Source organism: Myotis yumanensis, unplaced genomic scaffold (assembly GCF_028538775.1).
Source record: "Myotis yumanensis isolate MYYU_CA2020_CCGP unplaced genomic scaffold, mMyoYum1.0.hap1 SCAF_11, whole genome shotgun sequence".
Classification (NCBI taxonomy): Eukaryota; Metazoa; Chordata; class Mammalia; order Chiroptera; family Vespertilionidae; genus Myotis; species Myotis yumanensis.
The window spans coordinates 5,030,636-5,174,814 of NW_027223762.1; the positions used below are offsets into that span (position 1 = coordinate 5,030,636).

At 46.4% G+C, this 144,179-nt stretch overlaps 1 protein-coding gene across 2 annotated transcripts; it reads right to left on the reverse strand.

Moving 5' to 3' along the window:
* Nucleotides 1–25,221: 25,221 nt before the first annotated feature.
* On the reverse strand, nt 25,222–111,207 carry CYRIA (CYFIP related Rac1 interactor A). 2 transcript variants are annotated; one of them, XM_070428705.1, is made up of 12 exons: nt 111,119–111,207; nt 69,891–70,042; nt 52,543–52,622; nt 41,196–41,317; nt 39,833–39,938; nt 37,664–37,800; nt 37,133–37,210; nt 36,839–36,955; nt 36,669–36,748; nt 34,891–35,017; nt 31,756–31,826; nt 25,222–30,168 (listed from the first exon to the last, which is right to left on the reverse strand). In XM_070428705.1, the coding sequence occupies exons 3-12, from the start codon at nt 52,610–52,612 to the stop codon at nt 30,105–30,107; spliced, it is 972 nt and encodes a 323-aa protein (XP_070284806.1). In that variant the 5' UTR covers nt 52,613–52,622; nt 69,891–70,042; nt 111,119–111,207; the 3' UTR covers nt 25,222–30,104. The 2 variants fall into 2 exon arrangements, with proteins under 2 accessions (XP_070284806.1, XP_070284807.1); XM_070428706.1 differs by having other exon boundaries at nt 69,891–70,039; nt 111,119–111,200.
* Between the last annotated feature and the right edge of the window lie 32,972 nt (nt 111,208–144,179).

Consider the following 144,179-nt stretch of genomic DNA (forward strand, 5'->3'; position numbering starts at 1 on the left):
CTATGTACCTCCCAGTGTGTTCACCAGCTGTGCTCTCTGCAACGGATAGCACAAATCGGAGCAAGCGTCATATGGAAGAGGAGTTTGATATTTCGTACGTTTAACAAGACAGGTAAGAAAGAGATCTATTTAATGTCAGAGGCAGTTGTCACTTCCCTGTCTAAAGATGCTGGCATTCCTCAAGCGGCCTTTACAAAGAGCAAGCCTGTTAAGCAAAAGCTTTAAAAATAATTCCATTACCCACTTTACAAAGACAGAGTGACAGCCGATCATTAGAAGAAGAAAGTCTTCACGGATGATGCACAACTTGCAAAGACTGTGATTTCACCCATTATCAAAGGAAATAGACAATCACTTCCCACCAGGATTAGCGGCCTTTGCTGGTGGCTCATATCATTCCTATGGCTTCGGTGTAGAAATGAGATTCATTGCACGTCTCCCCCACACTGTTAAAGAAAGTCTATGAACACAGAGAATTTGGTTGTCGGCAAATACCTGAAACTTCCACCACCTCGGATTGTCTGTAAAGAGAGGAATAGAAGGTGCAGGAGCATGGGTAGCCCACACTGTGGGTTCTGAAACAAATGTGCCTGGAAAGCGGTGGGTCTGAATGCTTCCCTCCCCAGGGGTTCACCTGAAATGCCTAAGCAAGGTCCACAGACCACAGAGCTGGGAGGTCCTTAGTCATCACCTCCAATCCCCTCATCAAATAGATAGGAAGACAGCTGGGAGGGGAGGGGGGAGAAGGGGAGTGAGAAGTCAGTAGCAGAGAAAATACTGGAATCTGAGACTGTTTTCCTGGTCGAGAATTTTTTTCTCTATCCTTTACTCTTCTGTTATCGCCTGTGGCTCTTTGTGACCTGGCCCCAGCCCCCATCTGAGCCCCTCTTCTGGAGCTGTCCCCCTTGTTCCTCCTGCTCCGGCCACATGGCATCTTGCTATTCTTCAAACACTCGGAGCAGACTCCCTTCTTGGGGTCTTGGCACTTTCTATCAGTCCACCAGGCATAGTCTTTCCCCTCATAGCTGCATGGACCTCTTCCTTCATTTAGGTCTCTGTCCCTATGTCACCTCCTCAGGGAGGCCTTCCCTGATCATTGTGTCTAAAATAGGATTCCCTGTCACTCTCGGGTTCCTTCTGATTTATTTTTCTTCACAGCATTTACCGGTATCCTGACATATTTAATATCAAGATATTGCTAGGTATCAATAGGTTTGGTAGGTAGGTAGATATATCTTTTTCCAATAAATGTAAGTTCTAAGAGGATGGGGATTTTGTGTTTATACACTACTATGTCCCCAGCATCTAGTGGGTACAAGTTAATATTTCTGAAGACCTCGTTAAATAACCCCTTTGGAAGTGTTCGATGCTATTTACAAGGTGAATCAATTGATAGTTCAGGTGGCACAAGACACCCCTCCAACTACTGAGAGCTTAATTCAGAATCTCATCCTACCAAAGGCAATATGAGACTGTTTTCAATTCCTAGTTCAACTCAAATATTCATGGAGTCCAATACACTCAACAAATGTTTATTAACTTAACTAGCAGATACAGTAACTTATTTTAAAGGCACACTTTTGTAGTAGAAGAAGCACAGATGTCTGGATGATGGGAGACCCAGAAAGCAAATCCCCGCTCTACCATCAGCTGGATCAGTGTAGGCAAGTCTCCTACACCATCTCTATCTTCAATTAATCACCAAGTAATCAATGATGAAGGGAAAACAGATCAGTTCTAAGAGAGCTTCCAACTCTGACATCCTAGAATGTCATAAAATATTCTCTTAAGTTACTTTCTTCTTGTAACTGGTTAGTATTAATTGATTTTAGAAGTACCACTGCACTTGCAGGCCTTTAGAAAATTTGTCCTTTACCACAGCAATGGCTAAGGGCTTTTCAAGCAGCCAACACGCCAAGCCACAATTAGACTCCATTTATCCGCAGGTCTATTTCCCAGCAATCTGACTCACTCAGGACCTTTTGATCCTGAACTCATCAAAAGAGTCCCCCGGGTCCCCACAAGAGCTGCCAGAGAGCCCCAGCATGAGAGGCTACATGCATTGCTTCTTATACCCTCTTTCCAAGCCTTGTAGAGTGGAGATTCTTGTTCTCCATCCATTACTCAAATGTGCTGTTTCCTCTACTGGAAATCGTCTTTCCTGCCTATTCTTGCTTGTAAACCCTCTATATTTTTCAAACTCATCTCAAATGTTCACTACCCTGAGCAGCTATTTCAGACTCCAACTGCCCGATGAGTTTGTTGTCCCATCTTCTATGCTGTCACCCTAAGTCGCACATGCCTTCATGACAGCCTTTGCCATTCTGCACCATGGCTATGCTTGTGGAGGGTTTAAGCTTGTCAAGATCAGTGCCGTGCTTTATTTACCCTATTCCTAGGATGGAGCCTGGCATCGAGTCGGTATGCAGGAAGTGTTTTCTGGAGACCTCTAACAATCTGGCTTCCTGAACCTCAGCAAAAGAAACATGGTACTCTGAAAGGGAATGGTTGGAGAAGGCATTCAGGAGATGCAGATGCCAGGCCCCTAAGCAAAATCACAGGTGACAGTGCATGACCCTGAGGGAGGAGTCAGAAAGACCTAAAACCACATACAGAGCTGTGATACTGCTCAGGATGCTAATGGGTCTTCGGAGTGACATCTCTGAGTGATTGTGAAACGACACAGTTCTGTATGGCAGATGGGAATTCAGAATTTCTGGAAATGTCAAATACATTTCAGAAAGATGTCTATTAAAAAGAGCTTACTATTCCTGTTTGGTGCTTGACAGTCGCAACTTCAGTTATCTGGAAAAGGCCAAGATGCAGAGGAATGAGACATTTTCTCAAATCGTACTCTGATAAGATTGATTAAATGTCATCATGTGCCCAGTACGGTACATTTGGACAATGAAGAACCAAAGAATGGACTCATGGAAACAAAGAGACAAAACTGTCACAGCTACAATGGTCCACATGCAAGTTAGCACCCAACTGGCCCACATCGTGAGGGTTATAGGCCCTTATGGAGGGAGGAGAGGTCAGGAGTCAGGCCAGGCTGCTAGAGATGGAGAAGGGAGGCTTCCTACAGGAGATGGGACTTGGACCAACCCTTATAGATTGGGGAGGATTGAGATTAGTAATGAGGAAGAGAAAGTTCTCCAGCTGGGTTGGAATGAGCAAGAGAAAGTAAGACCAGTAGAGTTTGTTAGTGTATACTTGTAATACAAAAGATGGTGTGTATATAACTAGTAGTAGAAAAAACTTGGACAGATAGGAGAAAAAGTAGAGAAGGAAAACATTTACAATATATAAGTATATTGCTTATTTCATCTACAAAGCTATATGCACTTTGCATGTTTGATCTGGTATTTATTGAAGACATTTGGAAGTCACATAGATGCTGTGTAAGACCCAGACCTGACCTTGAGCTCTGCTTTAGGAAGACTAATTCTGATGTGTGTATAAGATAGAACAGGAATAGCCTTAAAAGGCAGTGGCAGTGGCTGTAGTAATCCAGGTGAGAAATTGTATGGGACTATAAAAACAGATTGTTGCATTAGGGATGGTGAAGAAGCAAAAATCACAAGGGATGTTTGGGAAGAAAATATAATAGGGGTTTGGTGACAAGTTTTTGTTATTTAGTCACTTCATTCACTCAGTTCCTGTTACATAACTCTTTCAGCCAGACTCTGTAGCATCCATAAAAGGATGTAAGCATTGTGATACATTGCATTTGTTTTGTCCTCCCAGGAGACAGACATAGTAAGAAGTCTGTATACGTCGTGGCATTTAATGTTCAGAAGGTCCCCATAAATAGGTATGGTCATTCCCACCCTACAGTTACAGAACTTGGAGCTCCAAGACAGGATAAACAACTTGCTCAAGTCACACAGCTAGGCTGAGCTGGGGTGAAGGTGTGTGGATTCTAAGTCTGACTCTTTCTGCTGGAGCAGAGATGACAAGGTTGTGGCTTATGTGGGGGACAGATATGATGGGAAGTTGTAACAGAGGCACACCCAGAGCCTCTGAAAATGAAAGAAAAAGTCAAAGGAGAAAGAAAATCCCAAGGAGTTTAAGCTGTTGACTCTGAAGACGTTTGTTTGCCACCAACTCCGCCAGATGAAGAGGTCATTTGGCAAGTGCTCTGGGCTGGACCTCCAAATGTTGGGAGGGGCAAATCCTGTTTCACCATGACCTTGGGCAATTGACTTCCCCTCAGTGGGTCTGAATTTTCTCATCTATCAGGAGTATTTGACTAAATGTTTCCCAAAGTCCATTCCTTCTCTATGCTGGTGGAAGCACAAGGGGAAACTGACTTTGAGAACAATGATAAGTGAATAGGGTTGGCCTTTTTTTATCTTCTTTCCCCCTCCCCATGAGATGTTTCTTTCAAGTCTCCCATTTCATCCCTAAAATGTGAGCCACTGACTCAAAAGATTGGGGTCTCAGAAGGATGACTATGAGGAATCTGGTTGGGAACCTAGACTGGTCCTTTATCTCTGTGGCACATGACATCTCTCACATTTCCCTGGAGTTTGGGGTATCGGACACCCACTCACTTTATCTGACTAGAGAGAGGCACAGCTGTAGATGACAGGATGCCCATGGATAAAGAACACAGCCTGAACTCTGCTCTCAGCACCGAGAATGGGGGATGGGTGAGTCAGGAGGTGAGGATGGGGTAGAAATGGATGAGGAAAGAGCACACACTTCTCCCAGCTGACACACTGCGCCTTTCAGCCAGGACTCCATGTGGGTGAACAAGAAAGCTGAATACCCAGCCATCGCCAGGGGCTGAGCTATTATACACGTCTAGGCAAAAGCAAAATTGGGGCAGAGAACGGACTTCTGTTCAGGCAGGACTTTCAAAGGGTTTGGTGCCCACACTGATAGTTTCTGTTGGCACAAACGAAGCCTGTTCAGTTGAAACTGAACCTGTTCATAAACTCTGCTTCCTCCTACCCACTTTCTCCATCTCTTTCCTTATACTTTGCTGAACAATACCAAAAAATAGTATACTTTTTGCTCAAATTCCGGTGAAAATTCATTAGACCTTGACAGTGTGTACTTAAACCAGATTATAAGCTGATTGTTAAATTTTTAGAAATGTTTGAGCTGGTTGTTAAACCCAGCCATTATAAAAAATTAATTTATATATCTTAATTAAATGAATTACAGTAAACAATAGTAATATTCAAAATCATTACTTCCTAATTATTCTACTACATTTTATTATTGTCTATGCTCTTGAGGTTTCTTACATTGATCATATCTGTGTAGTGAAAATACTATATAATGCTGTGCACATAATTTTTTCAATGCCATGTTCAGTGACATTTTCTTGATAGCTCTAAATTGGTCATGATTGGAAATATGTACACCATAGAAATCTGCAAACATCCCAAATCAAGGCTTGATTTATTGATTTGTTGATCATCTAGACATAAGAGAGTGATGAATAAAATGTTAATAATGTAAATTGAACTTAAAAGTGTGCCACAGCTATAGCCATTATGTTGTGAATAGCACAAAAATAGGAATATATTATTTTAGTATTCAAAAATAATCATCTGAGTCAGCAAAATGTTGCTCGTGTCATTGACAAACAAGTGAAATTCCAACACATGCTTTCATTATTTCACATTCATCTTACTCATCAACTAAAATGAAAATATCAACTAACATTCATGCCTAAACCACAGGCATTATTCATCAATAGCTATCCTAGGTTGGCAACAGATGTAAGAGTCTTTAAAAAAAATCAATGAAAGCATTCTGTGAAAATCAGTTGGCTATGTGGAATTTGCAATAAAGAATATTTTATTTATTATCATTTGTAAATTGTGTATGATGATTTTATATTAGTAAATTTTATAATCAACTTATGTATAGATGTATATGTATACATATTTATATATTATTATTATTATTATTATTATTTTCTCCCTGGATTGCTGGTTGGTAAATATTTACCTGCCTGCCACTAGCTCTTGAGGTCATCATTTGACTGCTAGGAAAATGGACTCCATATTTATACACCATGCCACCATTTTTTACTTTGAACCCAAACAGCAGTCAGCCCAGAGTAAAAACACTAGTTAAGCGACTTGGAGCCTATATCAAGATTCTATAATGTTATTAGATTATATTAAAGTACTCTATCATGTTTCTCTCCAGTGCTTCTATTAACTGCCTAAGACAGTCATTCACTCCTTATTTCCAAATAAAAATTTCGACCACAATCTTTGACACTGAGGACGCCTAGCAGGGTAGAAACAAGGCACGCAGTAGGAGCTAGAGGCTGGCGCTCAGGGAGGAGGGAATGAGCTGGGAGCTTTCTCCTCTGAAAGGTTGGGGTGTCCTGGGAGTGAATTCCATGCCAGAACAAGCGGTGGACATTTCTAAAGGCTAGACTCCTGGCAGCCCACTTGTACCAACCTCTCTGGGCATGCACTGAGCACTCTATAAATGCAGAGTCCACAGGAGTCAGTACAAGCCTGATCAGACAACAGCAGCTACTGTGTATGAAGAACATGCTCTGTGTCTTACTCAGTGCTTCATATCCATTGACTTTCACCTTTAAATGGACTGTAGGGATGGGGTGGAGGGGTAACGGGCCACCAGGTGGTCTCGTGGCCCTTCTATAGCGCTTGTGTGGATGGGAAAATTGAATTGTTAGAAGAGGCTTCCTCCAGATCCCTCGACAATATTCAGATCCACATTTGCTGATTCCCAAGCTCTCTGCCTCATGTCGCCTGGAGAGTAAACGTGGTAGGAAGTGTGTGTTACTGCAAAGCTGCTCCAGCAACACAGGCTCTTCCAACCTCCACCTCTACAAATGGGAGGCTGGAGTCTTGGGGAGGAGAATTAACCAGTTAGAAAGTGGGCTGGGGGTGGGGTGCAAATCCAGTCTGACTCCAGGCTGTTCTTTCCTCCCAGCACCCCATACTGCTTTACCTGGGGTAAGTGCTGTGAAGAGCTGAGAATAGCGACCCCAGAAAGTCAATGTAAAATAAGGGAATCATGAGAGGGGCTTTGACACCAAGTTCACTGGCCCTCAGTGAGCAGTAACAATGCTCTGAGCTGCCATGGGGACTCAGGCATGTCTCGGAGCTAGGTCCTCCCTGGAGTGCCTCCTGTCACCATCCTGTCCCTGTCTAGCCCACCATGGGCTCCTCCTGCAGGACCCTGTCTCATTCATCTCGGGGTCCTCAGCCCAGCACTGCCTGGGCGTGTGTAGGAGGCAGGGAAGGTTGGCTGAGTGTGGAAGGAACCAGGCAAGCAGGTGCGCGCCCCCATCTTACAGGTGGGGAGAGCGAAGCTCACAGCCAGGGCCTCTTTCCCGGAGTCCCAGGTCATGTCCCTCCCAGCCCAGAATCTGGGGGTGAATCATCAATGAAGGAGTGACAAGCTGGGCTGGCGAATGGCATGAAGGGGCTTTCCAAAACGCCACCTCCACAGAGGTTTGCCTGAAAGAGGGGCTCAGGCCCAGCTCCTCAGAGAAGCCCTGGCGAGCCAGCCCACCTGTTTCCCTGGAGGGGCCGGTGGAGGGGTGATGGGGTGGGGTGGGCAGGCATGGACCCGACCCCCAGGCCCCGGGCGCGCCCACAGGCAGCCGCTGGGCTCTCTCTTCTCAGCAGCCGCAGCTCTGCATTGCAGGGTCCCCGCCAGCCGCCCGCCGGTCCTGCCTTTGTCCGGCCCACCTTCTGCAGAGCCACCTCGCAGGGCTGCAGGCAGGCGCTGCACTGCCCGGTGCACCAGCACCATCTAGGGGCGGCCCGGGAGCCGGGGTGGCATGGGAAACCGGAGAGCCTGGCACAGACACCCGTGGGTCACAGCGGGTCCCTGTGCAGGTCGATGCCCCAGCTCTGGCCTGGGCTTTCCTGACAGGGGAGGACATTTACTCCCCCATCATGCTTGGTCATCCCCGTAGCCACTGGCAGGCCAGGAGGGAAACTGAGGCTCCCAGAGGTTAACTTGTCCAACGTAGACAGCATCTGGGCGGAGCAGAGGATCCAAGGCAGGCGCCTCTGAGGCAGATCTGCCCACTGAGCTCCAGGCTGCACTGCGGGGAGGGCAGGTCCCGGACATGCAGGGCTGTGGGGAGGCTTATATTGCTGGTTCCTTGTCTCCTGCCAGCTACTCTGTGTGATTTTGGCTCAGCCATGGTCCCTCTCTGAGACTCTCTTGAGCAACCTTAGGGAACATCCCAGGTCCTTCCTTTGTCCCTACTCACAGGATGTGCCTGTCAATCCTGGGAAAGGTTCTCAAAAGTCACCCTGAGCAGTAAGTCAGAGCCTGTTAGTCACAGTGACGACCAAGAAGAAAGGAAGGACAGCTGAAAACAGCCAGCTCCATAAACATGCCAAATTACCATTCCTCAGACACACAGCTGCAGGGCCTCTGGCCAGAGGCAACCTCCTTCAGACCACAGCTTTGAGGCCTGCCGCCGTGTGATTATGTCCATTTTACAGCTGAGAAAACCAAGTCAGGAGGAGCCACAGACGTGTTCTCGGAGTTGCAGTCCCTGGTGAACCAAGGCTGAGGTCACTGTCTGCTGCTCAGGGCCCCCTCCCCAGCAGGCAGCACCCCGCAAGCACTCTGGGGGGGCCTAGAAGCACAAGGCCCCCTCAGTCCCCACCGGGAGTGGTGCCCTGAGGACACTGAATCCGGAGGAAGGACGGCAGTGGGAGGGTTTGGTCTGGAAAAGAGACGATCCAGAGAAACACGAAGACTCTCTAAATAGCAGACGAGCTGACATGGATGTGTAGGCGGAGGCATGAGACAGAGAAGAGAGTGAGGAGGAGGGCGAGGGCGGACTGATGGGCTTTCAGATACAGACCTGAGCCGGCCGAAGCCCACTGCCCAGAGGCATGGGCCACAGTTTCTCCCTGAGCTGCCCCGGGTCCGCCCAGCTCCCCGAGGCTGCAGCCCTGCTGCTCCGGCTCCTCTGGCACCTGTTACCTTATTCTCAAAGGTGTCCTGGCAATAGACCCCTGGCTTCCAACAGTGGGCACCACTTGGGAAACCATCTTTGCCCCCAACCCCTGTGAAGGCAGGTGTGTTTTTAAATAAATATATATATTTATTGATTTCAGAGAGGAAGGGAGAGGGAGAGAGAGAAACATCAATGATGAGAGAGAATCATTGATCGGCTGCCTCCTGAATGCCCCCCTTCACTGAGGATCGAGCCTGAAACCCAGGCATATGCCCTGACTGGGAATCAAACCATGACCTCCTGGTTCATAGGTTGATGCTCAACCACGGAGCCACGCAGGTGTGTTTTGATGTGCGGTAGAGCTTAGACCCCCCGCCTGGGAACCGCTGGCCTTCCTAACTATTCCCCATCACTTCAGGGAACCAGTCCATCTATTTCTTTCCAAGAGCTTCGCGGATGCAGCCCTCAGTCATTTGTCCTTTCTTAGAACCATGGCTCGGGGGAGAGTCTTGTTCCCCATGCACTGGGACCGCTGAGACCCTGGACTGTCTTTTTCCTTCTCTGCCCTGCATAGCCCACTCCTACCCCAGCACGATGCTGACAACAAGAGAGAGTTTTCTAGAAACACGATTGAAGTGCTAGTATTATCCTTATCGGCTCCAACCCCTTCCTGCCATCTGCTGTCACTCTGGGGGGTTTCTGCCCCAGACAGTGGCTGAGGGTCTGTGCCATGCCAGACCCAGGTGGCACCCTGGCAGCTTCCCCCCACACACCAGATTGCGTTAGCCCCGCTGCACATGTACCTGGTAGGGACCATGTCACCAGCTTGCAAATGGATACAGTCAAATATTTGTAATTTTCCCAGTTCATCTTCCAAACCCCATTCACTCAGCTTCCCAGGAAATTCTTCCTCTCCCTCCCAAGGCCAGCCCCTCCCCCTCCTCCAGCGTCCACTGGCACGTCAAGGACCCGGAGGTCTTGAGCTGTCCCTTGATCAGGCCCAAGGAACCTGTCCTGCTTTCAATCCCAGAGGAAGAGGGAGGTGGAGTCTGGGCAGCAGCACAGGGGACCTCAGTGGGAACCTGGCCTTGGACAGACTGATGGAGCCCCTTCCACTGTTCCTACAGTGCCCTTACTTGACCTGCGTCCTGCCCAGCCTCTTGCTCCCGGTCACAGCTTCTGCGGTTTTTAGTCACACCCTCAGCCATCCTCTGTGCCACCAAAGCTGGGTCTGCAGGGGCTCCCGTCATCCATTCCCAGCCACGTGGGTGCAACACCCCACCTTTCCCTCGCAATGCCCCTGGCGCTGAGCCCGACCCACCCACACCCCTCTGCCCTCCTGATAGGGGGCTGCATTCTTCCAGCGATGGCCCAGCTACAGAGGCTCTCAAAGAAGGAGCTAAGATCTCAGCTTCTTTCTTTTCAGAAGCCCCTGTGCAAACCTGCCCACTGCTTTCCCACTAATCAGCTCCCTAACCAAGGGCATCAGAAGGCGCTGGCTGTTCAACAAGGCCGAAAAAGCCCATAATGCCCTTCTCCTCCCAGAGCCCTGGCCTGCTTACCTGAATTTTACCTAACGTAAGGCAGTTACTTGGCTGACTGGGCAGAGATTTGCTGAAGCATCTAAATAGAGACGACCTGACTTTCCTCTCACCAACATAAACCAACAAACAAGGGGCCCTGTTCCCATGGACAGCCCGTCACCGCAGACACCCTGTCACCGCAGACACCTGTCACCACAGACAGGGACGCTGCCAGGCAGCCCCGCTGAGCGTTCTGTGCACAGGCACACAGCTAAAGCGTGGGAGAGCTGACATTCCAATCCAGGTCTGCCTATGCCCCAAACCTGGGCTTTTTCCATTATTCTTTCCAGTGGGAATATTTAGCTGTCTCAAGCACCTGCAACCTATTGGTTATCTGGTATTTTGACTGTCAAATACTATTTAAAAGGCAGCTTCCTGTCCCTCTCCGTCCCTCCCAACCTCTGGTTAAAGTACCTTGGAGTCAATGGATCTGTTTTTGCTCTCTGATCCCCAAGCGAAGTGTGTGGTGTCTGGTGGGCATCACATCACACTGGCTGATCAGGTGGGCAAAACGATGCCCTCGGTCAGACCCGCGCCAGCACGCCAGGCTATGCCAGTGAGCCTGCTGTGACCTGGGCCTTCCTTCTCTGTGTACTGACGGGTCCAATGGGGAAACGTGTCCAATCTCTGCTTTGCAGTGTCCACATCTCTGTGGGGTGAATGGGCAAAACATGCCAGGTCTTGCCAAGAAACAAAAACCTGGGCAGAGACTAAAGGTCATATGCAATTAGAGCTTAAGGGGTTCCAAGAAGGCACGTGGCTCAGCCCTTCCACTATGCAGGTGACAAGCCTGGTGCTTGGGGAGGAGATGACTTCCCATGGCCATACAGACCTGAAGGAGCGAGGATTAGAACAAAGAGATGATCTGTGTCCGAAAGCTTCGTCCAGCAAGCATTGCTTTCAGATCCTGTCTTTTCAGTGCATTGTCACTGAAACATCTGTAGGGTACAAACTGCTATCCCTAACTTGTAAATGTGATCCTGGGCCCCCGGTCGGTGAAATGCCTTGCTCGGGGTCCCTCAGTTGCAGTGGAGGCAGAATGATGACCCAGATCTCGTAACAAGGAGGTGTTTATTCCTGCTGCTTCTCCAGGCCAGGAGGAAGGTGCTAAGCAGGTTGTCAACCTTGCAGGTGAGCTGCTTTCTGACTCTTTCTTTCTGGGCAAAGAGAGGGACATTTGGGTACTACTCCACAGGTGCTGAGCCTCGGGCGCGGAGGCTGCCCGGTGCTGGGGTGGAGGATTCAGAGAAGACGAATTTGAGCAGTCACGTATTGAGCCTTCCTTCGTGTTCCTTTGGGGAAGGGTCATCCTTGCTTGGTTGACGTAGAACAGATGATGTCCTGATCTCAGGTGGCAGTCCCAGAGAGTCATGGCCGAGCCTGGTGTCTCTTGAGCAAGGCAGGATGTGTGAACTTCAGACATACGTGTGCCCTGTCATCTTAGTCCCTCTATTGACTGCCCAGAAGTGAGTCTAATGAAGACAGAATGTCTGCTGTAAACAAATCATTATCTGTGATCAAGGCAGTGTAAACAGGGCCCTGCCTGGGAGCAGGCTCTGTCTCTCTCTACCACAGACACGGAACACGCTGGCTCTGGGGACCTGCCGCAGTCTGGAGTCAATAACGAAACTTCCTGGATCTTGGGGGGAAGACCCCAAACCAGACACGCCAAGGGCTCTGAGAGTGTCTTCCGCGTCGGATCTTATTGCAAAGGTTGGAAAGATGGAATCCAAGTGGGAATAGGTGAGCTTTGTTAAAAAATAATTTCAACGGTCTTAAGTGCTTAAAATGCTGATCTATAAAGGGTTGAAAATATATCGCAGAAGCATTTGCTACAAGAATACTTTTGAATGATAGGACCTGCGTGGGATTCAATTTACTTAATCTTACTTAGATCAACATTTTTCTTTCTCTATGCCTTTAGACAAGTAATTAGAACCTCTTGATTCTTCATTTATAATGCATACTCTACTTTGTATTTATAATACATACTGTATAAATTTTATTTGGTTTGTAGGGGTTACATTTATATGTCTAGCATATCAGTCCTTAACAGATAGTAGCTCTTATAATAATTATTATAATTATCACTATTTCTATCATTCTCACCATTTAATTACCACTGTGTAAACTGAAGGGCAAGTGTATGTTCTAATTAATAAGGGAACAGTGGATATCTCTTATTGATTATAAACTAAGAGCCAGTTCTTATACTTGGTGCTAAGGTCTGTCAATTGAACCTGGGCGGGCTTTACTGCGATGGCCCCGAATCCTCTCTACCTGAGAGCCCAGGGCCTGCCCATTTCCTCCTAATGGACCACATTCCTGCCTCCTCCTGTGGTGTCTGTGCCCATCGGCCGCATCCCACCACGCCCACCTGTGCCCAAGCGACCACCCCTCTTCTCTGGATGACTGTGGTAGTGTCTTAACTTCTTTCTTCCCTTCCCTTTCCTTCTTTTCTCTTGCCCACAGGCTAGTCTCACTGAAGAAGTCAGAGTGTTCTTTTAAAAACGCCATGTATAGCCCTAACCAGTTTGGCTCAGTGGATAGAGCATCGGCCTACGGACTGAAGGGTCCCGGGTTCAATTCCAGTCAGGGGCATGTACATTGGTTTCGGGCACATCCCCAGTAGGAGGTGTGCAGGAGGCAGCTGATTGATGTTTCTCTCTCATCGATGTTTCTAGCTCTCTATCCCTCTCCCTTCCTCTCTGTAGAAAATCAATAAAATATATTTTAAAACAAACAAACAAACAAAACCGCCATGTATAATATGTCATTCCTGTGCTGGAAACTCTACGGTGACCCACCATGCCACTCAGGGTGGAAGCCCAAATCCTCATCATGTCCAATAAGGCCACTGGATCGTCCCCTGCTCAGGATCTGGTGCTCAGCTCTTTGATCACCTGTCCTCATGCTCACCTTCTAACACCCCTGCGGGTCAGGGGTGGGGGCCGTGAGCTGCCTCTGCCCCTCCCTGTCACTCATTTCTTGTAACTCCATCCAGGGCGCTTCAATTTAACAACATTGAATTCCCTGCCGCCTCCCACAGGAGACAGTGGGGCGGGCTGGAGGCTGGGCATGTTAAGAAACACTAGTCTGTTCATTAAGGATTTCCTAGTCTGCTTCTACCTGAAGCCAAACATCTGGATGGAATATGCAAAAGCCAGACCACATATTTGGGTGTTCTTCACATGTGAGTTTTTGCCAGCAGAATGCAGACCATCTGGTGGCTGTTGCTGCTTCACTTTTTATCCTTGCGTTAAGGTTCAGTTACTTTCAATCCAACAAACATTTGTTTACACCAACTTTTTGCTAGACCCCCCTGGTGGCATGGGATATAGAGATGAATGAACCCCCCTGGAGGAACTGCCAGGCTAAAGGGATGGGTGACAAGGTCACAATTAATTCGACCTAAGACAAAAGAGTCACATGAAGGTTCCAGATCCGGATCCACGGGCCACTTCACGATGGGGTTCCTGACAGCAAATCACAGGCAAGCATTGAACTTGACTTTGGAAGTCTTAATCTGACAAGGCCAATGAGATTCATCTTAGTTTGTTCTCCCCTACAACCTACCCCAAACCCCTAAACCCACATGGCGGCCAATCACCAAGTACTCTAGATTATTCTTCTGCTACCCCTTTCCCATCCCCGGAGCTCTGCCCCCACCAGCCTGATCTCCTTCCCTGAGTTTCCCATGTCACCCCTTCTCAGCTGACAACTCATGATGTCAACTTGACAAATGACTATCTCTTCCCAGGTCAAGCCTGCCCGGTCATCTGAAAATCAGGTGCTGTCCATGACACAGGCTCATGAAACACTTCCCATCTCATTTGCCCCTCTTCTCTTTTGGGAGTCAAGCCAGATTCTTTACTCCTTCCAGGGTCCAGTCCACATCGTCCTGATGCCTCCCCTTCCTTCCTGACTTTTGCTCTGTATGGAAGGTATCTCCATTTGTGCACATGTTACCTGTCCTTCATACTTAGCTCAAGTGCCATCTCCTATGGGAAGCCTTCCCTGATTCTTCCAGGATAAAGATACCTTTCTTTTCTCTAAATCCCCTGAAGACTTCTGTTTGTGGAAGCATTGTGGCAAGAGTGGAAGCTTGAGCTAAAACAGGCGTGGGCTTGAAATTTGATGAAGCCACTGAACAGCCAGGGTGCTCTTAGGGAGTGGACCTCTGGAAGCCTCAGTTTTCATATCCATGAAATGGGAAATAATCACACCTCCTATATTCGCTGTGAGGATGCGAGAGAATATATGCAAAGCCCTTAGCACATGGCCCATAGTAGGTGATTGACAAAGGGTAGTTTTCGTTATCAATGATGGCCATTGTTATGCACTGTCTGTAAGTTATGCGGGTATTATCCAAAGCTCCTGCCTGAGAGACCCCCAGTCCATCTCACAGGGGGGCTACCTCAGGGCCTGGCCCTGGTGGGGGATGGACAATGACCACACTTAATCTAGGGAGAGGGGGTGCATTGGGGCAGCTGGGGGCACAGCACGGTCACAGGGAGCAGCAGGCCCAGGGCCCACACTATCAAAGGGCTGAGGTCCCACGAGGACCAACTTGTTTCATGAAAACAAAGGCCAGGGTTCCCTTGAAAATCCCACTTTTCCCCAGATTTCCCTCTCGGCTGCTTCTGTGGCCACACATGTTTCCGATGAACCCGCATTCAAATGAATTTCGGCCGACAAATAACTCAATGCAGCTCTTTGGTGGGAGAGAATTCCTTCGGGATGAGGTCATGGTTTGGCTACAGTAAAATTAAAAATAACCCAGAACCCCCGGCCGCCCAGCCTGGCATCCACCCAGGACAGTGCATTTGGGAACCATTAGCGGGTTTATCGGGGGAACGTATCGCAGAAAACCTGCTTCTGTTTATAGACCATTTTATTATTCTGTTTTGACATTTCCCTTTTTTCTTCAACCTTTTTCCCCCCCTTAAGCAAATATCTATTAGACTGAGTTGAAATGTGATCCAACCAAATACACTCTTTCTTAACTCCAGGCTAAAGCAGGTCTGACTAGAAGCAGAAAAGCTTAAGTGAGAAGTTATGATTTACTTTCTTTCTAAAGGGAAACAGTGTCAGAGGAGAGTTTTATGTGACAAGGGCACTTTTGGAGCACAGAGCAGGGGCTGGCAGCTGGCACAGACCTCGCCTGGGAAAGCGCTGGTATTTAGAAGGCTGGGCACAACCTTGGTCGGCATCACCCCCTGCCCCCAGGCCCCCAGGCCAACCCTGAATCACGTGCAGAACCAGAGCCGGTCCCAAGAAGGTCAAATCCCCAGATTGGATTGTAAGTTTATGGATGGTCAGATCAGGCGAGGAACTTAGAGCTCATACACTCCCTTCCACGCCCATTATCTTACTGTCAGGTAAACTGAGGCCCCTAAGGATGCAGTGACTTGCCCACAGTAACTACACTGGAACATGGTGCTAGAGGGAGTGGGCCTTGGACTGGAGCTCAGAAGGCATGAGTTGGAGAACCAGTTCTGCCACATGATCCTAAGCAAGAGACTTGATTTTATTGAACCTTGAGTCCATCATCTGTAATATGGGATAACAATCTGTGTCTTGCCTATAGCACACAGTTATGAAAGGATCCAGTGAAGAGCAAATATTGACCAAGTCACTCTCTGTGCTATGCTCCCTGCTAAGCCTTCACACAACCATCAGCTACTCACAGCAACCCTGCCAATTAGATGCCCAAATGGTCCCATCCTGAAGATGGGGATGCTGAGTGAGGCGCAAAGAGGCTCAGCAACACGACCGAAGTTGCACAGATGGAGGATGGCAGAGGCTGGAACTGAACCTAGAGTGTCCGAGGCCAGAGTCTGTGCAGGTAACTCTGATAGGATTGGGTCTCTGTAACCAATTAAAGGAGAACCCAGATGCGAAGGTGAAAGGTGAGATCTGGGCTGAGCCAGAACAGAGACCTGGGTCTCCTGCCTTCTGCTCTGTGTCCTTTTCCAGGACCCTGGGCAGCCCCAACTTCTGGAGGGGGAAGGCGGCCAGGCTGCTTTCTTGCCCTTTTTGTCCAGCCTGGAGCAACAGATTAAACTATGAAATGGAAGGATGGTTTGAATTCTCTTTAAATGCATCAAAGTCCAGACCTGAAAGGAATGTGTGCTGGGAGGGTTCGGCTAGGAGAGGCGGGCCTTCCCTGAAGGTTGACACACATAACAGCATTTCACGGGCATGGCTGTGAGGCTGTGAGGTCCCCTCTGCCCTTGCATTTGCCCCCCTACTCTCCCCCTCCTTCCCTTCCACTGCTGATTGGTCTGAGGCAGGACTACCTCTGGCTGCCTCTTCACAAGCCCTGCCTGATCCAATGGCCTGCCCCAACTTCCTCTTTAATCTCCGTGTTTGCCTCCCATTGGTCTCCATGTTCCAGCTCTACTTGTGTGTGTGTGTGTGTGTGTGTGTGTGAATGTGTGTGAGTGTGTGTGTATCAGTGTGTGTGAGTGAATGTGTGTTTATGAGTGTGAGAGTGTGTGTATGAGTGTGTATGTATGAGTGTGTATGAATGTGTGTGAGTGAATGTGTTTGTGTGTATGGGTGAGTGAGTGTGTGTGTGAGTGTGTGTGAATGTGTGTGTGAATGTGTGTGTATCAGTGTGTGTGAGTGAATATGTGTATATGAGCGTGAGAGTGTGTGTATGAGTGTGTATGTATGAGTGTGTATGAATGTGTGAGTGAATGTGTTTGTGTGTATGGGTGAGTGTGTGTGTGTGTGTGTGTGTGTGTGGCCCCTGCCCAAAATGTTCTGTCTTCCACTCTTTGCCCATCTAACAGTTCACCCTTCAGGTCCTGGTCCAAGTGTCCTTCCTCAACACAACCTCCCTGACCCTCCAGCTTCATTCCTCTCCCCTGAGTCTCCCTACGTCTCCCAGGGAACCGCTGCTTTTTTTTTGTGTGCCCTGCTTACAATTCTGTGCTCACACATGTATTCATTTTTTAAATCTCTCTTTATCTAGACTGGAGCTCAACAAACTTCCTATTAATGTAATAAGCTGTTTATCACAACCCACATGGCCTATGAGTTTAAATGATTTTTACATTGTAAATGGCTATATGAGCACCTTCCTAACGTCCTTGGTTTTGCTACTTTGCCCCGCAACATCCAAAATATTATTTTTTATATTTACCTTTTAAGATAAAGTTTGCCAACCCCATTCTTGAGTGTAAGCTCCATGAGAGCCCAGAGCGTGTCCCTTTACCCGCTCTACATACCAGTGCCTCACTCAGGGCCTGACACAGAGGTGGGAGTTCAATAAATGTCAGTCTATGGAAATTGTCTCCCTTTCAGCCAGGCCCCCAGGGGAAGGCAGTAGCTCAGTAGGGAGAATTAATATTGCATCCAGAAATCTCATTTGAACTCCAACTCTCCTGTTTATTGGCTGTAATATTCTGGTAAGTTTATACCCATTCCAGAGCTTGGAATGTAATGGAAAGTAAATACAAGTTTGACTAAAGGAATGGAGAGTGGATCCAAAACATAGATCTGGAAGTAAATGAATGTTAAGGTAAAAAACAGGACATATTTTAGCCGACAATAATGAACATATTAAAAATCAATGTCCAAGAGTTAATTGACCAGTGTTTCTTTAAAGATCCAAGCTCCCGTGGCTGGAGTGTGCAGACATTGGCAATGACCCTCTCCTAGGAGTGTAATAGAAGGGCATTTCTGAATGGCACGGAACCCCGGGAACACATGCCATACTGTCACAATCTGGATTTATGCTGATTAAGCTGTGAGATTTATATGTGTGCTGGTCACCTGGGGTTGCCTTTCTCCACATATCACAGCAGGGAAAGGAGGACTTCCTTTGTTCATGGGTCTATGTGTGAATTTCATGGAAATTATAATGCTGATATATCAGCACTTCAAGCTTTTTTCTTAAGGGAAGCACAGACTTGTAAGAAGAAAGAAGAGAAGACACAGAAACCCGGGTGAATGCCACCAGGCTAAATTGAATTTGTCATGAATAATAAAATAAAGATAAAATATGCCTTATTATTTGCAAATTTTAACTAAATCTATTAGCAACATTTAATTATAGCTATAAAAGTTGTCATCAAAGTGGCCTGCTCTAATATGAACATCAAAAAAGTAGACAATGAAATCTTCATTAGTTAATTGAAATTTCTTCATTTAATGAAGTGTCATTCTGATAGATTATGTAAAATAAATGATATGCACTGTAGTTTACAAATGAAATGGTGACAGTAAAAATGGTTCAAAAGAATAACATTGTGCCTCTGCTTTGTTCATTCATTCATTCATTTATTCAATGCCCTCACTCTTGTATAACATAGCACACAACACACATGCTGGCCAATGTCAGCGATGGCAGTATCCAAGACAAGGGATGGAACTCAGTAGACATTTCTGTGTGCACAGACAACCAACTAGCCAGCTCTCAGCCATCACACACCCGGAGGAAGAAACACTCAGTGCCAAAAACACTTGCATTTTACTCAGGATAAAAGGTGTCATCTACAAGGTTATTGCTGTAATGGGACATTACAGACAGTATCTTACATCTGTGGGTGAATTGCTCAGGGGAGATGCCAATGACTGTGTTAGGTTGAGGCTAGGATGAAAGATTGAGGATGATTAGATGCCTGTCTCTCCCACTACTGCATGGCCCTCATCCATCCTTCATAGATTGCAAAGTGAGTTTAGAAACTTCATTAACTGATAGAAGTCCCAGGATAGCGCTTGCTGCAAGTGAATGCAGTAACACTGGCTGTTGGAGGAGAGTGGGCCAAGCCCAGGAAGCATTATTCTGACCTTGGGATGTAAGCTAGCAGGTCCAGATTCACCTGGTAGAAGGTTCCCTTTCCCCTCCCATGCACACCTGTGCTTTTGAGTGATAGTTGTACACACCAGCTGAGCTGATATCTATCCTGGATCCTGTCTCCCGATGATTAGAGATTGAGGTCACCATCTCCCAACCCTCTATTTGTACCTCCTCACAACTTCCTGAAGCCACCTCTTCCCTTGCTCTGTGTCCTATGAGTCTCTAGATTGTGGAGGCCCAAGTCCCCAAGATCCAGTTCTGGGTTTTCTTAGGGCCATCACAGCTGCCCCAAACTAGCATGTTGAGGAGAACCCCAGGAGGTGTGTGATGGGAACCATGCAGGCTTAGAAAGAAGCAATCCCTCACTTCCCATGAACACCAGGGTGATGGGGCACTAAGCCTGGTTTCCTAACAGACAGGCTCAGCTGCCTGGTTTAGAATCCCAGAACTGCCCCTCACAGCCCTAAGAACTGGGAGAATTTACTTAATATCTTTGTGCCTTGGTTTTCCCTTCTGCAAAAATGTGTTTGTTTGTTTGTTTTTAAAAAATAGTACGTATCACATAGAAAAGTTAATATGCATAATCACTTACTTGGTCTAGCTGCTGGCAAGTTCCGTATAAGCATGTATACTTATTTGTATCCTTACTAGCAATGGCTGGTTTCCTCTCTCCCGTCTATTTTTCCAGGTCATCCTCCCACCCAGCGGTCAGTTGAAGGTGTTTCCATGGCTTGCTACACCCCTAATATCTTTTCACCTTGTCCAACCTTTCCTCTCACTGTAATCCCATATGCTTTTCTCCCTCCTCCTCCCCCCAAAACCCATATGCTCCAGCCATGTAACTCCCCGGCGGTGTCATGCCGTCTTGCCTTTGCACATGCTGCTGCTTCTAACTGAAACAGTCACCCCTTTGACCTTGCTCCTCTGGATGTTCCGCTCCAGTCTTCAATGCTCCGTGGCCATCACCTGGACGACCTCCTTGTCATCTCTCAACACAACCAGGCTACGTTAGGTTTCTCACGCCCCTTATCAAATGACACTGTGCTGGTCTCCGTCACAATCCCTGTCAAATTAAATTATATTTTATGCCCCCTACTCTCTCATGTTTATAACCACATTCTTGATAATTAGCATATGGTCTTATTTATACTCAATATAAGTAACTCAGTAACTGGGAAATGAAAGGAACAGTGACTGAGTTTCAGAGAAGAAATGAAGGATGTTTCCATGGAGGACATCTTCCCTTTGTTCCCGAGTCAGTGATCTTCACTTATCACCACAGGGGCTCAGAGATGCTAATTTGACAACCCTTTGAAAAATCACGCAAGGGAAACTGTAATCCCACAGGTACAGTCTAGTTATCTTGAGGTGACAAAATGAGTTAATAACAGGTAGTTTAAGTCAACATGCCAAGCATTTCTGCTTCTCAAACAACCCAACTCCTGTCTGAGGCTAGAATGGGACATTTATTAAAAACACTAGCAAAGTCTGTCAAAGTGAGACCTTTCATACCCATAATTCCTACCATCTGTAACATCTTATGTTACATAAGATCCCCAATTACCAGTAGCAGTGTTAATCCATCATCTGTCCCAAATATTTTTAGATGTTCTTTATACACTCCACTTAGCTCCCCTTTTCTGTTTTTATAAATCTATGTTCTTTACTTGCCACAATTAATTTTGTGCTGACTTTATCATATCAGGGGACTATCCAAAATACTTTGGAAATTATTTTTCAGAAGTAGTATAAGGTATAATAACATGTTATATTGGAACCAAAGAAAACAATTACAAGTCTCTTAATTAAGGAGAGCCAATCAAGTTTTCATCTCCCATCATATAATATTACAAATAGACTTCTTACAGGATTATTCTTTCTACCTAGATAAGAAGTTACTCTGTAAATCTGTGGTATGATTTGTAATAATAGGATAGAAAGGGATATATTTTCAGAAATTCCTATGCTGATTATTTCATAATGTATCTATTCTATTAATTCTTAACCAGTACTAGAGTACTGATTTACTTAAAGAGTTATATACTCTTTAAGTTCTAGTTGGACATCCAGAAACTCCGAGTTAAATAAATATGAGCAATTATTTACCATTTGTTAAATAAGAAGGTATAGAACTGTACCTCTATTTCTTTTGAAAAAAAAAAAAAAAAAGGTAATACTAACATACATCCCTAAATAGAATTGTGTGTCTTGTAAGGTATTGAACTTCTCTGTGATACAAATTTAGAAGCAAAAATGAGATATCACATACCAAAGAGCCTTAAATAATAAAATCTGATTGTTGGCACACTTCATAAGTAGAGGCTATTTATGTGTAACATACATTGTGGGTCCCTACACCAGAGCCCCTAGGTCTACCTGGATGTCAGTGGTGGTTGTGATGGGCAGTTACCATGTGCAGTGTAAGCAGTCTACCCAGGGGCCAACTCTCTCCACTTTTCTGTTTCCTGGCATGCATGCTCGCTCACACACAAACAGGTAAATTGTGTATTTGTCTAATTGAGGTACAAAAAGGGAAAACATATATTAAAAAAAGAATTCCTGCCAAGGAAATGGAGCCAAGGAAATTGATATATCCACAGGTAAAGAGACAATATTGAGAATTTAAAGACAATAATTGGTAAAGTTATTGCTGATTATTTCTAAATGTAAATAAAATGTATTATTTTCTATGAAAACGCAAACAACTACTAAAATGCAAATATATAAAGTGCAGGAATAAGGCTCATAAATATGGAAGAAATTAAGTGTACTGACTGAGGATATCTCCCTAAAAATATGGGTTGAAATGGTTTCTTAAACAATTGTTTTGGATCTTCAAACAACATATAATTGTTTAGTTTTTTAGAAATTTAAACCCACTCTCACCACTTCTATTTACCATTGTAGTAGAGGTTTTAGTTAGTGTTAGAGGGCAAGAAAAAAGAAATAAAAGGGATTAGGGTTGATAAAGTAAAACTTTGGGTCCTTGTTCATAGATAGACTAACTAAATTAGAAGATTTACAATAATGAATGGTAAGACTCAATTGTTAATATGCTTATTCTCCCAAAGTTAATGTGTAGATTAAAAGAAATTCCAATAAAATCCCACCAAGAATTTTTTTGGGGTAGAAATCGACAAGCTGCTTCTAATATTCCCATGGAAATGGAAGGACTAGAATAGCAAAACTTATTTTAAGAAGAACAAAATTAATTTTTTAATGGAACAGCAATTAACATCTCTGAGAACATATTTCAGGAAACTGGCTAAGACAAATAGTGAGGCACAAACATTGTCAGATATATGTCACAGAAAGATGGGTGTTGACTGTGCAGAGAATGGATGAGAGGAAGAAAGTAAAGTCTGAGTGATCATAGGGACAGATAATGAAGCTTGGAGTAAATAAAGCGAATGAGCCAGGGAGAATTTGATAGTTTTTGAGAGCTCTTTAGAAATGATATTTGTTGGGTATCAATAATCAGTTGGAAGAAGAAAGAGTTATGCCTATGAGTTGGGCTTGAATCTAAAGACACTGTGAAAATGGAAACTCAAGACGAAACCTGGGCATTTCCAAATTACTTTCTGCTTATCTTCTGTGATATTCAGAAGCCCCAGGACAAAGAAAAATACGTCCACAGTACCTAGCAACTTTATTTTTAGAATGAACATATTGTCTTTGCTAACCAGAGTTCTAGAGACAAAGTTGAACCAACTAATAGTGCTTATAGATGCCAGGATAAATGACTGTGGAGTGTTAGGGCCACTCCTTGGTTGCTCTCCAAGGTGCTGAATAGATTTGTCTCGTTTTTGGAAATGCCTTCTGTTGCACTTCTTCCCTAACCTCTGATGGAGTAGCTGCCTAGTCCCAAACAGAGCAAGACTCCACATGAAGAGCACACCTGCCCTTGCTAGGACTAGCTGACTCGGACTTTTGATCAAGACATCAACCTGACTTCTCAGTTGGACTCCTAGCAGACCAGCGGCAAGCTGCAAGTTCTCTGTGTCCATGGAAGTTAAAAATATCCTCACAGATAGCTAAATATTTCCTCTAGGGATAAAACTGACCAACCAGGAGAGTAGAAAATTTGTTACTGTGGATGGTTGTGAGCTGTCTAAATTAATTCTCAGGGATTCATCTTAGCAAACTCAGGTTTCAGAACTCTGAAGTCTCCAGTTTGCAGGAAGCTTCTATTGGTCACTAGCATATGTTGAGCTTGGTCCTCTAAGGGACATTTTCCTGCCCTCAGGAACTTAAAATCTAGTTGAAAAGCAAACATATAATTTAAAGTACTATATGGTGACCCATATTTAGTATCAAATAAATTAAATGCACTAGGAACTAAGAAGAGAGAGGATTAGCATGTACTAGGGTAGATGGGGAAAGCTTCATGGAGGAGGTGAGTATGACCTGGGCCTTGATGTAGTGGTAGACTTCAGATAAACAATGAGGAAGAGGGTGTGCATTAATGGCAACATGAGGGAGTAGAAATTCCCATGGTACATTTTGGAGGTAAATACCTCCAGATTCAACCTATAGCTCCCTATCATTTCATCTTCCTCACACATAGAATACCACCACCTTTATACCCACCTCCACAGTGATTAGATCATTTTTCATACAAAAGAAAATTCTTTCAAATATATTCACATTGGGAAGGAAATAATTTAATAGCTGCCCCAAGTACTTTCAATATTTTTCTAGAAACATGTTTCTTTGAGGTATAAAGGGCCTTTTAAAACTACTGGTCCTCAAGTCACAACATGGAAGACTAGGGTGGCTTAGAAATGGTTAATGAAATAATAAATATAGCTCGTCAGGGTGCAAACAAAGACTATTAAAAATGACCAGACTACAGCGGGAAGGCCAGGGAGGTTTGGGGGGGGGGGGGGAGGGTAAGAGATCAACCAAAGGACTTGTATGCATGCATATAAGCATAACCAATGGACACAAGACACCGGGGGTGGGGGGGGAGGGGAGGCCGGGGGAAGGTCAAGGGGGAAAAAAGGAGACATATGTAATACTCTTTGTAATACTTTAAGCAATAAAACAAAATAAAAAAAAATGATCAGAATGCACAAAGAGGAGGGATCTGGAAATATGCTATTTGATGGGAAAAACTAAAAGATTTCAATGAGAAAAGACTTTCTTAAGTGAATTTACAAGAACTTTAAGCCTAAAAGTCTCTTTCTAAACTAAATTCTAGGACATCTAAAATCTTATCATAATTTCAAAGGGTATTTTGATGGAGGTATTTTGCAGAAGGTATTTTCATTATATCCAGAATACTTCCAGGATTTCTGCATTTTATGTAATAGAAAACAGACTGTCAAACTACAGCAGGAAGGCCAGGGAGGGTTGGGTGGTGGGGTAAGAGATCAACCGAAGAACTTGTATGGATGCATATAAGCATAACCAATGGACACAAGACACTGGGGGGTAGGGGAGGCCAGGGGAAGCTTAAGGGGGGGAAAAAAGGAGACATATGTAATACTCTTTGTAATACTTTAAGCAATAAAACAAAATTTAAGAAAAAGAAAACAGGCAAGAAAAGAGCTATAGAAGTAAAAAATACAGTCCCAGAAGCTTGATTTGACCATGGAAGAAAAGCTCCCTTCTTTGGAGTTTGAGTTTTGAGCTGGAGCAGACAGAATGGCCAAAACCTCTCATTATTTAGATACCATGTAGGTGTGATCAGGAGCATTTTCTACTAATAGAGATCAGGATTTTGACATTGGATAGATTAATGCACTTAATGAATATAGTTTACATAAATTAATCAATGTTATCATTAGTATTATTTAATCACTTAGTTTGTGATGAGTAAATAGAGTGCATAATTTTTTCTTTTTAAAAAATTTTTAAATATATTTTTATTTATTTCAGAGAGGATGGGAGAGGGAGAGATAGAAACATCATTGTTGAGAGAGAATCATTGACCGGCTGCCTCCTGCAAAACCCACACTGGGGATGGAGCCCAAATCCTGCAAAGTGGGCATGTGCCCTGACTGGGAATCGAACCATGACCTCCTGGTTCATAGGTCAATGCTCAACCACTGAGCCATGCTGGCTGGACAAGAGTGCATAATTTTCAAACAGCCAACACTTAGGAATTCTATCTTACTCATTGACAATCTAAAGCATAAAATCAGGTGTGAACACAAATTGCAAATATTCACCAGGTTTCATGAATTCAGTCAGCTGAATCCCTCATCCTATCCTTCCAAGAGAACCCTGGTTAACAATAAACTTTCTGGTTGGTATGAAGGGTGTTCAATTCCTCACTAGCTGTATTCCTCTTGACAATCACACATATGCTTTACTCAATTTTTCCTGTCACGGAACTCTCAACCCTCACTTAATTAGGATTTCTCCCTCTCCCTTTCCTCCCTCCCAGCTTTTGTCCACTTATAATTTGTCCATGTCAATTTATAGAAAATGTCCCATTTCTATTAATTTCTTTTTGTCTTTTGTATAAGACACCATAGAAGGGTTCTCTTGGGGATCCTGTTCCATTGAGAACACACATAATTAGGTCCCAGGTGATTCGCTTGCAGGCATTGAAAGTAATACTACAGAATAGTTTCAATGTTCCACAGTGAAGAGAATTGCCTTGGTGCTAAAGTTGCCTGAAAAACTGTATTTATAAGGAATAGATTATTTGCTGATTTTGCCAAATTCACAAAGTGCTACTGTCCTTAAAATAATGATTGAAAGAGCATTTGTTAGGGTTTCTTGGCCTCCTTAGACAAATATATCTCATGCATTTCTGTACTTATTTTATGCTTTTTTCCTAATGGAGAGTCTTTGCTGAATGAATAAGACATAGCTGATACCAAGAGCAGTACATTTTGGGGTATTTCATGTTGTACTTGAAGAAACTGAGGCATAGAGAAGTCAAAGGCAGATGATGTGATTTCCCGGTGCTCAGAACAGATCTTTGGCAAATATCTATGCATGTCACATATCTATGATCATGTGCTTATCACCCACTCCACTTTGAACATCATATATAAAATAGAGGTGTATTTTTAAATATATGTACCAAATTTTAATTTTCATTTCACACCCAAAACTTCTGTACAAAAAGAGGCAAAGCAGGCAAAAAATCACAATGATAGCAAAAAAGATATGAAAACTTTAAAACAGCTTTGTGTGTGCACCAGCTTTCATAGATGTAGTAGGGAAATTGAGCTTCAGAGGGTTTGTTTCTTTAAGATAAAATTTCAACATTTCTTATGAATATCTAGAAAGCTCACAGCTGTCTAGGATACACAATTGAATGAGAAGTCTCTGAATTCTACTGGACGCTTGGATTCCCAAATTGAGGTTTTATTTTTCTTTTGAGGAAGCATGAAATTATTTTTACTTCAATGTGATGATGTATCAAAAACTTCCATTTGCCATTAATATCTTGGTATAATGGTAATGACTAGGAGTGAACTTTGAGGAAGCATGATATTAACTGGTAGTTAAAAGATAGTATCCAAGACTTTCTTTCTGGTTGTTAATTAATATGCCAGTCTGAATGGGTCACCACAATTCAAACATTTATTGCCACTTGTTTTGCGTTTTAAAAACTACCAATTCCTTGTGGTCCATGAAAGGTTTCTGAGAACAAAGTTATAATGCCAAAATAGCAGTGGTTCTGAGAAATGTAATTTTCCTTTTGTTGCTTGCCCCCCAAATAAATATGGGAGTAACAGAAAACACTGTTTATTTGAAAACTATGAGACAACAGATATGAAATATAGTTAACATTGACATGAAGACTGTTGCTAGCACTTTCCCTAAACCCCCCATAGGTCTTGGACGCATGTGCATGCAGCATAGAAACCATGATTGTTCAAGGACTCCTGATGCCTGGAGGACAGACTGTTAAAAGAATTTGTCTCCCACAATAGCTCTGGAGTGGGCCTAAGGTCCACCACCTGCCCGTGATCACAGACATTCAGTTAACCTGCCCTCCTGACACTCGGAGGCAACCTATCAGACCCTGGGCTTTGGAGAACCCACATCCTGGTGAATGAATTTTGGCTTTGAGACAAGACCACCTGGCTAAACTGGGGCAGGCCAGCAGCCCCTCCCATGTATTTGGTCCCTTTTGATAGAAAGTCTAATTAAAAAATGATACCCGTGCTCAACTATTTGCTCTGCAAGTCCATTCCTCTTTCCAAGACTGAATCTCCTTTCCGGATAAAGGAGGAAAACAGACCCAGTGATGATGAACATTCAATGCCTCTATGTGTCCAGTCTTGACAGTTGTCGCCCAAGGATACCATGTGGCTGCCAAACAGAAGAACTTTTCTTAAGCTGAATATTGAATGAATGTGTTCACCCATCGTTACCCCATTTTCTGGCTTCCTCTGGAACATTAGAACCCCGAGGCTTGAAAAGTTCCTCAAGGCCAACTAGTGCGATTCTATTCTGGTGGGAGAAGAGCCACCCAGGCTGCTGTACTGGTTCAGCTTGAAAAACTTTAAGGAAAAGGGTCTTTCCTCTCTCTGTTGACTGACATTTAGATACAGACCACGGAACCTGTCCTGCCACGGCTGGATTTCTTTGATAAAAATAAAACAAAACACATGTATACCTCCCCTTTTCTTGGAGGACTCAAGGGAATGCCAGCTGGCCAAAAAATCTGGAAAGCAGTGGTGTGACAGCTCCTTTCTTGGGACATTGTGAATGGCGCCAAGCTCTAAGGTACCCAGACCCAACTTCTGGAATGATCATCCACTTGGTAACTTCCTGTCATCATCTAGGCCAGACTGAGGATTTATTTTAAAGTATCCAGTCTCATCCCATAGTAGTATATATAGGCCACATGGTGAAAAGGAAAGAGCATGGGGTCGGCAGTGAGGCATCCTAGGTTCTAGTCCTTCATTGGGGCAGTAGGGTCCTGACTGACTTCACCCTGTTCTTTTTTTCCAATCGAGATTAGATTTCCTGGATTTCGTTCCAAGCTATGATCTTCAGACAGAATGACTCTAGGCCAGTGGTTCCCAACGTGGGGCACATGTAATTTGATTTTTAAGGGGGCGGGGGGGCAATTCGAGAATGAGATATTAACAGTGAATTTTTTGCACTTCTTATGGTTCCAGGGGCCTCATATACAGTATATAAATATATATTGTGGCATAATTATGCATTTCAGTTCTCTATTATATGGTTTGAAACTTTATTTGCTTTTTTTTCATATCACTTCATATTTTTTAAACAATTTCTTAGTGATTTCTTCCTCAGTACTTCAACTGCCCTTTCATTCTTTTATTTTTCTCTTTCATGGATGCCATGTTCTTTGGAAGCTTGTTTAGACCAAGTTAGTGGCCTTTTAGGCAACCTCCCTGTGAAGAGGAGTTCACTTTTTGAATAAGAATTATATGTCACATAGGAGCATCAAGATTTTAGAGAAGCTTAGGTGGAGCATGGCCAAAACAAGGTTGGGAACCACTGCTCTAGGCCTTGTCATACCATCAATCATCAGGATAAGGTGGGGTGATGCTTAGTGGGCTCCACTTACTGAGGCAGAATGTGGGCGTCAGTCATTTTAATGAGGGGTAGCCTTGGACTCTAAGGTAGCCTTAGGCAGAGAGGGCTCCTGGAGATTGTCGGTTTTCAATGTCCATTTCAGAGGGAGAAGGGTGAGACGCAGCTGAAGTGAGTTTCCCAAGATCACACTGTGAATAAACAGGGCTAGAACAACTGCAGGAACTCTGACCAGGCTTTACTCAAGGCAACAAGCTGGCAATGGGGTCTGGGAGAAGCTGTGTTTTAAAGACAAGGTAACCAGAAAACATAGATTTTTCCCCTCCAAATGCCCCCAGTTTTCTGATAACGAATGAAGTACCCCAGAACTCTATTGTCACAGGAATGGTCCACAGAGAACAAGGCTCCTATGTGGAGGGGCTGAGCGCCCCGCACTATGCAAATAACTGCAATGTCAGCAAACTTACCCACAATTTCAAAGCCAGAGCTCCACGTCCTTGTCCCTGTGACAGCGGGTTGAAGATCTGCCCTTTTGTCTGGGTGTTCTTCCTCCTAACACGTCCCCAACTTCCAAGACAACCACTTTCGACAGCCCACCTACGACAGCACACCTATCTATTCTGGCTTCTCTCCCGCGAACTGATTCAAACACAGGTGATTTTCCTCTTGCAAACTGAAAGGGGACTTCAAAGGGGCATCCATCCAGCAGAAAGGGAAAATGCTGATGATAAAACACGTGCAAACAGAAAGGCTGCACGTGTGGTCTGCAGTCTCGGGAAAGAGAGGGGGCGTGCCGAATCCCAAACACCTGGGCTGGAACCTCCACATGCATTTTTCTTTTTTCTGGATTCCTCTTTCTCTCTCTCTGCCAGGATACCAGTCGTGTTTCTTGTAGCTGAGCCGATACAGGAAATCAAATACTTTGTGTTTCTATCACTATACTTCCCAGAGAGATTACACATCTAGAATTTAAACACTACCACAAACGATCAGCAATTTCTGATTGTTACAGGTGTAGTTAAAGGACTCCAGTGGCAAAGTTCAACATCTCCAACTTTTGCCTTTGGAGGAGGGGGTTTTGTTTTAGACACTAAAGGTAAGGCTCTCAAGTCAACTTATGCGCTGCTGGGTTGAGTCAGTCAGGATACAAATTAAGGTCCATATATTGCAGTGACAAGAAGGAAACGGTTATGTAAATACACAAGTATTAACATCAATCTGTATTAAATTATGTAAACATATACATCTTCTGAGGTCAGTACATAGATCCTCTTCTTGGAGCAGAGCTTTACTGAAGCATTGCTCGAATCTGTTTGGAAGTCGACTCATCGTTCAAGTGCTTTGTAGTGAACCTGGATGGAGAGAGAATGATGGCATTCACTGTGCAAATAGTGCTCTGTGAAAGCTCCAATAATGACTCACCAGCCCATCTTTGTCTTGGGAGACATAAATGATATTTATAAATCAAGCTTAGGCTTGGTTCTTTAGACAGAGAGCCACATTCCAATGCCCAGAGTATTCTCATATGGATTGAATATTTGATTCTTCCTTCCAGAGGAATTGTGTATTACGATTATTAAACGAATAGATCAAATACTCAAATAATTACGGAGGAGATATTAAGTAGTCTCATTTACGGGGAAGTAGACTTCTCATGAATGAGTTCAGAATCTCAGCCATCTAGGCCACCCCTGCTAAGTCACGAATTTGAAAATATGGATTTGCATAGCAACATAGCAGCTCTAAAACATTTCTAGTTTCCTACTTTCCAGGCAACACTTATCCTCACTGACACCACCAGGGGGCACAAATGGAAGTGAACAACAACAACAACAACAAAATGATGCCATCTGCATCCTCCCACTAACCTGGTGCAGAAATAGTTTATGAGAAGGAAAGGAAGGAGAAGTAACATGTAATAAAATCTTGACCATGTCCTAGGCTCTCCCTGTAAGTTCTCATTTCACTGACACTCTTTGCAAGAGAGTTTTTTACCTCCATTTTACAGAAGTCAAAACTGAGATGCAGAGAGGCTACATGACCCATTCCAGATCACAAAGATGACCGTGAAGGATTTGTGAACAATTTGGGTGCAGGTCTGGCTGCCTCAGAAGCCTGTGCTGTCTCACTTTACCACAGGGCCTAGGGGGCACGCACCTGCCAGCACTCACAGGAGACCCACAGCCTACCACAGTGCACTACTCTGGAAGTCTTGTCTTGCTTGATCCAAAAACTTCAGTAACTAAAGTCTCTTTGCTAAGATGAAACGCCAGCCTTCTGTGAAATGGGCACCACTGGAGAAAACCTTGGTTGACCCTCAGAATCCTGAAGGCTCTTACAGTAATTCTAAAACCGTTCTGAACAATGATGGAGGAGCTCCACAAGACAGGATCAATCTCAGTGTCTAGTCTATTCATTTCATAGGCATCTCCTTCCTTCATTGACTGAATGAAGATAATGGATGGGCCTTACTTCTCTGCATTGTGATGATGAAATGAGACAACGTGACTGGGAGCGGAGTACAAAACATTAAGTATTGTACGCAGGCAGAATATTACTGATCTACCCCTGAGGCCTGGGAGGCTGCTTCGTCTGATGAGCCCCTACTAACCACAACCATTAAGCAGTGTGGCTGGGAGTTAGGGCCACAACCTGCGGGGTCACCCAGACCTGGGCTGAGTTCCTAGCTTGGCCATCTGCTGTGCAACTTTTGGCAAGTTATTTGACTTCCCTAAATCTCAGCTTCTTCCATCTGTAAAAAGGAGATGATAAAAATGGCGCTGACCTTATTAACAGGTTGTTGGGGAGAGCAAATGTATAACAATATACAAAGGACTACGCCTGATGCCTTAGCCCTCAGTCCCTAACAGCATCTACATTTGCAAAGGATCTGAAGGGTTGGCCGCCCCTGGCAAAGCTACCCCGGGCCTGAGGCTCACCTGAGGGCATTCAGCAGCCCCTCCACACTGTCCGGGGCCTGTTCCTTCAAAACCTTTATGCAGCCTTTCATCTGGGAGGAGAAAACACAGCATTTGTTAATATCCTAGTAATTCTGTCCATAACTTCTGTCCATTATAGTATTTGTCCATAATAATATCACATTATTCCTGCTCACTGAAATGACCAACAGACCTTCTTCTTCCCCCGCCCCCAGGCCAGTGAGTTGCTCCTCTGGGCTTCCAGAAGGTTCCACATCAGGTTATACTGTCCTGCAGTTGAGCATTTTACATATCTGGCATGTGGGGACACAGACTTGAGCCTTTGATCTTCTTGTCTTTTACTCGAGAGCTAAGGGCAAGGCTTTTCCTCCAGGAGGTGCTCAGTGGAGGCTGAATGGATTATAAATTGGCCACTTTATCCCATCCCTCTGCCCTGAATGCTTTTCCTCCTTCAGCTGTTTGTTAAGACTCAACTGAAGATCACTAACACCAGGAAGCCTCTTCTGACTGCATTACCTTCACCAGGTAGAAGTCACCGCCACCTTCTTGCATTCACAATAGTGCACTGGCAGTTAGAGAACCTCAGAGATGTTGGTGCCCACAAGGACTGTCTCCCTCACTAGACAGGAGAGGATTGGGAAAGACCAGTGGTTGGGAATGTGAACCACATGGAGGCAGAATGACTGGCTTTCATCCACGCTTAACTTGTTTAATATCTTCATGAACCGAGGCAAGTTTCTTGGCTTTTGTGCCTTTGGAATATAATTTATTCAAAATTTGGGGGATCATGAAAATCAAATTTAGATCATAGTATATTTTGCATATCCTGGAAAATTTTTTTGACAAAGGAAGAATCTTGCTGCAAAGAATACGGTCACTCATTTTAAACTCAAATGTTCATGCACTATATCAGATTTGGGTACATTCAAGACCTCTTTTATAATGGTCACTTATCAACATTTTCTGGGGGTATACCTCTGGTATGCTGTAAGTTTTTCTTTTTTAAAAAAAATTTTGGATTTATTTTAGAGAGAGAGAGGAAGAAAGAGAGAGAGAAACATCGATTTGTTGTTCCACTTATTTGTGCACTCATTGATTGATTGTTTTTAAGGTGGCCCTACTGGGGATTGAACCTGCAACCTTGTTGTATTGAGACAATGCTCTGACTGAGCTACCCAGCCAGTGTGAACGTTTTTCTTAAAAGCCTGATAAACCCTGATAGTTGGATGGAGGTAGCCAAAGCACAGGGTTGAGAATCATTTGGGGGTCATGTATAGGCTTATTGAGAAAGAATGTCATGGTCAATCAGAGATGCCAATCATGGGTACAGGATGGGGCCAAACTGCACGATGTAGAGATTTGTTCCCTCTCCCAACGGAGCTCGTAGTCCAGTGGGAGGAGAGAGACAAATAGCTCATTATCCTATGTGTTCTTGTAAAAGATGCTAAAGGAGCAATGGGACCATAGATTAGAACAGGGTTGTAAGGGCAGTGGGTACCCTTTGGGAATGTCTAGTTCTATTTCAGGCTGATTAAAGTCATGGGTGTGAATAACAAGATGCAGTTAGGAATGTAGTCAGGATTAGATTCAATGTGGGGTTCATTATATGTTAGGAAGTTAGGGCATTTCACTGTAGAAAACACCCATGGTGAGTGTTAAATAATCTAGCAATGTGACTAATATGGAAATGGAGCAGAGGAAGCAAGACTGGAGATAGGAGGAGCACCTATCACTAAATATTTTCTTGGTAAACAAATAATTACAGAAAAATAAGTAAGACTCCCTGAAGAGTCATGTCTAGCTGTGCTAGGGAGCTGGAACCTCACAATGAGTAATCCAGGTTGCATTTTTCATTGATAGATTTTCTCACATTCTGCACACTCATGGCCCCTCTGGGCAGATAGACTTTCTGTATGTCCAGGACTAAAGCATCAAAGACACTGTTCTGTGCAGATGAAGGAGCCTAGAGGGTGCCAGACTGTTAGTACAAAGAGGTCCTATTCTGTACTTAAAAGGCTTTAAGTCAACAAATGGAATACACTACTGGGGGGTGCTTGAAGCAAGTGCTGGGCTGAGAGGACGCATGTTTTTATCCCACTATCAACAGAAAATCACCTGCACACCAACATCGACTGTTTTCCCCTTATATTCATTCATTCAGCAAAAGCTCTATGGAGCATCTATTGAGTCCCATGCTCCATGTGCCATGGACACTCCTAAGCAGTAAATCAGACATTAGGTGTATAGAGACTGGTTTCTGCTCTAGTCAAAGAACTGCGTCTGTGAGGGAGTCGGAAAACCCAAAATGGTAAATGCTCTCGGGGTTGGAAAAGAAGGAAGGCCCTGATCCACGCAGGGGCAGGATGAGGGATATTTGAGGAGGGTCTTAATGGAATCCACCCACAAGAGAAGAGGAAGGGTGCTCAGGGCAGGGAAAAAAGCTCAGGCACCTGCCAAAGACAAGAAAAGGCATGGGAATCTGGTGGAGGAACTGGAAAGTGGGGTGGAGAGGAAGTTGGAATGTTGTTTGTGATTTGAGGAGGATGTCTTGTGATTCACTATCTCCTAATGCTTTTCATATAATGTATTAAAAATATGTTTTGCCCTAGCTAGTTTGGCTCAGTAGGTAGAGTGTTGGCCTGCGTACTGGACTGAAGGATCCTGGGTTCGATTCCGGTCAAGGGCACATGCCCAGGTTGCAGGCTCGATCCCCAATAAGGGACATGCAGGAGGCAGCCAATCAATGATTTTCTCTCATCATTGATGTTTCTCTCTCTCCCTCTTCCTTCCTCTCAGAAATCAATAAAAATATATTTTAAAAAATAAAATAAAAATGTATTTGTATAACACTGATAAACTGAAGGGGCACTTGCAGCTAAGTGACTGTTCATCTGCTCGGCTCCTCTACTGGCTGAGCGGATCAGCTCCTCCACGTTCCCGTTACGCTTCTGAGGTTGGATGCTCTGTTGTAAGCACATAAAAAAGATTGGACTTCTTCCCATGAGGAGAGGGACCAGGACAGGGCTTGTGTCTTGGAGAGGTCATTCTTAGTGGAGGGTGGAGGAGGGAGAAGCAAGGTCTCCTTGGCAGCATTTATGTACTCTTATTGGAAAGCACATTTTATAATATTCTTACATCGATCTTGGACGTCTTGCAGAAAGCTCCCACGGGGTGGACGTGGTCATAGAGGATGATGACCCCCACCATCACCCTCATGCAGAACATCAGCGTTTCTTCGCTCGTAAACCTGCTCCTGTACTCCCTGGGAGAGAGGGGAAACGGCAGGGGGGTTACTTCCTGGCCCGAGCATGCTCATGTCTGGCTCCACACTGGCTGCCTGAGACTCCTCCAATCCTCTCCTGAGAACAATCCCAGACCTGCCCCAACCAGGTTAATATGCTCTTCTAGAAACCCATGATGATAATTCTCCTCGAATCTATCCCACCAGCAATTCAGTGCAAAAATAAGGTAAATTAGAGGGCAGTCAATTCTCTTCTCTTCTGCCCTTCAGTGAGCCAGCTCAGCGCGTACATCACTCCCCACCCATCAATCCTGAATATTTTATAGCAGTTCCCTCTGGCTGTCCAAGATTATAGAGAATGATGGCTTCATTATAGAGAAAAAGAATCAAGCTCATTTCCACAGAGCAGCTATCGTGTCTCCAGTCAGGGTAACTTCCTTTGTTAAGATACAGGCTGCAGATTGAATTAGATTGTGGAAGATACCTTGAAGAAACGATGTGCCAGTCATTGGGCTGTGAGTATTCGTGAAGTCTGAATTTTGTGCACTTGCCCTGATAGGGTCTCTGATGATTCAGATAATTCTGGCCAATACCAGAGGCTTTCTTACTATCTATTTCCTTATGAATTGGCCCTTCAATGAAGATGATTACTGTTTTTGTCTTGGAATAACTATTAACTTCGGCATAAGCAAAATATTTGAAATTAATACCATCTTCCACGTGAACAGAACATCAAATTTTATAAGGCATTTTTGATCCCTTTGGGCATCCCAAACACTCTGCAACTTAGATGGGGTTCTGAGAATGGTATCATATGAGGAAACCGGGGCCCCGGCAATTCAGACCACTTGTCTCTGGGCCCAGAGGGGGCTATAGATATAAGTGGAACCCTGACTTTTGAGTGTGGATTTCCTCATTCCCATGCTGCCTCATCCTCAACAAACTCAACCATTTTTTAAAAATCTAGCAACTAGCTTAAATACAAAGAGACTGCTGGGAGGGAGAGAGAGAGAGAGAGGAGAGAGAGCGAGCTTCATTATCACTCCTGTAACAGTCTTATCACTTCTCCTGGTTCTAAATCTTCTCTCAAATCTTTTCTCCAACATATTACTAATATCCAGTTATTTCACCCAAGTCTCCACTTGATTCTTACACAATTTCTACAGCATCTTTTTTTGTTTTGTTAATCCTCACCCGAGGATATTTTTCCATTGATCTTTTAGAGAGTGCAAGAGAGAGGGAAAGACAGAGAGAAACATCGATGTGAGAGAAACACATCGATTGGTTGCCTCCTGCATGTGCCCCAACCAGGGCCCGGGCTGGGAAGAAGCCTGCAACCAAGGTACGTGCCCTTGACAGGAATAGAGCATTGGTCTGCAGGCCAATGCTCTATCCACTGAGCAAACCAGCTAGGGCTCTACAGCATCTTTGACTCGAGTGTTGGCTCTGCCATCTAACAAGTTTTGCGATCCTTGGAGAGTCAGCGCATCTTCTCCAGCTCTGACGTGGGATAACGACACCTACCACCAAGAGGTCTTATGAGATTAATTCAGGTAACGGATGTGTAACTGCTAATGTGCTGACCCAGTGGTTAGGAGTCATCGTCATCATTACACCAACAGGCTCTGCCTGGTGAACTCTCGGCCACCAGTACAGCTCTGACGTCACTTACGGCGTTTCCAGCATGACTTTACAGACGCTCGTCATGGTGCTGAGGCAGTCTGTGGTGTTCTCTATCGGCAGGGTTTTGTTCTAAGTGGGAGACACAAATGGATGTTAGCTCTGCCAGCAGCCTTTACCCGCAATTAAGGAAAAAGCACCTCGTTGCTCAAGTCCACTTACTTCGGAGACAAAGTGCATGGTGGCATTGCTAAGGGTTTTCAGCATGGGCGTGGCTTCCGCATAGAAGAGGGACATTCGGTTGGCCATCTCGTTATTGACTTCATTCTCAATGTCTAGCTGATAAAAACAAGAAGAGAAGATGCGATTGATAAAGAGATGGTGAAATTCCCCAAACAATGTTCCCTGGAAATTGAAATGTAGACAAAACTGTCTTCTCCCTGAGACCTGCCTGATGCAGACACCGAAAGAGACGTAGAGTGTGGGTGTCTAGACCCAAGGGACCCAGGCACTCACGTGCATGTTGTTGATGCGGTTGCGGCTTATTGTCCTCCTGTAGTAACTGAAGTCGTTCTGAATAGCCGGGTTCCTCATCTGAAATTCAGAAGGGAGGGGAGAAGGGCATCTCTCAGCATCAGGTGGGGAATTCACATGGGGAGCCCAGCACTAGATCTGCAAACACACCAAGACTTCTCTTTGCTACACCAGTCCATGCAACTTCTGGTTAAAAACAAGCACTCGGAGCTTCATTATTTAAAAATATGCCCTGTTTTCACGGGGAAGTATATTTGTTCTCAATGAGGAGCAGACACTCGAAAATGTCTCTTATTGCATGAACAGAATTTGAATTTTCACATGAAAACCACCATCTTAAGTCACTTTACCACAATGAGTGCGAATTCTCGCCGCATTCTATGTCTCCCTAGGGAAGGAGCTATGGCATCTCACTCATGTCTCTCTACTCCCCAGCCCACACACTGCAGAGGATCTGCACACAGCAGGAACTCAGTACAAGCTTAGTAAATCATCAAGCATATGTGGCCTAACCTTCAGCTCATCGAATCGAAGGGTAAAATGCAGGATTTCCGCAAATTCCTTTGCCAGGGCCTGCTCTCGCTCCAGGTGCTGTGTTGGCGTGTAGGGTGGACAGGTCAGAGATTCTAATAAACTCTGAAGAGCTTTTTCTGAAAGTCAAAGGGATAAATACATATTTGAGATGGCCTACGGAGATCCTTCAAAGGCACCATCTGTAGCCCCCGCCCCCATTCCCAGAGATAACCTGCCGGGGTGGGTCTTTCTTCTCCCTGTGCTTCCATGTCACTGTGGTAATATGATGTGTGTGGACCAGGAAGAGAAGGAGCCTTCACACTGAGCAGGCTGCCTCCACTGCAGAAGTCCCCTCCCAATCCCACGCCATGGCCACACGGTTATGTAAATGTCTCTCCAAGCTCAGCTGCACCTTCCCCTGTTCAGTAGTGCCAACTGCCAACAGTGTTGGGAAACCATAAACACATGTTTTTGGATCATGTGCATGAGACAGCCATTCATGATCCAGGATGAGACGGGGTGGCCCAGAACACATGGGTCAGATAACCTGCTTTGCAGGGAGAGATCTCGGGTTCCATGCCCGCTCTTCTCTGCTTCTACAGTCTCACCTATTCCCAGCAATATTTCTTCTGCTAACCCATTGCTATATCTACCTCCATTATTGCCTGTCACATTACTCCCACTTGTCTGTTTTTAAACGTTCCCTCCAGTTTTCAAGTCAATGTATTTCTAATAGCACTGAGTCATTTAATCAACCTTTTATATTAGGGGTTGGGAAACTATGTCCCCAGGTCAAATCTGGCCCTTTTATTTAAAAGTCTTATAAAAAATTTAAATAAAGTTTTATTTAAAAACAGGCACACTCATTCCTCTCTATATTGGCTATGGGGAGTTTTATGTGACAATGGCAGAGTTGATTAGTTGCAAGACCGGATGGCCCACACGCCTAAAATACATATTATCTGGCTCTTTACAGAAATGTTGCCGGGACCTGCTCTATAGTCCTTTGATGTCCTTCAGCATCTTTATAAGGGTGTTTCCAGCCCTTTCCACCCCTGGGACTGCACTGTCTTCTGAGGCAGCTAGTTCTACCTTGACCTCCCCCCACAGGGGGATCTTTTTCCTTCTGTTGAACTGAAACGTGTTCCATAGGTTTCAGTTCATGGGTCAAGATATAGACTTTGAGGAAACAGAGAAACTGATCCTGCATCAACCTGAGAATCTTCAAAAGCTCTTTCTTCCTGAAAAACTGGTTCGGTTCATTCAACTACTCCTTCTGGGTCTTAGCTTCAAGTTCTCTCAACATCATCGCTATTATTCTCCTCAATTTCACTGTTTTCTTTTTAAAATGTAGCATTTATTTGTGGCAAAAATAGAGTAGAACATGGCTATGCCCCTTCTTCATTCTAGACCAGTGGTTCTCAACCTTCTGGTCCTTTAAATACAGTTCCTCATGTTGTGACCCAACCATAAAATTATTTTCGTTGCTACTTCATGTCATGTTGCTACTGTCATGAATCGTAATGTAAATATCTGATATGCAGGATGGTCTTAGGCGACCCCTGTGAAAGGGTCGTTTGACCACCAAAGGGGTCGCGACCCACAGGTCGAGAACCGCTGTAGACATATTGGCTAAGGAAACTTCAGCTTTCCTGTTGAGGGGAGTGGTGACATCAGATCGATGTTCACATTGAGCCTGTTGTCAAGCAGGCCTGTCTTTGCTCTTGCTCCTACAAAGCCATCTTATACCTGACAGGGTTCTATTTTAAATTTTCTATATTAAATTTTTCTGTGTTAAATTTATCACATGACTCCTGCCAACCAAGTCTTCTTGAGTTAGCAGGTAAAATGAATCTCCCAACTTCTCTGTCACCCAGAAATGTGATCAGACCACAGTGAAACTGTTTAGAGTCACACTTAGCTGAGAATAAGACCAGAGGGACCACCGATAGAGACACTCTAAACGTGCCAAGATATTCAGGAGAAGAAACATTGAGGTGAATTGAAAGAAATGAAAAGGACAGGTGGTGTTGTCCAAGAATGGCCTCTGAGAAGACACAGTGAGTGGATGTGGGCCATTTCCTCAGACACTGAGCTCTTCCTGTGACTTTCACCAACACCATAATACCACTTCACACGTGGGACGTGAAACTAGAAACACGAACTCACCTAGCCTTATGGAAAACTCATAAAATCTCTTTAGCCTCACGACCAGAGGACACACTGCATTCCACGCTTTTTCTTGAAGCTGGATGTCATTGGGATTTTGAATGGCCTATAAAAAAATCACACAATTGTTTAGAAATAAAATAAGCTCCACATCAAAATGACTTAAAATTCAGAGAGAATCTATATTTTCAAAAACCCAATTTCCGATGCACTTTACTAATGTGCACTTGTTAAATGGACGTCAGTTCATCAGACTGTCCTCCAGGATGCTCCGTTAGAATGGAGGTTTTAGCACTGATCATAGTGCAAATGACTCTGCAATTAGATCCTGGGTCAACGTACTAGTTTCTCTTATCTTACATGTAAAAAATGCACATCTAATAGGAAGCAATGCAACCCTCCTCCATCGCCATTTATTCTTCTAAGTAGAGCTGGTGCTCACTGTGAAATGAAAATTCTGTAGATCTTTTCCGTTCTCTGTAATACGTGTTGCATTCCTGCCAGTCTGTGATGTTACCTAAATTACCTACATTCGTGGTGACCTCCTAAGTAGAAAAACAACTTTTTAACAGGCTGTTACTTTCTTAGAAATCCTGTTTTGTCTGGGCTTCAGCAGCTGGAGGATTGTGACGTCAGTGGTATTTATTTTCCAGAAGGATTTTGGCAGCGGCAGTAGGGAAGTGTATGTCTGTGTGTACATGTGTGTGTGCACATGAATGTGTGTATATGGTGGTACTGCCACAAAACTAATTCTTTCAAATAAGAAGGGTGAGAAGTTCCTTGCCTTTTAGGCATTTGGAAGTCTCAAAAGCCACATTGACAACTTCCTTTTTTGCTTTGGTGGCTGTCTTGTTTTTCATGTATTTATTTATTTTTAAATCTCCTAAGTCAGTTCCAAATGACAGACTTGCAGGCTACGTGAAGTGAGATAGTTCATGACTGCTGTTTGTGGTGCTGGTGGAACCCGCCCAAATTATTATAAAATGTTGGAAAGTTCATAGAAACCCAGGTCTCATGACTCATATTTCAACTGCTGTTCACAGACTTTCTAGGTACATTGCCCTCAAATGAAGTAACAGGCTGACAAATCATTGTGTGCATGTGAGTCTTGCAATATCACATGTGTGTCTGGGAAGAGAATGGCTAATATTTGACATGGCCTACAGCAGTGTGTGCTCAGATTAATGTCCTACAATACAAGGGGTTATTCATACGCTTTTTTTGAAAGGACACATTACCGTCCTTGTTCTTCCTATTACACTAGGAAATACTAGGCCTATTACTTAATCCTGCTGTGTGTGTGTGTGTGTGTGTTTCCCTTCTCCCGCAGGGTGCTGTCAGATGGGTATTGTCATTGGCATACGTCTCGGATCTCTGGGCCCGCGCCCTTGTACGCCTGCAGGTCGGCAAGGATGCTCTCGGAATCCTGGAGGACGGCGCTGATCTGGTTCCATATCTCCCGCTCGCCTTCCGTGGGCTGGGCATCTGTGCAGAAGGGACACAAACAGACACGGAGCGCTTGCGTTTACAAACAACCGGGGAAGAGGTCAGGACGCAGTTTGACTTGTCAGACAATCTTATTTTATTCCTGCAGGTTTGGTATTTACTCTTTAGTATAATAAGCTACAGGGAAGGGACCGTTAACTCGTGGCCATTACTCGGTGCAAAATACTCATCCATCTTTCTGTACACAGGAGACCAAGTATGTGGGAATCATTATGGGTTCTCCTTTACTTGTGGAACACACTTTCTGCACACCTACTATGTGTCAATAGGTGCACCAGGTGCTGGAAGGTATAAACATTGTCTTTTTGAAACCACGTTTAATAGGAGAAGCTATTGATTATTTTCCATTATGATTAAAAATCGGTGAATCTGAGTATAGATTGGAAAAAAACATTCCCTTCATATTTCCACATAGAAATAAGCTTAAAAGATTAGATAATTTTCCTTCAGAGACAAGGGAGAAGTATCTTTCCAGAGCACACAAACAAGTGGCACATTCGACCTTACATGAGGGAAGAACATATTCCAACAGCCCCAGAAGCAACCCCTTCGCTCCTCAGTGAATGTTCACTTGATTGCATCCCTGCAGCCAATGTAGGCTCTTGTCCCAGGAGTAGTTATGCGGGCTGGTGGGTGAGTGCTGAGTGGGTAAAGGCTGGGCTCTACTCTCACAATACCTATGAAATGGAGGATTTGCCTGGGCTGGCAAGAACATTCATCGCCATCCAAAGCAAAGGCACTGCTAAGGAAGGAAAGAGATAGATGTCATTTCCCAAAGCTCTGCTTCCAAAAATCAAGTCCCAAGGCACTACATTCTTTCAGAAGACCCTGCCGATGAGTGGGTGGGACAGAGTTATGTCTGGTCTCACACTCCCCTGTGAACTGTAATAATTCACAGTGTTCCTCGGGGAATAAAACAGAAGCCACGAGACAGGTAACATCTAAGCGAGGCCCTCACCACGCTGACTGGGCCTTCGGAGAGGCTGAGTATGGGAGCAGGGGTTAGGCCAGATGTGCTGGACCCGCACTCACCCAAGGCGAGACCCTTGAGCAGTGATGCCCATGGGAATTTTTAGACCACTTTCTTACTAGGCCCTGCTCAGACCCAAGAAATTGGTAGCGTTACTTGGGAAATGAAGGGTGTGATTCTCTTTAGAAAAACAAAACCAAAGCCCTATAGATTTTCCAGAAACGTGGAAGCCTATACCTCTAGGAATGAGATGGATTTCAGCCAGGGAATGAGGAAGGACTCACGTGCATGCACAGGAGGGTTCAGAGAAGAGATAGTGTGGGTGAGGAGGAGTGAAACCCACCTCATGCAAAGGATGAGGCCAGGGCAGAAAAGGGAGGTGAGGGGGTGTACCCATGGGGAGCTTGGAACAGGCGGGCAGCTGGGGGAGGAAAGAGGCTGCTGGGCTGGAGTACAGGATCTGGGCTGGGAAACAGAAGGGGAAAGAAATGTGTTGCTCCGTTACCTTTTGCGACCTTTTCACTTTCCCACAAGTACTTGGTAAGTTTTCTCCGGTACCGTGTTATCCGCAATATTAACAAATTTATAGTTTGTCTTTTCCTGCTTTTCCAAACTTCTCTCAAAGCCACAGGGGTGTCTTAAAACAGAAACCTAAACACCCACAAGCTAGCAAGGCCCACAATGAAGAAAGCACATCAGTGGAACACAATTCCAGGGTAAGAAGTAAGTCAGAGAAGTGAACACAGAACAAAAATGCAAAGCAAAGACCCTAGAAAACAAATAAAAATCAAACACACCAACCCTTTCCCCTTCGGCTGAATGTATCAAAAAAAATCAAGCTAAACAAACACCATTTTCTCAAAGAGATGTATCTTTGAAGAGGAGGAAAAGGAAAATCAAGCCTGTGACCAGGACTCCGAGGGGTAAGTGTGTTTGCATGTAATTATAAAGTAGGTGCAGAGAAGGCACTTGGAAACCAGGAGTCGCAGCCTCCTAATCTTGGCTGTCACACGGCTCTGTCCCTGCAAGCCACCCCTGGAAAGCTCAGTGGGCTGGAAGAGGGGTGCTGGGCAAACAAAACCCCCAAACCCATCCTTTTGACGATGACTGAAACACAAAAGGAAAAAGATTTCAAAGTCAGTTTTTAAAAATAGAGTTCTTCCGTACTCCCAGAATAAGATGGTTTCTGATCGAGTGGCCTAAAGGAGTGACCCTTTCTGATACAAATCAACCCTGACAGTTATGTGACCACGCAGAGCGGGACAAGCAGCACAGGGTGGTCGCCTCTCTCCCAGCGGCGGAGCAGGGGAGGGGCTGTGTCGAGAGCCTTCCGCTACAAGGTCACTCACCCCTGGAAACTGGAGTGACCTGGGAAACGGGACCCCTGTCCCAGCCTCCGTCTCTGGGAGGATGTTTCTCTTGGCAGGTATCCTAGTGTCTTGTTTGAAATGTTTCATGTGGCCCCGGTTAGCAGGGGTGGGATGGGAGAAATCCAATCCGCCATTCCTTCTTTCATCCCCACTTAGTAATGAGTTGGCTCATTTTCTTCCATCATTGGTTGGTGTTATTATTGCATGCCCTAATTTTTCCTCCTTCCCCTGTGATGGAACTGAGTCACCTCTTCTTCCAGTTACTAATTAGGTCCTTGATGCCAGCAGCATGGTCCCTGTCCTCTGGGTGTATAAGAGTCTCAGGAGACCCAGATCCCAAGGGACGTTGGACTTCAAGGTGAAGACTGCTCACCAGGGAAAGCTCCAATCTGCCTGTCTGTTCCTCCTTCCAAATGGGAAAAGGACTGTGCAACCCTAAGTGACATTTGGCAGTGGCCCAAGTCCCTGTGGAGATCCATAACTCATCCTATCTTTATCATCCAGCTAAATGATCAGTCGGGACTCATTAACAAGAATCTGATCCATTAGACTGTAGGACTCTGGCCTTGTTTCATTTAATATCATACCTCCAGGGCCTGGCACATAGTAGATGCTGCAGAAAAATTTGCTGAACAGTTGACTGAATGATCCTATATAATAAAAGGGTAATATGCAAATTGACCAAACGGTGGAACAACCAGTCACTATGATGCACACTGACCACCAAGGGGCAGACGATCAATGCAGGAGCTGTCCCCTAGTGGTCAGTACACTCCCACAGGGGGAGCGCTGCTCAACCAGAAGCTGGGCTCATGACTGGCGAGTGCAGCGGCGGTGGCAGGAGTCTCTCCTGCCTTCATGGTAGCGCTAAGGATGTCCAACTGCTGGCTTAGGCCCACTCCCTGCTAAGCCAGCAGTCGGACATCCCCCGAGAGCTCCCAGACTGCGAGAGGGCGCAGGCTGGGCTGAGAGACCCCCGTGAGTGCACGAATTTTGTGCACCGGGCCTCTAGTTTAAATATATTTCTCACACTATGTTTCATGATGCTTTTCCTGCATGTCTTTGAATTCTGCAATCTTTGGAGATGAAGTTGGTTATTCTTGTCCTCAGTGCCCCCATATGCCCTACTGACTGGGGATTCTCAATAAACATGCCAAGAATCAATGAATAAATGAAGGAATTGACCAGGTGGCAGAGAATGTAAGTATTGGGAAGCAGTGAAAAAAAAAATCCTATTACTTCTAGATGGTCCCTTCTGTCTCTTCTCTTCAAATGGCTGTTATATCTCTCACTATTACCATTAAGATATATGTATTTTCTTACAATCAAATTAGCTATTCACACTTGCATTAAGATGTGTGTTTTTAAATAATCATCACTTATTTATGGCCTCAATGTCTCCTCAGTGTAGTTAACACACTAATTGGATATTTGTTGAGTGAAAAACTGCACTTATGTTTACTCTCCCAATCTTAAAAGACCTGTACCATTTTGCTTTCTGGAACATGCCCTGAGAGGCTTTGGGGTTGATACGTCTGGCATGCTCCACATTGGTAACCTTGTTTTTAAAAATATATGTGTCTGCAGATGTCAAGGAGAGAGACCTCTTGAAAAAGACCTTGACAAATTAGTGATGGAAAGGTTATTATATTTAACCTATCAGCCACCTCCCAAGGTGTGTGCTGAGTCAACACCAACTCTCAATTACAGGCTTTGTTTGTCTATTTTAACACAAAGATTGACCTTTAGTCAATGGTACACACACACACACACACACACACACACACACAATGCCCGCCAATTATATTACTGATGGAAATGGATCTTTTTTTTTTTTCCTGCTGCAGCCAGTGAATTCTTTCGTGACGTTTCTTCTAAGAATCACATTCTACACTTCTAATCATCACCAATGATTTCATCGAAATCGAAGAGAATGGCTCCATGAAGCTGGGCTGCTCCTGTCGACCAATGATGCTGTTACACATCGCTGTGATTTACACAGGCAATTTCAGAAACCAATACCTCGGGGCGCCCTGGAACCAGCCCTTCCAGGCCATTCCCCAGGCGATGATTTAAACCCCTGTCCTGTACTTGCCATTGTGGAAAGTGTGAAAATGTATCATGTGCTCTGTGACCTTGAATATAAACATTCATCGTCAAGAACTCACTGAATGCCGAGTGCCTTGCATCTTTAATGGGGAAAACTCCCTCATCAGTTAGAGAGGTAAACAGGCATTCATTTTGTTTGCAGGGGATCTATTTATCCTTCTTTGGCGCCATGTGCTAGTGGGGGTGGATGGTAACTGTCAGCATTGTGGTGTCACGGGGTCAGGCGGAGGACTAGGACATTTACTGAAAGCGGGATGCTTGGCATTCCTCTGTGGGGATGGAGAGGAAGGTGGCTGTGTGCTTTGTTTGTCAGGAATGAACATCTTAGGTGAACAAGCCCCAGGGAGGGATGGCAGGGCTCAACCCAGAGCAGGCTGTCACTTCAAAGGGTTCTTATCTTTGTAAATCAGCCAAGGATCCCTCTGCCTTCACAAGCATCAGGGGCACACACACATACCTTCTCCGAACAACCAATGTGGGACTGTATAGCAAAGCTGACAGACAATCAAACAAGTCAACCAAAGGTAACACGAGGGGAAGACACAAGTGACTTGGAGATGTCTTTGGCTTTAAAGGAATCCCTGGCATTTCATCAACAGGATCTATCACTATCTCTTCATGCCACCAGCTGTTTTAGAAACACCACGAAAGGTACAAAAAAAGGATTTGCCAAAACGGTAAATGAAATCTATAGCTTTTCTTCCCAACCCACATCCTCACTCCTCCACCCCTCTCCCTTTGGGGGTAAACTCAGAAACATAAATAACTACCTATTATTAACATTCAGGGATGTAAAATGGCAATGATTTATAGCACCATACTATAACTGCTTGCGGAAACAACATAAAATTGCACAGGTCCGCTGGAAAATATAAGTGTGACTAGGGTGACACGTTTATTCGTGTAGGAACATTAGTCATCCCACACCAGAGCCCAGAGCCCTTTCCTGTGGAACAACCAAGGAGGGATGGGGAAGAGCAGTGAGACTCGAGGTGCCTGAATACTTGTTTATTTCGCTCACATGCAATGGGATCCCCGTGATGTCATGGGGGAAACCGGAAACTCCAACAATGGAGTTTTTTGAGACCCAGGTCCTACTGCCAGATTTGCCACTCACTATTAGACCCAAGGACAAAATGATGAATTTCTCTAGGCCTCAGATTAATTCTTGGTAGAGAAAGAAGCAAGCAAGAGCCCCCTTAAAAGGGCCCCACCACCGTCTCCTACCTGTATGGTCCTGTAGGAGTCATAATGAAGATATGGATATAGATGAAAGGCACTTAAAAAGCGAAAGTACTAGAAATTTAAGGAATCACTGTGAATGAATCCCTCTGTTGGCATTCGTAATTCGCTTCCCAAGTCTGTTTTGTTTTATTGGGGTTTCATTGTCTGCCTGTTTTCTCATTTGCAAAGTGACCAAAATACATCTTATGTTCCTCCTTTCCCTCCAAGATTATCTGGTGTCCTCTGAACAACCTTAGCAGATGTGAGGGCACCAAAGAGGGACAGATAAAAGAAGAGATCAGTCGTGGCAAGAAGCGATCTGTGTCAACCAAAATATCCCAGATGGTCAGCTAATCTGACACCCTCTTTGCTTTAAAGAGTGAGAGACTGGAGTCCTATTAGGTCAAAATATTCAGTCTTCTTGGTAGTAAATGGTTTGGAGGCTTTAGATTTCCTTTCTTAACAACCTCACCCCCATGTTTGTGCTCAGCATTCCTATTATTCTCATCAGGTTTGGTTTTTCTTATAAGAAAATCATTTATCAGCCACTATCTTCAGCACAGCCTAGAACAGGGGTGGGCAAACTTTTTGACTCGAGGGCCACAATGGTTCTTTTTTTTTTTTTTTTTTATAAATTTTAACATTTTTTTTTTAAACATATTTTATTGATTTTTCACAGAGAGGAAGGGAGAGAGATAGAGAGAGTTAGAAACATCGATGAGAGAGAAACATCGATCAGCTGCCTCTTGCACATCCCCCACCGGGGATGTGCCCGCAACCCAGGTACATGCCCTTGACCGGAATCGAACCCGGGACCTCTCAGTCCGCAGGCCGACGCTCTATCCACTGAGCCAAACCGGTTTCGGCCACAATGGGTTCTTAAACTGGACCGGAGGGCCGGAACAAAAGCATGAATGGAGTGTTTGTGTGAACTAATATAAATTCAAAGTAAACATCATTACATAAAAGGGTACGGTCTTTTTTTTTTTTTTAGTTTTATTCATTTCAAACGGGCCGAATCCGGCCCGTGGGCCGTAGTTTGCCCACGGCTGGCCTAGAACCTTTATTTCTTCTGGCTCTCTGTTCTAGTACAGATTTCTCTATTACCTGTACTATTGTCTCTTCAATGCCCTTACATCTTATCTCCCCAATAAAATTATACATTCTTTGAAGAAGAGGTCATATTCTTTTAATGTCCCTATATTTATGTCTGCTATGTCACCCCTCTGTGCCTCCCTGACCAACTCCCATCCCTGTTATTCCCACTTGATGCTATAATGCTGGAGATGCTCGGAATATAGTGACTGAATTAGCATCAATAAGAAAATCTAAATTCCTAAGCCTAGGCTTCATGCCCAGCCCTGTGCTGGACACTAGATAAGACACATAATGATAGGAGCCTAAGATGCCATCCAAATCCTCTCCACAGGAAAGCTGTTTAGGCTGCAAGGAAATAATACCAAAGAGACCTAGTTATGTAAGAAGGAATGGAGAACACCAGAACAAGTAAACATAAAATACCTATTAAAACCACACACACACACACACACACACACACACACACTTAAAAGGTTACTGAGAGTTTAAAATTTTAAAATTGCAATGAGAAGTTTATATCATATGTAGAAGCAAAACATATCACACTCACAGAAAGGGGGGCAGGGCAGTGATTGGAAGTATACTGTGATAAGGTTCATAAATTCTTCATGAAGTAAAGAATATACTTTGAAGATAGATTTCCATAACTTAAAGATGTATATTATAATATCTAAAATAAGCACTAAGAGACATAAATAAAAAGTCGTCAGAAAAGACAGATGAGACTACCAAAAATTATTTCATGTAATCAAAAGGCAGATAAACATGAAGAGAGAAACAAAGAGCAAATGTAACAAATGGAAGGCAACACCAAGATAGATTCAAATAACAACATTAATTAAATGTACATATGATAATTAAATGCATATGGATTAAGTACTCCAATTACAAGGTAGATAGTATCAGCTTGGATGAAAAGCGAGGGTGGACTATATGTTGTTTGCAAGAATACAGCATATAGATTAATGCATAGATAGGATTAATGCATAGACATACCACGCAAACACAAAACATAAAAAAGCTGTTATGGTCAAATTAGAAACTGCTCCAGGGTATAGTCAACAAAAGGTATACAAGATCCCAAAAATTATAAATGAACTTATAAGAATATCTAAATAAATGGAAAGATAGACCATATTCATAAATAGGAAGAATCAATATTGTTTAGATGCCAATTCTCAGCAAACCAACCTATAGATTGAATATAATTATAATCACTATCCGAGCAAGATTTTTTTTTGTAGAAATTAAAGCTAATTGTAAAATTGATTTGGACAAGTACAGTTAACTAATTTCTGATAAGGGATTTAAAGCAATCTATCTGAGCTAGAACAATCTTAGTAGTATAAGGAAAAATAATCCAATTAAAAATGGGTAAAAGACTTGAGTAGACAACATTCCTAAAAATGATAACCAAATAATCAATAAGCACATGAAAAAGTGTTCAGCATTATCAGTGACCATGTAAATGCAAATTAAAACCACAATGAGATACCATCCTGTAACCACTAGAATAACTAAAAAGATGAAGATTGACAATACTAAATGTTGTGAAAGATTTAGAACACCTAAGCTCCCTGCGTTGTTAGTAGGAATGGAAAATGGTACATCATGTTTGGAGAACTATTCGACAGTTTCTTGCAAAGTTGGATATAATTGACCAGCAACCCCCTACTGGGTATTTCTCCAAAAGAAATAATGCCCACCAAGATCCTACAAGAATGTTCATAGCAGGTTTAAATAAGGGGGATGAACTACTGATACCTGTGATAACAATGTAGATTCTAATCTACTTGAACTTCTACCTGACTTGGAGACCTTCCACTTCAAGGCAGACGGACACTGTGTAAAGGACTGGGGAAGAGCATCACTCTGGAGTTGTAGCTCTGACTTGCAGCCAGCTCTAACTCTTGCTGGGCAAGGGAAAATAGGGAGACGGGAGCCACGAGGGGCCCTCTGCGATCAATTCTGGAGACTGCAGCTCTGGATCTGGGAACTCAAGACGTTACTTTGTTAGCTCTCTGGTCCTACACACTAGGCTGGGCTAGTGCCTCACTTGGGTCCATTAGTTAAATGTGGTTCCCAAACTGGCTGACCTTCAAACACACCTGGGGAATGTGGGCAAAAGCAGAGTCTTAGGACTAGATCATTGAATCAGAATTTTGGGGTGAGGAACAGACAACAATAGAAAAATAAGGTTTGCTAGATGTTTCCAAGGGTCATTTCAGGGCAATCACTGGAAGGTTAATGCCCACTGCCCACTTTGGGTGCCATAATGGGTGAATTTGATTAAAGTTATCAGTAGACCTTCAGGCACAAATTTTTCTATACACTGCCCCCCTCCCCCAAAAAAACACCCAACAAAACATTACTCATGAAAGATCAGGTTTCATTTTATTCCCATTCTGTCTCCCAGCCTTCAAAGAGGAAATGTAGACATGACAAGGAAGTAGAGAGAGAAAAAGAAAAAAAAAGTAGTGGGATGAAAAAGAGCAACAATGAAAGAGATATTAAGTGGTTGTGCAGAAATGTGAGTATAAAGAGTAGAACTCACTACAAAGGTCAAACAAGAATTTGAGTCAGGTCTACACAACTGGCAACCTAAGGACAGATGTGTCTAATTTTGTGTTATATTTTGACCCAGCTTAATTATATCTATTTGACCCGGTTCAATTATATTCCATCACTGACTTCAAAAAGAATATTCAACACGCAAAGCTGAGGTGCCAAATTCATTTAAGCTGTTGCTACATGCTGTTCAGCCTTCCTTCCTCCCTCCGCTGGTTACTACTTAACTCTTTGCAACCCAGCCTCTGTACCCAAAGCAATAAATCTTAAATCTGTTCTCCCAGTGACTACCAGGAGGGGGGCAGCTCATAACCTCACTCATCATCCCCTTTTCAAGCCTGTCCTTCATGACCACACTGCAGCATTTGAACCCATTTACACTCCCTTCTTCTTGAACATCTGTGCCCTCCTGGATCTAGCCTGTTCTGTCCCATTCCTTCCCATGGCCAGCATTTGTCACTAAGTCTCACTCGGTGATCAATGCTCCATGCTCAACATGAGCTAAGTTCTGGGTCACAGAACTGAGTGGGACCCAGAGTCTGCCATCAAGAATATCAGTGCAGTATGACATCTTTCTTCCTCTTCAATGTGGCCTCTTTCCTGGATCCTCTAACTAATCATATGTCCCCCCTTTAGGCAAAAACTTACCTTAAGTTCCCTTCTGCTCAGATCTTGTCTGCTCTCTAGTTTTTCCCCACTGATATCAGCTATTTTCTCTGGAGATGCACACCTTACTGAAACCAGACAAACACAGCCAAAACCCAACCAAACCAAACCAAATCTAGCCAAACACAGCCAAACCCAACCAAACACAGCCAAACCTAGCCAAAACCAACCAAACAAGAACAACAGCAGCAGTAAAAGGAGTTAAATTAGAGGTGAGATGTCTTTCACTGAATATAATCTAAATATTTTTTTCAGAACACATGAGCTTTGGGATCAATTTTCCTAATTTTTAAGTATTTATTTTAGACCCAGAAGAGATTCTGAAAAGATATTCCTAGAGAGCTTCCACCTTTTGGTGTACTGTACCTTGAAAGGGTCTTCTAGCATTTACCTCAAAAATGTCTGTTCGGAAGTTTACTCCCCATGTAAGGAAGTTTCTTCTTATTTTTAATATAGATTAAATACTTGAAAAATTAAAGTTTAAAGTCTGTAATACCTAGTAGATAATGAATACTGGCAAAAAAAAAAAAGACATTTAAAAGTGAATGTGCCCACTATTACAGAATTTTAATTCAAAAAGAAGGGGGGACACAGGAGGAAAGGTGGAAACATGAGCTTAGTCAATTAAACATGAATGTGTCACTCACTTGTAAATATTTTCAATCAAGAAAATAAACAAGATAAGAAAGAATCTCTGCGTTTATTTAGTCATGATTCATAAGCCATTTTATCTTAGAAAAATATTTAAAGTTTTTGATAAAAGAAACATAACCTTTCAGATAAAAGTCATGTGTCTCAAAATCCTGAAATAGTATTGCATTACGAAATAATGAATAAAGAAGAGGTAGAGATGACTAAAAATAAATCACCTGTAAGCCTTATTCCTGGTATTGATTACTTTTTTCCTTTCACCACCAATGATAATTTGCTTTACATTAATCGGTGGAAACACTATTTTTATTTAAAATGTGATAGAAATTCATGAAAATTATTAGGAAAAATGCATGATGATGATTTATGCTAAGCTTACAAAAGCTGATCACTTCTAGAATAAAAGAAAACTGTACATATTTTTAAAAGATGTTCCATTTGTTGTTTTTTAAAACAGGAAAAGGAGACATTTTTTGTTATAAGCTTCCCTATCAGCAAGCTATAAAATGAGAAGTATTTGTCATAATCTTTAAGTTTTTAAAACTTACTTTCAAAATCCAGAAAAAAATGTGGATAGTTTTCAATTTCCCTGGTAAGGACTTTGAGCAGATTTCCCATGCCAGCAAACCTAGGAAAAGCAACACAAAACCAAATGTCATTAGGAGTATAAAAATAAACTTTGAAAGCACTGACCATATTTGACAACTTGCATAAATACCCCTGGGCCCCATAACTATGTCTTAACACCCTATAAAAAGTATCTTCATACTGGGAGATGGGTAATATCTTAACCACTATTTCCATGAAAAGAGTCAGGTATTTTAGTTATAGGCAGCAGAGTTCAGGTATAGTCTACAAAGTATTTCCCCTCCCCTCTCACTAATTCCCTGATCCCTCACAGTTAATATTTCATTTTTGCTTTGTTTCTGTTCCATTGATGCGGGAACATACCATGTCAATGGATAAGCGCAAGAGAGGGTGTTATTAAAATGTCTGTCCAGAAAGGTAAGTTTCTTAAAGTGCCCGAGGAAGAGTTCAGAAAATGCAGATGGTACAACCCCTGCGACCCCTTTTAGCCTCTACTGGAGGCCGAGTTTCCCACAGATACAAGTCTCAGGCAAGTCAGAGCCTCTCAAAATTTGCCATGTCAGTGGTAATGAGATTGGATTCTTCATGAAATGTAAAAATGAGAAAGTATAATATCCAAACTTATTCTCAGTGACATTGCAGCCTACAGCATTGGCAAAAATGAATCAGACCTACAGAGAAATACAAACTTGTTACACAGCTGCAATGTCACCCTAAAAAAAGAAAAGGCCAGATGTAGTTATTATTTAAGTCAACAGCAAAACCTCTACTGCTCTAGACAGTAACTATCCTGGGGAGGCCCTCCCCGCCCCCCTCGTTCACTCAGCACTTGGTGAGGGAGGCGCCATCCGATGTGGGTGCTGCGTGCCTTGCCAGGCGTTTCCCTGGCTCGTGCCTCAGACGCCTCAGCTGGGGAGAGATCAACCTGAAAAACCACTGGGCTCTAGAAGAGAACTAACTACAGGGCTGCAATTTTCCAGGCGTGTGGCTTCCGACGGTATTACGGTATTTATGCTGATACAGGAATTCCTTTAAATGCCACTGTAAGAGAGATGTGGTGAGAACACACTAAAAGGATGCCTCTTGCATGAAATGAGAAAGCAAGCCGTGCAGTGGGCGCAGCAGGTGGTAGCATCTAGACTCCGCAATCCTCCCCGGAGAACACAAACACTGGCAGCCACCACCCGTGGCGTCAGTCACTGACGAAGCTAGCAAAGAGCCCATTTGGGGAGGCCTGCTTCCAATCCTAGCTGTCCTCCCGCCGGCTGTTTTCCAGGGCAAGCTACTTCACTCTCCAAGCCTCCGTTTTTTCCTCTGGAAAATCAATTGTTAAATGTACGTATTTCATCAGCTCGTGAGGATCAACGAGATAAAACTGAAAGTGCTTAGCAAAGCCCTTATGGGGACTGCTCAGGACATGTTATGTACTGTTACATGATGATGATCAGCCCCACCACCACCCTCATCTTCATGATCACAACAGCCTTCAAATAATTATTGAGGATTCTCCTAAGAAAGATACATTAGACAGGTTGTATGTGGCGCTAGGGAAGGGGGAATGATGAGGGAGATCTTCATTCAAGATCATGAAAAAATTTCTAACCATTATGGTTGTCTGAATATTGAATTATTTGCCTTGAGAAATACTGAGCTTCTCATCACTGGTGATATTTAAATAGAAATATGCTATATCAACCCTTCAAAATATTGTAGAAATGAGCTATATGTTGGGCAGACAGCTGGACTGGATAATTCTTAGAACTCTCCCACCTTAAAGTATATAAACGTTTTGAGCATGAACACACACACACACACACACACACACACACACACGAGGCAAATGCCATGCTTCTTCCTTCCAAAAGAATCTTCCCTATTCTTTCTGACTTTCTTTTCCTCCCTTGCTTTTATGCACACCTCCTTTTAAGATGCTTTTGAACAAAACCTTGTATGGGGTAGGTTCTAGCAAATTATATTCGGAACTGATATAATTCATCCCTGCCACTGGGCAACTTTCACAAACCCTCTGGGTCTATAGGAAAGAATCTGTTTCTAACTTAATGACCAGTTCTAATCCAGGCTTTTCTTATAGGAAGATGATCCTGCTGCATCGTAGCAGCCCGCCTTTCAGATGAAATGCCGTAATGTAAGTTAAATATTCTTAATTTCCCTCGTTTTGTGCTATTAATGTGTCACAAGGGACCTGAGTGGATTTAGCTTTCTCCTAGAATTCTGTCCTGTGCATGATTTTACTGTCAGAGGACCTAGGTGGGAAATATGTCAAGCCTTTAAAATTGGGAACAGACTGAAAGGAACGGATGTGGAAATACACCCAGATACGAGCTGGCTGCGGACTTCTATCTGTTCAGAGGTTATCTGAGCTGGTTGCCTGATATGGTCCAATATTTTGGAACATGTAGCTTACATCAAGCAAGGCCAGTTAAGGAATTCTCACTATTCTGGATGTCTGACACCAATGACTGTGGGATGTTGCGTAGTATTAGGGGTCCGGTCCAGATGTATGGAACCTAGAAGACATTCATTTCAACACAAGCTCCTTGAATAAGTACAAAATCATTTCAACTCCTTCATGGCAAAAGTTTTTTTAAAAATATATTTTTATTGATCTCAGAGAGGAAGGGAGAGGGAGACAGAGATAGAAACATCAATGATGAGAGAGAAACATTCATCGGCTGCACCCTGCACACGCCCCACTGGGGGCTGAGCTCACAACCCGAGCATGTGCCCTGACCGGGAATTGAACCGTGACCTCCTGGTTCATAGGTTGACACTCAACCACTGAGCCATACCTGCCAGGCAATGGCAAAAGATTTGATGCATCCTGCTTCTTCCAAGGTCTACAAGAATCCATGCAAGTATGTTCTGGTTGAAGGAGTGCAAAGCGAGTTAACATCACACAGATGGTCCCTGAGTAGAGACAATGGTTGTTTGGAATTGGACCCAGGGCTCCACATGGAAAGGTCCCTCACCCATGGGACTCCCACTAAGCCCCAGACTCATCCTCATGCCAGAGGCTGTCTACTCTTTTCTAACAGCTCCTCGGTGCAGGGACAACACATTGCCATGCACCACGTTCCTAGTGAGATAGCTCAGCTAATTCACATGAAGATCATTTTTTAATATTTTATCTTGTTCAGTAAAAGAATTTAAGAGATGGTACATACCATTAGAGAATACAAATACTCACATAATGGAAGTGGAGGAAAGAGAAAAATAAGAGTAGACTAGGAAGATAAAGGTAGAGAGGCGAAGAGCATGACTTCTAGGCCATAAGACCTTCACATTTGCTGGAGATGGCTTATCAATTCGGGCCTGAGCTTCTGAGAATCAAAGCAAAGGAGAAAAATGGGTCTCTTTCAAGATGTGGTTTTCCAAAAATAAAACAAATGGAAAGTACAGCTATAGGGAGCGACTACAGGATTAAGCCTTGGACTGACCTGGTGGCAAAGCCACAAACAAGTCCCAGCTTAGAGGGCACAGCCCTCTTAGCATAATTAAGCTTGACCTTATGACGCTCCCTAGATCCTTCCTAGGTAGCTAATGGGCTGTGGGAGGTGCAGCAAGTGCTGCCAAAAGAAGTGAAACTCACAAGAACATTGTAACTATGGTGACCACTACCTTGTTTACCTCTGGCTATAAAATAAAGGCTCAGCTTGGCTCTGGGTCTCTCTCTGTGGCCTCAGCCAGGCACAGGAGACCCACCTAGACCCAGCTTATTCTCTTTGTCTGTCTTTTCTTGAATCCTTCGCTGCCCCCACTCAGGCTCACCAAACCCTTGGCTGTGCTGGCCCGGCATATACAGCTTTCTATGATTAAAGGAAAAAGTGATCATGGCTATGAGATAGTTGAGAAAAAGAAATCTCCGGGTAAGAGAGTAGCATCACACAGAGGAGGTCAAACAATAATGTGTAAACATGCTTATTACTTAAAACTAGGGTTTTTGTAGATATTGTAAAGTTTAGGTGTACTTTAAATCCTACACACACACACACACACACACACACACACACACACCTCCCTAAGGGTCACTGAAAAGTGACGCCTCCTGGGACGTGATGTAGTTACTGTGCAGCACGTTGAGTGTTGTGACATCTGAATTCATTTCTGTGAGGGGGGTCTGGTGGGGCACAGCAAGGGAGGGTCCAAGGTCTTGGCTACCTGATGACGACGCAGGAAAGGGTTTACCAATTGGACACGTACTCATGAAGGTAGGGCAAATACTACCCGTTAGGTAGCTGTACGTATCTCCGAGTTTATTGGAAGACAAAGAGGTTCAGATGGTTAAGCCTATTTCTGAAGATGACAAGAGAATGAAAGGGAGAGTCACATTTGACCTTGAGAGCCTGGAAACCCAAGGTCTAGGTTCTTTTCCTCACAGGGGGAGACCCGGGGCTCCAGACCCCTAGGAGGTCCCTGTTTGGGGACTTTGAGCATCCGTGGTCTGTGGAAAGTGCACACAGGCTATCCTATTATTGTACGTAGATGCTCACCTTTCTGGGGAGAAAGTCTGCAGTTTCTGTTAGAATCCAATGTGGCCTGCTCCACACACAAAGGCCTGAACAGGGAGGACATACTTCTTTAGGAATTCAGAGAAAAAGAAAACCACGTGGATGGGCTCTTTGAGGAAAGTTGGCTTATAGAAGAAGTCAACTGTCACCCAGACATGAAGGATGCTGGGAGTCTGGAGAAGCCCTCCAACTAGGGGGGATCAGGACTGAAGGGAACGAAAGATACAAATTGGGAGACTCAACAAGTCTTCCAAAAACAGAAGGCTTCTCCCTCAAGGTTCATTTACTGCAAGATCATTATGAAATGAGTCCTTTGACATTGTTTTCCAAGTAGTCTAGAAAGAGGGCATTTCTCCAGCCCCTGAAGGAGGGCTAAGAGCCCGTAGAGACTGCCCGCACGTCCCTGCCAAGGGCGGCACCCCTGCCAAGGGGAGACAATTTGGGGTGTACACACGGTGTTTTCTATGACTACTTCCTTGGCTCTGATCTCGAAACCATTCCCAAGGGAATTGGCTCCAAGGCTGCTCAGTAGAAAACAATTACTCTCCTAAAGCAATAGTTCTCTGCGAACACTTCCAGTTCCCAAAACAAGGAAATAATTGGAGTGTGTGTGTGCGCACGCACACACACACACACACACACACACTGTTGTGTTTTGTTTTTTTGTGAGGTTTTTTTTTCTGTTTTGAAATCTGTTTTTGTTTGGGAGAAAGAAATTAAGTAATAGCCACTAGTTGTTTTCCCAGAACATAAAACCAAATAAAACCGCCAGGGCTTGTGTTGAAAAGAGATGACCATAGTTTTTGAGGAAACTTGTTTGTTTTCTATAAACAGGACGTAATAAAGGACATAGGTCCAGGGTGTGGGCGCTGCGTGTCCTGGCCTCTGCCTGCTTACACCAGAATTTCGGCGCCCTGTTTTCCTGAATAGAACAAGCACTAAAGACTTTCTCTGCAGCTCTATTTGAATGGGGAATTCCTAAGCCAATACCCCTTCTGTCAATACAGAACAGAAGGTGAGGGGAAAAAATAACAAAATAAAATAGCAGCCCTACAGGGTTTTATTTTTCTAATACTTTTCTTAGGCTAAGATAATGCATAGGCAATGCACGGCTTTTGTTAGCACTTTGAGTGAGCCAGTGCCTCCCAGAATCTACAATTTCTAGCATCCCTAGTGCAAAGACTTTAAGAAACCAAAGACTTAGATTCTCTGTCCATAACTCACTATTTGGGGGATTAAGAAAACCTGGTTGATCCAAATATTTTATGGCAACATAGTCACCATATAAACCACAGACCAGTCATGACTACTACAATGACATGTATTTATAGAACATCACATCATTGCCAAAGATCTGTCTGACCACATCTGTCCTCAACTTGAGTATGTGTCAAAGACAGATTATTGAACCCATTTCAGAGATCAGATCTGATGAGTCAGGTATAGTAAAGTGTCTTTCCCAGAGTCTCAGATGGACTCTGAACTTCCTGGTTTGTAGTCCCACTGCATTCCCGCATGTCACCAGAATTCACGCCACTCAGGGACCTGCTCCGTCTCAGGCCAGCGCCTCTAGCGCGCCTGCTGCTGCTACCTGCCTGTCTTCATTGCAGCGTAAGCCTGACCCCCTAACTGCAGCAGTGCCCTGCAAGGTAAGCAACCCCCCTGCTTGCCTCCCATGATGCATCAGCGTCCAGAGCACCACCTGACATGCCAGTAGTCACATGACTTGGAGACACTCCTGGTGACCGATGAACCCCTTGCACAGCATCTCCACTACTTAACTGTTTTGAATTATAAGCAAAACCAGTTAGTCAGGAGCCTATACTATATCAGATACAAAACGGTGTGCTTTAAAAAAAGTACTTCTCAACTAAAGTCAAGGTACATTTCTTTTTTAAAACAATATATTTTTATTGATACCAGAGAGGAAGGGAGAGGGAGAGAGAGATAGAAACATCAATAATGAGAATCATGGATCGGCTGCCTCCTACACGCCCCACACTGGGGATGGAGCCCACAACCTGGGCTTGTGCCCTGACCGGGAATCTAACCAGGACCTCCTGGTTCATAGGTCAATGCTCAGCCACTAAGCCACGCTGGCTGGAAGTAAAGGTACATTTCTTAAAAGATATTAAGCACCTGCTTTTCTGGGGAAAAATGCACCCCGATAATGAAGTAGCTCAGCCTATATGACCGGGAGCCTGGTCTGCTCCCCCAGGTGAGCGATGTTAGGTAGCTGGGCCGGTGGCCGTCCCTTCCCATCTGCCACTTCACTTCTGCAGTGAAGTCATAAGGTTTTCTGTTCTGTTGCCCAATGTGTTGCCAAGAATCCAACAGATGATTTCATTCCAAGATGAAGGAGCAAAACTCAAGTAGAGTGAGTCTATTAGGCACTTTCATCTGACAATAAAAATGAGTTAATGGCTAAAATGTGTTTTCAAAACGTTTTAACACTACAAGTAATGGCACTCAAATGGGAAAATGCCTTGAATATTCTCATCGATCATTAATACCACCGTGTCCCTCAAAGGGGGCGCTCCCTGTGGAATACACGCGGCTGGTGTCCGTCCAGTGTAAGCCAGTCCACAGGAATTCTCCAAAAAAATTAATAATTCCGGGAGACCATTATGGAGCCGAACAATTAAGTGCAGGTCAAAAATAACCCTGTCAATATCTGCGTTCGGTTTTCTAAAATAGACTATTACCTCATCATAGCTCATTTCCCCCGAAAACATCAGTAGTATAGCGGCAACAGTCTCCCAGAAATGAGGGAAAAATTAGGTTCTTTTTTAGCGCGTGAAAGTCAATGGGCCCCCCAATTTCCAATGCTGGTGAGCATGGAAACAATGCAACCGGGGCTGCATTCTGGACCGGCCCAGCACTGGGAAGTCATTAGTGAATTTGTTCGCTTTCACGTGTGAGATTAAGAACATAGTGACGAGGAAGCTGCTGGGGAAGCCTGACCCTTACCTAGGAGGCCGGGCAGTGTCCGCCCGCCCGCCCAGGCCAGTTCGGCCACATTCCGAAGGGAAAGAGACCCCTGCAGAGCCAGCAGCCCAGGCACCTAACGGCTGGTCTTGGAATTGCCTTTGGAGGCCTGAGTGATGCTGGGCAAGTCACTGATCTCCGCTCTCTGTATGGCCTCACTTCCGGCTGGAAAATGAAAGGGAACACAGAGAAGTTGCCTAGTTTGGGCTGCTCTGTCCAGGAGAAGTTGCCTCATTTGGGCTGCTCTGTCCATCGGTGGTTCACATGAGACAGACGGTCTGGTCTGCTGGATTACAAATCTCCTTTGTCCCGAACGCCCTTCCCTTCTCCGCTGCCTCTGTCCTTCCAGGTCCAGATCAAACAGCATTTGCCCCCAGAAACCTCCTACCCACGGCCCGGCTAAATGAGTCGCCTTCTTTGCTGTGAATTCTTCATTTTCAGAACGTCCCCCCTTCCCACCGCTCCTCCCCGCCAAGCACAGCTCCCACACAAACCCTCCTCACTCACATCCTCGCAAAGGCTGGGAGTGTGAGGTCAGGAGTCACTGCATAGCCACGGGGACAAGGTGCCCACGGCGACCACACCGAGCGGGAGAGCAGTCATTGGTCAGAGGAACAGGTAAGAGAAAACAAGTACTTCCCCGAATACAAATATTTTGGGTGTGTGATTTTGTTGTTTTTATGACCATGGATGACTTGGAGAATGTGACGAAAATCAGCTTTCTCAGCAAAATGCGCACGCACACAGGCCCACATCGTTTTGGGTATAATCCCAGGAGGTGCAACAAGCACACGGGAGCCCAGGAATAGAAATCCCTCATCTGTTTTGAAATCACGGGCCACACAAAGGGAAAGAAAGTCACCTAGCAGAAAACAGCACCAGCGGAGGGGACGTGGGGCAAGTCGCTCTCCTCATCTGGAAATGAGCACTGTTTTCCTTTGCAGTGTTGTTGCCGAGAACATGAGACAATGCAGGCGAAGCACCTAGTCATGGCTGGCACGCAGGCAGCTAACTGACGGCAGCTCCTGTCTTGCATGTAAAAAACTGCCACCGCAATGCAAACAAGCCGTTTCCCTTTTACAATAAAGCCTGCACTGCCGCTTAGAGCCGGGAAGAAAGCCCTTGCTCAGACCACCGCCTGGCCAAGCCCCGCGCGGACCGGCTGCTGCGGGCTCCTTCGCAGGGCTATTCATCACACAAGAGCCCATTGATGACAAACGCAGGTCCCTCCCTTTGCATGACAAGGCATAGGGGTCCACAGAGCCCCATTATCCAGAAAACCAGAGCATTGTGGGCGACGCGGGCGAAGCCGAGCGCACACACACAAGCGGACATTGTAAGGCTGTTTGCACAACCCCGCAGTGCTCCTCGCGGATTTCCTGCCCAGGAGACGTTTAGATCTCACGGAGTCAGCGGCAGACGTTTGCTCATTCAATATGGCTTCAGGCCGGGGCTGGGGAAAGCCGGGTGCGCGCTGCCCTCTGCTGGCCGTCCACGGAACTGCATGCTGGGACAAGGGAGGGGGGTTGGGGGTTAGGAGGGGGCGGGGTGTAAAGCTTCTAACTTGCTCTCAGGATCCCAGCCTCTCCCTTCCCTTTCTAAGGAGTCCAGTGCCACAGACATGACTCTCAGGGTCTAGAAAGCCCAGCTCAAATCTGAGCTGTAAAGTAGACCATGGAGTAGCTATCTCGTGCCCCAGATCTCACTTCCCCCATGGAGTCCCCTGGCCAGTGTGGAGCAGATACCCGCATCCCCCCTTCTCCACCTGCCTCCAGAGGGTAGGCCCTGTCCTCTGACCTGTGCCCCTGACAAGGGAAATCAGTAAGCACCTAGTGGTGCTATCTGTGCTTAAGCTATAGCTGGTGTTTGGAGCAGAAATGTGACTTCACCTTCCTAAGGTCTCATTTCTCTGACCTCTTGTCAAGCTGCCCTCCCTTGTGTCCACTGTGTGTGTGTGTGTGTGAGTGTGTGTGTATGTGTGAGTGTGAGTGTGTGTGTATGTGTGTATGTGTGTGTGTGAGTGTGTGTGTGTATGTGTATGTATGAGTGTGTGTGAGTGTGTGTGTGTATGGGTGTGTGTATGTGTGTGCATGTGTGTGTGTATGTGTGTGAGTGTGTGTGTTGGCCTGGGCAGCACCCACATGCACAGTTTCCCCTGGCCTCTGACATGCAGCCTCTAGGGCAGGCTCTGTGAGAGGGTGGGTGAGCTGGCAGAAAGTCTCGCTCAGTTGCACGTCTCAGGGATGAAAGCAAGGCCACACCATTGCACTTCTAACCTGCGCTGTGAACTGGTTCCTGATGGTCAGTGTGGCACCAAGAACACGAACTTGAGTTTGAATCCCAGCTCAGCCATGTATTAGCTGGGTGCTAATCAATGCATTTGACAACAATTACTTCACCTCCCTCGAGTCTGAGCTTCAATATGAGTAACACAGAGATTAATTCAACCTCTCCAAGAGTGGTTTTTAGGAATAATGAGACAACATGTGTAAATAGCTAGACATAAATGTTACTGTAATCACTGTTACTATTGCCATTTCTATTGTTCTTCCCACTGGTCTTAGTTCTGTTCCCCTGGCCATGAAGAAGAATCGCACATTCCTACATAACTATTAATACCTGTGAGGGCCTTAAATACCATCCTAGTATGTATGTTGGTGACTTCCAACTTCATAATTGTCACCTGACTCACATATCCATATCCAACTGACTATTTTACTTCTAATAGACATTTCAAAGTGAACACATTCAAAATTAAAGTTTTGGTTTCTCCCCCCCTGAAATCTGTCCCTCCCCAAGTCTTTCCCAGCTGAGTCAATGGCAATTATGACCATTCCATGTTTCCAGATGCTTGGTCCAAAAATACTGGTGTTATTCTCACCTCCTTTGTTTTTCTCATCCACCATATCCCAGCTAACAAATTCCATTACTCTACTTTTTAGGCTGTGTCTTAAAATCAGTCATTTCACAGTCATCATCACTGCCCTAGGTCAAGCTACCAGCCATCACCATCTCCTGCCCTGAGTTCCACTTGCCTTCTAAACAGATCTCAGAGCTCTAACCACGCCCAACCGCTCAGCCAGCTGCTGTGAGGCAGCTATGGCGATCATGCCACACCGGCTTCGCTCCCTTCACTGACCTCCTGTTACACTCGGTGTGAAATACAAGGTCCTTATCATAACCAGCAAGGCCAAGGTGATGCCATCCCAAGGTGGTTCATCCCCGACACCCCTCCCTCCTGCATTGTACTAGTCACTGCTTCTGGCGTCCTCGCTTTTTCTTTCTTGAACTTATCACATACGTTTCTGCCACGGGATCTTTGCATTTGCTAGTTCTTCTGCCTGAATGTTTCCCCCCCAATATATCTCCGGGAGGGACCAGTTTCCTATGTGGCATTTGAACCTGCTTCAGGGTAGTTCTCTGCCCAGCAAGCTTCCATCCCCCACCATCCTGGGGCCTGGATGCCTGTCCCAGTCCTGGGTGAAGCCCCTGCCTCCTGCCTCTCTTGCCATAACCCCGAGTCCTCTCACAGTGTGCGCCTTTCCACATTCCTGCCACTCCTGCTGGGAGGGGAGCACTCCAGGCTGAGAACTAGAACTTGCTTATGCTTGAATCCAAAACAGTCCACTCAGGGGATGTGTTTCTGAGTAAATAGGAAAAAAATGAGTGAAGTGAAGGCATCCAGGGCAAAGCCTATGTTCAAGAACCTCTTGTCAGAATTCCAGCTGCTTAATTAGAAAGAGAGAAAGAAGGAAGGAGAATGGGTGGCCAAGAAAAGGAGAGGGAGGGAGGGAGAGAGAGAGAGAGAGAGAGAGAGAGAGAGAGAATGAAAGAAATGAGAGAAGGAAGGAAGGAAAAAAGGAAGGAAAGAATCAAAAGATTACTTCCCTCAGTCCCCTGCTTCAAAAAATCCTCATTACCAGATAGTCCTTAAATTTTAAGTGCTTCCCACAAACTATCTCAATTAATTCTCACAATAACTCTGAAAAGTAGATAAGTAGTTTAGTTTTAAGAGTTACTAAAATGATATATTTAAAACAGCTTTTCTTGGGGCAAATGCAAGAGCTTGCAGTTAAGTAGTTTATCCACTAGGGGGAGATACCATCTCATATTAAACACTGCAGTACCCTGTGTGGGTGGGTACTTAGTATAAAAACAGAAGTTTGTGAAAGCAGAGGATCAATTTCAGCATCCTGAATATTTTCTAAATGTTATTTCTCTTAGTTGTAAGAATTGTTCATACCCACAGCTGTAGCACCCAATGCATCACCAACTCAGTTCCTGTTCAAGATCATTTCAAAAGGATTGGTCATAAGTAAAGGAGCCGTGACATTTGGGAATGAAAGATTAATAGATTCAACCAATTGGCTTAGGAATTGTCCACCTCCCCTCCCCACGTCCCTTCCTCTAATTTCTTAAATCACCTCCCCCCCGCCCCCCAGGGAAACATCTGTCTTGTGGCTAAATCTTCTTGACTCCAGTTGCAAAGAGTAAGGATTTTTTTTTAAGGCTAAAATCTGACTCCAAGCTTATAAAAACAAGTTCTTACCACTCACTTTGGAGAAACTTTCACTTACAGTTATATTGTGAAACTGGAAATTACTCTGGACGCATAAATTAAGACAGTGGGGAAGCCTCCATCAGCGATCTGTCCCCCCAGCCTAGGGCTGACAGACCGACAGGGGGGCAGAGGGACGTGCCTTGCATGGAGGTGCTCCCACAGGAAACTCTCGATACACAGAGAAGGCAGCGAAGTCACGGCGGGACTTCCCTGTTTGGATTCATCAACCCGGACCACAATGGAACCAAACAAACAAACTCACCAAGTTTATCTCCCAATTGATGTTGAAGCCCAGCCCTGCTCTTGATGACTAAACCATGTGTTGTCCTGATTTCAACTTGACCTTGCGGCCTGGGTTCCCAGGCTGGTGTCTGCGGCCACAGATGACTAACTTTGGAAGCTCTGCCCTTCACTGGCTGTCGGGTCCGCAGCCCTCACAGGCAGATCAAATATTGTTTAGGCTACTTCTTCGTTCCACGGGAAGACGGCCAATCGTTATTCCAACTCCAGGCCCGGGGCCCCTCCTCCGTTCATACCATCTGAGAACCCGGCGAAACGAACCATCTCGGGTCGCTGGGTGCCCAGTGGAGTGTGGGGAACACGCTGGAGGGACAGTGGAGACGCCGGCTCACCTTTCAAGGACTAGTCTGCCCTTGGCCGGAAGTTCTGAGACTAAGCATTGAAGTTTCAATGTCAAATTCCCTTTCCATCCTGTCTATAACTAGAAGGTTGTTTTAGGGCTGGTCGGTTTAGGATGAAGAAAACCGGGAGTTCTCTTGTCCTGGCTTAACATGCATTTTGCTTCAGGAGGGAGCTCATTCATTGAACAGCACAAATGGAAGTTCATAAAGCAACCAGGAGGAGCTCGGGCCGAACCCCCGCTGTGGGCCAGGTGTGTGCTGAGTGCCTTCCGTACATGTTCCCGCCCTGGGGCCACTTCCAGCTCCGCCTCCCACTCTCCTGGCCTCGGTTTACCCACCCGAAAAAGGGATCAGACAGAAGCTAGACCAGACCCTCTCACACAGCCCTCTAAACAGTGAGCTTTTGTGAAATTTCTGAGGCCAAACTCTCTCTATAAGTCTTTGCTAAAATAGAAAACCCAGGTGTTTAAATGCAATACTTGCTTACTTAAACGATCAACCCACTGTATGCAGCTAGGACTAATGTCATCCTCTAATGTATTGTCCATGATTGACCAGACAGCTAGGGTCTCTCAGGACCAATGCCAGTAGCTTCTATTTTGGTCAGACCAGCAGCTCAGCAGCCTGGGGCTGTCCTGGGTGTGGCCTGGTGGGTGGGGCCTGGTGGATGTGACCTGGGAGGTGTGGCCTGGCGGGTGTGGCCTGGCAGGTGGGCAAGCACCATGTCTCTAGCCTCCACTCTGGTTGGCATGGTGACACAGAGCCAGCCTTCACTTGATCCCCCCCTTCCCTTTCACTCCATTATCTCTCTGTGAGATCTTGCCCCAGAAGGACAGAGAGATCCTGAGGGCCAGGCTGATGTCAGGGGAGAACAAGCAAGTCTTTGTGGGCCTTCAAGAGGCTGAGGCCAGGCCAGGCTCCCAGGCAGCACACAGAGGGGCCTGTGCTCACTCACTCACCCAGAGCAGCCCTGTCCTGACATGGGGGCCTCCATGTCCATGTCCTGAGCCCTCTGCCTCCCCCGACACCAGCGCTGGGCCAAGTGGAGGGATCTGCACGTGGTGCCCGCAGGCATTTCACACCAACAAGTCTTAACGCACAGCTAACCTTCTGCACCAAAACCGAAACACCACCATCAAGCAGTTCCTCTCTTTCGGGATGATGATGGATTTCTTCTCCTTATCTCGCCACTTTTTTCTTGGTCCCCTTTATCCTTTTCTGCTCATTCACACCTCCAAGGGGTCAGAGATCAACTCAAATGAGTTAATTTAACTATTTTTAGTCCCTGTTGGGAACAAGGCGGGAACATGAGGGGGTGGCTACTAATGGATTTTTCAAAGGCAGAGTGGAGGCATTATCTGTGCACCACAATCACTCTGGCTCTTTCCTCCCCACCAGCATCACAGAGAATTGAGTGTTGGCCCTTGTTTGTACTGCGAGCATCTCTCTTCCAGATCCCAACTCCTAATCATCCTTCAATGCCCAGCTCATCAGCCCCTCGTGGAAGCCGTTCCTGACTTCCCTGGGCAGAGCGCATGCTCCTTCGCTGCATCCACATCACCTTGTTCAGGCCCAAACCCTTGCTCACCGCCTGCTCCTGTGACTTCGGCTCCTTCCTCCCCCAACGAGCTAATGCCCTCCTCGAGGGGCTGCCCACGTTTGTGTCTTGATGTTCCAAGGCCTCACAGTGTCTGGCCTGAGGCAGGCACTCGGGTACTCTCTACCTAATGAATCCACTCATTTCTGAAGAGAACACTCTTAGTTCAGTATTCAGCAGAGAGAGGGTTAAGAGGTGACTATTATCCATCCGTTTTCTGACCGGGAGAAAACACATCGAGACCTACATTCCATGGTTTCTACTAGAACAGCATGGCCTTTTGTCAGCCACTCTCTCCCAGCAGAAACGAGGCTCGTGTTCCAATCATCTCCCAGCAATTTAGTACCAAGACTGCCCGTGAAGCATTGTCCGCAGTGAACATTCCTGGGGGCACTCAGTGCTGGAAGTGCCCTAGATCCATGTCCTCCCAATGGACATCCCATTCAGCCCGTCTGTATTCACCTACTTGACAGCTGAGGAAACCGTGGTCTTATAACATTAGGAAGAATGGGTGTGACATAAGCCCTTGAAGGAACTGGGGGTCAAAGAAAATTAGACCCTTTGCTTCATAAAACTCCAACCTTAGCCGCCCATCAATCTTTGCTTAAAGAACGGTTCACAGCGCCGAGCTGTCCTCAGGACATACTCATCCTCTTGGCCTGACAGTCAAGGTTCCAGCTTCTCACTCCGCACGAGTCCCCCAGTCTCTCAGAGTCACCTCACATTCTACAGCTACAGTGAATGGCGCTGCGCACAGGGCCTCCCAGGGGCAGCCTTGCGTATGCCTCCCCTCTGCCCACATGCCCCACCCTAAAGGTCCACCCTCCCTGCTGTTCAGCTGCCTGATGAGCCCTCAAGTCTAGGACTGAGTGGAGGTAGCGTGTCTCTAGGCAGCTTCCCGGGTTCTGCACCTCAGTGGGTCAGAGACCCCTCCTCTGGGCTCCCACACACCCACTCGTACACAATGCTGGCAAGTGTGTGTTGTCTAGTCACTCGTAGGTCTCCCGATAAAACCGCAAACAACTCGAGGGCAGGGGCTGAATCTAATCACCACCGACCCCTGGTGTCTAGCACTGGCGCTGGCATGCAAGAGGCACTCGAATGTTTGCTGAATGAACTGATCCGCCCTCTCCCCTGAAGCCAAGACTTGGCAATGGTCTAGGTGAACGAATTCCAAGAGAATTGGTAGCAGTGACCAGGGGGAGGTTCCAATGGAAAATTCCCACTCTAGCAAATCTGTTTCACAACGACCAAATCAGGACAGCTGCTCACTTCAACCCCATTTACCAACACCACTTCCCCAAGCAGCTCTGTCTAAGCACCAGGCCACGGGCCCCTTGCATGGCACCAAGTCTCATTCATCTCTAGAGTCTCAGTAAATAAAACTCTGTGAGAAAAGAACTTCCACCCTTATTTCTATGAGAATGCTTTAGGGATGGGGCCTTGGAGAGGCCCCCCTCTCTCACTTTGCTCAGGTCCCCCTCAGATAACGCCAGACCAGGGAGGCTTCCCTGGTGCCTTAGAGAAGAGGAATGCCCGTTCTCCCAACTTCCCAGCTCTCTGGCGTGAACAGACTTATTTTTTTACGTAGCACTTAATACTGCCTGATATAATGTTTGTGTGCCTGTTTCCCTGTTGACAATCCCTTGATCTGACTGGAATGCAAGCTCCATGAGACAGCAACTTGGTTTTGTTCCGTGCTGTACCCCGAGCACCAAGGATGCCTGCTGAGTAGCCTGTGCCCCATAAACGTTTGTGGGATGCATGGATGACTGCATGAATGAATGCCCCACAGAGCTAACAGACACAGGAGAAAGCCCATGTCATGGCCCTGGAGGAACACATTCTTGAAGCGAACTCCTGCTGAGTGCCAGGCCAGGAGGCCCGCCCCCAGATTAACTGATGCCAGCTGTCAGGCTCTTCCCCCGGGTCTTGAGACCCTGCTGGTCTAACAGGAAAAGGGCTGCGGGGAGGGAGTTGGTTTTCACCTAATACCTTGAGTGACAAAGGATGGGTCAAGAGGCTGGGAGAGGAGCGGGCCCCGACGTTGGGTGTAACAGAGCACGCCATCCCCATGGCTGGGCTGCAAGGGCACTCCGGCCAGAGCCGAGGCGAGGGAGGGCTGCTATTGAGGACAAGCTCTGGAATCAAAAGCCTGGTAACAGCCTCTCTCTTCTGTAACTGCCTGGGACTTCCGGAGTGTGCGCACAAGGCCCGCCCCTGGATGCACTGGTTGCTGGTGTCCCTGTGCTGTCCTCTCTCCTAAAGTTCTCCTTCTTCTTTTAGATACCTTGAGGCTCTTTGAAAATGAAAACCAAGGCCCAAGGCCCACATGGAACCCAATGGAGGAGAAAAGTGATATTTTAACTGTTCAAAGTAAGCCTGGATGGGGAGAGAAGCTAACCTTTTTTGAGGTCTAATATAAGAAAGAAACAAAGCTAGCACATTATGTCCTCTCATTGTCCTTTTAAGTCTACAGATGAGACTGCACTGTCCCATCCCACAGATGGGGAAACAGAACGTTGGGGATTTAAAACGATGCGGGCAAAACCAGTCAGCTCATAAATAGCAGAACTGAAATTCCAAGTCAGGTCCGCCTCATTCCGAAACTCGCCTCCTTCTTCTGAGTTAGGCGCGCTCTCAGGGAGCCCCACGGGGAAGAGGAACCACGGGAAGAAGAAAGGGAGCACCGGTACACCTTGTTCCCCAGCGAGTGAGGCTCCCAGCGGAGCACTGTGGGATAAAGGGCGCTGGGACCTCAGGATTGGAAAATACCTTGGAAATCACCGGGGCTCACCTTCTATACTGTGCTCAGCTTTATGAAATGCTCTGGCTTCAGTTTTCAAGGAAACTCACGCTATCTAGATGAAAAACACGACCCTCCGTAACACTTTCCCATATGTACTCTCTAGGCGTGCAGATCACACATCCCCACCCAGAAAGTGCTGGGCGTCACTGCACAGCCTGCTGCCGCCCGTCAGCTGTTTCTTACCTGGAGAGGCTCTTGGGAGTCAGGTTCACCAATCCAGGCTGATGGGACGGACCAGCGGAGCAGCCCTCGGCCAAGACAAGTCCGGTCCCCGGTCAGGGCTACGGCCCCCTTGAGTCTGGTGGTTTCTCTGTCCTTAAGTGAGTGATAATCTGCTAAAAGGAATGCAAGTCATGTTACTGAGAGGCCATTTCCTGTTCTCCTCCAATAACAATCCTTTTTTTTTTTTTGTAAGGAGAGCAGAGAGTCCCCGAATCTCAGATTCCCAGGCTGAGAGAAATCCGCGGTAACCCTGCTTCATGCTTTTGTTTGGTGGTTGAGAAGATTGAGGCTCAGAGAAGCCTCGCTCGAGGTTCGGCGACTTGGACAAGGAACCCAGAGGAGAACGTGTCTTGGACTCTCTGGCCTTTGGAATTTTTTAGAAAGCAGCCACATGGTCTGGCTGACTCCTCAAACAACTGGTCATTGACCCTGAATGCAAAGCTCCCCCTTTTTTTAAAAAAAACACAGATTTTCAAAAAGGGAGGTGGCACGTTTTCCAGATTGCTGTTGGTATTGTTTTTGCAGCTTTACCCTGGGAGCTAAATTAGTAAAACAGTCCACGTCAGGCATGTGGTCGGGGTGGCTCTCCCTGTTTCCCTTAGAAAAATATTGTGATGGAACAGCGTGCCCCAGGGGCCCAGTGGCGGGCAGGCTTTGTTATCCAGGGACGGGCATGTGAGCACCCAGCCTGTAAGTCTCTCAGTGGGTCTCTCTCTGCTCTCCCCTCTCTCTTGCTCTGTCTGCCCCCTCTCTCTCTGTTTCTATCTATCTCTTTGTCATTCATTATCTGCTTCTCTCTCTCTCTCTCTCTTTCTCTCTTTCTCTCTCTCTCTCTCTCTCTCTCTCTCGCTCTCGCTCTCACTCTCACTCTCACTCTCCCTGTTTCAGGAAGACAGCAACAGCCACGGACTCTCCCCCATGGGCATCACTGATTAGGTAATTTTTCTGGCTACTGTACTTCTGAAGAGCCATTTCCCTGTGCAGAAAACCAAAACCAAAAAAGGGAGCTTGCATTTGTTAAGCAAATAGATCGGCCAGGCGCACCATGTGAATCTCACAGATGTATTTCCCTAATCTGTCCTCATGAATACCGTCGACTTCATTTTCCCAAAGGGTCAGGGAACCTAACTTCAGAGAGCTGGAAAGACCCGCGGAATCACGAGGAGAACATGGTGCAGAATCATTTAATAAACTCCTGTCTCCCTCCCACACCTAGGCTGTGCCCATCGACACTTGACTTGGCCAAAACACTGGGAGTTCTGCAGTGTTTTAGTTCAAAAGCAGGAGGATATAATTTGGAAGCTGTAAATTGCTGCAAGAACATGAAGAATTAGTTTTAGGAGGTTCTCTTTCAGACCGTGCTCTGGGGCCCCGGCTTCCTGACTGTTCCCCGCCGGGGTTCACGTGCCCGGAGAGGCTGGGCCTTCTGGCTCCAGCTCTGAGCAGCAGACAGAGGGCCCGTAGGTCAGGAAATCACGATTATCAACGCGCCACGCTTGTTCCTGTTCTCAGGCAACCAGGGACAGGGCTGAGAGATGGGGTGGGGGTGGAGAAAGAGGAAGAAAAAAACAGGAAGTGTGGGGGGAGGAAATGATAGAGAAAACACAGCAACTCTGAAAAGTCCTTGGCCTGATGAGAAAGTGATTCTGAGCCGGAGTCCCTGGGGCTGGCTCTGCGTTTGGGGAAAGCGGGTCATGGTGGCAGCGGGGAGAGACTGGGGTTGGTACCCATGACATCTCCAGCCCAGGGCCCGGCCCGAGAAGATGGCGCCCTGGCACAGGCACTGTCTCCCACGAGCACTTGGTGCCGACAAAGGACAGAAGCAATTCCCAAAGAGGAATCCCGGGAAGGCCGCGTCCCTCACCTCTGGGCTGTGGCCAAGAACCCAGGTGCGCCCACAAGGACCGGGAAACGAGAGAGGAGCGGCTGAGGTGAGGGAGCCTCAGGGGTGTCACCCCACCCCCTGCTCTCCTTCTCGATTGCTCTCTAACGTGTAACCTGCTTTCAGTGTATACGATTGGGCCTGGGTTCACCTAACAGGGCCCAGCCAGAGCCCCGCTTTCTTCTACCACAAAGCTAAGCAGGCCAGGCCAGGGGAAGGCTAGTCTCCCCCGGACCTGCCTTTATGCACCTCCAGTCTCCTCCTGTCCATGTTGCCACTTCACTTGCTTATAGACTCTTATAGAAGTCCCCCACTCCCAGTGGGCATCGTAAGGATGGCAACCACCTGGTAAGCAGAACAGCCACGCAAATAGACAAGCCCGATGATCACTAATCATGCTGCAACAGATACTGATGAGTGGAGACTTAGAGCCTGCCGATGGCACCAGGAGGACGAGGGCCACCTCCCTGGAGGCCACCATGCAGCACTCCCTCTGCAAGCAGTGACAGCAACAGGGAAAGGGTGAGGCACACGGGAGGGCCGACAGTGGGAAGAAATCAGGAATAAAAGGCAGAGGAAGGAAGCAAGGCTCCAGGTGGGAATGTGGAGAGGTGCTGGGCCCACAGGACAAGGAGTTTGTCCCCAGCCCCCCTTGGGTGGCAGCGCCCCCAATTCCTTCCCACCTGCCCCTACCCTTCAACACCCCTGTCCTCCACTCCTCCCCCCCCCCCCCCCCCCCCCGGGAGTCAGCCAGCACCAGTCAGTGACATCTGGCCCTGGTGTGTACACAGCATGGCTTGGTGGTGGGAGGGAGGAGGGAGTTGGCTAGGCTGGGGAGGGGACAGGGAGGCCAAGATGACAGTCCTCAGGGTGAGTAGAAGGGCTGGTGCCTTAGGAATCCATCCCCATGTCAGAGGGGAACAGACCTACGGGACAGGCGGGTGACCATGATGTTGTCAAAAGTCCTCAAACACTGCACACACTCCCAGGTCACACACACTCTCAGGTTGCACACACTCACAGGTCGCACACACTCACAGGTTGCACACTCTCACAGGTCGCACACCACTCACAGGTCGCACACACTTTCACAGGTCGCACACACTCACAGGTCGCACATGCTCCCAGGTCGCACACACTCACAGATTGTACACACTCCCAGGTCGCACACACTCCCAGGTTACACACACTTCCAGGTTGCACATGCTCCCAGGTCGCACACACTCACAGATTGTACACACTCCCAGGTCGCACACACTCCCAGGTCGCACACACTCCCAGGTTGCACACACTTCCAGGTTGCACACACTCCCAGGTCGCACTCCCAGATCACACACACTCCCCGGTCACACACACTCGCAGGGACACCAGGCTCTGGTTTCAGCCTCATGAAGACCTGGGAACAGGACAGCACAGAACTCACCTCTCACCACTTCAGAGGCGGGGAGATTAAAGCCCAAATAATAAGTCACGGAATAATAATAATGATGATGATGATGATGCCATCTGTGGCAGCCTATTATGTGTCAGGAAACAGGCCAGGCTTTCCGCAGGTCCTTAGTAATTACTCCCACTCTGTGACGGCCGTGTCATTACTCCTCATTTGTAGCTGAGCTACACTAAGTAATTTCCTCGGTCTGAAAGCCAGCTGGTATGAGACAGGAGCTGCTGCACGCTCTGTGGTCTGTGTGACATTTTGTCCTGTGATGTCACTGCCTGTGCACCGCCTGTGCTGTGACATGGTTACATGCCTTACTCGTGACCGTGCACCCGTGCCGACCCACAGCCGGCTTCTGCGCCGTCGGCAACACGGGTGCAGGTTTCTGCCTGAGTGCGTCATCCCCGTGGCATCTGCACGTGGGCAGGTATTCGGTCGCATACAATGAGGGCGACCATGGGATTCACCATCTAAACTGAGTGCTTGTGGGAGTGGGAAGCAAACCATGACGACAACTGGGACAACAGGCATGAGCCGGACGGTCGCAGGCACCCAGGACATGTGGGCACCCTGATGTGGGCACCCACAGCCCCGAGGGCCAATTACGCTTGTTGGGAGAGAACTGTCCCAGCAATCCCGGGCTTTCCAATCCACACACACATTCCTCTGCAACCGTTCCCGCCCCTTAGCTCACCAAAGGTCTTCTCCATCTGCTGGGCCTGTAGGCTTTGCATATAAATCAGGCCGATGCCACAGGTTATGACGCATCGTGCTACGATGGGAGAAGCAAGGGTGTGACCAGCTTCACTTATTTTTTTAATATAATTTTTATTGATTTCAGAGAGGAAGGGAGAGGGAGAGAGAGAGAGAAACATCAATAACAAGAGAGAATCATCCATCAGCTGCCTCCTGCACGTCCCACAATGGGGATCGAGCCTGCAACCTGGGCATGTGCCCTGACCGGGAATCAAACTGGGACCTCCTGGTTCATAGGTCAACGCTCAACCACTAGGTCACACCAGCTGGGCAATAATATATTTCAAAAGGACTGTGGGCCCCCAGAGCCCAAATGCACAGCTGTTCTGATAACCAGCCACTCCCCAACGTGCAGGCTCGGTGGCTCTCCTCCCTAAGGCAGCTGGAGACTGCAGGCCACCGACAGGACACAGACCCTGTTGCCTCAAGGGGCAGCGTGTGGCTGGGACCCGCCTGACCTTTCTCCACCGCCAGTCGGCACTGACCCTGCCAGAGGGTAGGGAGGACGGAGGCGGCACTTAGAGCCTGCTTTCATCTTGCTGTTCCCTCAGAATCTGCCTTCTTAGGAATCTGCTCCAGGAGAGAAAGAATCTGCCTTCTTAGGAATCTGCCCCAGGAGAGGAAGAATCTGCCTTCTTTTGAAACCAGGGACCCGTCTTGACTCACACTCTCCCATCAGTTCAGGTAAAGTAAATGCCAACAAAAAAGCGTAGGCCTCCGTCCGTCCATTGTCGGAAGAGACCTGGCATTTATTGAATCACAGAGCATGACAGGACGGCTAGCCCACAGGTTCCTGACAGCTCTGCCGAGGCTCAGGGCCTGAGGGTCCGGGGGTGCCTGGGGGGCGCGGTGGCTCTGGGCCCTTCTCCTGCAGCCACGCAGGCAGTTAAGCCAGGCTCCTTATCTGTTCTGTGTAGGAGCTTCTACAAGTGGTCATACTTGGTAAGTAGGTAAGACCCTTTTTCCAAATTAGGTCATGTCCGCAGGCCGTGGTGGTTAGGGCATGGACTCGCCTTTGGGGGTGGGGCGCCATGCAACCCACTACCTCTATTAGTATCATGACAACAACTATTATCATTTCTAATATTACTCAGGAGACACTTCCATCCTAGAGAAGGGAAGGGACTTGTTTAATGCCACTCAGCACGGAGGTGGAGAAGCCAGGACTGGGGCGCAGGTCTCCCCACCGTGCCAGCGTGTGGGAACCCACTCAGGGTCTTCCCTGTCAGCGTGCTGGGAACCCACTCAGGGTCTTCCATGTCAGCGTGCTGGGAACCCACGGTGAGAACCCTGTCCTGGGAGCGGCCTAGAGACCTGACGGGGGCCAACCAGAGCGGCCTGGGCTCGGCGATCCGAGACTGTCAGGGGTCAAGGAGTGGGTGACGGTGGTGGCACTGAAGAATGCCACTCTTCCTCACTGGGCACTGCCTCTGCCCAGGCACTGTGCTGCCCATCACATCATGTGACTGTCACCCTTGGCCCTCACATGGGTCCTGCTGAAAATGAGGGCATGCCCACTAGCCACATCTTACAGATAAGCAGCTGGAGGGTGACTCAGCGAGGCCGGGTACCAGCCCACGATTAACAGCACACGTTTATAGGAGTTGGTCGTGAAGCACACAACTGAACCCAAGTTCAACCTCACGGCGCTCACTCCAACCTCTGCGCTCCACAGCCATGGAGGGTCCGTCCATCACACCAGATGGGACGTCTGACCTGGGGTGGGAGGGCAGTGGCCCGTGGCAAGACCAGAGCCTGGGTCTCTGCTCCAAAGCTCACACTGGCTCCATTTCCCAGAGCTGTGGTTTAACGTCGGTTCTGACCCCTGTCCCACCTACACAGCCAAGAAGGTGAGCACCCCCATGTGCGTGGCCAGGGACACGGGTCAAACTGGCTGAGGGATTCGGGAAACCCCACCCAGTCTTCCATCTGAACAGATGGGCCAGGCCAGGGGCTTCTGTCTCCGACAGGATTTCGGTGTTGGTATCATCATGTCCTCCTCTGGGCTGGGGAGCAGGGACACGTGAGAAATCAAATGAGATGAGTATCTTCCTCCCTCTGACAACCCCAAACATCAGTACGATGACATCGCAGTCAGCCTGGGGCCTTTCATGCTCGCTCCCCTCCTCCCAGGGCGGCAACTTCAGGGGTGTCGCTGTAACGACTTGATAGGCTGGAGTCTGAGGCGTCGGCAGCCTCATCTCCTCCAGGCAGGCGGCACTCAGACAGAGAGGAAGACGTACAAATTGCCGGTTATAAAAGCAGCCGTGGGGCTGGAAGGACAGCTCAGGGAACAGACAATAATGTCGCAATAACTATGGAAGGTGCAGACGGGTATAAGACTCATCAGGAGGATCGCTTTGTAATGCATACGAATGTCTAATTGCTATGTTGTACACCTGAAGTGAATATCATATTGTATGTTAACTGTAATTGAAAAATAAATTTTAAAAAATGTTAAAGACAGAAGTGAACACAGTTCAGGCCGCAGAGGCCCTGCTGGACCACAAGCCAGGACGACGGCTTGAGGGAGAGGGAAGGCTCCACAGGGAGGCGAGGAGACCCGGGTCTGCCCCCAGCGTGGCCTTGGCTGGGAGGTGTGACCTGAAGTCCCTCATTTCTCCTCTCTGATCGTCAAATGCAAAGTCTGCCCAATGCTGACCTTACAATGAAGGACATGGCCCAGCAGGCCGCGGTGGGCTCCTTTGAAGACCCAATGAGCTTTCTCCACTAAAGTACCGCAGCTCTTGAGGGTCATGTTTCATCTCTGCTGATGGATGGAAAGTTTCCTGAGAGGAGGGGAATGTCTTACTTATCCAGAGCCCCGCACACATGACGTGTGGAGGGTGGGATCTGTAAAATTCGGCTTCCTGGAAGGCAGTGAGCAGCTCAGTGTGCTGGGGAGGGCAGAGGAGGTTCAGGGATACAGCCGAGAAAGAGGCTGGTGAGAGGCTGTGTCCGAGGCTGACTGGGATGCCCACAGGTAGCTAGTGTATCAAGTGGTCGTGTCAGTATTAGTGGGAGGATGGGCTGTGGAAAGAGCCTGGGGCCTCAAGACCAATGCTTCTTTGAGCCCTGGCTGCCCGTCTCTATAATGGGAGCAATAGCTCCATGTCAGGGTCCTATGGTTACCGCCAACATTAAAAGTGGCCAGTGCAGTATTGGTACCTATTTGAACTTCAGCAAATACAACGGCCCCTAAAAACATGCCGAGCAGCACAGATAGACAGCGCTGACCTGGACTGTCAGGGTAAACGATGCTTGTGGAAGTTCAAGGCCAGTGCTGCCCAGGAATAGGAAACTAAGAAATGGGGCCTGGCAGGACTGCACTGGGCACCATCTGAGGGCCAGTCTGGCTGCAGCCATTTGTTGCCAAGTTCCCGCAGACGCTGGCGTGCTATAAGGATCTGCAAACGCTGGCAGCACCCATGTACCCAACCAGGCGGGTCTCCCACGGCAACACCACCAAGTGCCACATACCACCTGTGAGCTCCCTGCAGCCCCTGGCCCACAGAGCCACCGACAGGGGCCACCTCTGGGTGGCTTACACTGGGTGTTCTTCTAAGAAGACCCACTTGCCCCCTAAGGCTGGGGGATGGCAAAACACTGGGGCTTGAAAAGCAGGCAATCTGGGCTCCTGTTTCAGCTTTGACCTTAAACATTCTTGTTTTTAATTTTTATTTATTGATTGATTTTGGAGGGGGGGGGCGCGCTTTGTTGTTCCACTTATTTCTGCATCCATTGGTTGATTCTTGCATGTGTTCTGACCGGAGATCAAACCCACAGCCTTGTATTGGGATGACGCCCTAACCAACCGAGCCACTGGCCAGGGCCTGCTTTGACTTTCTGTCTCTCTAAGACACTGGGCAAGTCACTCCCTGCCAATGAAGTGGACTTGGGAACCTGGGACCCTCAGTGTCTGGAACAGCCTTTCAACAAAGTGTACTGTAAGAGCTTCACCTACGAGAGACACTGCCCTTTGAGAAAGCGATTTGCTACAAAACCCCACTTAAAGGAACCTGTCCTGCAGAACGCCCCCATTCTGATCTAACAGGAACACGCTCAAGTCCACGGGTAGCTGGTTCCTAGTTCCCACCCCATCGATTCTTGGCTGTGCAATCTTTCGTGAGTTGCTTTTCTCCTCTGAGCCTGTTTTCTCCTATGAGCCTCAGAGGTAATGGTATCTGCTTTACCTCCCAGAAAGCACCGATCTCATTTTACTCAAAGGCTATGAGGCTGGCCATCCTCCCCTTCCGTGAACAGATCCAGATACACGTTTACCAGGCAGGCGTGGGAGAAAACGGGGAATTTCCATTACTCTTAGTAAGGGGAGTGGTTCGGGGATGACGCGAGGAGGAATGATGGAGAAGGTACCTGCGACAGCTGGCAGCCGGCTTATCTGTATCTCCTCTGCTGAGGACAGTCCCCTGGCCCAGGCAGCACACCCTGGAGACCGCATTGAGATAATAGCACAGCTGCTCCCGGTCCAGGGTCCCTGCTGCCCGGCGAATCACCAGGCACATGAGCATTCAGGCCCATTCAGCCTCAAGACTCAAAGCGATTCTGCCTTCCCCAGCTCAGGGCTGTAGGGGTGCATCACACACCCTCACCTGGTCCCAAGAAAGGGGGGAGCTCTGGACAGGAAAATGCTGGGAATAAGCTCCCCACAGAAATCAACTACTGAAAATGTACTTTCCCTGTGAGAACCACCGCTGTCTAACAAAATCCATATTCCCGGGTTTAGCGTTCAAGTCATAGGAATTGAAAACCATCCTTCATATAAGCTCTCAACTTAAGCCCCATATGGCTTACTGCAGCTTCGTGTTTTCTTGCCCTGGTATGCACACAGACTTATAGCTCCACACACCTCCATTCCTTCTATCATCCTTCAAGGACAGCAGCAGCCTCACCTTCTCCGTGAAGCCTTCTCTGATATGCTGACACCCCACTTCACACTGACCTCTCCTTCTCCGAACTCTCACAGCACTTTCTATCTGCGCTGCTCAGCATTCAGCAGCCGTGGGGCACCTCATCACTTTTGGACTGGACTGTTCTACCAGCCTCCTAACTGGTTTCATCCGGCCGCACTCCGGCCCAGTGCTCTGCACAAACTACTTCCTAAAGCACAACTCTAATGCATTGAGTCTTTGCTGCTGCTCAAAACCCTTCAGGCACTTCCCACCACTTCCGGGATCAAATCCAAACGCCACAGCACGCCCCCACCCCTCCTCTGGGGCTACCCACATCCAGTCACACCAAACTACCCCCCGAGGTTATGTAATGAGGTAGCACCAACAGTGGGAGGAGAAACCAGGTCTCCTGCTAACCAGAGAAGGGTTCTTCCCACAGTCCCGGGCTCTCCCAGGTCTGATGCTGGACCATGGAGAGATGGCTAGAAGCATATGGTACGGAACCATGGCCAAGGTCAAAACCACAAGACCAACTAGGTCCTTAGGCTTGATGAGTTTTCAATCTGATGACAACCAGCCAATTCACCAAACAAGCAAATGCAAGAGCAGGCATGGGAAGCTCAGACATAAGAGTGCATTTGCTCTTTTCATCGACAGTGAGAAGATTATTATTTGTCCTTTCACAAGGGTGGACACTGAGGCTTATATCTGGACTGAAACTCCAGCCAAGACCCTTCTCCTGCACTCTATCTAGCAGAGTATATCCAACAGCCCCCTGGCCCTCACTCTCTTGTACCTCCAAGCACCACATACTCAACATATCTGGTGCTGAGCAACAGCCCACGGTTCCTGTCCAGGAGACCTTACTGATGAGCTCCCTAGGGATTCTGCTCTGTCCTCCTGCTCCTGCATCCCCTTAAATAGAAAGATTATAGAAAGAAATGTTTATTCAACAAAAAAGGGAGAGGGAACATTTCATTCTAACAGCTCTATGCTTATTCAAACAAATGATCAAAAACCCTTACCAGGCTAAAGCACCCCCATCACACTCCACACTAATAAACGTGTGTGATTATGAGAGAAGGAGGACTGATGGAAGGACAAGGTCCAGAGGAGGCAAGATGAATATCTGAGCCAAGTCCTCCTGGATCCAGGTGACACCAGCTTACCAGAGCCAATTACATATCCCTCCTCCCCAACTTTAGCTTCTGTGAGGTCTGATAAGTAGAAACCAGCCATGGTGGGAGTATTTACACCATGAAATTGGCAAACATTCCTCATCAGGTGTGTTTTGTTTTTGTTTTTTCCCAGGGAATCGGTTCTGTAACATGTATCAGCCCACCACTAAATGGGTCCAGGAGAAGGACACTGGGTTGGGAAGACAGGAAATTTAAATTGTAGCTACAGCTCTGCCTCAGTTGGAGCTGTTTGATGGGCAAGTTTCTTCTCTTTCTGGTCCTCAATTATCTTTTTTTTAAAAAAAAAAATATTTTATTGGTTTTTTACAGAGAGGAAGGGAGAGGGATAGAGAGTTAGAAACATTGATGAGAGAGAAACATTGATCAGCTGCCTCCTGCACACCTCCCACTGGGGATGTGCCCGAGACCAAGGCACATGCCCTTGACCGGAATCAAACCTGGGACCCTTCAGTCTGCAGACCGACGCTCTATCCACTGAGCCAAACCGGTTAGGGCATGGTCTTCAATTATCTTATAAAAAGGGAACAAAAATCCTGGCTTTCTTTACACATAACTATATGAACTGAGAGAAGAGAGAAGGGCATTTGGGTCCATGTAAAGTCGTGAGGGCATATTTGCCAATGTCTGCAAACACGTTAGATTGCCACAACTGAATTGTTGGTGCCGCTGGCACCCAGGGATACTGAGACCATCCTACAATGTGTGAGACGGTCCTTACAATGAAGATGGAATTTGCCCTAGATGGCTGTGGTGCTAAGATTGGGAAACCTGATCTAAAGATATTCAACACAGTGGCCGCTTCAAGCTCCCTGAACATATCAGCGTCCAGGAGAAATCGGAAGGGAACTGGTCAGTTGTCAGGAAACCTAGAGGCCAGTGGCAGACCATTGTGGGGATTCCTACAGGTGACGATGCAAGAGTAAGTCAGCTCTTGTCCTACATGGTGCCGACACACAGTAGGTGCTCAGTCATGGTTTGGGGGAAAAGCAAACGGGTTCAGTGGAAACCATACTGTGCTCTGTCTAGCAGGCCCACACTCCATGGGGTGCATATTCCCCCAGGCCCCAGATGACAACAAGTAGAAGAATCTGACAAATGCAATCTCACCTCCTCTGCGAGGAACATGGGAAAAGCGGTGTGATGTTCCCGCCCTGGAGACTCCGCTTAGGCAAATAATCACCAGCCCGGCGAGCACAGTGGCGGTGGTCAGAGGAGCGATTTTATTTAAGTCACTTTCTAATATGAGTTGAAACATCTTGAAAGGTGAGGCTTTCAAACCCTCCTCTGGGGAGGCAGTTGTGAAAAACACACAGCAGGCAGCCCTGCTTCTGACACATTTAGAAACCACTTTTTTTTTTTTTTGGTAGAAAATCCTTTTATCCCTTGTACCACTTGGGGCTGAAAATACACTTAGCACAAACCACCCTGAGCGGAAACAGCACTGGGTAAGAAACACCCCGGGCATTGTGGCCACCACGGGGAAGGTATCAGAATCGGACTAGGCTGACACAGCTCAGACACAGGGGAAAAGCCGCCACATGGAACACACAGACTAGCCCTGGGGGCCTGGAGTCAGCGGGGCTGTGAGGGAAGCTTAACCACAGCCTCTCCCCAAAGTCCCCTGCTGGGATCCCAACGCCCCATCCTCCATCCTCGCGCTGGGAGTGGCAGATTTCTCAAGGAGTGGAGGACAGGACAGAGGACCTCCCTGGAGTCTCCCTGCAGATCTGAGTCTCCCCCTGAACCATCTGACTCACAAAGCCTTTTAATTAAAAGCCCGAGGGCTCAGAGCTCATTCTAGACGTGCAGGACCCTGTGGCTTCCCAGGCACCGGAGCAGAGTAATGAGCTGGTTTGCCCTTCCTGGTCTATGAATGACAGCTCACTCAACTCTAAATCAGAGGCACAGATGCCAGAGATGGAAGCCACCAAGCAACCCTGTGCCCCACCCCTTCACTCTATGATGAGGGGCTGGGGCTCAGGGGAGGAGGCGCGATGCCCCCAGGGCTGCTCTGAGTTCCTCTCGTGACTCCCAGTCAAATGCAAATGCTGCACACACACCCTGGGAACATTCTTGCTCAGGTCTCTAAACACTCAACTCCAAGGTTCATCTGGAGCCCTGGAACAGGCTGGTTACAATCCAGGCAGGACCTGGGCCCGGAGGGAGGAAGCAAGACAGCTCCAGAGAAACATTTCAAAGCAAAGACTTCATCAGAACCTGCTCTGTCCACGGCTGAATTTCACCCCTTCCGTCCTTCACCTCTCTCTCACTCTTGTGACCATGACCCTGAAACGGAGGTCTTGGAGGAAAGTAAATGCAAAGAAAAGTAAAGACAATTTTTTTTTATTAAAAAAAAAAAAGAAAAGTAAAGAAATGCCCCCAAAGCTAATCAGCTAATGAATTTATTTGGTTCTGATGCTTGTGCCTTAAACAAATTCTTTTTTTTTAAATTTAAAGTTATACAATCCAAAGCAACAATATGATAACTCCCTCAGTTGTGGCAAAATTATTTTGTTATTTTATTAATAATTTCCTGATTTATTAGATTGCAAGCTTGATTTTTTTCATACTATTAATGGCCAACATTTCTAAATATTCTTTATGTGCCAAATGCTTTTCAAAATAATCTCTCATTATTAGCAAATAGCTTTACATACCCTCTCTCTCATTTTACTGATCTGGACACAAAGGCTCAGAATGTTCAGGTGGATTTCCTGAAATCACACAGCCCGTCAATGGCTGAACTGGGATTCTCAGGTAGGTCTGTCTGACTCTTGACTCTTGTGTTCCTTCAACCCTAATGACCTGCGTGTCCCCCAGTGACGTGCTGACTCAGTGCCAGGTCAGACACCACAGACTTGGGAGACCCACCTCCTTCTTAAATGTGTCCACTGGGCACAGGGTCCAGGGCCTGGGTCCATGGAGGTAATGAATGGGCAGCGACTGCGGCTTCACCGTGGAGTCTGAATGCAGCCACACACCTGAGAGGCAGGCAGGACAGTCACCAAGCTATACCTGGTGAGTGGGGTCCTTGTTGGATGAATCCAGGGGGACAGCAAGGAGAAGGAAGGGTCCCACCGAGGCCCACCCCACAGTCCATCAGTAGCCGCCTGTGTTTCTTCTGCTTCGCAGATGAAGATTCTGAGAACCAAGTGTGGCTCCTCACTCATGTTTGCTGGTGGCTCATGAGCTCGCAGAAAAAGTAACTACGTAAGACAACAATGAAAATACAGATGCTCCTCCACTTACGATGGGGTCACATCCCGATAAACCCACTGTACCTTGAAAACACCGTAAGTCAAAAATAGATTTCGTATACCTAACCTCCCAAGCATCATAGCTCAGCCTCGCCTGCCTTCCATGCGTTTGGGACCCTTACAATAGCCCACACAAAGCTCGTTTTACAATAAAATGCTGAATATCTCATGGAATTGATTAGGCATGTTGCTTCTGCACCATCGTAATGTGGAAAACGGGTCATGCGAGCCATCGCGAGGCCGGGACCGCCTGCACAGGGTGGCCGCTGTCATGGAAACGCAGGCTGATGTGGAATCACCAGTGATGGGCACCTACCCTCACCGGTTGGTGGGAACAGTGGATAAAGGCTTCATGGAAAGGTCACTCACTGCCTGAGATGAGACTTGAGTCCACACAGGATGTGGGGGGCAAACAGGGCCCTGAGGCTGTGAGTGGGCAGGGGGCGCATGCAGGGGCCACAGGCAATGAGCCACAGGAGTGAGGAAGCTCTGGAATGAGGAAGCTCTGGAATGAGAACTACATGGAGTTGGGTATGGCTGGATGTGAGAAAATGAGGGGCAGGGCGGGGCGGCGTGGAGAGAAGCCTGGACCAACCTGGGAGGCGGGGCTGAGCCAAAGCTCTGGGCCGGCCAAGCCTCATGAAGGACTGGACACTCCTAATGGGGGCTCCATCACAGGGTTTTACCTTTTACTATTTGACATGACCGAGTGGTGTGTTGTATCATATTCATACACATCTCACTCTGGAGGTAGGACCTCAGTCAAGTTACTTCTCTGCTCTGGCCTTAATTATTTTATCTCTAAAATGGGGAAAACACCATGTCCCCTCTATATCCCCAAAGCATGATAAGAATACAGTGAGAAGGGGAATAAAAGGATTATTAGAGATTAAAAAACAAAGAGAAGCTATGTGGAGAATTATGCAGGACTTCCCTCAAGCCTGTAAAGCAGAGGGCAGTTGAAACACCTCTAACCGGAAGAATAAAAACAGGGGTGGGGGGGTGGGGGGGGAGTAGGGCGCAGGAAGCTGAGACCCTCTCTGCCACTGTAGGTGTCCTGTCAGGAGGGCCCCACCCCACCCAGTGCTGAGCCTGGGACCGCTTGTCCTGGGAGCCCAGGTTCTGGGCTAATTTTCAGATCCAGGCAACAGCTGTAAAGTGGCAAAAAAGCAACCCCCAAAGCGCACCTTCCAGGTACCCAGTTAATGTTTCCAATGTCCGATGGAAGAATCATTCCACAAAGCCCTTCCTGAATCCCAGCGAGGGCAGAGGTGGCTAAAGCGCACCTGCTGTCGGGTGAAAAGACACTGTCTGTGCCCCGGCGGTGGGCACAGGAACGCCGGGCTGATGGATTCCCCCCTCCCTCAGCCCGGCTCTGTGGCTGTCTGCCTCCTCTGGAAGCAGGCAGGACAAAGCTCCCCAGGCAGACTGCCCTTCCCGCCCAAGCACCTGGGGTGCAGGCCCGTGTGGGGGAGAAAAGCCCCCTTCAGAGGGTCCCTTTCCAGCCATTGCACAATTGCCTTTATTAGCATCAAGCCTCCTCCTACGTTTTGTAAAGACGCCCCCTCTCCACCTCAGGGAGAAGGCAAGGACAGAAGTTGCTGCCACTAGCGGGGGGCGGGGCGGGGGGGGGGGTTTGTAAAATTTAAACCATGGGGCATTTGTCCAAGACTCCTGGGTAATGATGTCTCTTGATATATAATTCATGGCCGCCTCGCAGCTTGGCCTGCTTTGACACAGAGATCATATATTTTGGAGACGACAGGAAGGGGGAGGGAGAAAATCGCTTTTAAATGGATCTTCTGTGTTTGCCTTTTGAGTAAAGCCAGACAATATTTTGGACCATTCTTTTCTACCATAAGGCCTTCCCTTAAAGAGCCTTTTATTTTATTTCTTTTTCTCTCTCTTCAATTGAAGAGGCAGCATATCACCCAGCTCCAGTTTTGTCTCCTGTAACACTAGATAAAAGATGAGGCTGAATCCATCTGGTAGCACATACAGGCTGCAAACTGTGTGAAAGCGGGAGCGCACACACTCACGCACGCACGCACACTCCTTGTACAAAGGTGAAAAAATATCCACTCTTTAAAAAAATTGATCATCAGCAACCCTACCCAATGCCGAGCAGAGAGCAGCGCTTTTATCCTTTTATGGGCAAATTCAGGAGGAAGCCAGCCTTGCCACAAAGCCTGTTCCCCCAACACCACACCACGGCCACATGAATCTGGATGCTGGGACTGGCTGCTGGCCAGGCCTTTCCCCCACAGCCTGGGGTTCCAATCTCCCTGAAATCGGGGCTGACCCCCCTGGGTGCCATTACCTGCCCTGTCTCAGCCCACCCAGCCGATGCGGAGAGAATCACAGAGCAGCTGGAAGGTTTCCATGCTCTGGCACCGCGGCCACGCTCCTGGGGCTGGGTTTGCTGGGGGAAAGGAGAAGGCAGGCTGCCTGGGCACCGTCTGAGCCGCTTAGCATTTCCAATGGCATTGCTGGTCGGGGTGGCACCATGAATTGTCTCTCTGGGCTTTGAGAACTGCTCTTGCAAAGCAATTCCTGAAAATGCTGCATGCAGCTGATCAGCTCAGATTCAACAGAGGATCCGAGACGGGGGTTGGAGGTGACCTGGACGGGCCCTCGCCGGCACTCACATGCTCACCTCTCTAAAGTGGGTGCAGTGCAGTGGGCAGCCCTGAAATGCTCAGGGGTCCTTAGTTTCTTAAATGCAGCAACCCTGTGAGTCACAGAGCTCTAACAGTCAGCCAGCTTCAGTTCATTAATGAGCCAGTGTAAAGCCTGAACCCTGGCACTTTGGAAGAGGATGGGGGTGGAGGTGACAAGGGGCCACCTGAGTCACTGCACTTGGTTTTGGGGGGGGGCTCAGGGCTGAAGCTACACTCCCTGCAACCTGCACTCTGGAGGGCTGTGTCCTGCGGATTCGGCTTCTGCGGTGTCTCTCCGTCCCTCCTATTTCCTCCCACGGCCGCTGCCCTGACTTAGGCCTATCATCTCTGTCCAGAATGGTCGTGCACAGGCAGCCAGATGACTCTTCCTGAAGGAGCACAGCCACCTCTGCCCCACTGTGTGGCTCAAAAGCCATGATTTCCCCGTTGGCTAAGAGATAAAGCCCAGCCCTGGAGGCTCTCCGCACAGGCCCTGGCCAAAATTCTAGCCTCATCCTTCTTTCTCCTCCCACAGCCTTCCTTCCAGCTCAGTGCCTCCTTTCCAGTGGGCCCACCTGAGTGGTCTTGCTCTTCTATTTTTCTCTAAGAGTCTTCTCTCCACTCCATCTCCTTCATTTCAAATCCTATTCATCCTTTAATAGCAAATTCAAAGACCACTTTAGCCATGGACTCAACCTTGACTCCCAAGGAAAATTTCCCTATCCTTTGAACTCTCACCATTTTACTACATGTCAATCAATTTTTTTTAAAAAAAAGTTTTTAAATACATCTTTATTGATTTTATAGAGGAAAAGAGAGGGAGAGAGAGATAGAAATATCAACGATGAGAGAGAATCCTTGATTGGCTGCCTCCTGCAGGCCCCCAACTGGGGATTGAGCCCACTTGCAGGCAAGTGTCCAGACCAGGAATCCAACCATGATCTCCTGGTTCATAGGTTGATGCTCAACCACTGAGCATTGGCAGTTGGGCTGATTTCTTTTTTTTATAATGGATTCTATACACCTTGTTTTTCTCCTTCCATTGCAAGGTATCTGAAGGCAGAGGAGTGCCCAATTGACCTCAGTGTTTTCATGCTAGGTAGGTCCTGATACAGGCAGGGGCCTCTCTTATGCAATGTTCATGGGCATGGCTCCAGAATTGCGGACATGCAGCTATTCTGTGGGAGGCACAGCTACCCACACAGATCACATCACTGCGTGTAGAAGAGCATTACTAAAGGAGCACATGGGATGCAGAGGAGGCAAGCTCTGTGAGCTGGGGTCCCAGGTGGGTGACAAAAAGGACCTCCATGATGCCAAATCCAACAGGCAATTCCCAGTCTTCACCTTTACAAGACCATCAGCAATTATGACACAATCGAGTCATCATCCCTTCTAAGAAATCTTATTTGCCTGACTTCTGGGAGATGGCAGTCAATTACTTTTCCCTCCTAGTTAATGACTGCTCCTTCTCAGTCTCCTTGACTGGTTCCTTCTTTCCCCCCCAAACATTTGTCATTGGCCTTCCCTAGGACTCAGGTCTCCATCTCTCCCTTCTCCAGCAAGACTTACTCCTTGGATTATCTCACCCAGTCGCGTGGCTTTCAGTATCAGCCACATCATGCTAATCTCAAGTTCGGATTCCCAGCTGTTGACCTCTCCTGTGCTGGCAATAACTAACAGCTCACTCAAAATCAACACTTGGATGCCTAAGGCGAGCTTACTGTGGCCTCTGACTGAACTCATCTCCCCTCCCAACCCTGCTTCATCCCCAGTGTTTCTCATCTAAGCTAATGGCAATTCCATCCTTCCAGTTTCTTAGGACAAAACGTTGAATCATCTTAGCCTCCTCTTTATTTCACGTCCCACATCCAATCCTTCAGGGAATTCTTCTGGCTTTATCTTGAAAATGTATCAGCACACATCCAAGTATACCCCCTTTTCTCTGCTCCATTTTTTCCCCATTCCTCTTTTGATTGTCTAAAATACTAAAAGGCAATAAATATCACTTTGCTATACTTACCTGAGTTATTCGCAGTCTTATTTATTTATTTATTTATTTACTATCTGATTTCTTTCCCCAGTGCCTAGAACTATGCCTGGCACAAACACAGGCATTCAATAAATATTTGCCAAATGCTTGAATGAATGACTTTAGCTGATGATCTCTGAACTGTAGTTTAAGAAGCAAACAGCTTTTAGCCACAGAGAAAGGCAACAGCAAGGCATGTGTAGGCAGGAGGAACACAAGAAGCAAGGACCTGGAGGTAAAACCTTCCCCAACATCGTAAGATGCAGCAGCGTCCATAAAGCCTGCCTGGATTCCACCAAACTGCCTGGATTCCAGACCAGCCACGGAAAATTCCAAGGGACTTCCACGGACAACTATACTTTTCTGTAAGAAAGACGTGCAGTCACAATGGAAATGAAACACACCCAAGCTGGTAAACAACTGTGTATAAATGTTCCTCTACAATGTCATTTGCATCACATATTTTCACACTCTTCCCCTAAAATATTACAAATATGATATCCTTAGTTCTATCTACATTCGCCCACAGGACCAAGCCATGTCAGTCCTGCCCCCTGTCATACCCTCAGTGGCCACCCAGACATAGTTTTAAAATTATTTGTTCAGTGAATGAAGAAGTGAATGAATGCCTTCACGTCTCCTACCAGGGCCCGTTACAGGATGTAAGAAAATCATCTGAAAAGCAACTCTGCACTAAACTTGTTTTCAAGACAGAAAATGCATGAGCCCTCACTTTGCCCCCTGTGTCTAGCACAGTGCCTGGCTTCCAGCAGACATTCAATAAGGATTTAACACCTACAAGTCAAGTTCATCCCTGCAGGCATATATATCGGCGTCCTGGGAAAGGACGCCGATATATATGCCCCTCATCTTAACTCTCTGTACCGGGCTCTCAGCACTTTCTACTCTGTTGCTGTGACTTGATCCCAGACAGAGCTGGTGTGGGGGCCATGGAACACCCCACTGAGTTGTGGGGTCCACCCTGCCATGCAGGAGGGTTATGACTGGAATCAGAAAGGCTCTCCTCTGAAATCATTCCCATGGAAGCCTCAGTGTTTGCATCCATAACAAGGAATCGTCACACACTGTGCCACGGGGACCGTGGAGAGGATCTTAGGACCCTTCGAAGACTGACCTCATTGAGCGCTAGCCTCGGATAACTATTTCTTCTGCGGGCACTCCCTGCCATGGCCCCAGTGAGCTGGAGCTTGCCAGGCGATTCCAGATGTATGTGGCTGGCGGGTGCTGTGGCTTCACTACCGCTGTCTCTCTCCAGCTTCCTCGAGGCGTGTTTTCTTGGCAGATGTTTGTGGAGAGACTGGCCATTACCCAACTCAGAAGCATGATCAGGGGCTTGTGAGTTCTGATTAGATCCAGGAATGCACTGGGCTCGAGAACTAACTTCCTCAGAGGCCACACTCAGCTAATCACAAGGAAAACACAGTCAGCACCGCTGTGCCTGTTTCTTCTACCTTTGGAGGGTCTTTTACACGGAAGGGGGTCAATTATTGCTATGGGAAATAAGAAGAAAGTGGAGCAGAAAAACAAAGCAGATGTTCATAGGCCTGCCACACACACACACACACACACACACACACCACACACACAGAGCCACAGCCACTAAGCCTCCCATGGGTCAGCAGCTGAGTGGATTTACCTGGTAAATGCAAGACGTATCAAAGCAACTGATTAATTTCAAAATTAAAAAGTACAAATCCCTGTTTTTACTGCGGTAGAAGTCAGGGGAGAAAGACTTGGGACAGTGGGAGCATTCTTTCTCCCGAAAGTCATATTGCAACGGAACTCGCAGACATTCCAGGGGACAACTGGCAGGCCAGCAGAACACATCCATGAGAACCAACATTGTTCTCATTTTTTCCAACACGAGGGCTCTTTTACAACCCCTCGCAAAAATCACACATGACTTATGTCCGGCATTTATTGGCCTCTAAATCAATTACCTCGCCTCTTCTTGGCTTGTATATTTAGAAAACAAGCATCAGCTAAGGTGAGCAAGGATGTCTCCTGGGCTAGTGCAAAGGTTCTGGGGTTTGGAGCAGAGGTCTTGGCTGCCACTAAAAGAGTCCTGCATAGGTAGCTCCCCTCTTCGAGCCTCAGTTTCCTCACAGGATAACATGAAGGTAGTATGTATATGCCACGCCCACTGCCCACGGCTGGTGAAGATCCAATGAGCTTTGGAAAGGATGGACCTAGTGCAGTATCTGAGGTGCAACAGACCCTCCAAGATGCTGGTCTGAACTGAATGCCTGTTGAGTGAGTGCCGCTCTGCAACATGAACGGCACTTCCTTCTGCTCTCAAAGTGGTTGCGTTATTAGAGGGAGGTGGACTCCATTCACCCATGACTCCCACAGAAGGTGGAAAGTAGGAAAAGCTCTAAGGGATCACAAAGAAAATGCTCTGGCGCATCAGACGGAGCAGCGAGTACCTACAGCCAGGGACATCGGGGAAGGCTTTCTGCAAGAAGGGACACGATGTAGGCGGATGCCAGTTGATTCTAAAGGATAAGGATGGATGCTTATTCCTTTATACACATAAAGAAGTCCAAGCCATTGTGCTTGCTAATGTGGAGGGTAGAAGAGAAGAAAGAGAGTATGGCAAAGACCCTGTCTCTAGATAATTTATAGCCTGGGTGGGAAGAGGTCATGTGTGTCTATACACACACATACACAAGTCAGCTGCCCCTGCCAATTTGTGACAAATGGCTGATGAATAATTCAGAAACTCAGAGTGGCTGCCATGGCAAGGCAGCCATGCAGTGCAACCAGGAGCCTGCAGGGAGGTCTCAGGCTGGGGCCAGGCAGCTCGGGATTCCCCACCCTGGCCCTCAGTATCCCCATCTGTAAAATACGTGGCTTGGTCTAAAAATCACGTTTTCCCAATCATGTGACAAAGATGTGCTCATTTATGTTCTCAGTCTCAGGAGACAGCTGGTGGGATCAGGGGGGCCAGAGCCCTGCTGGCCACACCCCTGTGGCCACAGCAGCTTTACCCATTTCTTACGTGTACTGTACAAAAATTACTATTCTCCATGTGGCCCAAATGACAGAAAACACTTTAAAATCTCTAGTCCAGATGACCTCGTTAAAGAATGTGCTGTTTGGTGCTCAATAAATATTTGCTAACAGAATAAGGGAATGAATGAATGAATGAATGAATGAAGCAGGCCCAGTCACCACATCCCCAATGCCACTGCACATGCTCAGAGGTACAAAGAGTAGTCGTATAGTCTTGGGTAGAAAGGTACAACAGGGTACAGAGGAGAAGACCTGCCCACGGGCAGCCCAGGATAGATTAACCCTAAGCTCCCCTCACTCACTCACTCCCCACAACATGGCACAGTCAGGAGGGAGGGGACCCGGTACAGCGAGGGGATCACCGCTCCTGACTACCAGGAGCATCCTCACATGAACACTGAGTCACATTATAAAATCTCCATGAACACAAATCTTCACCGGCCTCGGCCTTCAGAAAGCTTGGTCTCCACATCGCACCGCTGACCACTACCCTCTGCAGAGCCAGGAACACACGCAGACGCAGGTCCTGGCCCTTCTGTCACCGGCTCCTATACCCGGGCCAATTGCTGTGCCCTGACCTCAGTCCCCTCTTCATTAAATGGGCGTTAATCACCCGTAAGGTCCAGGACTGCTGTGAAGAGTAAGAGAGACAATGTCGGTGGGAACCCACCCGAAATTCAGTGTCCTTGGCCCTTGAACATGTCAGAGCTGTACAGAGAGCATGTTCCCCGACTAATGCTGGCAGAGGGACATGACTAACATGTAAATAAGGCCTAGATTGTCCCTGCTACGACTAAAACACAGCGTTTTAAATGAGCTGTTTTGTCTCGCTACAACCTGTTCATTCTGGTGACAAAAGTGTTCCATGTTGAAATGGCTTTTGAAATGTCCAGATGCGTTAGAGAAACGGGAAACCTCACTTACAGAATGAAAGGCAGGGTGACGTCCTATCGTTCTCGGGCTCACACTGCAGCTCACACTGGCCCCTTAGAACATCGTCAGCTCAGGGTCTTAGAGGGGGACTGAGTGGGGCGCTCCGCACGTGAATGCCCCCCACCCCCCACCCCAGAACCCAAGCCTCTTCCTGAAACGAGGCTCTGAGCTTGTTCCCTGAGCTTCATTTCGCACACAGAGGCCCACACCTTTCAGACGGCCGGGCACTGCCTGACCCAGGCCACGCCGGAGGCATCATCAGAGGCCCCGGACAACGTCGGACAAAGTCAATGTGCATGTCTCTTGTGCCTGCTGTTTAGTGTTCAACAGGGTCACTCCCACAGCAGTTTGAGTCCATGGCCGGGACTGACTAGGAGCCCTGCCCACCACGAGCGCCCGCTGGGTCCCCTGACTGCCCAGGCCCAGGCCCAGCAGTGCCCGGGATGCTGACTCTGAAGAGTGTTCGGGTCTGGGCACCATGTCCCCAGACTGGTCCAGATGGTGTAGCCACCTCTGCTGCACAGCCCGTCCTCCTTCCCCATCCCCCTCAGTCCCTCGTGCAGGAGTCCCACATCCCAGCTCAGCCCAGGACTGCATTTCCACGTTTGCTCTCCCTTCTCAAGGGTCAGCAGCATGCAGAATGGTCCCTGAGGAGCCGGCATCAGTGCTGCTCCCGGCCTGGCCTGCTGCTCCCGGCCTGGCCTACTGCTCTCTGCCAACGCTGGTCAGAGCTAGTAACTAAAACGGACCGTGAATGCACTGAGCACTCACTGTGCATCGAGCATGGCTCCCAACACTTCACATGCATCACCAGCCAGTCCTCACAGCACCCGCAGGAGGAAGATGCAATTATGACTACCTGTATTTTGCAGAAGTGATCAGTGAGGCACAGAGAGGCTGAGTAAGAACCCGAGGTCACACAGCTGGTGAGTGGCGCAGGGGGCCCACACCCGCTGCATGGCCTTTGGCTGGGCCCTCTCATCTCGGTGCCTTCGTTTTCATTTCTCTAAATTTAAGAGTCTGTGATGGCTTCCAGCAAGATAAGGGAGGAACAAAACAACAACACAGGACAGGGAGAACAGCAAGTGTCCCGGGCAGCCCCGAAGAAAGACGCGGCGATGATCAAGCAGTGTCATCACTGTCCCTGCAAGGACGGTGGTCGTCAGCAAAGCTGGACGCTTTGAGTTATGTTTGCACCACGGAAGTTCTATGATGTGATGAGTTCCAACACAGATGGGGGGAGGGGAGCTTCACAGACCTAATTACATTTGAATTTAAGAGATCAACTGATAAACCTGTTTATCTAGCACAAAGTCAAAATACATGCTTTGCCATATTTTATCAGCTTAAATAGGCTAGAAACTCTCATCACATTTGACTCTTGGGTATTGGAGCAGCTGTGGCCTCAGGCAGTTATTCAGAATAACTAGTACTGTACCAAAAACCTACTCGAGGCACAGTGCTAGGCTTCACCCGCACAGCCGCGCACGGGCGTGAATGCGACAAGACTTCTCCCAGCGTGGAGCAGCTATGTTCTAGGATCACTGAATGCTGGCCAGTACGGTGCAGTCTAGTTGAAAAAAATATCTACATCACAGATAAGCTCAATTCCTACAACAGCATTAAGTGTGATTTTATTAAGAACACAATGCTCACGTCTCGGTTAACAGGTTTACAGTGTGTGGGTTGGGCAGCATAATGTTTTCAAACGTAAGAAGATGATACCGCTTTTCCGGTTGCCATTGGATGTGTATGTACCCCCTCCCTCCCACAGGAGGGAACACGACTGATAAGGACTTGGCCGTTTGCCCTGTTTAGCAAATGGGATGTGAGTGGAACAAAGCAGAAGCTTCAAGAAGCATCTCAAGTGCCTGCGACCTTGCTCACTTGCTTCCCTCGCCATGAGCCCCATGCAATCCAGGAAGCAGCTGCCCGTCAGCCAGCTCCCAGGAGAAGAAGAAACATGGAGCAGTGCCACAGGCCAACCTGCTGCCCCAGATACGCGATAACAAGCAAGATGTTTGCTGCTACCAACCACTGAAATCTGGGGATTATTTCTTATGTGGCAAAACTGACTAATACATCACATTTCCCCAGATTAAATTACTTCACATTTACAGATAGTAAGTGGAGGTCAGCAAAGAAGGATTATGTCCATTTTATGATGAGGTCCCCAGGCCCAAGAGTGGTTAAGTCAGGGGTCCTCAAACTACGGCCCACGGGCCACATGCAAATACAAATATTGTATTTGTTCCCGTTTTGTTTTTTTACTTCAAAATAAGATATGTGCAGTGTGCATAGGAATTTGTTCAGTTTTTTTTTAAACTATAGTCCGGCCCTCCAACGGTCTGAGGGACAGTGAACTGGCCCCCTGTTTAAAAAGTTTGAGGACCTGTGGGTTAAGTGATGGCTCAGAGTCAAACAGCAAAGACATGCGAGCAATGGGAACAAAACTGTGTACTTTTCACAACCGAGTGTGGTTCAACACAAGACTGACTCAACTTTAGTGTAAAGCCCTTTTGCAAACTGCAGGTTGATGAAACCGCTAGCAAATAATAAAGGTTTCATTGGTCTCAGTTCCTGATATCAGGGATGATGCAGCAAAAAAAAAAAAAAAAAAAAAAAAAAGAGAAAAAGAAAAACAAGAGATCTACACTAAAAAGGAGGGAGAACTGACAGCAAGAGCTTCCAGCTGTCCTGACCTGGACGGGCTTGAGCCTCAGCTCTTCCTCCCGGGGCCCAGCGGCTGCCGGTGGTCGGTGGTCGGAAGGACACTTCCCAGGGTCAGTGGCTGCTCTCCCGCCCTCAGCAGGCTTCCTGCACAGGACAGAGCAGCTGCAGCATCGCCAGCACAAACAGCCCCAGGCCGCCCGTCAAGGGCCTGGAACCAGTCCTGGGAATGGTGTGTTATGTCACCAGGAAATGCAAACGTACAGGGACCCTGACCTTCCAACCCAGTCAGTAGTGACTCAGGACAGCGGCTGACAGGATCCGGCATGAGTGACCAACTCAATGTTCTTCTTCCTATTGTTTTACATGCAAATCTGCCCCCACCTTCTCTCTCTCTCTCTCTCTCTCTCTCTCTCTCAGGCTTTGTTCTCTTCTTTCCTCCTCACTTTCACTTTGTCAAGCAGCTCCTTTCCCCAGGAGCCAGCGAGTCGCCTTAATCATAGGTGTCAGGCTCTGTCCTGCGCTGACGTCGATGGGAAGCATCCTGCGGCCTCTGGTCTCTTTTCCTGAAGCTCAATTTCTAGTGACTGGTTTATTTATTTTTTTGGGGGGGAAGGGGGGTTGACCTAGCAGAGTTGTCACCCTGCATTGCTGCTTTTCGAGGCAGTTCACACTGCTGGTTTCTTACCCGGCCCAAAGCCACCGCCTCGCCTCTGACACCTCCCTCCCCCTCAGGCCCAAGAGGCCTGTTTTCAGGTCACACCCAAAGCTTTTCACATCCTGAGCGACCCTCCTGGCCTGGCCTTTCTCTCCCATTCGCGTGAAACCTAAATAAAACCCACTGAGCCAAACGGGCTGGGGCCTTTTGTATTATTCTGAAACAAGCCACCACCTGATGTACCAGCTAAAAAGGAAGTACTTCCCACCCCAACCCTCATCCACAACACTCCACAACATCATGACTATATCACATACAGGGACACAGTCACACACAAGGACACACACCTGTCGCCACTGCCTGGCCTTGTTAGAATTTTCCAATGGCTTCCCACAGACTTCAGGATGCCTCCTACTTCACCCAATGTCCACTGACTACTACCCCCCACCCCATGCTCCCACCCCACTGAGCTACTCGCCCCAACTGCCGTGAGTGGGGACAAGCTGCGCGAAGGGTCCTTTAGTCCCGAACACGCAGGGCTCAGATTGGAAACGGGAGGTCCCTGACCGGGCCCGCAGGTCACCGGTGGGAGACGCTCCTGCTCAGACCTCTCCGGCCGCCCGACCACCTGCATGTCCCAGTTCTTGCCCTGCCTCCCAGGAAGCCCGCCTCTCAGGGACCAGGTTTGCTCCAAGGAGAGACTCCGGCCAGAAGAATGTCTTTTTCCCCAGAAAGGTCTCCAGAGACATAGCCTTCCAGCCCCACCCCCGCCCCCCTCGAGTCAGCAGAGTCCCGGCTGGGGTCCTGACACACTCTGAGGATTTCTCGAGAACCTCCTTGTTCCGGCAGGGATGGGCAGTCCTGGTCATCGCTGGGCTCCCTGGGGAAGCCCCTTCCTCTGGACCCCACTTAACACTCTCCTCCCCCAACACTCACTTCCAGCTCTTTCCCGGCACCCAGCCATGCCCCTGTGATGGGTGACCAAAAAGGAACTGGCTAATTGGAGTTTAGAGGTGGCATTCCTTCAAAATCCCCATTTTTATCAAAAAATAACAAATGACATTTAATTAGAACTCTTGGCCTTAAAAAGAAAGAAGGAGCAGAGTTATCATGAAAGCTGAACTCTCCTTCTCCCCTGCCCTGCAGCTCGTGCTGGGGATATGAAAACAGATGACAAGTGAGGTCTTCTCTCCGGGGTGCCAGGCCAGGGTGGGGGCAAATCAGTGGGGAAAAAAAGACTGTAAAAGTATAGGAAACGTTCTCTGGGAGCACCCAGAGGTCCTGAAGTCACAGGCTGGCCGGTGTAGGTGTCCCCAACCTCACCACCGGCCTCCCACCACTGTCCACTCTGCTAAGGCCGAGCACACCCTGCCCTGCTTTGGCGCTTGCCAACTTCCTGCCTGGAACACGGAGCTAACACATGGTTCCTTCTCTCACTCCCTGCAGGTCTTCACTCCTTGCCACCTTCTAGGGTGGCCTTCCTTGATCGACCTAAAATAGCAACTCTTTCTCCCAAGCTCCCTCCGCCGACCAGTCTTCCTGTGCACCCATCTCTGCTTCATTTTCTTCAGGAAACATATCACCATCTAAACACACTAGACATGTTACTTGTTCATAGGCTTATGATCCATCTTTCCCAACAGAAAATGAGCTCATTGAGGGCAAGGAGTTTTGTCTCCTGGGTGCACTGCTGAATCTCCAGCGAATGGCCCAAAGGCAAAGTGCCTGCCTCACTCTGGGTGCTCAGTAAGGATTTGTTGAGTAAGTGGATGAATGGAAGATGAATGGATGGATGATGGATGGGTGATGGATAGATGATGAATGGATGGATGGATGGATGGATGACAAATGGATGGGTGAAAATGGATGGATAGATGGATGAATGGATGGACGGATGGATGGTTGGATGGATGCTGGATGGACAATAGATGGATGGATGGATGGATGGATGAGTGGATGCTGGATGGATAATAGATGGATTGATGGATGGGTGGGTGGGTGGATGGATAAATTTAGTGGAGAGTTGGGGGAGTTTCCAGGAGAATGGAATACCAAAGTGAATCTCAAGGATATGTTTGGGTAAAGAAAGAGTGTTTTGGAAAGAAAATATGGACCTCGTGTGTCATCTTGGATGAATCACATGACTTGTTTTCTCTTCTGTAATATGAAGCTCATGCATAACATTGGCAAGTCTCTGATGAGTCATAAAACTAAAATAGGAGTTCGGCCAACTAAAATGAGCCACGGCTCGCATAGGTTGGTGCGGAACAGAAAAAGATAAGAGGGACTGTGCCTTTCTCCACAACCACTGCACCGAGTTCCGACTGCAGCAGGCAGAGACGAAGGAGGTGGGGCACCACGAAGGTGACAGCTGGTGGGTCAGAGGACTTGATCTCATAGTTCAGAAAGGGGTGCTTCGGTCCTGGGCTCAAGGCAAAATCCCAAGCACCATCCAGAACTGCACTCGGAATTGTTAATCCCCAAAGCAAGCCACGACCTTTCATATGCTACTTGCCCTTGGGTAAATAACTGCATCTCCCAGTCTCAGTCCGACTCCCTATAAAATGAAGTTCCCAGCATCTTTTTTTATTAAATGACATTGAACGTTCCCAGAACAGTACCTGGCCCTCCAGAAGTGCAGGGTGAAAGCCTGTTAAACGGAAAGACATCATTTGCATAAAGTTTACATCAAGGTAGGGAGAGCCCTAGGACTCCATTCTGGAAAAAGGCAAAGAAATCCAGCTATGACTGTATTTTCTGAGGCTTAAGTGGAGCCATGGCAGGAAAAAAAAAAAGGATTTTATTTTCCTAAAAAAATAAAACTGTGGCCTGGAAGCAGTGTGAACTGTGTGGTATGTGGGAAACTGTAGGATTTTGTGAGGCAGGCTGACCTGAACCAGAATCCTGGGGCCCCACTTACAATCCTCTGTCTTAAAAAGCAAGCTTTAAAACCTTCTCAGCTTCAGTGCCTTTGTCTTCAAAAGCAAAATAAATATATCTATCTTGCAAGGTGGTCTGTAAGGGTGAAAAGTGTGCACAAACAGACTAGCAAAACAAAATTAATAGGTGCTAAAGACATGCTAAAGAGCATTGTTATTAATATAATTAAAACTTGGTGTCTACTTTGAAAAATTAGGGGCCATGTGGGTACTGGCTAACCTGTAACCATTAAGTCAAAAAAAAATAACTCACATGCATATACCACAAAACAGCAAGCACACTGTAGCTATTTTAGTTTATATGAGCTACTCAAATTATTTCCTGAATTTGAGGTTGAACCGATAAATTTACACAACCCACAACCTCACTAGCAGGTTACCACATGAATAGAGCGAAGGAAAAAGGGATAGGGCCTTGACGCACAGGTGGTTTCATGGGAGGAAAAAAATAGGGGATATTCACAGGGTCGAATTGCCTTTCTTGGTGATCATTGAAAGATAAGAGGTCCCTCGGCCCCCTGAGAGCACCTCTGTGACCAGTTCCATCCTAAACACAAAGGCCAGGGGATGGTCTGAGGCACAGCCTTGTCCAGAGGGTGACTGGCAGTGCCTGGCCTTGCCAGGATCTGAAAGGCCCCCCAAGACATGCATGCACATGCAGTCACACATGCTCTCTCTCTCTCTCTCACACACACAAACATACATTTCCATACTCACACATATACTCACACACCATGCACACACTCACACATTCACATACTCACACACCCATGTACCAGGTACATACTTGTGTTCACAAATACCCATTCTCCCTCCCCTCCCCCCACATGGGTCCAGTCTCTCTCATATAAGGACCAGCCATTATCAGAGGTATTCTCATCTCAGTGTGCCAGGGTTTCAAGCGAATTTATAACTCCTGAGCGGCTCCAATGGTCTCTGCAAACGGCAGGCCTTCGGGGTTCTAAAATTCAAGGTCACTTCTCCATCATGGAAACCCCCTGCCTACAGTCAGGCCCCTGGTTCCTATGGTGAGTTACCGCTAAGCTAAGTGAGGACCTCCTGGAGGGACACACCCACTGCTCAGAGGGGCCGAACCACTGGCTTTCAAACCTCTTTAGATTCAGGAGGAAATGTTACACCTCCCACCTGGCAAAGTCAGAATTATAATACATTAAGCATAAACTCAAAGAAAAGAAATGAAAGAGAGAATGAGATGAGAGAGAAGGCCATGGTCTCCACACCCCTTTACCTAAATGTTCTACAGCCACAGGCCCTAACAAGGGCCTACTCCATTTCCTTGGGGGCATCCTGCACTGGCCCCATGCTCTACACAGGGAGCTTTCACTTCCGGTCCTGACGCCCCTCCACAATGCCCAGATGCCTCCACTACAGCCCTGAGAATGCAGAGGCCGGCCATGGCCATCACCAGCAGGGCCAACTGAAAGGCTCCCTTACACAGTGAGTCCCTGCTGGACATGAATGGAAGGGCTAGAGCCCAGGTGAATCCAGGAGAAACCAGCCTAAGGCACGAGGAGATCAGCTGAGAGAAGTAAAGGCATTTCCAGGAAACCAAGGCAGAGCAGGAAGCCTTTCCACAACCCTCCAGTCTGCCCAGGGGCTGGAGGGAAGCGCCAAGAATGTAGCCCGGCAGGTTGCTCAGCACATTCCACCTCCTGTGGGGTCTCCCTCAGCACCTAGACTCCCAGAGACGGAGAAAAAGAAAGAATTCATTTACTTAGAACCAGAACTCCTAGGAGTTCCTCGGGCCCAGAGGAGGGAAGCAACAAGTCCAACCAAGCTCACTGAACAAGTCAAGAACAGACCCAAGATAAGAACCAAGACCTTCTCACGCTCTGCAGGGCGTTTCACTTCCCTAAGCTCAGGCTTCTAGCCCTGGTTCCTCCTCACAAGGCCAAAATGATGAGTAGGCTTTAAAAACTCCCTTCTACCCTCCCTCCGCCCCGCCCCCCCGAAAGGCCAGTGAGGAAACTTGATTACAAACCACACTAGACCAAAAATTCCCAGCTCATTTTCAGTTCTAAGGAATTTTTAAAAACTTTTTGTTGTTGAGAGTATTACAGATATCCCCCCCTTTTCCTTCCTATTGCCCCCCTCCATGTCTTTGTCTATGGGGCATGTATACATATAAGTTCTTTGGTTAATCTCTTTCCCATCCCTATCCCTCTCCCCCTCTCCATTTAAAAAAAAAAATTACTTTGTCCCAATGAAATTTTGGAACCCACAATTTTAAAAGTGCTTGTTGTTGTTTTGTGCCAAGATGGTCATTTCATTCACTTCCTATTATGTAAATTGATGAAATATAAAACTGACCATTGAGGCTTTGGATGAGCACAAGGTGAAGGTCACCACACCATCTGGTATCCAGAGGTAGGAGCCTCCAGGGCCCCACCTATGCCTTCCCAATGCTCCGACCCCAGAAATTTTGTCAGTTCCTGTGGGCTTATTTTTGAAAGACAGGTCTACAAATCCTGTTTTTTGAAACTCTTTGTGCATCAGAAATTTTCAGATTTTAGAAAGGTAATAGAATACATATACCATGTTATGTACACCCCTGGCAAAGTCTGGGGCACACAGCCCATGAAAACGTATTGCTCCCAAGAGGGATAAATGAGAAGCATACAGACATGACTCTTTCTACTGCACTTCACTTTATCACGCTTCCCAGATATTACGATTTTACAAATTTGAAGGTGTGTGGTCACCCCATGTCCAGCAAGTCTGTGGGCATCATTGTCCAACAGCATTTGTTCACTCTGTGTCTCTGTGTCACATTTTGGAAATTCTTGCCATCTTTCAAATTCTTTCATTATTGCTATGTTTGTTATGGTGACCTGTGATCAGTGAGCTTTGATGTTACCTTTGTAATTCTTTTGGGGTGCCACAGACTGGTCAAACTTAATCAATAAACATTGTGTGTGTTCTGACTGCTCCACTGACCAGCTGTTCCCCCATCTCTCCCCTTCTGTTCGGGCCTCCCTATTCCCTGAGACACAATAAAATTGAAATTAGGCCAATTAGTAACCCTACAATAGTCTCAAAGTGTTCAAATAAAAGAAAGAATTGCACATCTCTCACTTTAACTAAAAAAGCCAGAAATTATTAAGCTTCGTGAAGGAGGCATGTTGAAAGCCAAGATAGGATGAAAGTTAGGCCCCGTGTACCAATTAGCCAAGTTGTCAATGCAAAGGGAAAGTTCTTGAAGGAAGTTGGAAGTGCTACTCTAGTGAATACATGGATGATAAGGAAGCAAAACGGTCTCATTGCTGATAAGGAGCAAGTTTTGGTGATCTGACAAGAAAATCAAACCAACCAGAGCTTTTTCTTAAGCCAAAGCTTAATCCAGAGCAAGGCCCTAACTCCCTTCAGTTCTGTGAAGCTGAGAAAGATGAAGAAGCTCCAGAAAAAAAAATGTTTGAGGCTTGCAGAGGTTAGTTCATGAGGTTTAAGAAAAGAACCCATCTCCATAACATAAAGTGCAAAGTGAAACAACAAGTGCTGGTATAGAAGCTGCAGCAAGCTATCCAGAAGACTTCGCTAAGATAATAGATATAGGTAGCTACATAAAACAATAGATTCTCAATGTAGATGAAAAAAAAAACAGCCTTCTATTGGAAGAAGATGTCATCTAGGCCTTTCATACCTAAAGAGGAGTCAATGCCTGGCTTCAAAGCTGCAAGGACAGGCTGACTCTCTTGTTAGGGGCTAATGCAGCTGGTGACTTTAAGTTGAAGCCAGTGTTCATTTATATTCTAAAGATCTTAGGGCCCTTAAGAATTATGCTAAATCTGCTCTGCCTGTGCTCTAGAAATAAAACAACACAGCCTGGATGACAGCATATCTGTTTACAGCATGGTTTACTGATTATTTTAAGCCACTGTTGAGACCTACTGCTCAGAAAATCAGATTCTTTTTAAAATATTACTGCCCATTGACAATGTACCTAGTCACCCAAGAGCTCTGACAGAGATGTTCAATGAGATTAATATTGTTTTCATGCCTGCTAACACGACATCCATTCTACAGCCCATGGATCAAAGAGTAATTCTGACTTTCAAGTCTCATTATTTAAGAAATACATTTTGCAAGACTATAGCTTCCATAGACAGTGATTCCTCTGATGAGTCTGGAAAATCCTTCTGGAAAGAATTCATCATCCTACTGCTACCAAGAGCATTTGTGATTCATGGGAAGAGGTAAAAATATCAACATTAATAGGAGTTTGGAAGAAGTTGAGTCTAACCCCCTGGATGACTTTGAGGGATTCAAGACTCCAGTGGAGGAAGTGACTGCAGATGTTGGGGAAACAGAAAGAGAACTAGAGTTAGAAGTGGAGCCTGAAGATGTGACTGGATTACTGCAATCTCATGACAAAACTTTAAAGAATGAGGAATTGCTCCTGATGGATGAGCAAAGAAAGTAGTTTCTCTAGATGAAATCTACACCTGGTGAAGATGCCGTAAAGATTGCTGACGTGATCACACAGCATTTAGAACACTGCATCAAATTAGTTGAAAGGATTGACTCTGGTATTGAAAGAACTTCCATTGTGGGTAAAATGCCATCCAACAGCATCACATGCTACAGAGAAATTGTTTGTGAAAGGAAGAGTCAATCAATGAGGCAAACTTCATTATTTGAAAAAAATTGCAAAACAAAATGATTAAAGAAATTGCCACAGCCACCCCAACCTTCAGCCACCACCACCCATCAGTCAGCAGCCATCAACATTGAGGCAAGAGCCTCCCTCAGCAAAAAAAATTACAACTCACTGAAGCCTCAGATGATGGTTACCCTTTTTTTTATATATAAATAAAGTACTTTTTAAATGAAGTATGTACATCTTTTTTTAGATATAAAGTTATTGTACACTTAATGGACTACAGTCTAGTGTAAACATGACTTTTGTATGCATTAGGTAATCAAAATTTTTGTGTGACCCCCTTTATTGCCATACTTGCTTTAGTAAGATACTCTGGAATTGAACCCACCGTATCTTTAAGGTTTGCCCCTAAATCGTCTCATGTACAAGCAAGCCAACTTTGCCTCCAAATGAGCTATGAAAAAACTTTAACTTTTCAGCGTACTATGGATTTGGGACTTATAAAAAAGGGAATGCCAGAAAACAGCTTACGACCCCATTTCGTTTTGAAGGGCTCAAGGGCCCAGATTTGAAACCTCAACACTCCCAAACACACACACACACACACACACACACACACACACACACACACACAAACTCACTCACACAGTAAGAACAAGATTTAAAGTGGGAAATCAACCATCTAGTAAGTGCAAAGCTGGATGCTGCCTGGAATCATTATCCTTGTTACACTCCAGTAAACAGCATATCCAGGTTCATTTCAAGAATGAAATGAAGGCTCACACGCTGGAGCTATAACTTCAGAGGAGTGGATATGGAGAGCTTTGCCACGGGCAGACCAGGAATGTGTCTGTTGGAGAAAGGAGAGAGTCCCTGTCCTTCCCCGCCCACCCCCCCACCCCCACCCCCAATACAACAAATAAAGTGACAGAACTAGCCAACACTTTTCAAACACATTTTCTTCAAAATTTGGACAAAAAGAAAGACTGGCATGTTTGATTCATCTATTCCTTACAATATTCCTTCTGAGCCACAAATATCAACTTCAGACACAAAGGAGGAAACACAGCAAACCTAAAGAATTTGCCCAAGGGGGCGCCGGATCCCAAACCAGCGCTCTTTGCTTGCCGAGCACCTGTGGCCCTCGGGTGTTTTCCCAGAACTTCTAGAGCACATTTCCCGCCTCTGGATTTCAAAGGTGTAGGCCGGTTGTAGTTTTTGAAAGGCTGAATTCTCATCCCAGCCTTGGAAAAGCCTTTGACTTTGGGTTTCTCTCTATCATCCATCTATGTATCTATGTATCTATGCATCTAGCTAGCTAGCTATCATCTATTTCTTGACCTAAGTTCCTATAAAATAGAGAAATTAGACTACAGTTGTTCTTCCTGCTTTGACACATAGGAGTCTGCCATTCTGCAAGCCGAGACCAGCGAGCCCTGGGTTCCCATGACTTCGGCTGTCCCAGGGAAGGGTCTAGAAAACAAGCTCTATATAACATGTCTCACCTGCTGGACTCCCCGGCTCAGCCAGGCCATACGCCGCCCCCACCAGAGGCTCAGCTCCTTTCTGCCAGACGGCATTCTCTGGTGAGGTGAGCTGGGCACAGGCCACCAGGAAGGACATCAGCCCAAAGCCAGAGAGACGGGTCACAGGAACGCTTAACCCACAGCCTACGTATATTGTATTTTACCATTTTCAGGTGTTCTGGCAAAGCTAGCTCTGTGAGATGAGGATTTTATCCGACACCTGCGCATGAATCCCACATGTGCTCCTGACATGCACAGCTCCCGTTTCCAGTGTGGGTGGCAGAGAAGGACCAGGCTTTGAGGGCACCCTGACGTGGTTGCAGATACCAGCTCCCAACCTTCCTAAGGAGCTGGCATTATGCAAGTCCCTCTGAACATCAGTTTCCTCAACCAGAGAACGGGACAGCGTCTATTGCAAAAGCTCCTCAGAAAGTTGCTAAAAGTGGAGGCTTGGTGTTCCTGCTGCGGATGCTGTAGGTGGCTCAGGGTGCTGCCGGCCGCACGCCATCGTTGCTACAGGAAGGGCATGCGTTTGGTTGCCAGTGGGAACGTGAGTGTTGACGGTGTGTTGGGGCAGTTGTGCATTTATCATTGTCCCGCATGAACCTAAAATGATTGTACATTTTACCTTATTCCAAAATCTGGAAATCGTCAAACCAAATGATTTTACTAAAGGACATTCGCTTAAAACACAAGCAGACTGCGGTAACGAAGGCATCTGTGAGGCCGAGCCCTACGTGTCCACATCAGTGCGGGGCCTGGGACCTGGGAGGAGGCTGGTGACTCTCACCCCCCCCACCCCCTCCACTGAGCTCCTGCATCCCTTTTTTTTTTTGTCTCTCCCTTTTGTTATTGGCCTTGACTTCCAGCCTTTTTATCAGATGCTCAATAGGAACACGGTTCCCTTTCTGGGAGGGACAGCAGGTTTCTCTGCGCTTTGGGAGGAGGCTTTGGAAACACAGAGCTGTCCCCGTCCCCGGCTCTGTCCCCTGGCTGAGGCTGCCGGGGTCTGCTCCTTCACCTGTCACTAGGGGCAAGGAGCCCAAGGGCTTGTTAGACTGATAGGCCACCGTGCAAGGGCCCTTGAACGTTATGAGATCCAGCCTTCCTATTTCACGAACAGTGGGACGGAAGTAGAGACCTGCCCTGCTCCCACCCAGGCAGCAAGGAGCAGAGGGACCTGGGTCCAGTCCAGGCCACGTGCTTCTCTGCCCCATGCGTCACCCCCCTGCTCCCCTGCAACATGTCAGGTGGAATTCAGGTGCTCCACAGGTGACACTCGGGGAAGAAAACAGGCTGTGGCTCTGAGTAGAGACAGACACCTCCCGAGTCCCCCGGTTCCCTTGGGACACTGCGCTCCACCCGGATCCCTGCTTCCGCCCCTCTGCCTCCCCGTGGAATGAGAGCCACTGCAGGCAGGGACAAGGCCACACTGATCACAGTGTCCTACCTCCTGCAGCACAGGGTTAATGAATGAATGAATGAATGATCTCATTTTGATGCTTCATCCATCCTAAAAGTGCAATTAAACTCTTTGGGGACACTGCATTCCCCAGTTTCATTTTAAATACCTAATTATCCAGGCCATATAGAAGTTTTATTAGAAAGGGAAGTCATTAAACAAGCAGACACCAGACGCAGGCCTGACATAATTGCGAAGAGAAGCGCGTCTGTCGGCAGGGCCAAGGCGGACCCAGTAAGCTCACGGCTGGCAAACGACACACCCGTTTCCAGCACTGGGACTCGCTGGTCCAATGGGGCGCCTAAACCAGGCAAACAGACTCCCACGTTCCCCGGGAAAGGTTAGTGAGAGATTCTATAATTGCTTTCCAACACCTCCACGTTCCTAGATGGGAGTTAGGCTGCCGAATCCACACCGCCCTTGCCTGTGAGCAGCCACCCACCCACCCACACTTCCTGGCCTCACTGCTTCCGTCCCTAAGTCCCTGGGATGTACCTGTCATGCTTTCCCTCCGCACGTTCCATTATGAAAACAGTTCCATTTATTTCCTCGACAAGAGCAGCAATCCATTCTTGTGCAAAGAAAGCTACTTCCAGCATTATCAAACGCTTCCTCCCAGCTCAGAGGTGTCAAGCTCCTATTCATCACTTTTAGAAAAGAAGCCTCGTCAGTGCTGAGCCGAGAGCAGAACCCTAATAAAGTCTCTAAATATTTACTATGAGTCTGAGTTACAACACTGACCAGTTCCACCCCCGCTGAAATCTGCGCACATTCTTCAAGGGCAATTATTTTAGGTCACTGACACGCCAGCCAAGAAAATGACAAGACTGTGTGCAGTGGCACAAAGAGCCGGCGGGACCCAGTTTTAAATTCTGGCCCTGCCACTCGCTAGCCGCTGGGCTCTGTGCAGGCCACCTCACCTCTCCCTGTTCCCTCAACTGTAAATAGGGGACGGGAACAGTAATGCCCGGAAGTTGTACGGAGGATTCGAAAAACAACGTAAATACACACATAGGGTAACTCTGAAAAAACAAAAGGAAGCTAAACATGCTCAGAATAAAAACGATGCAACATTCATTTTCAAGTGTTTTCTGATGGAGGAACCAAGAATATGCCATGGGCAAGGGCAGTCTCTTCAATACATGGTGTTGAGCAAACTGGACGGCCACGTGCAAAAGAACAATACTGGACCACAGTCCTCACATCAGACTCCAAAAGCAACTCGAAATGCATTAAAGACCTGAACGTCAGACCCGAAACCATAAAATCCCTAGAATAGAACCTAGGCCAGTGATGGCGAACCTTTTGAGCTCGGCGTGTCAGCATTTTGAAAAACCCTAACTTAACTCTGGTGCCGTGTCAAATGGAGAAATTTTTTGATATTTGCAACTATAGTAAAACACAGACTTATATTTTTGATATTTATTTTATACATTTAAATGCAACAAAGAAAAATCAACCAAAAAAATGAGTTCGCGTGTCACCTCTGACACGCGTGTCGTAGGTTCGCCTTCACTGACCCAGGCAGTAAGCCCTTTGCCATGGGTCTTGGTGGTGCATTTTTGGATTTGACACCAAAGCAAAGGCAACAAAAGCAAAAAACACATGGAAGGAACGACACCAAATTAAAGCATTCTCAAGGCAGGAACACGTCTTTGAAAACCAGGGCATTTGTTGCCATTTCGAATGTGTTCCTCTTTGAGAAAACAAAGGCCTTGGTGATTCACACGGTGTCCTGGTGCCGTGGAACAGAGCTTATCTGGTGAGAGATAACACAGAGATTAACCAGCAGCGTGAGGAACCTGAGCGATTTTTAACCTTCCCAGATAATGAATGGATCTCTGAAGGCCAGAATTAGTCCGAAGAGCTTCCCGCCACGCTTCTAAGAGGACCCAGAGGCCCAGTAACTGCGAACTCTTTTCTAATCAATATAACTAAATAACAGCAAGTCTAATGTGAGGTGGGCACCAGGCCAGACCCTATAAATACATAAGATAATTTGTTTCTTAGAAGGCAAGTATCGTTACTGCCATTCTACAGATGCAAGAATGGAGGCTCAGAGAGGGTGGGTGTTTTTTTTCAGAGTCTCACAGCTAGGACATCACAGCAGTAAAGTCTGAACTCAGATCTGACTTCAAAATCTGCTCTTTGCAATCATCACCATGTAGCCCCTGAGGAAGGAGTTTGACCAAGATGAAACAGGAACCAGCGGCTACTACGAGTGGATGAGTCAAAACTCAGCGAGGAAGGTAGGGCTGGCTCCCTGCCGCATGCCTCTCTCCTGGCCCTGCTCACAGGGGCTGAACGGGGGGCTCTGCAGCAATCACCCCACCGCTGTGATGGCCAGACCAGGGCTTGCCTAGTGGGCAGGGGCAGGACTGCTGGATTTCAGCCGCACAGCACAGGCTGCCTGCGTCAACCTTAATGGGTGACCCAGTCAAGTCACCAACTCTGGGACCCTACCTTTTCTCTTATGACACCACCTCTCTGACTGTATTACAAGGATCTCTTTCCATGACTGTCTTCACCAGCAGACAACATGCTTGGAACAGTAATTGTACTCACTTTTTTAATCCCCGATTCCCCAAACTGCATTTGGTACAGAGTAGATGCCCAATTAATGAAAGGTACATAAACAAACAGATTCAACGTCAAGGCTGGACAAGATGACTAAAGAATGCCCCTAACCCTGCGATTTTGCAGCTAATTATTCCTAAACCAGTTCTCGGTCTCTGAGCAGTGGGTCAAGGTCTCTTTACCAGAGAGGATGTTATGGGTGCTTCAGGCTTTCAACCTTCCAAAGCACGCTCTCTAGAAACAACTCCATCCCATCCTACCAGCACAAGCCAATGTGGCCACGAGGACAGATGCTGCCGACTGAGGCCCAGATGAGTGACGGCACTTCCTCAGGGTCAACGTTTGACCTTGAGGCTGTTGCTTCTCCGGTCTGTTCATGTGACCATGGTGCTTTTCCAGCTTATTAACAAGCCCAGAGCCTGGGCCATGTGAGGGGAGAAGGGGAGGGAGTGGGGAGAAGAGTGTGGAATGAAGGGAAGTATAAAAAGGGAGAGAAGAGGAGCTTCTCTGGCGAGTGTCACTGACAGCTGCCAGCCGTGACCCTGGGGCCGGGTGCGCTCTGAACAGGGGCTGGCTTGGGAGGGACAGATGGGCTCTCAGTGTCCCTGACTCATCCAGTTGCATCCAGGCCCTGAGAGTAAAAGCAAACTGAATGCTTCTCAGTGCGGAGTGAAAACAGGAAGTTGCAAGTGGCTTCGCTCTCCTCTCAACTCGGGCCCCTACACTTGGGGTCAAGGGACCTATCAGGCAGCTCCCAGCAGCTCTCCTCTGCCTCCGTGGGAGTCCAGCAGCACACAGAGGGGCCGGAAAACTGGGGACCACCTCCCATGAGCCTCGGAGGAAAGTCAGGGGGATGCCAGCTCCATCACTGTCCCATTCACGTCACAAAAACTGAGCACTATGTGCAAACCTCAGCGTGACGCCAGGGAGACAGCTCACTCGGCAAAGTGGGGACAGCCCCGACCCCACAGGGCTACCATCAAGATGAAAGGAAATAACGCCTGCCAGCTCCCCCACCACACGCGACATCTATTATTAGGACCGAGGCAGGATGCTGCCCACAGTGTGCCTGGGACTGTGGTGCCATGCCCGTGGGTGACACCCCCGCCCCCCCCCCCCCCCCCCCCCCCCCCCCCCCGCACAGAGCTGGGAGCAGGAGGGGGTGTGGGCAGGTCTGTCCCCACCTCTTGGCCTTATTTTCCCTGGCAGGAGGGCAGGGCCAGGATGAGGTGAAGCTCTGCTAGCCCCCAGCCTGGCCCAGTGCCCATGTTTATGACTGTTTATCCCAGAGCAAGTAGAAAGGAGAAATTAAAGCCATAAAAGACAGGACAACAGACCAATAAAAACCAGCTCCCAGAAGAGTCAGGAGGAGGAAGGGAGGCAAAACTGTCGCCATGGCAACACAAGACAGTCGGAAGCATGCAAGAAAAACAGCCCCTGCTCTGCCTCCTCGCTTCATGGCAAAGCAAGCCCTGGGTCCCCATTCGGAGCTCAGGGCCAGCCAGGGACCCACCCGAAAGCCCTGGCCCTCAGGCCCAGATGCCCAGCCTGCCCTGGCTGGCACCAACCCTCCTGGTGCTGGCCCAGCACAGGTCCCAGCCCTGCATGGTCCCAGCCCAACTCTGCGCCCTGGGGACTCAAGGCGGTGCAGGGTGATGGAGGCTGGTGAGAGGGGAAAGTTTCAAACAGGGAAAGGAAGGAGGGCCACCGAGCAGTGGGGAGACCAAGGCCCTGAACACCAGCCCTGGGTCCCCTGGAGCAGGTGAGAAACCCAGGGTGTGCGAGGGGAGACCGGTGGCTGGGGAAGTCCTGGGGGTCTGGGGTGGGGTCAGCAAATAGCTTTGGAGATCTTAAATGACCACGTTCTTGGGCCTGGTCCCTGGGAATCCCGGCCAGTACATCAGGGTGGCTGGGATGGACCCAGGGACCACCTGGCCCATCTGACAGAGGCTTCTGGGTCCTTCAGCTGGCAGGAAGACAGGTGTCTCCACCACACCGCCCTGCTGGCCGGGGACCAGCCTTTCAGGAAGTGGGTCGAATTGTTCCCAAAGCTCAGTCAGTCCCTTCTTCCAGATTGGGGGGGGGGGGGGGGGGGGGGGGAGTGGGCGGGGGTGGCAAGGAGGCCTGGGTCCCAGCACAACAGCTTGCACCTGGCTAAGAATCTCTGGGGCAGGTGGCAGGGGAAGGGTCCAGGTGTGCAGGCGCGGGGAGCGCTCACCCCATCCCTGGGTCCCTGGGGCCTTAGGAACTCATGGGGAGCGGCCTCTCCCGGTGGGAAGGGGAAACAGAGGGCAGGGGTCCCCTAGAAAGATGGTTTGGGAGCTGATGATACCTGAAGGGGGGTGGGTGGGGTGGCGGGGAGAAGAGGGGAGTGGAAGGTTGAGGGGCGAGGGCGGAGGTCGGGAACATACCCCGAGGCTGTCCTGGGGAGAAGGGGCAGTGGGCTGCCCAGAATGCCGTCCGGGCGGCGATGGCAGAGGAGAAGGGGGTTAGGACGGGGTCCTCCACGCGCCCGCCCTCCCTCTCCCACGGCTGGGGAGGATGCAGGGCTCCCCGGCGCCTCCACAGCCCGTTCCCTGCAGACCCCCGGCCGCGCCCCCGCCTCGTCCCCGCCGCGCCCGCGCCGCGCTCACCGGAGCCGCCGCCGCCCCGCTCGGCCGCGTCCACCGCTGCCACCGCCGCCGCCGCGAACGCCTCTCCAGTGGCCACCGCAGCCCGAGACGGTTCCGGAGCCCCGCCCCGCCCGCCGCCCCGCCCCGCCCCTGGAGTCCCCACCCCCGCGGGCTCCGGCCTGGTCCTCCCGTGCCCGGAGCTGGTGCCGACCCAGTGCGCACGCGGTCGCCCCTGCCCGTCGCTGGGCCTCGGCCGCTGGGCTTCGCCCTCCCCGGGGGAGCCCGGATCTGCTGTTTCCAGCCCTGGAATTCCTCCATACCCACTCTCCCCTCCAAAAAGACAAACAAGCAAACAATAACAAAAAGCACAGGAAAGGCCCAGCAATCAATTCCTAGATTCACACTCACCCTCAAATAGTGCCCCTGCGCCCAGTCAGACCATCGCAACCCCTATCCCCACCCTCAAATCACCTTGGATTCGAAACCAGCTCCCTGCTCACACTGGTAACAGGTTCCCAGTCCTGGGGGGCGGGGGGGGGGGGGGGGGGGGTAGAGGAGACCACCAGAAAAGTCCTCACAGATGCTTAGTTCAAATATAATTACCCAGAAGAGTCAGTCTACAAAAACACTTTAAAAAACCACCTCTATGATGCAAGGGGAAAGCAGGGATTACCGTGTCATTGTCATGATCATTGTTCTAAAACATCTGCCATGAAGGCTTTTTGCATTAAAGAGAGATTCAGGAAACCAGAGAGGGCTGCCCAGTGCCAAACAGGTTGTGAGTCAGAGCCCCAGTTGGGGGGGGGGGTGGGGGGGGGTGGGGGGTGGGGGGCGGGAGCCGTCCTGCAGGCTCAGGCTTCTCCTGCTTCCTTTTCCAGGCCATCAGCCCGAGCATCCTGAGACATTTATTAGATTCCTACAAGGGGTCTAGGCATGTGCCTGGAGCTGTGCCCTTGCAGGAGTGTGTGGGCTGGTAGCATAAGGCAGGCGGGGCTGTGTGGAGTGTGTTTCCTTCCACGTCTTGCGTGGTCCAGGGTTCGGGTCTGAAAGAGGAGCCGCACACAAATGAAAGAGAAAAGGGACGAGATAATTTGGAAATATTGGGGGACCAGGCGGGCAAGTCCAGAAGGACTTCCACTGATGCTCAGGCCGCTCCAACCTTTTATTTGATCTGGGGTAGCCCTAAGGTAAAGAGGTTTCAATGACACACAGATTAGCTCATCAGCAGACAATTTCCAGAAATAGGCAGAATATCTAATCAACAATAATCAACAAGGATTTACATGAGTATCTAAGGAATTAAGTGAATTAAGGTGGGGATTATGCTTCAGCTACCATTATCTACTAGATTAACTGGGTGGTGCACAGCTCTGACCTTTGCTAGGGCTTCAAAGGTCACTAGCTTTTGGGGGTCTCTACTCTTCTCTGCTAGTGATAGATAGTCTCTACTCTTCGTCTTGATAGATAGTCTCCGACAGGGCTGAGTGCAGGAAGCTTCGGGAGAGCTTGGTCGGGTCCCCCCTCTTTCTGAGCCTCTGACAATCCATAGATGGGTCTGAAAAGCTCCCATGAGCCGCTTGGCATGGCTTCCTGTGCTGGGTTTTGGCAAGAATTCAGACAGGAGCTAGGAGGGCACAGTCTGGTCAGAATGAAATAGTCCCCCCATCGGTAGGGGGCCTTAGGATCCGAATGAACACTTTCCCATTCTTCACGTGTGTCTGCCCAGGCCTGGCATTCCTGGCCCAGCCTCTGCTGTCATTCCCTGCAAGGACGACCCACTTTAATTTGGGGTGGTTCTATTAGAAAAGTTTTCTCGTTCCACCCCCACACCTGCACACCAACATATCAAATTTATTCCGTCCACCTTGAACCTGGCCAGGCTCTGGGAAGGGCAAGGATGAATCAGCCACAGACGCCATTCACCCCATAAAGCACTATCATTTCAGAAAACAAGAGGACTCCTTACTTTCCACCCGCCTGTCCTCAGAATACAGCTTAGGTTGGTGAGAGGAGACTATTTGATGCAGGAAATTTCACTTCCGTGCAGGTAAAGATAGTTTCTGTTTCAGGCACTGAGGGGTACCCTCATGGTATTGCCTAGCCCCCTGTGGAATAACAGGGTTTCGAATTATCAGTGTGGAATTTAACAGTTAAGTGTTTCCTAAGACACAATGATCAGATGAAATAGTCTTTCAGTGTCATCAGTGATACTAATAACAAGTTTAGAGGTTTGCATAATAAAGATTACAGTGAAATGAAGCTATCATTGAGGGAGCCAGGTAGCTTGAGATAAAGTTTCAGATGGTTTTTATTCACAATGTACATTTGCTAAAATGAACTTTAATGTCGTAGTTAAATTAAATTTAAAAGGAACTATTCTAGTTTCAAGGACACCCTCATCACTTATTTGTGTGGGGTTTGTTTTTTTTTTAAAGAGATTTCTTGAGCTTTGGCAAAGTGCCAGGTACTGTGCTAAATGATGGAGCCTGCGCCCAGCCTGGGAGAGTACATGGATAGCTTTCCAGCCCAGTTTGTGACAAGGCAGAATAGGAAACAGATGAGAATAGAGGTATTGGTGGTATGGACCCAGCACGAGAAGGCATTCATTGTGATTGCAGGAAGTCAGGAGCAGACCCTTTTATGTTGAACCTAAGGGATGAGCTAGACTTCCACAGGTAGGAATGGGGTCAAGGACACTCCAGGTAGAGACACAAAGGGATTCAGTGTGGCCACAGCACTAGAGGGACTGGACAAAGTGAGGCTGAGAGTGAAGAATCGAGAAGGCTGCACTTGACCCTGGGAGCTTCCAGGGATGGGCCAGCCTTGACTGGAGCCTCCAATAAAGAGAACAATGATAGGCTAAGAGCACTTGGAGAAAGAGAGGAGGCAGCAGTGAGAATCATCAGAAGAGCACTACCACCATCGCCCATGGATTGTGAGCTGCTCTCCATGGACCAGGCTCCCCTCCCTCACGTTTGAAAAGCATCCCCAGGCTGAGAATAATTCTTGCCACAAACCGGTCCCTGATTATAGTTATTGACTATTAGAATGATCACGGAAGATGGGTGTCCACTCTGGAGATAGAGCAACAAGGGCTGATCCCACCCAAGGCTCCTCTCCATCCACTGAGGTCCATCCTGGGGCAGGTGGAACGAGGCCCTTTCTCAGCAAAAGCCCCCTTGTTCTTTGAAAGGTCATCCCTGATTCTGTACCTTTGCCCCTTATATAGGCACCTAGGATGACTTCCTCCCCACCTTCAGCCATCAAAGACCCCTCCCCCCAGTGCTAACGATGCCTCACCTTAGTGGTGGCACTATGGTAACACTTCTTTTCTCTGTGTCTCGATAAGAAAAGGACCTTATCTGAGACACAGATAAAAGCCCCACTGGATGTGGAATCAAAGCTGAGCATGCATCCTCATTCTGCCACTCACTAGCTGTGTGAACAGAAGTTACTTAAGCCTCTGGAGTTTCGAATTTCTCTTCCAAAAAAATGGAGGTTGATGGGAGGGCTTTGTAGCTGTAAAAGAAAGAATAGGTGTGTGTTGTGTGTGTGTGTGTGTGTGTGTGTGTGTGTGTGTGTGTGCGCGCGCGCGCTCCTAGTGCCTTGAGTGATGCTGGACATGCAGTAAGTGCTACTTGCTACTTTGTGGGCTGATTCACAGCTGAGGACCGGGAGTAGAGGCGGACTGATTCGGTGTCAGAGAGCCCTACAATGTTCTCTGCTTGCTGCTCTATATGAAGGGGTTTCCATTTGTCCTCCTACTTCACTTGTTTCCCCAGGAATCATATAGTGCTTTCCCTCTGGCATTACTGTATTGACTTCCAAAGGTGGCGGGTTTTCTTGCCAATTACAGGACACAGTTGCTTTATGTAACTAGGGGTTTCTAAGGAAACATGGTCAGGCCTCAGAGGGAGTATAACAGATCTGATTATGAATATTGAGCCAATTTTTACAGCTGACATGCTGCACACTTCCTCGTTGCAGAGATCACAGCCCAACCTATGTAGGGAAACTTGGTAATGGCTGAAAACTGTTGGCTATGGCTGAGTTGGAGCCCATGATTTGAATGGGCTTCTTTAGTCACTGAGATTGTCAAGCTCTTTGAGACCACCCTTCCTTTGCACATGGTCCCCTGGGCCTTAAATGGCCTTGCATCCTGGCCCGCTCATTATATTTCTACTCATTTATTAAAATCCCAGCTCAAAAGCGATCCTTCTTTAAAGCCCTCTTCTACTCTTAAGGTCATGTCAAACGTTCTTTCGTGTATGTTTCCAAAGTATTGCCATCACACCTTTACCTTCCCACTTACCAGGCCATGTTGATCACATCAGATTTTACACAGTCCATTTTTGTTATTCCCAGTAGCTATGTTTTATGAAGTTATCAGAAACACTGAACTAGCAAATAGTGAACCATTGCTCCTAAGGGAAATAGAGGGTTAGGTTCCTGTGAGCCTCTACTCCCAACATTTTCATCAACTGATCAGTACATAATCTTGGTTAATACATGTTTCTGTTTAAAGACACCTTACTTAATATACATTGTTGCTTCATTGACATTGAACTCACAGTCAATGGCACTTTAGCTCATATAACTTTGGAACAAAGCTTGTCTAACACAGACATGTTCTCCAGTAAGGCACATCGCAGCCTTCTCACACTTAGAAACACTACATAGCAATTCATTACTATACTTGGGTCCATTTTAAACAGTGAACTCACCAATATAAAGCACAGAAATGTGGAAAACATGGCACTAGTGGATCAGGGAAAGGGTGAGTACACAGTATGAGAGTTGAAACAAGGCAGAACTCTGCCTAAATGGACCTCAGCTAGAAATATGCATGTTGGTGACTCAAGTTTTTTGCTGTACGGTGCACATGGCAAATGATACAGTCGCCAGAGTACTGATTTTGAAGTTACAACTAAATGTTATCGAGTAGGCAAGTTCGCAAATATAGAATTTGCAAATAATGAACATGGATTGCATGTGCCTCCAGACTAGACTAGGAGCTCTTTGCAGCTCAAATCTGTTTTATTGGGCTTTGTGTCTTCTCAGCACTTCTAAGAGCACCTGATACGTAAAAAACAGATGCTCAATATTTGAATGAATGCACCATGCAATCCAGACTTGCATTTCTTGAGGGATTTCCCCCAAAACTTATAAATTTACAGTAATAAAGTATCAAAATGTACTTCTCTCATAGGAATGTCAAGGACTTGATTTGGTTCCTTTCATTGATCTGAGAAGACTCGTGCCTTCAAATGTATGGAACATTCTGTGTGGAGTACATCCCTTGTGTGTGACACATCTGGATACTCCAGATAATGACTTCCAAGATAAGTAAAGATTATGAACAAAACTATCCACCCATTGCTCCCAAAGAGAAAAGGGGGCAATGAATTTGAAGGATCTGAAAAAAAATACAGCCAATGGGCAACAATGAGAAAAATTACATACCCAGGGACAGAAAGGGGACACTGGTGATGAAGCAGAGTGGTAGAGGGGAGCAAAGTGGACAGCTGAAGGCAGGGCCATCACAGGGACCACGCAGGAGCTTTGCAGAGAGGTCAAGATTTGAACCAGAGCCCTCTCCCTCACCTACAGCAGAATGACTTTGGGTAGGATTCTCAACTTCCCTCTTTCTTGATATATATTAATAGGACTTCCCATAAAGGGCTGTTCATGCAACTGACATTTATTGAGTGCCTACTGTGTGCCAGGTAGAAACATGAATGAGGTCATGAACATGCACATAATAAATGAATGCTGAACACAGGCCTGATGTAACTTAGCTACCAAATTTAAAAAGTGATTTTAATTATTTACAATAAATTATGTCTACTCTCATTCTCTCTTCTCTTTCCTTCTCTAATTTGCAAGATTTCTATGTATGGCTTCTAACCCCTTCTGAGTCCAAACCCTCTGATACCTTTTCAGAGGTCAGTTCATCTCAATCTCTGTCTGGCCAGGTAAATCCAGGAATGTTTGATTGCATCAATTTTTGGCATCTTGACAAAATGAGTCAGCCCCTCTAGGGGAGTCTACCTCACCACCCACAAAGCTTACACTGTCTCCAAACTCACCATCAGCAAAGTAATGACACATGTACAAGGGCCTCGCAGCAAAGGCTGAGAGCATTTTATAGGCATCACCCAGTCATCTAGGTAGCATCACAAGCAGGTAAGTAGGGGTCACTTATGACTGTACCCATTTTATAGCCAGGAAAATGAAGTCTTGATGTAACTTCTCCAAGTCATCAACTGCATGTCAGCCACAACCACAAAAATAAAAGACAGGTGCTATGGCTCCTTGAATTTAGAACCAAGCACTGAATTCCTTGGACAGCCTGACCTTCTTCCTTTTTTCTTTGGGAAATTTATCAGTGACCAAGCAGGCAGGCTGATTTAGGTATAAGTCAGTGTTCTCTCTCTTACTATCAGTGATTTTTGTCCAATGTAGGAAGCTAACATCCCAACTGGGTGCTAAGACCCTGTTAAAATTGCCACCACACAGAATGGTTAACTCCAGAGAGCTTTTTTCACAAGGCCTGCTAGTAATGTATGAATAGGCTTAAATGCACACAACTAATATATGTAACCATCACATAAATGGCTCTTTTAATGGTTTTCAACCTATTGTGTTGCTTTTTAACTCTTTAATCACTTGAGAAATGACTTAAAATAATGATGCAGTAACTTTAAAATATTCAGAACTCACATTTTCCTTCTTTTTGCTATTCTCCCTTGAGCCACTATGCAGATCAATCCTATCAGCTCTCGCCTGAGTCATTTCTAGTTATTTCTGATTGGTCCCCCTGCCTTCATATTCATCTCATCCAGTCCACTGTCCATCCTGAAGCCCCAGTAATGTTTCTATATGTATATGATCATCATGACAACCCTTTTATTCAGACCTTTCAATGGCTCCCCACCACCTCAGTGCAAAGTCTTACATCCTCTGCAGAATCCATAGGTCATTTGTAATCTTTCTTGCATGGTTTTTCTTTCATTTCTTTTCATTTTGGAATTCAAAATAGTAAATCACTCCTCTGCTTTCTTGTACCTGCTGGTTCCTCTCCCCAGAATGCTCCACTCCTCACTATCAAATGGATAAACTCCAAGTTATCCTCCCAGAAGGAGAAACACCACCTTGTAACAAAGTCATCTCTGAACTCTGAGCCTCAGTCCTCTCAGGCCCAGGAATTCCTACACTTTCGCTCAGAGTGTTTTAATTCCGCCCGTCACTGCTGGGCTCCTGTGTTCCCAGGGCTTGACAATCTCACGTAGACACAATAAACAGCCACTGAGTTGCTCTGAGTTAAACCAAATCCCTCAATAAATAGAGATTAGAAAAACTGCCCTTTCAAGTTATTTCTGGGAAAGCAAAATATACTCAAACCTGCCAGAGCCACACAGGACCTTCTTCATAAGAGTACGATTCCAGAGTCCTTTTCTCCTTTGCGGCAGATAAAACAAAACTCCTATAATGAGCTTTTCTAATTGTGTGATCTCAAAATAAAATCCGCATTAGCGATTACTAATCAAATCCAACAAACAGATCTCGTCTTCCGATGCTGAAACACTTCCTTTCCTCCTATGCCAAGACCTCTGCATGGTCTTTGTTTTAATTATACTAAGCATCTTTTTGTTCTTCCTCTTGGACCTTTGCCTGGGAGGGTGGGGCAAGCTGTAAATAATAGTCATCATCATTATAAGAAATATTACACAGTCTATTTTTAGAGCCGCAGACCAACTCACAGGCATGCCCAGCGCGACCCCGGTAGAGCGGCAGTGATTTCTTGGGAAGAGTCTTGGGCTCTTGAATATTTCACCTGTCTCATTAGTGTCACTCACATGGCATGACTGCTCAGATGGCAGCTGCTTCAGCCAATAAACCCTGTCAAACTGCTTCCCATCTGTTCAGAGGAAATGGAAGGTTTTAGAAAATACGGCGATTTTTAGGTTGTTATTCATAAACACAATTGGTTTTCTGAGTTCCACATTTCTCTACATACAGGCTTCCATGAATCTACTTAATATAGGTCTAAGAAATAATTGGAACATTACCTGTTTTTTTAAAACACATATTTAGACATTGCAAGATCTTTAAAGAATCTCAGAGCAGAAGGGGCCTTAGAGATAATCTAACCCAATGTGCTCATTTGACAGATGGAGACACTGAGGCCCAGAGAGGGAAGGGAATTTCCCAAGGTTATATGGTAAGTAAATGGCAGCCCCGGGATTGAAAACACAGTGTGCTGGTTTCACACTAACGTTCCCCTCCCCTCCTATCCCCCACCCCCAACCCAAAAACTGAACAAATGGGCAGTCACCTTCTGGTTTGAGCACTAAAGCTTTTCAGCCTGATGTGTACCCAGGATGCTTATTCTGTGGACATAAATTATCCAGTTTCCCCCACAATTTTTCATAGATCCCAAAACTACTTAAGTGGCCCACACCAGGTCTTGTCCCCAATGGGGTGAGTCTGTGTAGTGACAGTCCAGGCCAAGCCCGGACACAGGAGTCTGAAATTACCACCCTTACAGGCAAGGGGTCTGGTGGGAAGAGCGTGTCCTGAATCCTGGGTGTAGAAACAGCTCTGCTTTATTGGTTGTATGAGTTGGGCAGGTCAGTAGACTTCTCTTGCTTCAATGTTTTCATTTGTCCACCGTGGATGATAAATGCCTGCCCGAGAGGAACTTTGAGAGAATCAAAAGAAATGACAGATGTGGAAAGACTGTGAGAAGCTCAACGAAAAATCGCCGTTTCGTGTAGCAGCAAAAACGCAGCAGAATATTTCGAGTTTGTTTCTTTCTAAAGTGGCATGCGTGGGAATTTGATGCTAATTTCCTCCCGGTGGTCAGGTTTTCTTAGGCCCTTATTTTTCTACCAAACATCATTGAAGTCTGAACAAATTTTATATTTCCATGTAATTAAGAATTTATTTAGCACTTTCTATATGCCAGCCACTCTGATAGGTGGTAGGGATACCAGGAAGGGTGCGCTTGTGGTCCTACTGCCCAGGTGGGATACAGACATAAAAATACATATGGAATTGCCTTATTGTATGAGAAGGGTGTTGAAGAACTCAGGGATGGGCATTCAACCTAGACTGTGAGAAGGACTTTCAAGAAAAAAAATGTTAAAGGTCGAGTAGGACTGATGGAGGAGGTTTTGTTTTCATCTTTATCCTGATAACCTGGTGTGGCCCCTGAAGGTAAGCTCCTACAAGTGAGGGGGGCTGCCTAAGGCTGGCCCAGGAGTTTATTTTTTTAAATATATTTTTATTGATTTCAGAGAAGAAGGGAGAGGGAGAGAAAGATAGAAATATCAATGATGAGAGAGAAGCATTGATCGGCTGCCTCTTGCACACCCCATACTGGGGATTGAGCTCACAGCCTGACTAGGAATTGAACAGTGACCTCCTGGTTCATAGGTCAACGCTCAACCACTGAGCCATGCCTGCTGGCTGGCCCCAGGAATTTTTATCTCTCAAGCTTTATGTCCTCACTTGGTCTCCAGTAGTTAGTCAATCACCCTTCACGTGTTTCCACCAGGCTCCACGCGTGGCTTCTGCCCCTGGTAAGCTGTGACTCTCTCTGTCTTCCTGTTTCTCCACGCCTTAGGCCCCGTGACCTCAGCTCTAGGACGCACCTTTGAAAGATGGTTGGTTTTCAGTCTGTCCAGCTTTTTTCTTGTTGTGAGGATGGGAGTGGAGGCTTCCAAGGGCTGTACATGTTGAACTGGAACCTGGAAGTTTCCAGCTTTGAATTTTTTTAAAAAAATTTATTTTGTTTATTTGAGTTATACTTGCATGTTGGTCCAAGAGCACGTTTTCATCTGTGTCCTAACACATGGTTAATTTTTGGAAGGAGTTCCTGTGTACTTGAAAAGAAAGTGTAGTTTCCAGGCTTGGGGTGTCACGAGTTACTTATTGACTTATGTTACTAGAAGTTATTTTTCTTTTCTCATATTGACCTTTTCTTACATTGTGATTTGTTTACTCCTCTTTTTCTGAAAACAATAAAAACTAATTGTTTTATGGTCTTTTAAAAATCACTTTATTGTCTCCAGGATTATTTGTCGCTCCTCTGGCCTCTTCTTCCTGGTCACTCATTTTCTCACATGGTTTATAATTTTGGCCATGATCTTGCTGTCAGTGAGAATATTTTCAATGGGAAACACATGTGACTTGCTTGGAGTTCAGTGTCTTGTTTGCCTCTGCTGAGATTGCATGAATTTAAGAATATTGGACTAATGTTTATGTTAATGTATTTCTTTGGGGTCCTGAACAACTGAGGTGGCTTAAATTTGGACCCTTTCCTTTGTTCCGATTACTTGCAGGAGTGTCTCTTTCCAACCACTGGCCTAGGTAGGTAGGGAGCTTTATTACAGCTTTTTTTGGATTAGGTGGGCAGTGATTTTCTTACAACTGACAATGCTGGTGGCTGCAGAATCAATTCAGGCCACTTATTTCCAGCTGCCCACCCACAGGGTTCTACTGGCTGAGTTTCCCTCTCTGTGTGGGCATCCGCCGCTCATCCCAGCTGCTAACGCCCGTCACCGTTTCCCATTCCCCTGTAACACTGTTCCGTTTCAACTCCACTTACCAATCTTGAGATTCCCCCTCACTTTGTTTCACTTTGGAAATTTCCTTTCTGTTAAGCTATGAATTTACAATTGCTAGCTTATTTGTGTTTTCATTTTTAGTCCAGCATTTCTACCGATTTCTAAGTAATTCCACTTGAGCTCAACTTGCCTTATTTTTCAGTGGTTGTGGGACATATACTCTGAAAGGGACACACAAAAGGCAGGCTCTCCTGTGGGCAGCTGGCACTCCGTGGGTGCACAGGGAACACTGGCCTGCAGCTGCCTTGTCCTTGACTCTCACCTCATGCCACCTATTAAGCATCAAAGAGTCAGCCTTGCCTGGTCACACAACTGACCTGCCCACCACACCTTTCTTTTGGCCTCTGACATCACTGATGCCTCTGTCTGACTCTCTAGGGCCCGTCCAGCTGATGCCTGCCCTGGATGGTGCCCGATAGGATTCCCAGGGGACGCCTCAGCCTGTGATGTGTGCCCAGCGCCCAGTGAAGTCCCCTGTCCATCCTATAAGAAGACATGCCTCCATGTTGAATGGTGGTCACAGGGGCTGTTCCAGATGTTCCTGCCTTTAGAATGCATGTTCCCTTTTTCTCAATCTGTGTCAGTCCATAGGCTTAATGACTTCAGTTAGGATATATGATTACAGATAAAAATACCCAAAGATGCCCAAGACTCTTTTTGTGTCTCAAAATTTATAAACTTGGGAAAAAAAGTTATTACTATAATTTGATCAGTTCAGGCTTTTAAGGAAACGTGTCCCTTAGTCTATCCACATTTTTAAAAAATGGTTTAAAGAAAATTACCCACACCGTGAGGTTACTAAGTAATGAAAATAACACTAGATGCATTTATTGATCTCTAATAGGATTATCTTCTCCTTTTATTCCCTTGTAAGGAACGCTTTTTCAAGGTTGAAGAAAAGCAATTGTGATTGGTTTCTTCACAGCTATTATCAACTGTAAGAGAAAAATTCAGCTAGTTTGCAATTTTCAAAGAAGTGGAAAGATTACTCTGTTAATGTCTATTCAGTTCCTTTTCTATTTGGGGAATTGACGTGAGGGTGGCTGCAGAGAAGTGACTGCAGGAAGCTTAAGTTGCAATCCAGAGGCAGCCTCCATCTGCAGAGCCCCCCAGTCGCTTGCACTGCACATGGGCATGTGCGTAAGAACCGGAGCCTTGTTCCCCAGAATTGCATGCTTATTCCCAAGTAAGGGCTTTTAGTGAAAATCACTACTGTCATCAAAAAAGCATTTACTAAGTGACCATCTGTGCACGGTTCTTTGAAAAGGCTGAAAATACCTAAAGGCTCAATTAGAGATGCTGTATGAACTTGTTGATGGGGGACGATCATGTTACTCAGGGGATGTACACACACCTGGTCAGGTAAGCCATTCACATAAAGAACTGGTGTATTGAAATGCTATACAGGCCAAGGGCATGTGTTGGAAAAACAAAATACTGGAATGGGAGTCAAGAGACTGGAATGGGAGTCAAGAGACCCGAGTGCTGGTCTGGCTTTCCTGGAACTCAGCTGATAGAGCTTGGAAATCACCCGGCCTCCCTGTCTTCGCTTTCCTGTGTGAAGTTGGACAAAATTAGGAAGTCAGACAGCGGTTATTAATGGGAAAGTCACGTACAGTTTCTTTACACATGGGCAAGAATACATGAGTGCCTGCCTCCAGGAAGCCCAGTGTATTAAAAACAAAACAAAAAAACAACAACAAAAAAGAGAGACCACAGGGGAATCCATTGGGGTGAAGGCAGGAGTAAAAGCCTGGGTGGGGTTGCTGTAAACTTATGGATCTGCCATGGGCAGTGGGGGGCTGAGCCTGAGGATGGGAAGGCCCCAGGAACCCATGAAAATAATTTGCATAATGAAGAGTTGGGGGGACTACCAGGGAGTGAAGGGGATGGGTCCCCTGTGACCCCAGAGGACAGCAGTGTGGCTAGGGTGACATTGCAGGAAGGCAGAGCTGGACCTGAGAACGGGTAGCATGTCATGCTCAGAGCTTGGAAGGCTATGCAGCCTTGAGCCCTGGGACTGCAGACTTGCTGAGTGACTGGGCAGTTCATTGTCACCATCTGTCCCAGGGTCATTCATGGACCACAATAGATGTGTGTTCCCTGAACGTACTTTGACTTCTCTTTGATTTGGGGGAAGAACTTTCTGTTAGAGCAGCACACCCTAGAGCAGCGGTTCTCAACCTGTGGGTCGCAACCCCTTTGGGGGTCGAACAACCCTTTCACAGGGGTCGCCTAAGACCATCAGAAAACACATATATAATTACATATTGTTTTGTGATTAATCACTATGCTTTAATTATGTTCAATTTGTAACAATGAAATTGGGGGTCACCACAACATGAGGAACTGTATTAAAGGGTCGCGGCATTAGGAAGGTTGAGAACCACTGCCCTAGAGGAATGGGGTGGCAGGGATTCCACCATCATTGGGCACAGGAGGCGGGGCTGCTTAGCCAGGCTGCGGGAGGGGTTGTTTCTACCCTGGGTCAGAGCATTTTGTTGTTGAGACTCTCCAGGTTTCAGTAAGAGTCACAGAGAGTGGGCAGGGTGGGGAGAGCTGGAGGGAGGAGGCCAGGTCATCTTGAGCTGGAGTCTGGAAATGCACCCTGGGCAGTGGCATGAGGATCCAAGGGGCCCAGCAGTCTTTAGGAGAAAGCGGATCTGCCTGAGCAAAGATGAGGGGCGGAGGAAGGCGAACTCCGGTGAGGCTGCGACACGGGGCAGAGCCAACTGGCCCAGATCTCACATACAAGAAGAGGGGATGATGGGCCATTCCGGGAATGGGAGGAGAGTCTACGTGGACGATCGCAGCCCAGGGAAGATGAAGGAACGCCTGCCAAGTTCACTGGGTGGTGGGCTGGAACCTCTGCTTTATGATTCAACGTCATGCATCTTTGCAGAGGCTGGAAAAGCTGTCCCGGGTGTCACTGCGAGGGCAGACCCAGCCCACCCAGACATGGTACATGCGCTCAGCCCTCTAAGGGGAGACAGTCCCTATACTCAGAGCCAGGACACAGACGGTCACTCAGCTCCAAACTGAACACTAAGCCGATGAGGTCTGTCCCTTAGGCCCCGAGGCCTCAAAACGTGTGACTTAATGCTGCTGCCAACCCCGGCTTTCCCTGGAGGCTCAGGGCTGGGGAGTCGTCAGGGAGAGATGACACTGAGGGGTGACAGGAAAAGGTGCAATGGAAAATATCCTGCATTAGTTACTAAGGAGAGCAGCTTGCATTCTGATGGATTTCCGAGAGCGGTGTTATAGCAACCACACGCATGTTCTCAAGAATCTCAAGAACTGCCTTGTAATGCTCAGGTGATGCACAGACCCGCGGAGCAATGAACGGAGCAGAGCCAGGGCTGGGAGTGGAGGGGGATCTGACAGAGCATCGGCCCAGGTGGGCTCATTTCCATAATGATTCTTAAGAAGGTTCCTGGAAACTCATCATGGAGGTAAAGTTTTCTGTGCCCACAGCGGCACCTATTCCATTGCTGGGTTATCCTGATCTGTGGGTGCACATGTCCCCTTGGCCCCCACACAGTCCCATTGGCACGGGTACCTTCTGATGAAACCCCCTTGCAGCCCATCCCACATGGCTCAGTGGTTGAGCATCAACCTATGGACCAGGAGGTCATGGTTCAATTCCAGGTCAGGGCACATGTCCAGTTTGCGGGCTCGATCCCCAGTGAGGGGTGTACAGGAGACAGCCGATCAATGGTTCTCTCTCATCATTGATGTTTCTATCTCTTTCTCCCTCTCCCTTTCTCTCTGAAATCAATAAACATATACCTAAAACACACACACACACACACACATACACACACACACACACCTTGCAGCTGACTGTCCTAGCTGAGTGCACACAGCAGCCAACACTTGATGGAAGTTTCTCAGTGGTTTTCCTAATGAAACTTGTTTGATAACCAGATTCCTCCTCTACTGATTCCGCAGTAGGTGCCCACCTGGAGCCCGACCGACACCTGCGGGGAGAGAAAGCTGACAGCACACAGGGCCAGAGCCGCTTGGAAATTCCTGAAAACAGCCCGGCCAGGCTACTTCCTCAACCCCCGGCAGTGCCGGCTCTACACAAAGACCAGTTTTGTGCGGCTTGTATGGCGTCCTCCTTCTCGTCCCTGCCCTCTGGTTCTTATCTGATGCCATGTCTCTGCCAGGCTGGTGCTCCAGTTTCTGCTCATCTCCGCTTTCAATCCCATTCTCTGTGCCCACTGAGGCTCGGCCTTGATACTCCACGTCTAAGAACTCAGAACAAAGGGAAAGGAACACGGGCCTGGGAGGCACAGCGGGACAGGTGGCAGGAGGGGACGTCCCTGCTTTCAATAAAAGAGCCATTTTCTAGCTACGAAGCTACACTACATGTTCCGAGAGGCTCTCATTCAGGAAGAAATTATTCTTGAAAGGGATTGGGTAGATGAAAGGGAAAAATGTGAAGTAACACTCGAAGCAAAGTTGGCACCGATCACCAAGTGAGTTAAATGTCAGGTTAAGTAATTTCCTGGGATTTTATCCCAGTTTCCTCTCCTTCCTACTCATCTTTCTTCTCATACAATGTCGTGAAAGGCTACCGTAGGAGGAAGTCACAAGGTTAAATCGCAGGACAACTTGGATTTGCAGAGAAAATGGTATTCATTTTTTAAAAAAATTGCACATAATTGAATGGCCTTGCGCTCAAATCTTTGTGTGCTGGTTAGCTAGAATCAAACAAAACACATCAAACACACGCCTATAACACACACGCCTTATAGACGAAAGAAAAACTACCCTGACCTACAGTTCAATCTGGTATAAAGCTTAGTCTGATCTTAAAACGTAAATAGTCTCTAAGGCATTTTTCTCTTGTTGGGTAAAACCTGCCCCATCATTTGGGGAGCCCGCCTCCGTTCTCCTCGCCTGGACGGAGCCTGGGAGGTGGGAGGGCGTTAATGTGGCTTCCCCATTGGGAGAGCAGAGGCCCGGGCATTACTCTGGTCCTCGGAGTTGTGGTGGATCCTACACCAATCACTGTCCCTCTCTCGGTGATTGACAGCAGGAATGCTCACCTTTTCAAAGAGGTAGGTCACACCTTCCTCTTCAGAAGCGAAGGAAGGGACAGAATCTTTACAACTAAACACCCAAAAGGTGCTGCTTGGGATCAATTTAAACAAAGAGAGAGAGAGAGAGAGAGAGAGAAATAATGATGGATATCCTGACCCGTGCTGGCCAAAGCTCAGGATAAAAGAAAAGAGAAATTCTTCAAGATTTTAGAGACAGGAAAAAATCAGGACAGCTTCAGAGGGTTGACGATGGGATTACCTATCACCTGGCTTCCCGTTGGGCAATGTTGGTTATTAGAACAATGACACAGGCGTTTGCAAAGTTATGAGCTACAATTATTTTGAAAATGGAATCGCAGAACTGAGTCGAACTGAGATTCAAAGGAGAAGACAAAGTAAAGCTATTTGGGTGATGCCAGGCACAGCATTTCACCTTGGAGATTCTCCCAAGAGAGTTATTGGGGTCTTGATTCTGGTCAAACGGATAGTAAATTCAAGAAAAGTGAGATATACATTAAAAAACAACAATTGGCCTTGCAAAGAAAGCAAGGAAAAAAGGAAGGAAGGAAGGAAGGAAGGAAGGCAGGAAGGAAGGCCTATAACAAACAAAACCACACTTCACAAACACCAGTAACCAATAAAACCCCTGGCCTAAGTGATTAGTTTTGCAGAACGTAAACTATTTATAACTAATATGGATCTTAACATAAAGGAGGCTAGGGTGAGACAGAGGAGGAGAGTGACATTAACCAGGTGTTTATCTAGTTGAGGTGAAGCATGTGTACACCAACTGGCTGAGAGGTCGACACATAATGTACTCATTTAAGGGGTTTCAGCATCAAAAATTAGGATGTACCAAACATTAAAATACCAGAGGAACAAAGTGAACAAAAAAAAACTCAACCAATTAACACAAAAACAAGACAGAGAAATAAAAAGCAGCACTAAGCCAGTGTACAAAACGGAAAACATGAGGGCCCAAAGCAGCCCAGCAGACATAATCGCAGTGAATAGGACGCCTTCAGCAGGGTGGCAGCTCTGTACTGTTTGTAACTCTCCTAAACCAGCAAGAAACATGAAAGACACAGTTTAAAGGGACTCCCGTATCTCTCCCAGGCATAGTGCCGCACAAACACCAAAAGAGCAGTATTCGTTCTACAGAAGAGACCATTTAAAGTGAGGATTTCTAAATGAGACGACCGAGAGACAAAGTATTTAATAACATGAAAGAAGATATGAACCATGGATTTTTAGACCTCTAATAACCTTGCTTTAAAAAAAATGCAAAGAAAACTGACCCATTCTATGGGAAACACACAAATCTACATTAAAGGAGAACATTCTAATACCACGTTTTTCTGAAATTGGCAGACAAAGTAGACAATAAAAAAGGACCGAGAGCGGAGCTCCCAGTCCTGTGCACAGCAGATGGGCCACTGAAGGGCTGAGCGATTGATCCACGTGGCCATGCGTGGCCTGGTGGGACCCGAGGCGCCACAGCCTCGAGTCAATCACCTCAGACTTCCAACAGCTCTGCTCATTTTCCAAAGGTGCCATTCAAATACGTTTCTATGTGAGCTGTGCTCTGACCTGAACAAATTTGGGAATGACTGAGGAACATTAAATCAGATCTGGGACATGATATGATGAGATACATATTATGATCTCCTATATATGTTTGTATTATGAATTTACATATATTTTTCCATCAGACTATGTATCTATAAAGAAACCATTTTCTTTATAAAAATATAAATATTCAAAAATATTGACAATGTGTTTTATCTCAAAGAAAATCTTAATAAAATTTAACAAATGAAAATGTTTATAATAGGTTTTCTTCTCAGGCTATAATGTAATAAAATTAGAAAATGCATCAAAATAATAGCTTACACTAAAAAATATATAGTCAAATTTTTTAAAAAGTTGTATATATCATACTGGTAATTTTGTGAACTTTTCTGTGTGTAAAGTATATTTCAATAAAAAGAATATATGAAATGTTTTAATTAAGTTTTAAATTAAAGAGAAAATTAAAATGTCTATTTAGTAGTAAGTTATAGTGAGTGTACTATATTTTATAAGCTGGAAAGTTTCAGTTTAGTAGTATTCCAAGGAAAATGTATAGTCTTACTTTCATATAAGAGAAAAAAGATAAAGAATAAAAGAAGAATGCATATAATTAAAGAAGGTAGGAAAACCCATAAAAATAAATCAAAATAAAATGGAAGAATATTTTTACAAAAATAAAAATAAAAATATAAAAATCAGACAAAAGTAACAAAAATTTGGACAGTAAAATGAAGTGATGGTCCTTTGAAAACATCAATAAAGTAGAAAATCATCACAAATTAAGCTAAAAAACAAATACATAAATACTAAAATAATAATAAAGAACAAATATGGAGATTAGAAAATGATGATTAAAATGATAAAAGAATAATACATTAATTTTGATGAAAGTTGAAAAAATAGAAATCATGGGTGATTTTTCTAGTAACATACAATTTTGCAAAACTGAGTCAATAAAAGTTAGTACACCTGTCTATTAACATGGGAGAAATGAAGAAAAATGGCCAAGATCCAGCCTTAAGCAAGAGCCCTGTCCAGGTTGCTTTTAAAAATGAGGTAATTCCTAATTCCTGTTGTATTAACTGTTCTCAAGCACAGAAACTTCACAACCAGTTTAATGATATCCTGAGAGTAAAACCCAAAACTCCTTTGCTGACCTCTCACCTGTGTTTCTCACATGGATGCATGCAGAAGTATCCCTCTCACTCCAATTGAAAAATTAATTTGTTCTTATCAGGAAAGCATATTAATTTTATCAAATGCCTGCCTGCTCTCTATAGGAATTATCATAGGGTTTTTCCTTCTCTGTCTTCTTAGTGTACTAAATTGCTTTAATACATTTCCTAAAGCTGAATTACCTTTGCATAACTAAAATGAATCCTACTCATTCCATTTGCTAAGATTGCTCACTAAATGGCAACCATTCTGCCCAGAATAATCTTACAGGGCAACTTTGTGTTTCAAATCATGAAATATACCATAGTAGGGTTTTATTTGCTAACTAGGGGCCCAGCGCACGAAATTCGTGCGCAGGTGCGGTCCCTAGGCCTGACCTGGGATCAGGGCCATCTTCCCCGGCTGCCAGCAGCTGGCCCTGCTCCCCACCGCCACTCACCCTTGGTTCCCCGTTTGCCATCGGGCAATTGGAGCCTGCCAGCCGGGAGGGATAAAGAGAAGGGACCGAGAGGTTGGTGGGCAGACCCCGATCAGGCGATCAGGGCTTGCAAACTGGGGGCAGCTCCTGTGTTGAGCATCGGCCCCCTGGTGGTCAGTGTGCATCATAATGACCGGTCATTCTGCCGTTCAGTCCATTTGCATATTATCCTTTTATTATATAGGATATGTAATTCATTTATATATATTCCCTTTTTTTCAAATATGTTCATTCTGTGATTTTAGAGTGCCTTTATAAATTTTGATACTAGTATTCAGCTATAAAAATAATTAGCAAATGTTTCATCTTTTTTCTGTGCTATAAAAACATAATAGCATAAGAAGTATTTAATCCATAAAGGTTTACTTTTAAAGATATTTTGCACTAGTGCCATTTTATGTGCTAGTTTTAAGTGACTAAGTCTTAAATATGTTTTCAAAGTTATAGGTCTATTCAGATTTTGTGTTTTTTTTTCACATAAGTCATTTTTGGTAATTTGTATTTTCATGAAAATAAAAACATTTTCAAATTTATTAGTGTTTTGTTCTACAGAGAATTCTCTTATAATTTAAAATCCATTTCAAAAGTCTGTTTTTTTGTGGCTTTTAATTCTGCTTTATCTCTTCTTTTCCCTGATATAATTTACCAGGACATTTTTTTTCTACTAGTTTCTTCCATAAATTCTACTTAAAAATTTTTTAAAATATATTTTTGTTGTTTTCTAACTTATATTGTTTATCTTTATGAATTTCCTCCGAGATTTTATTTTCCTTCATTTAACTTTTTGAGCTTGATACTTATTTATTCTCAGTCTTTCTTATTTAATAATAAAAGACAGATTATGGATTTCCTTTAGGTATGTAAATTTTTAAGTTTTGCTATGCTGTGTTTTGTTGTAGTTGTTATTAACTTATTAATAACCTATGATGTCAAATTTGATTTTCTCTTTAAAACAAATATTTAAAGAGTGGTGTTTTCAATTTTTAATTTTAAGTTTTTTATTTCTTTACTAGCAGTTTTCTGCTTCACTGTGGAGTCATTGATGAACATGGCCTATAAATCTCTATTTTAGGGACTTTTGTGGTTGTTGAGTTTTACGTTATCAATGTTCTGTGTACATTAGAAAATATGATTATGGATTTAAGCTTATCCAATGTATACTCTAGTCTGTCATTCTATTGTATATGGCCTACTTGTTAGAGCAAATTCTGAGGGATCTTAAGTGAAATAAGCCAGTCAGAAAAAGACAACTGTCACATGATCTCACCCATATATGGAATCTAATGAACAAAATGGAGCCAGAGACATAGAAGAATGGAACAGACTGTTGAATCTCAGAGGGAAGCGACTAACCAAAGAATTTATATGCATATATGCATAACCCATGGACACAGACAATAGTGTGGTGAAGGCCTGGGGTGGGGGTGCGTGGTGGAGAGGGTCGATGGGGAACAACAGGGGACATCTGTAATATTTTCAACAATAAAGATACATTTTAAAAATAAATAAATAAATAATATATTCTTTTACAAAATGTGTTTCCAATAAATAATTTAACACGCCATAAAACATCTTTCTAAGTGTTCAAAAGAATTCTATATTCATTGTGAAGAATACATTTCAGTGATTTGTAATGTCCCATCTATTGCTTTTTACTTTGAATTCCACTTTGTTATTATAAAATGGCCACTACAACTTGTATTTTATTTACATTTTTGGGCATATTTTATTCCATTTTTTAACTTTTGTTTTCATAATCTGGTCACTTTTATTATGGGTAATAGATACACTAACCTCATTCCAGGGGTGTTCTTCTAATGTTTCTGTTGATTGTGCTTATTATTTCCTCTTTGGTTTTTACTATATTGACTTGGAAGTTGTTCATTCTATGTCAAGTCCCCTCATGATTACTGTCCATTAAATAATGACCTGTATTTCTCTATCAATATCAAGAATGAAGCAGAAGGTGCAGATTTATGACCTTTAAGCCCAGACAGTTGAAAACTGGAGCTTTCAGAACACAAGGAAGGCTTTGCTGTTTCTGTTTCTTGTGTCCTTTTTCTCCCAGAGATTCTCCCTTCCTGTGTCTCACTTGCTCTGTGAGCTGAGCTGGGTTACCTTTAACAACCTCCTGAAAATGTTCATGCATCCAGTGATATTTCTCTGCCTCAACACCTTCTGGAAGGAGGCTGAGTTTGTCAGATGTTGGGAACTAAGATGAGCGCCCACAGAGGTTCGGAGGGAATCCTGCAATTCCTCCATGACTGTCTTCTCCCATCCACCCTATTCATCCAAAGCCGAGGCATGTCCTTGGCTGTGCATGTGTGTCTACAGCAATGGGAAGGTCCCTTGTCCTGATGTGTTCTGACATGCGACTTCATGCCTCTCCTACACTTGTTCCCCATCCTGAGAAATTATCAACAAGTTATTGTGATATTGGTGAGAAGCTAGGGGAGATGGGGTGGAATTGGCTCCATTCACTTCCTGCCCAGAAGGGCTCCACCTTGAATGTGGTAAACAGCCTCTCTCTCTCTCTCTTCTCACCTGTAGCTTCAGCATGCAGTATGAACTGTCACTATTTCCCATTGTTTTAATATTTTTTTAAGTCTTGTTCACTGGCTGATTCACTTCAGTGGGACATTGGGGAGGGAAATGGGCCATCGAGACCCTGGGCGTCCTACATGGTGCTTTATGGTACAATGACCTGTGTTCTGTCTTGCTCCTCACTAGCCTTGAGAGTTTCCTGAGGCCATGAGTCAGCATTACATCTCTATAACACGCAGCATGGGGCTTTCACTTAAAGATGCCCATTATTATTGGTTGGCTGAATATTAAATAAACACCACTGTATTCATATCCATGTTTACATAACTGTAAGCTGCTTTTGGGGTTAGAAACTTCCTTAGGTTAGTCCCCCAGAACCCAACTGTGAGAAGAAAATTTATATGCAAATGATCTATGCAGAATGTGCTGCCAGGATAAACCAGTAAGGGAGTGACAGGAGCAGAAAAGGGAAGAGCAAGGAGGAAGAAACCAAGCAAGGATGGAATTACAAGCAAAGCCCCAAACTCTTAATGACACCACAGGGCAGCTCTGGAGTGTTAATCAGGCCTCAGAGTTTCTCCCCTTGAGTTTCAAGAGCCTCATAGGCCTGGCCGGTTTGGCTCAATGGATAGAGTGTCAGCCTGTGGACTGAAGGGTCCCGGGTTCAATTCCGATCAAGAGCACATGCCTGGGTTGCGGGCTCCATCCCCAGTAGGGTGTGTGCAGAAGGCAGCCGATCAATGATTCTCTCTCATCATTGATGTTTCAATCCCTCTCTCCCTCTCCCTTCCTCTCTCTGAAATCAATAAAAATAAAAAATGAAAATAAAAAAAGAGGCTCATATTCTCATACTTGGCTAAGGGCCTTAGGGGGCTGGGAGTGCTGGAGTGATGAGGGAGAATGTAACCCCCAGACCCCCTGGCTCTGTGCTTTCAGACAAAGCAGAAGCCCAAAGACGAGTCTCAGGTGAAGCCTTACAAAACAGAGAGGGACAAAGAGGTACCCCAAACAGTACAAGGATCCAAGAGGATTTGGTGAAAACCAGTAGTGTCTGCCACAGAAACCTCCTTTGGATTTTATTTTCATGAGTCCTTGCTCCCTTGGGTGCCATTAGTTCTGTCAATAGGCCATTGGACCACTCTGAGGCATCTCCCTTGTCTATAAGCAATGGCAAAAGTGGTTATTTCAGCCAAGGGGCAGGACTGATGTTTCTGTTGCTGAGGATGCTGTGTCAAGCACAGAAAAGGTCCCTGTGGGTCTTTCCTTCTGGACGATTATTTGGGGTCCCCTGAGGGCTCCTAGCCACATAACGTTTCCGTGAAGGCTCTGCTTGTTGCAAAGAGCAAAAGCTTTACAAGGGAGGGGCATTGCACAGGCATTGCTTTCTTTTGGCCTAGGCTTGCACAGACTCGCACCTGACACACTCACTTTGAAAATGCCTAGCAGCTCTATGTTTATTTATTTACCAGAGGCCTGGTGCACATTGAAAGGAAATTAATTAGAAGAAATATTTTAGAGGCCAAGGAGGGACCTCAGGAGATTGGCTGGCCTGGAAGGGACCGTGAGAGGCTCCAGGGCATGTCTGGCCTTCTCGCTCAGTCCCGATCAGCTGGACCGCAGCAGCAAGCTAACCTACCGACCCTTCAGAGTGTCTGCCTCCTGGTGGTCAGTGTGCATCATAGCAATTGGTCGAATGGTTGAACCGTCAGATACTTAGCATATTAGGCTTTTATATACATAGATCTTTTTTAAAAAATATATATTTTATTGATTTTTTACAGAGAGGAAGGAAAAGGGATAGAGAGTTACAAACATGGATGAGAGAGAAACATCCATCAGCTGCCTCCTGCACAACCCCTACTGGGGATGTGCCCGCAACCAAGGTACATGCCCTTGACCGGAATCAAACCTGGGACCTTTCAGTCCACAGGCCGACGCTCTATCCACTGAGCCAAACCAGTTATGGCTACATAGAGGTTTTTGAGGAACTTCATACTGTTTTCCGTATTGGCTGCATCAATTTACATTCCCACCAACAGTGGACAAGGGTCCCTTTCTCTCCACATCCTCAGCAACACTTGTCTCTTGTCTTTGATGAGAGTCATTCTAACATTGTGGTTTTGACTTGCATTTCCCTGATGATTAGTGATGTTGAACACCTTTTCATTTAGTTGTTGACCATTTGTATGTCTTGTTTGGAAAATTGTTTATTCAGTTCATTTGCCCAGTTTTTAATCAGGATGTTTGTGTTTTGCTATTGAGTTGTATATATGCCTTATACTAGTATATTTATTTTGGATATTAACCTTTATCAGATGAGTTTTTCATATTTTATTAGTTTTTGTTTTGTTTTTGAAAAACATATTTGGGAAGAATAAGCATTCCTGATATGTGTTTGCTTGTTTTCTATTACCATTTTATTTGCTGTTTATTTAAAGTTTTTTATACTTTGATTTTCACATTATTTTTTTCTTCCTCATTTGGTAGTTCATTTGATTTCATTTTTTTTCTTGTTTTCTAATGAATGCATTTGGCTTCATGTTTTCAAATACTGCTCTAACTTCCAATTTTGAGGTGTAGTTTATTCTATTCATTTATAAATATTAATTTCCATTTTTATTTTCTCTTTAACACATGAATTTTTTAAAATGTTAGTAGTATTTAATTTCATGTACATTTAACATTTAGTTTAAGTTTTAACATTCATAATTAACAACATTTAGACTTATAAAAGTACTAGAGGCACAGTGCACAAAATTCATGCATGGGTAGGGTCCCTAGTGGCTGCCGGTTGCCAGCTGCTGGCCAGGGCCTCCCTTCCCGCAGTTGGCTGGCTGGCCCTGCCCCCTGGTTGAACTCCTGATCAAACTCCTGGTCGAACTCCCGGTCAAGGGGACAATTTGCATATTAGGCTTTTATTATAAAGGATTTTATCAACTTCTTAACTCACTTGTTTTTCTCCTGGCTTCGTCTTTTGGCTGAATTATATGCTTTATCATATGTATCATTTAGTCAATGTTGTCATTTAGAAACTGTGTTGTTTTGCCTCTCACATTTAGATAATCAATTAATCTGAAATTGATATTTGTGAAATTAATTGATGTGACAATGCAAAGTAAGGGTCAAGATTTATGATTTCCAATATGAAAATCTATTTTCCCTGGAACCATTTATTGAAAAGGCTAATCTTTTCCCATGGTTTTGCAGAGCCACTTTGTCATAAACAAATTCTCTCTCTCTCTCTCTCTCTCTCTCTTCTTGTTCACTGTTTATAATATTTCTAGTCTCAGCCCAGAGGTGGTACCACTTCTGTAGCTCTGGGTTCCATGCAATGAGGCAGTTCTAGATCCCCTTCAACACATATCTTTTCATTTTCCACAGGAGCTCAAATCTTAGCTCCTGGGTTGTACATCCAATACAGATACTCATAGGAATTACTGTGACTTGCACTCTTGCAGCTGTGAACATGAATTCTCTCCTTTTTTCTTTCTTCTGTTGGGAGAAGCATGGAAGTGCCTTCCAGCCTGCCTTCATGCCTGCGTGCCAGGAATACGAATTAATAAATGCTATTTAAAATAAAATTTTCCTATTGGTAAAATATGACTATTGTCTACTTTGCAAATGGGCGAATTGACTAATGGATAGCTCAGTCCTTGAACAAGGTAATGAAATTGTTCTCCATTCAATGTATAGCTTACTAAGTAGTTAGTGCATTTAGCACGTCAGATATACAGCATTAAAAGGAATGAAAGCAAATTTATGACCATCAATGTCTTCCTAGGTCTCATTAGAACTTTCAGAAAAGCCCTGTGAGGTGAAAATTAGTAGTGACCATTTGGTTCTGAATATTTAAAATCAATGCTCCAAAAAAGTTTCTTAAATTAAAAGAATAAAAGGAGCTCTTTTCCACTGAGCTCCTTCTTCCAAAATGCATTTGTTAGAATATCCTGGGCCTGAGGTCACTGTTTTCTGTGGAATATTATGTGTTCCTGGTGTTATTGGGGGCTAGGGGCGTGCCCTACACTAAAGGGTGGTTCTGCTCAGAACGTGGGGAGCCATCCGATAGCCTACAACACACTCTTCTCCATTTATGTTGCTACCACTCTGGCCCAAGACATGACCATAACTACCCAGAAAATTTCACAGTCCTGCATTGTTCTCCCATATTCCATTCTGGTTCTTCAGAGCAAGTGGAATAATTTTTCTAAAATATAGGGTGCCTCCCTAAAATGTATACACACTCCTGCTTCTCACTCTGCTTCCTCTTATTCCCCTCCCCCTCTCTCCTAGCTCACTCCAGCTTCTTCCTTTCTCGGTCTGAAGCAGACTCTGCTTCTGACATCTGCACCAGCTGACTTGTTTTCTGGGAGGCGTGTGCCCCTGGGTTTCCCCTTTGACTCCCTTCCAGATCCTTCTCCCTCCTCCCGTACCCGTGCCAAGAGAGTGAGGAGTGAATGACTCAGGAAACCTTACAAGAAGAATTGGCAGGCGCCTCAAAGCCACTCCTCACTTGCTTTATCAGTTGCATTTTGGGGAGAATGGGGTGGTGGGTGAGACACAAACAGCATAACATGGAAGATATTAATTAGCGTCTGGGAAGCTGGGGCAGGTACTGCCCAGGCTACTTTCTTCTGTCTCCTAAAAGAACACAGTGCTCCATGAACGCATCTCAGAATCATCCTGGCTCTCCCAGCTCCAGGTCCTCTTTTGTAAAGTGGGAAAAATTGATATCACTTTGGCCTGGTTTTATTAACCTTAAGTGGGCCTGTGCATGTATAGCTTCTAGCGAGGGTCCTGGTGCCTGGTAGGCACTTGGAAAATGGTAGTTTTTTAAACTCAATGACTTACATTTATAAGATGATATTTCTCTTATCTTTGGCTTGGGAGCCATCGACAATGGAAACAGCTACTCCAGCCACTGCAGCAACCTTGCACCGTGCTCCCAGGCAGCTGCACACACATTTCCCAGCCTAGCAGTCCTGGTCCTGGCAGAGCCCTAATGACATGTCCATCATGCTGCCCTCCCAGCATTTCCACTCACACTCAGACATACAGGCCCTGGGGCTGGGTTCTCCACACAGCTGAGGGGGCAGGGGGCTGCGGGAGAGCACTGGGGGGCTGTGTGGAAAGGGCTGAACCAGGACTAGCAGTGAGTTGCATATCAATTAATTGAGATATGATGAGTTAGCTAAGGAATCATTTATAAAGCTTTGCCAGTATGGGAATGCATAGTCAATGCAAACATTTCGACAATATAGAAGTACACAGAGCTCAAAGTAAAAGGCCAGTGCCCACTTGTAAATGTACAACCTACTATGTTCCCCAGAGGTCACCACAGGTAACGGTTTGGGTGTCCTTCTAAAACTTCTGCTCTGCGCTTACATATACACACATATAGATAGGTTCATGTTAAATACAATCATCTTGCCCTACCCAGTTTGGCTCAGTGGATAGAGCATCAACCTGCAGACTAAAGGGTCCCAGGTTCAATTACTGTCAAGGTTGCAAGCTCCATCCCCAGTAGGGGGTATGCAGGAGGCAGCCGATCAATGATTCTCTCTCATCATTGATGTTTCTCTCTCTCTCTCTCTCTCTCTCTCTCTCTCTCTCCCTCCCTCCATCTCTGAAATCAATTTTAAAAAATCATTTTGAGATTTAGGGCTTCAACATATGGACTTGAGGGGAACACAAACCATCAGTCCGTAGCAATAATTAACAGTAAATAAATAAAAGGTAGAGTTTAACTATTGATGCATACAAGAGAAGTGAAGTAGGGTAATAAGATGGAGTGTTAACAGAAAACATTCTTTACAGCAAGTGATGAAGACATGCTAATCTGAGGGGAAGGCAGCATGACTGGAGAATGGCAGCTGACCTGGAACATTGGGTTAAAGAGAAAAACAAGGAAGCAATCCTGTGTTAAAAAGTTGAGATTTCTTCTCAATTCAGTGGGTTGAAGTTTTTTAAAGAATGGAGTGATATCGTTTGTTATATATAGGGTATCCCCCCCAAATGTATACACACACTTTGAATAATTGTAGAGGCAGTGTTTATTAGAATGCATTTTCATTTTCAAAATTGAGCTAGCAGCTGTTAAAGTATATATACATTTTTGGGAGGCACCCTGTATTTTAGAAAAATTACTCCCCTTGCTCCAAAGAATAAGAGTAGATATGGGGGATCAGTGTGGCATTTTGCAATTGTCTGGGCAATTTATGGTCATGTCTTGGGCCACGGTGGTAGCAGTGTAAATGGAGAAGAGTAGAGAGGTTTAAGTCAAGGGTGTAATCATTAGGTGGGACTTGAAGTGGGACCAGGGAAAAGGGTGGGATCCAGGGGCATGTGTAGGTTTTGGCTTTGAGCAACTGGGTGGATTATAAGGTGCCATGGACTCAGATGGAAAGAGCGGTGTTTGGGAGGAGTAGGATGGAGGAACAGAGTGTTTTGAGGGAAAATCAGAATCACAGAACTTATTCCTTACTTACTTGTTATATTTGACATGTTTATTAGACATTTTTGTGCAGATGTTGACCAGACAGTTGGATAAGTGAGTTCAGAGGTCAGGGCTAGCAATGCAGATTTGTGGGTCAACATTTAGGTATTAGGTACACAAAGCCAGGAGACCAGGTGAAATTAAACAGAAGGAAGATGTGGCTGGAGAAGAAACTATGTCCCAGAGAGAGCACTGGGCATTCTACTGCCCAAAAGACATACAGAGGGGGGAGAAGAACCCGGGAAGGAGACCCCAAGGACACGGAGGGCACAGAAGTGTGTGATGATGCAGGAAGAGGGAAGTTTCAGAAGCAAGTCACGATCGCTGTAGAAGTTCTTTTCTATGATAAATTAAATCTGACCCCCAATACTTTTTCTATACCTTGGTCTCAGGTCATAATGCTGAGAAGCATACAAAAACAGTAAAAAAAATGCGTTCAATGTTTTACTGTGAAAGAAAATATATTGTGTGGTTACCCTGCCTCTGGTTTGAATTCAGAGGCCACCACTGACCAGCTGTGTGGCTGTGAACCAGGGCCTTGGCCTCGGTGAGTTCATTTCTCTCATGTCCACATGGGAACAGTGACATTACTTTGCAGGCTATGGTGAAGCTTACGAACAATGCAACCACACACCCAACCAATAGCAGGTGCCCAATCAACTGAAGTGATTGTATTAGAATGCTCCTTCCTCCCCTGTGATAGCCCTGGGAGGAGTTCATGATTAGCCCCATATTACTTACTACAGAATGGCTGGATGTCTCTGAGCCTCAGTTTCCCCAATTTAAAAGAAAACGGTAATACGTACTTGTTTTGCAGGGTTACTGAGTAAAATCAAGGACTCAGCAAAATAATAAAATAAAATAATAAAATACTCAGTAAAATAATAGACTCAGCAAGGTGAAAACCATGCTTTCCTTCTTCACCTGTCCCACTGGGCTGCAACCCCATCCCTGCCTATTCTCACTTCCTCCCAGATATCACAAATAGTGGAAACTGGAGAAAGCATAGCTCTGTATTTTCAGTAGTAGAGATCCTGTTATTGGATATTTGTACAAACAACAACCTACTGAAACCAGACTTACGACTTGAATTAATAATAAAAAAAAGAAGTAGTTTCTGCAAGTTCTAAAAATATTGCTCAGAAAAAACCCATCCAGACCCCTCGCGCCGAGTGAGGTAAGCCCCAGCTCTCAGTTTAGTAGCTGCTGCTAATTCCCTTTATGCCAACGGGAACGTTAGCCAGGGCCAGGGTATTTTTAACTGGTCTGAACAAACACATCTTCATCTGCATCCAGCAAGATGTAACCTTAGCAACAGTGTGTATTTTGGGACTGCTTTTCATTTAATGCAAATGAAGCCCCACTGATACACCCAGAATCTGATGACACAGAACTCAACATGACCAATGCCTGTGTCTGCGGCCTCCAAGTCCCGTGCCCGCCCCACAAGATTCTGATCTCCCGTCCCCAGCATCAACCAGCAGGGCCCACGCAGAAAGGATTTCAGAGCACTAATTGTTCTTGTTTACTTTCCTCTAAGTCACGTTTGTGTAACTGTCACTCCTGTTGTCAATGGTCTGAAGTGTGGGGAAGCTGGATATTGTCGTGGAAAGAGCTGAGGTTCACAGTCAGCAGAGAATTAGAAACGTGTCTATGCATCTGAACCACAGCGTTGTCTATGAATTAGAGCAGTGGTTCTCAACCTGTGGGTCGCGACCCCTTTGGGGGTCGAACGACCCTTTCACAGGGGTCGCCTAAGACCATTGGAAAACACATATATAATTACATATTGTCTTTGTGCTTAATCACTAATCTTTAATTATGTTCAATTTGTAACAATGAAATTGGGGGTCACCACAACACGAGGAACTGTATTAAAGGGTCTCGGCCTTAGGAAGGCTGAGAACCACTGAACTAGAGGCAACCATTCACTTAATAATTTTCCTCCCCCATAAAGCAGTGATTATTAAATAACGTACAATATGGAAAGTGATTTGTAAAGAAGTAAAAGGAACATCGATGTGAGGACGTGCCTTTGCAATTAGTGGCTCTCCACCCTGCCTCCCATGACTCCTGGGACGTAAAATCGGTGGCACCGAATGGGACCAAGGTCTCCTTTACAGAAGTGGAAATGGAGATGACAGAGCGGACCTCCCGGCAGACAGGGCCTCTGCTGTCTGTAGCCAACACCTGGTTTGTGTGGCTTGAGCAATGTAGCCATGGACGTACGAGGGATTATTGTCTATGTGGGAGAACAAGACATTCTCATATTTCACCCAAAGTAGAGCAACCAAAAAACCTGAGTAACAGAGGGCGTGGCCAGTCCTGTTGGAATAGCTGCAGTTCCCCAGCACTAGTTTCTCAGCCTTTTGCCTGCCATTGCCATGGCCAGCTGTGCTTCAACCCTGTCCATTGTGCACTGGAATAAGCGATTACATGAGTGATTACACTGTCAAATAGTCAGACAATGATTCCATTGTCAAACTGCGAGCATGACTCACCCAGTCAAAGGATCATACTCGGTTAAATCCATGGATAAACCATGGATAGGAATGAAGGGCTCAAGAGTAGGAATTTGAGTGTATGTAAATAACTCTACGTGTGTGTGCCTGCTTCTCGAGCTGGGTGTGTCTCATTGTGTGTATGTGTGTGTCTAGGTTCATGAATCTGGGCATGTGACCTTATGAACTAGGGTTCGTAGGCAAGCATGGAAGTGTGTGAGTTCATATGATGTTTCTGTGTTACTAAATGTATGTATGCGTCATTTCTGTGTCTTTGTTGTTGTGTAGCAGGAAGGGAGCAGCTGAGGATTTGGCACCATTTCCTTGTTCATTGAAGAAATATTCACTTAGGGAATGAGCAAACCAGACTTTGAGTCTCTGAGGTCATTGTCTCAGTCAATGGAGGAAATCACGCCCAAAAGAGATGGAGAAAAGCTGGCTTTTCTTGTGTGCATGGACCAGCACGGTGGCAAAATTCTCTGTCCCTGAGTGCTCAGGTGGCAGCTCTGGGGCTCAGGGAAGCCTTTAATGATCTCCAAGGTCATACACAGTATGCCACACAAGGTTTGGTCTTTTCCTTTCTGCTTTTGGTAGGTCTCACTCGTTCCCAGGCGGGATACCATCTGGTGTGCTCCTACCAGTGCAGTTCTAGATAGCATGGCCCTGGCCCATCAGTTCAGTCTTCACTCCCCACAAGGTAGGCCCTAGGATGTCTTCAAAGGCTTACAGGACAGTCCCACTCATTTCACACTGTGTTTTTTAAGTTAGGAAGATGGGTAGTATCCCAGTGGGTGTCCAAGTGGTAGTTTTCAGTGTTCTAAGGAACAGAAAGAAAGCTCAATATTTCCACTGGCTGATGCTAGAGAATTCAGCAGAGATGATGCCTGCCTAGTTCTTTCTGGGTAGGAGAAAGGAGAGCAGCACATCCCACAAAGGAGGCATGCCCTGCCCAAGGTCCTCAGGGATAAACTGTGGTGGAAACCCAAGTCTCTCAGTTCAGGATCCTTCAAAAGCCCCCTTCCCCTGGGCAGCCTTCTTGTGGTGATTAATGTTTCATGTCAGTTTGAATGGCCGCAAGGTGCCCAGATTAAACACTACCTCTGGGTGTGCCTGCGAAGGCGTTTCTGAAAGAGATCAGCGTTTGAATCAGGGCTCAATGAAGCAGATTGCTCTCCCCAGTGCTGGTGGGTATCACCTAATCAGTTGAGGGCCTGAATAAAACTCCAGGCAGAAGAAGGAAAAATGCACCCTTTTCATCAGTCTCTTCTGCCCTTAGACTAGGATTTGTACCATTGGATCTCCTGATTCTCAGGCCCTGGGATTCAGACTGGAATTATACCACCAGCTATCTTGGGTCTCCAGCATCTAGACAACAGACTGAGACTTCTCAGCCTCCATAATTCCGAGGGCCAATTCTGTGTAATAAATCTCCACATCTCTCTATAGCTATAGGTTCTGTTTCTCGAAGAACCCTAATACACTCACTGAACTCTCTTTTCCTGGAAGGCTGACTGAACTCCTCCTGGATTGTCCTGGGGGTTTCTGGGGCATTTGGGGGTTAATTGCAAACACACTGGGCAGCACTTTCCAGCTCACGGCACTTGGGCCAGCACTTACTCTGTGTGATCGTCACACACGAGACGCGTTATAGCACTATTCTAAAGACAGAAACTGAAGATCTGAGAGGACAGCAAGGGGCAAAGCCAGATCCAAAGGCTCACGTCCAGGCCTTCCTGACCTGAGCATGGCTAAAGTCTCTCACTCGGGCTGTGTGCCCGCATGCTAGGAGGTTCCCAGGGCAGGGCTCCGTCCTTTTCCTCTGAGCATCCTCACACTTCACTAGCCCTGGCTTGGTGTCAAGGGTTGAGTTCCTCAGGAACCAGACCTGAAAGTGAGGTTCGTGAGCAGGAAGCCCATTGGGAAGTCCCCACAGGACCAGTGCCTATGGGAAATGAAGGAAGTCAGACTGGGCAGATGGGGGTGTTGGACTACACTGTAGAGACAAGAAAAGTCTTGGCTCTGGAGCTGGCATGTTCTGCAGACAGCTCTGGAGCTGGGATGTTCCTTGAGTTGTTTTAAATAGAGGAGAGGAGCAGGGCCTTCCCCCACGCCTGTTATTAACCAGTCATTGGCTACGGGCTGCCTCCAGGAAGGGAGTGACCCTGGGCAAAGTAGTTCACTCCCAGGAAGCGCCATGCAAGGACTCCGGGAGAGGAGCTCAGTAACAGCCATCTGCCAGCCACACTCCCCACAGCTGGGGGAACGAGTGACTCAGCCTTTGGGGGGATCTGGGTGACACACTAGAGAACAGCCAGGAAGCGGTGTGAACTTGACTTTTCTCTGCCACATGCGTCCCTGTTCTCTTACCAAGTGAGCCGTCCTGACACATGTTTAGTTTTTCCTGCACTGGCCATCCTACAGCTTCCAAAATCGCTGCCCTCTCTGCCCATCTTCCTGCTGGGACCACGCTTTGGATATTGCCTCAGGGTGTGCATGTGTACATGCCTGCGTGTGTGTGTGTGTGTGTGTGTGTGTGTGTGTTTTCCAGCCACATCTACTAAGGCTCATTTCTGTGTTGGTTTCTCAGGCAGGAAACTGTATTTCCTGGCCACCCTGAGTGGATGAGGAGCTGG

Coding starts and splice junctions, on each gene's coding strand:
- CYRIA (XM_070428705.1), bottom strand. CDS start 52,612: ATGGGAAATCTGCTCAAAGTCCTTACCAGGGAAATTGAAAACTATCCA. Junction 41,318..52,542: donor TTTTTTTCTGGATTTTGAAA/GTAAGTTTTAAA, acceptor CCTTCTGCACAG/ATGCCCAGCCCACGGAAGGC. Junction 39,939..41,195: donor CGGGCCCAGAGATCCGAGAC/GTATGCCAATGA, acceptor ATTTTTTTATAG/GCCATTCAAAATCCCAATGA.